Source organism: Melitaea cinxia, chromosome 13 (genome assembly GCF_905220565.1).
Source record: "Melitaea cinxia chromosome 13, ilMelCinx1.1, whole genome shotgun sequence".
NCBI lineage: Eukaryota > Metazoa > Arthropoda > Insecta > Lepidoptera > Nymphalidae > Melitaea > Melitaea cinxia.
In genome coordinates, this window is record NC_059406.1 from 922,136 (window position 1) to 1,053,567 (window position 131,432).

The 131,432-nt window shown below is 37.4% G+C and overlaps 2 protein-coding genes, 1 long non-coding RNA gene and 1 other non-coding gene across 4 annotated transcripts; all 4 read right to left on the minus strand.

Moving 5' to 3' along the window:
• Positions 1-10,611: 10,611 nt before the first annotated feature.
• On the minus strand, positions 10,612-10,693 carry Trnas-gcu. The gene has a single exon. It is a non-coding gene; the product is annotated as a tRNA-Ser (tRNA).
• A 12,259-nt stretch (positions 10,694-22,952) lies between these two features.
• Positions 22,953-23,961, minus strand: LOC123659127 (phosphate carrier protein, mitochondrial-like). The gene has a single exon (XM_045594386.1). The coding sequence runs from the start codon at positions 23,959-23,961 to the stop codon at positions 23,011-23,013; it is 951 nt and encodes a 316-aa protein (XP_045450342.1). The 3' UTR covers positions 22,953-23,010.
• A 1,001-nt stretch (positions 23,962-24,962) lies between these two features.
• Positions 24,963-78,789, minus strand: LOC123659205 (fibrillin-2-like). The gene is made up of 52 exons (XM_045594456.1): positions 78,777-78,789; positions 78,016-78,187; positions 67,426-67,508; positions 66,771-66,887; positions 66,269-66,373; positions 66,074-66,181; positions 63,271-63,449; positions 62,201-62,362; positions 61,706-61,793; positions 61,473-61,628; positions 59,742-59,937; positions 59,267-59,404; positions 58,917-59,033; positions 57,353-57,569; positions 54,795-55,005; positions 54,604-54,708; positions 54,250-54,509; positions 53,784-53,961; positions 52,964-53,071; positions 52,671-52,840; positions 52,360-52,492; positions 51,774-51,935; positions 51,227-51,555; positions 51,001-51,151; positions 50,311-50,463; positions 49,643-49,823; positions 47,255-47,447; positions 46,666-46,839; positions 45,766-45,932; positions 45,190-45,329; positions 44,957-45,073; positions 44,551-44,697; positions 44,349-44,465; positions 44,145-44,248; positions 43,025-43,277; positions 42,336-42,660; positions 40,109-40,342; positions 39,501-39,670; positions 38,881-39,082; positions 38,290-38,409; positions 37,763-37,920; positions 37,135-37,475; positions 36,650-36,869; positions 35,723-35,896; positions 35,132-35,240; positions 34,456-34,683; positions 34,056-34,342; positions 30,264-30,470; positions 28,279-28,433; positions 27,549-27,788; positions 26,813-26,903; positions 24,963-26,678 (listed from the first exon to the last, which is right to left on the minus strand). The coding sequence occupies exons 1-52, from the start codon at positions 78,787-78,789 to the stop codon at positions 26,323-26,325; spliced, it is 9,021 nt and encodes a 3,006-aa protein (XP_045450412.1). The 3' UTR covers positions 24,963-26,322.
• A 31,658-nt stretch (positions 78,790-110,447) lies between these two features.
• Positions 110,448-111,212, minus strand: LOC123659032. The gene is made up of 2 exons (XR_006743962.1): positions 111,125-111,212; positions 110,448-111,051 (listed from the first exon to the last, which is right to left on the minus strand). It is a non-coding gene; the product is annotated as an uncharacterized LOC123659032 (long non-coding RNA).
• Positions 111,213-131,432: the final 20,220 nt, after the last annotated feature.

Genomic DNA, 131,432 nt, shown 5'->3' on the forward strand with positions numbered 1-131,432 from the left:
ACCACTTGAAGGTCATGCTGTCGACGCATATTTTTCGAAAACAGGGAAAGTATTAAACGTGAGACATATTACCAGACGACAGTGTGACTTTGTTTTTCGTTAGTTTCCGTTTCGTAGATATCGATGAGCAATATTGTTATAATTATTCGGACCGATAGAATATTTTTTTCATGAATTATAATTATTGCAAAAAATATTATTTAAATTAGAGACATTTTTGAGGAAATGCTATAAAATACTTCGCTTCAACTAATGGGAACTGCGTAATAAACATGTGCACGATAAATCGTCACGAATCAGCTAAAATCAACGTTTAGATTGTAGACATTATATTTTTAAAAGACGCCGCGTTGGCGCAACGGTTACAGCCATGGATTGTACCTGTTGCGCTGGCGGTTGCGGGTTCGATCCCCGCACATGACAATCATTTGTATTGACCATACAGGTGTTTGCCGTGATCTGGGTGTTTGTGCAGTCCTTGTGGGTCTCCCCACCATGCCTCGGAGAGCACGTTAAGCCGTCGGTCCCAGTTGTTATCATGTACACCTGATAGCGATCGTTACTAAGGAATATATCCGCCAACCCGCATTGGTGCAGCGTGGTGGATTAAGCTCTGATCCTTTTCCTACACGGGGAAAGAGGCCTATGCCCAGTAGTGGGATATTACAGGCTGAAGCGTTTTTTTTTTTAAGTTTTAAATTTATTTAGAAAAAAAAACTTAGGATGATCATGGACTCTCTTTTTAGCATATCAGTCAAACATGTCGGTAATTATTGGACTGCATCAAGAAATAATTAAAACTCAAAACCTCGAGTGACTACAACAGTCTTACAGCGACATCCACTATGTACAAGTAACTGTCTATAGCGCAAATGCCAACGCTAAATAAACACGATATCACCCTTAGCGATAACAATACAATTTCACACGCGGTTAAGTTACAAAGAGCCAATTTCTTGAGTAATTTCCAAATTTCTTCTGAGACTTATCGCTGTGTGTTTTTATTCCATTACAACGTGTTCTGAATAAATCGCGTCAACATATAAGATACTTTACTTGATGTTTTCTTTAAATAAAATACTAATTATCGTAAATTCACGATTTTATATCCTCTAACTATTAATATACATAAAATTTATTGTACAAAACTGCTCTGAAATATAATAAATATTACTAGCTTCGATATGTGTATATGTGTGTTCATATTTTAAAGTTTTACTTATATAATATTGATATTTATATATTTTTCTATTTGGTCTAAAGATTGACCGGGAGAAAATTCCGCTAGTCATTACGTCCGCCTTTCTGTTCTAAATTATTTATTTTAAATTGTAAGTCAATAAAATGGTTAAAAAAACAAGTAAACAAATTTACAGGATAACCTTCGACTTCTCTTATTTTCTTTCTTATTATTTTATTTTCTTTTTATTTATTTTATATTTTTTCAGGCTTCGATGGAATAATTGTACGATATACTAATTTCGGGAGTACTGGTTAAATTAACTGTTATGCAAATAACCTCTTAAAACCGTTAACGGCTCAATATAACTGCAGTTAAAGTAATTATCAACCGGTAATAGTCGATTTATGGTGACACTACATAAAACATACTTATTTTAAGTATTCATAAATGAATTGAAGTGACCTTTACTGTCGAGCGTATCGCTCGAAAATAAAACCTTTTAAACCATTTAACCATTTTTCACTAACTTCAGAAAAAGGAGTAGGTATGCGTAACCTTAGTACCGTTTTTGCGTACATCAATATTTTTTACTGGGTGCACCGATTTTAGTGAATCTTTTTTTTAATATAAGCTGTTTGTTGTGGCCCCACTAAAATTTAATCGAGATTTGACGAGTTCTCTAATAATCACCATCACGTCACATGAGTCTTTCGTAGTCCACTACTGGACATAGGCATCCATAAGTTCACGCCAAAAATGGCGTGAACTCATGTATTTTGATCATAGTCACCACGCTGGGCAGGCGAGTTGGTGTCCGCAGGGCTGGTTTTATCGCGCCGAAGACGCGCTGCCCATCTTCGGCCTGTGTATTTCAAAGCCTGCTGGTTGGATGGTTATCCCACCATCGATCGACTTTTTAAGTTCCAAGGTAGTAGTGGAACTGTGTTATCCCTCAGTCGCCTCTTACGACACCCACGGGAAGAGAGGGAGTGGCTATATTCTTTAATGCCGTAACCACACAGCGTATGTCTAATAATATGTCTATATACTTGCGTGTGTATGTACTTGACTATTTTTTCGTCTACCTACGTTGTATTACTTGTCGATACAATTGAAGTCAGTTTTTTTTCGATAGCTAGCAAACACTATTATAAGAAAAGTGCTTAGTGCACCGGAAAACACATCGCTAGAGTCTTTAGTGTCCACTTAAATCCATTGAACAGTTATTACTAACGTAAATAATAGTAACTCAATGCTTAAATCATATTATATAGAAAAAGAAAAATAGTGCTTGCCAGCGGACCCCTTTTTATAATAGGTCCAAATAACATTCTATTTACAAACGATTAATGCCATATCTCCAAAAGACCTTACGAAAAAATGAAATGAAAAAAAGAATAAAGTGTAAAAATAAGAGTCTCTCTAAGAAATTCTGAAAAATTCTCACGTGCCGATCAAAGTTAAAAAGAAAATATTCGACGCGTGTACTTTACCCGTCTTTTCGTACACCAACTAGAAGCTAGTCAGCAAAACATGGAAAAAAGCATCCTCAACATCGAGATAAAAGACAAAATAAGACTAACTAATAACGAAACTAAACTGACTGATATTACCGAATGTATTAAGAAATTAAAATGGTCTTTTGATTGCATCGGAAGAAACAAAATTGAAAGCAGGTCGTGAGATATAACAGAGTGGTGTCCAAGACAGCTTAAAAAAAAGGGAGGCAGTAGTGTAGGTGAGAACACGATTTCAAAAGTATAGCAGGACCTGTTTGGAGACAAAAAGCACATATCCCCACACTGTGACAAGCTCTAGGGGAAGCCCATTCTAGGATGCAAGACAATCTTAACTTACCAGTATCAACGATTAACAAAACTATAAATTCTATTCGCTTAAATCGAAAAATAAAAATCAGCATATTATCAAAAATTTCGTTCTAGCGGGTACATCGTTCCATAGCTTAATTGGCTAGAGGGCCGACACGGTCAGTCGGATGTTCAAAAATGTTTAAAACTATAAAATTTGTTTGTTAAAAGTTGCTATTTTATTATTATAGAAAAATGACTTTATTTATACAAAATATTATACATATTTACAATTCACAACTTAAGAACTAAATATTTACAGATAGTTTTGGTATAAATCATGTCCGCGTGGAATTGTGCCGAGAATGCTGGCAGCATTTCCCCGTTGAATCGCTATGCCGATTCTCTGGGCAAAAAATGCACCAGCCCTCTTGTCTCCAGTGCAGGCAATAAGGCGAGGTGTTATCTCATTTAAAAAATTTTTAGCACTGCTACTCCAAGGTCCAAGTGTTTCGACTGCAAACGGCACAAAGATGTAATTTGGAATTAGTGACGAATATTTGTGCCGTTTAGTCGTTTCAGCTTTTTCCGCTGCGGCTCCCGCTTTTAAGGCTGTTTCCCTGACATGAGACGGAGCAAGTGTGTCAACGCAGGTTGCGTCCCACAAAAGCGCCCGTCCCCTTTCCCAGGGAACCAACGTCAATCCATCAGGTCTCTTGCCATCATTGCGACTAATTCCAGTTGGCTCGATAAGAGCAGGAACGTCGATGGTGGCAAGAGCTCTTTTTATGGTATCGTTTAGGGAACCGTGGCGGGAAAACCTACCTGAAGTCTTGTTACAGGAAAGGCCGTGTAGTCCGAAAGAATCTACTCTTTTCCGCACGGACATCTGTGTTCAAAGCACAGTGGAGCTCCCAACCGGAGACCGAGAGCAATTCTAAAACTTTCATTGTCTAAAATTAGTTATTATTATAGTATATTATTATTATGCAAAATAGTCAATTAACGATCTTCAAAATTTTTGATATATTAGATCAAATAAGAGTATATGTGATAAAGCCGTACAATGTGCTCAACCTCAAGTCCTCAAACGTGAAACAGTAGGCACAATTCCTTTTCATTACTCAGTTTCGTACAGTTTCACCGATTTCAGTTCATAATGAATTTATTTGAAATTAACTTCGCCGGGAAGCCGCGACAGTTAAATATTTCTCCGAGTTGAAAACGTGGTAAAATTATAAGTGGAATTTTCCTTTTTATTTTATCGAATTCATTTGAGCAGCCGTTTTTTGGCTTCACTCGGAGTTATGTTTTTGTTCCCGGCATAATATTGTTTTGATATTGGTTGTAAATTACTTGATGTGTATCTTGTTGAAATGGATCTTATCCTGAAAGTAACAGGATCAAAGTTCGCGAATTCAATCGTATGTATAGCAAGACTAGACTTGGTACTTATTTCTAAAAAAATTGTTATGTAGTATGGATGTAAAGATTAATTACACCGATACACTGTCAAATAAAGCTTTGAGTGTATTTTTTCACTTTTTTTTCAGTTCAGTACAACAAAAATCTCACGGGCATAGTAAGATATAGAAAGTCATTAATATTATGAGGCCTATTTTTCCAAAAAGTATGTTTTAAAGCGAGATTCGACTTTCATGGTTATGTACATTTCTTGTAGTAGCTGTTCATCGATGTATTTTGGTATTAGATAATTGTCAGTTCTTTCCATATATTCTAATGTAAAAACAGAAAGTACCGTTAAAATGTTATTAAAATTTAATTTAGACAGAGTTTTTCATAGTGCAAGTGGGTTGGACACGACGAATGAATTCTTTAACCGCTAGAGTACAAAAATAACATAAAATTTCTTTCTGTTAACTTGTTATAAACACGACAAAACAATTAAAACTTTACGGCTTTCGAAGTAAAAATCTAAGTTCATTACAAAAGCCTCGGAACTCATCTGAGGCATTATGATTAAATAGTTCACAAGATCCTTACACATCGAAACATCTCGGTTTATTGAAGTACTTGCTTCTTTTACTGTTCTTCGCTTCAAGACTGATATTTTTGTGTAGTCTTCTTTCTCTGCTAACCTTTATAAATTCTACTATTTTATCTTCTTGAGAGAAGTAAAAAAATTTAGTGATGTCCTGCGCAAGTTGAATTTATGTAAATAAGCTACGAAGCACTCCTACATTATATAATATCGCTTCAAGATATAAAAACATCTAGTTAGTAAATATTTTTTTCTTAAATAACTGAGGTAGGGCACAGCAGAAATTTCCTGCTCAAAATATGGAGCAGCCCGACTGGGGTAGTACCTCGACTTCACAGAAGATCACAGCTAAATAATACTGTTTTCAAACAGTATTGTGTTCCTGTTGGTGAGTAAGGTGACCAGAGCTCCTGGGGGGATTGGGGATTGGGTCGGCAACGCGCTTGCGATGCTTCTGGTGTTGCAGGTGTCTATAAGCTACGGTAATCGCTTACCACCAGGTGAGCCGTACGCTTGTTTACCGACCTGGTGACATAAAAAAGAAAAAAAAAACTATTAAAATTAGTAATTAAGTAAGTATTTAGTACTTCCAACACAGTTTCGATATGATGTGGTATATTTCAGATGATATCCTTGTATTGATAGAAATATTTATTTCTGATATGGGTATATGTCCTTGTGCGCTTCCCCGCCTTCCCCAGGAGCCGTTAACCCGTCGATCCCGATTCTTATCATAGCTGATAGTGATTTCCTCGTGGTTTTATCGTATCGTCACAATGTTCAAATCGAAAGAATATATAAAAAAAAAAAAACGTTGTTAATATTGTGTTAGTCTTTGTGTTATTCTAGATCTCAAGTTAACTATTTTACGATTTTTTTTAATCAGTCAAGTAGTTTTTGCGTGAAAGAGTAACAAACATACATACATATATCCATCCTCGCGATATTTCGCATTCATGATATCAGTAAGATAAGTCACTTTAAAGAAACATAAATTACGACGACGCGTTGGCGCAGCGGTCACAGTACTGATTTTTGCGCTGGCGGTCGCGAATTCGATCCCGCTCACGACAGATCATTGTATTGGCCATATAGATGTTTGTCGTGGTTTGTGCATGTGTATTGTGTGTGTTTCCGGACCCCCGACACGACGACGATGACGTAATTATTTATTATGGAAATTGCGATACGTATTTAAAAATGCTTTTTTTTTTATTTTTGTCAAAAATTCTATAAAACCTTTTTTTTTTATTGATCTATTAGTCTTCACGCTAAGGCAACATATATAAATGTTAATAATTGGAATCAAGTGGACGGTCTGTCTGATAATTAGTGGCTACCGTAGCTCATGAACGTATGCAACACCAAAAACATCACATGCTCGACGACAATCGATACACCCAATTCCCAGGAATTCTGGATAGCTTACTTACTACAGAAATGCCACCTTACTTGAAGGCAAAAGTATTTGGATGTGTTCTATAGTAAGACGACAAAACATCCCCAGTTAGATTGCTCTAGATTTTGAGTAAGAGTTTCTAAGCCCTATTTCAAATAGATATGGTACAATCGACAAAAAAACCGACTTCAATTACATCGACAAGTAATACAACGTAAGTAGACGAAAAACATTAACAAACGCACAAGTCACTACGGTTTTCGAAGGTTTAACTCGATTTCTCTGGGATTGCATCATCAGATCCTGGTTTCCTCATCATGGTACCACACTTAAGATATCTCCTTTCCAACAAAAAAAGAATTATCAAAATCGATTCATAAACGAAGAAGTTATCCCCGAACATACATAAAAAATGGTTAAAAATATACGTAGGTATATATATATATATACAATATACAAATGTGCCTTACTTTAAAGAACATTTGTTTCCACATCGTAATTACAGCTGATTAGTTTGCAGATAGACATGTGTACACATGTATGCTCATTACCGATTACACATTATAATCCAACTGATATAACATTAATATAGATATTAAAGGATAATATATTAATCTTGATACATTGTTATTTATTTATCGTCTTCACTAATAACATTAATTATATAAATATTAAGAGACACGGCCGCTTACACTTGGAAAAATATTTTGGCATAGTATAACATGTAAAGGGAAAAATAACAAAAATAAATAATCAATCAATAAAAATAATAATTTATATATAATAAATATTTGCGTATATACGATTATGTAACAAGGTTTTTTAGCTAATGCTTTCTTTCAAGGATTAAAATAAAAAGACTTGAATTAGCCCATTAATGAATGATAGAACGTCTTCTATAATAATAGTAGTAAAATACACATTTTGAATATCATATCAAAAATTGACCGCTCCAGCGGGGTTCGAACCCGCGTCTCCGACGTACCGTGTCGGCGCTCTAGCCAATTAAGCTATGGAACGATACACCCGCTCGAGCGAAATTTTCGATATGATACTTTTTAATTTCGGTTTAAGCGAACCGTGGCGCCGTCTATAGTGAGCTCTTTACAGAAACCCGTAACTATTCAAAGTTTCATATTACAATGAAAATCTTTGACAGGAGACGACACCGTGCTATTTTTAATATCTAAGATTTTATTTTTGTGTTACCCACATTAGGAATTCTAAACATTTTGAATATCATATCAAAAATTGACCGCTCCAGCGGGTAATACAAAAATTTAAGTTAAAATAAATAAGTTAAGATTAATAAGATAAATAGTTAAGATTTTATTTTTGTGTTACCCACATTAGGAATTCTAAACATTTTGAATATCATATCAAAAATTGACCGCTCCAGCGGGTAATACAAAAATTTAAGTTAAAATAAATAAGTTAAGATTAATAAGATAAATAGTTAAGATTTTATTTTTGTGTTACCCACATTAGGAATTCTAAACATTTTGAATATCATATCAAAAATTGACCGCTCCAGCGGGTAATACAAAAATAAAATCTTAGATATTAAAAATAGCACGGTGTCGTCTCCTGTCAAAGATTTTCATTGTAATATGAAACTTTGAATAGTTACGGGTTTCTGTAAAGAGCTCACTATAGACGGCGCCACGGTTCGCTTAAACCGAAATTAAAAAGTATCATATCGAAAATTTCGCTCGAGCGGGTGTATCGTTCCATAGCTTAATTGGCTAGAGCGCCGACACGGTACGTCGGAGACGCGGGTTCGAACCCCGCTGGAGCGGTCAATTTTTGATATGATATTCAAAATGTTTAGAATTCCTAATGTGGGTAACACAAAAATAAAATCTTAGATATTAAAATACACATTGCTTCAGCCTGTATGGCCAATACAAATGTTTGTCATGTGCAGGGATCGAACCCGCAACCGTCAGCGCAACAGGTACAATCAACAGGTAAGTATTATTTTCTTATTGCACATTTAAAAAATCATTAAAGAAAATAACAATATTCTAACTCACAAAAGTGCAAAGGTCGTATCACTAACTAGCTGTGCCCGCGACTTCGTCCGCGTGGAATTTAACAAATTAATTACTGTTCAGTTCGTAGTTATAAAAAAAAAACTAAAAAATAAAAGTAGCCTAAATTATTCCTTATTACATCAGCTCTGCCAGTGAAAGTCCCGTCAAAATCGGTCCTGCCGTTCTCGAGGTTATCCGGAACAAACAGACAGACAGACAGAGAGACAGAGAAAAATTATAAAAAATGTTATTTTGGTATATGTACCATGTTGTAAACATACATATGAATTTAGTTAAAAGCGGTTATTTTAATATTACAAACAGACACTCCAATTTTACTTATTTGTATAGATAGTGATATCTTACAGACACCCGCCAACCTGCAGCGAAGCAGCGTGGGGGATTAAGGCTGAAGTGTATATTGAAAATGTAACAATATATTTTAAAGTTATATACAATATAGAAATTCGAACAAACTACAATAATTCAAGAACATATAATTCAAAACAAATGTTTGTTGTTGTAATTCTTATGTTTCAGTTTAGCTTTAACGTTGCTCGCGTGAAGAGATTCTCAAAGAAAAATATACGAAAATAAATGTTCGTTTACAAGTCAACTGAAGTGCGTAACAAACTAAGTTGAAGTTTGAAAACAAGACAAACAACATCAAAGATCTTTCAAGTTTCTTGCATGCGTGGACGCGATGACAGAGCGTGCGAAGTTGGAGAGTTCCCGATATCATCTAAATGTGGAAATATGTTTGGATTACGTGTATCATTAAAGTACGACAAACGTTCTAAATCAAACGTTATTTTATATTTGTTTTTATTTTTCTTTCTGCACTTAAGTTTAATTTTCATACTTTCGTGTTTATGTTTTAAATAATTACTCTATTGACAGAGGTTGTCTGTAAACGCATTAAGCCTGTAACATCCCACTGCTGGGCATAGGCCTCTTTCTTCATGTAGGAGAAGGATCCGAACTTAATCCACCCCGTTGCTCCAATGCGGGCTAGCGGATAAGTTCCCTGATAACAACCGGGACCGACGGATTAACATGCTTTCCGAGGCACGGTGGAGAGACCCACAAGGACTGCACAAACACGCAGACTACGGCAAACATCTGTCTGGACAATACAAATGTTTGTCATGTGCGAGGATCGAACCCGCAACCGTCAACGCAACAGCCACAAACCAGTGCTGTGACCGTTACGCGTTTTTAATATCATCATCATCATTATCATCATTACAGCCTATACAGTCCACTGCTGGACATAGGCCTCCACAAGTTTACGCCAAAAATAACGTGAACTCATGTGTTCTGTCCATAGTCACCACGCTGGGCAGGCGGGTTGGTGACCGCAGTACTGGCTTTGTCGCATCGAAGACGCTGCTGCCCGTCTTCGGCCTGTATATTTCAAAGCCAGCAGTTTGATGGTTATCCCGCCACCGGTCGGCTTTTTAAGTTCCAAGGTGGTAGCGGTACTGTGTTATCCCTTAGTCGCCTCTTACGACACCCACGGGAAGAGAGGGGGTGGCTATATTCTTTAGTAGCCACACAGTACAGTTTTCAATATAATACCATGTAATAAATGGTACCATGTAATAAATGATACCATGTAAAAATAATGTATGTATTCTTTAAATAAATATATATTGAGAAAATTCACAGTTATAAATTACACACACGCGATAAATTATGAAGGCCATCTAACACACGTTTTTGCAATTGATATTTATAACCGACGTCCAAAAAGGAGGAGAGTCTCAATTTGATTGTTTTTTTATGTATGTTACCTCAGAACTTTTGACTGGGTGGATTGATTATGATGTGTTTTTTTAATCTAAAGGTGATGCGTGTCATGTGGTTCCATTCAAATTTTATTGAGATTTGACGACTACTTTTTGAGTTATATCTAATAATGCGTTTATTTACTTGACTATTTTTTCGCCGACTTACGTTATATTACTGATAGGTATAATTAAAATCGAATTTTTTGTCGCTTGCGGCAAACACAATTAGTATGTATGCTATTTTGGATTGACTTTTATAAAAGAAAATTTAAATAGTAATCGATATATAAAGAAAAAATATTTCGGCGAAAACTTCACTAGTTCTTCTGATGAAATTTTGAAATTAATTAGAATATTAGTCTTTAAATTCCGTAAAAATCCAAAAAACCACGACGAGGATGGGATTCGAACCCACGCGTGCAGAGCACATTGGATTAGCAGTCCAACGCCTTAACCACTCGGCCACCTCGTCACATTTATGACAACGCAATTTTATAATTGCATTCTAATATTATAATATATGCATGAACGTTTCTAAAACACTAAATTAGGTAAATTGAAATGTATGTACTCGCGTTTATTTACAAAGGAAATTGACAAATACGAACTTATGTCTGAAAGAGATCTTTACCAATAAACCAATAATTAAAATGGATATTTTAATATAATATTTACACAAATGTAATATTTTAAATAGATAATTTTCGACTCTCATTAGTGTAACAATCATTGATCAGGAATCTAGAATGCAACATAGACAGAGAAACCTAGCCCACGACTCATCTGTAGCATACACTCATTTGTCATATTGTGCTAGGATCGTCCTTTGAATTCATCTAAGTACATCTCAATACAATGATATCAGTTATTGGTTAATTTGGACGTAAACATCTTAGCCTATTATGTGCTGTAGTTGACACGTTTATAGCAAATTGTATTACAACGCCTAGAACATAATGTAGATCCAAAAAATACACTACATTTGAAAATAAATTTACTTTTTAGTGGACTATAGCATCTACTTATTGCGTCAAATAGTTCGCTTTATATCTAAGAAAATTAGGAATATGTACTTGCTGAAAATAAATAATAAAGTTGGTTAAACATCCGTACTACATTACTCTTTAACCGACTTCCAAAAAAGGAGGAGGTTCTCAATTCGACTGTATTTTTTTATGTATGTGACATCAGAACTTTTGACTGGATGGACCGATTTCGACAAAAAAAATTTTAATAGAAAGGTGTTGTGTCATTTGGTCCCATTTAAATTTATTTGAGATCTAACAACTACTTTTCGAGTTATATCTAATAATGCGTTTTTACTTGACGCTTTTTTCGTCGACCTAAGTTGTATTATACCGCATAACTTTCTACTGGATGTACCGATTTTGATGATTTTTAATTTAATCGAAAACTGATGTTTATCATGCAATCACATTTAAATTTCATTGAGATCTGATAACTACTTTTTGAGTAATCTTTGATAACGCGTATTTACTTGACAATTTTTTTCGTCGACTTCCGTTGTATTTATTACTTGTCGATGTAATTGAAGTCGGTTTTCGTTTGCGAGCAAATACAATTATTATGGGTTATTCTTGTAACTAATATGACATTGCCACGTTTTATATTGCATATTATTTATGTACTTGAGACTTTCTTTATTTGATTCCGATTCCGATTATTGAAATCGAATTGTATTTTACTTTTGGTAAGCATTTGCTAATTATTTTTAGTATTATTAGGCTTTTTCCATCTAATACATGATGATCAAAAAATTTTCGTATCCATCGAGTTCGTATCAACCACTGAACATCTGATACTTTAGAAAAAACATCCAGAAGTCAATTGCATTTCTCGGGAGAAATGCTGAGACATTTTTATCGGCCAATCCGCGTTGGAGCAGCCGGGCGGATTAAGCTCTGATCATTCTCAATAGGGCTTTGCCGAGCAGGTCAGCAGTAATGTTCCGACACTCACAGACTATTGCAATACTATAGAATTGAGTAGGCTTGTCTACAAAACTCTTAATCTAAATTTATTTCTCAATGTGTATTTTATTTCTTAATAAGCCTTAAGGTGGGTGCTTGTTTTTTGGACGATGTCTGAGCTTATTAAAAAGTTAATAGTGAGAAGGCATTATAGGCATATGCATTCTCATAATCCTACTTATTTATAGGGCGCTGCGTTGGCGCAACGGTTACAGCCATGGATTGGACCTGTTGCGCTGGTGGTTGCGGGTTCGATCCCCGCACATGACAAACATTTGTAATGGCCATATAGGTGTTTGCCGTGGTCTGGGTGTTTGTGCAGTCCTTGTGGGTCTTCCCACCGTGCCTCGGAGAGCACGTTAAGCCGTCGGTCCCGGTTGTTAGCATGTACACCTGATAGCGATCGTCACTCATAGTAGGGAATATATCCGCCAACCCGCATTGGAGCAGCGTGGTGGATTAAGCCTGATCCTTCTCCTACATGGGGAAAGAGGCCTATGCCCAGTAGTGGGATATTACAGGCTAAAGCGAAGCGATTTATAGGTTTATGAAAACGTTTAAATTAGAAAACTAATAAACAAACTTTCGACATAAGACTGCATGTAAAAATGATTTATCTTTAAGTTTCTTTTCTATATACGGATTTGAAATAATTATGTTTCTTGCTTGCATTTTGTCTCAAATATTTTACATCTTCTAAGCTCATTGTCATAGTCTCATATTTTCTTCAAATAATATAAAAATACTAGCTGACCCCGCAAAAGATGTTTTTCCATATATGCTTAACCCCCTTAATCCCCCCCCCCCCTCCTTATAACTTGTGGGTATGAAAAATAGATGTTGGCCGATTTTCAGATCTACCGAAGATATACACGAAATTTCATAAAAATCGGTCCAGCCGCATCGAAGGAGTATGTTAACTAACATTGTGACACGAGAATTTTATATATAAGATGACACGTCCGTAATAATCTACGTAAAAATAAATCACACTGAGACATCCATCCAATAATTAAATAGTAGAAGAGATTGAATTCAACTAAAAACACACACATATCTCATACAAAACACATACATATCTCATACAAAATAAAATAACTCGTATCTTCGAATTGAATTTAAAAAAACTCTTTCCCGAAACGACACTTAAACAGCACTCGTCTGGCCTAAACAAATTAAAACGAATCCTTCCTTATAGCGCATTTAGAAGACATCTTCAACAAAATGAAGCTCAAGAGATACCCAAGATTATGTTAAATGCGCGGGTTAGTGTTTGCGATCGGCCGGCCACTTATAAAACATTGCCGTCCGGTGCGACCGGCCATTTGCCGACTCCGGGCGAATCCGGTAAGTGGGGCACAATGTCCGAATAAATCCCCGCATTATTGTTATTGCTGCCCCGGATACGGAAGAGTTAATGTCCTCACTTTCTTAAGCGCTTCTGGAGGTACACGCGCTATTGGACGCTCCGCTTCGGAATTTATCTCTTTGACGTCCTTTATGGGATAATAAATATTATTGCTATTGTATATAGCTAGAAGTTATTTGTAATGTCAACTGAAGGAAATTTAACTTTATGGTTATGATGTAACTTTGATTTACGAGCCCATAACTACTTTTATTGACTTTGTTAGAAATATTTTAGATTAACTACACCTATGTCTTCAATTGAGGTGACAAAAGGTATTTTAAAGAAAAATTCTTTTATTATAGACAGTAATTGAAATTTACAAGATTTGTGGAATTTACAAGATTGTTTTTTTGATTTTGTTTAAGGATACTGATGTACATTTTTTCACTCAATCTATAAGTGCTCTAAATTTATTTCAAATTTTCAAGTTTTTGTTCAAAAGTTTGAAAGTTTTTTTATGTGTAGCTTCTAAGTATCCTGCATACTACCTGCCGGCTATTTAAATTCTATAGAAAGACTTATACATATATTGTAATCTACTTCATCACTTTGAATCCTAAAATCAACTCAGTACCGGACATGGAAACAGTGAAGGAATCAATTGCTGCTCTCTCGGATACGGTGAATACTAAATTAAACGATTTCCAGCGAGACCTAGATAAAGTTAGCTCTAACTCGCCACTAACAACAGCGTCACTGGCTGCAGAGTTTTCGTCATTCAAGTCTTTTATTTTTTCTGCCTTAAATGCACTACAACGCCAGGTTGATTTACTGGGCGGGGAGATTGACCGTCTTGAGACCAGGAGAAGGCGCAAGATGTTACTGCTGCATGGAGTACCCGAGGAAAAAAATGAAAATACCTCTGCCATAGTTACAACCCTTGCTGCGGATCACCTAAATCTCGCCAATTTTTCAAGCAGCAGTATCAAGGATTCTTACCGCCTAGGCCGCGCTTTAGATAAAAAGCCAAGACCCATAGTGGTTAAATTTACCGATACTGCTGTCCGCGATAGGGTTTGGTTCGCAAAAACGAAGCTTAAGGATACAGGATATACACAATCCGAGTTTTTAACAAGGACCCGCCATAAGGTATTTATGGAGGCGAGGCAACGTTTTGCCATTGGTAACTGCTGGACGCGCGAGGGCTGTATCCACATTGTGACGACAGATGGTGAACGTCACAGGGTGGAGACGTTGTCAGACCTTAGGGGTATTTCGGACCCAAGTACGCAGAAATCACCAACACCTAAGAAGAGTGAAGCCCCCAAACCTGTTGAACGTAAGCAACTGGCGATTTCGCGCACAAAGAGAACTGTAAAACATAAATAGTTATCTATAGTAGTTTTATTAATGTTTTTTTCTTTGTATGTGTATATGTACGTTTAGTCTTAATTTATTATATTCATTCGCTTTTATTTCATGTCTACCACTACCAGTATTTACCTTGACACACCATTTCATGATAACTTTTGTTGTTTATATTTATATTTGTTATGTAGGGTAAATTTAACTTTATAACTACTAAGAAATTATTAACTTTAAAGCCAATTAGTTTCATTGTATTTTATTTGGGATTAGCACTGATAATGTCTTAATACGTATTGACATTGACGTGACATTTCAATAGATGAGATTTTTGTTGTCAATGTTATGCGTTCGGAAATGTTATATTTAAAACAAAGCTTCGTGCAAGTGTCAAGTTCTGTATTGATGTGATTGTATTGTATTATTCCGTTTTAATTCGTGTTTTAATTAATATACCTATATGTAAATTTCTTTCTTAGTTGGATTATCTATTCTCAAAAATATTGTTAACTTAAATTTTAATATCATTATTATAATTTATTTCTAAGATTTAACTATACTCTGGTAGTGTATTTGTCTGTCACGTGTATATGGTGTTTTGCTTCTATTGTTTTTCTTTTTCTTGTTCTTCTAGTTTAATGATTTTTGTATATTCCTCTGCAGCTGGCGGGTGTATGGACGCCATTTCTTAGGGCTCATATAAATATACATATTATTGTATTATTACATAATTACATATTAATATATAATTATTTATACATTTATATTTTATAATAATTTCTATTATATTACCATTATTTTTGAGTTTATGACTAGTGACAATGACGAAACATTTCATTCTTTTTCCTCCTCTGAATTGTGCAGCGATGACCTAAGCTTCCTTAGTATTCCTTCTCTTAGCGAAACTCTTGACTTTCAATTTCTTGATGTTCCAAAAAACTTAAATATCATCCATATTAATGCACAGAGTATTCCTGCTCACTATCCTGATATGTTGTCCTCTTTCCAAAATAATAATATTCATGCGATCTTGGTAAGTGAATCTTGGCTTAAGCCCTGCTTATCATCAGTTTCCTATTCCCTCCCAGGTTACAATTTAATCCGCAACGACCGTGTTGGGCGACCTGGAGGTGGCGTTGCCATCTACCTTCGCTCTCACATCTCCTTCAAAATCGTTAGCCAATCTACTTCCCACGATGGGTATGGCCCAGATCACCTATTCTTAGAAATCCACCTGTCTAGTACAAAGCTCCTTCTGGGTGTTTATTATTGCCCACCACCCGCTGTTGACTATTTTGCGTCCCTTGAAAATCTCTTAGAAGTACTTACACCACAGTATAGTCACACGGTAGTGATGGGTGATTTTAACACCTGCCTCCTTAAGCGAGACTACAGAGCTTCACGCCTACGCTCTCTTGTAAGCTCTGTAAGCATGCACATCCTTCCCTTGAACGCCACCCACACCCTACCCACATGCTCTCCATCTCTCCTTGATTTGATATTTGTCTCCTCTCCAGACTTTGTTGTTAAGCATGGACAGTGCCCGGCCGATGCATTCTCTTACCACGATCTTATTTTCCTTTCATATAAAATCAGACCACCAAAGGCAAAGTCGAGAATTCTTCTGCAGCGCAGTTTTGTGGGTATGGAGTTGAACCGCCTACGTGAGGATGCTGCTATGATTGACTGGTCAGCGTTGTTTAGCTCTTCTGGAGTGGATGAAAAGGTTGATATCTTTAACTCCTACCTAATACGCCTATACGATGTGCATGCTCCTGTTCGACCCGTGCGTATTAGACATCTGCCTGCTCCCTGGCTTACAACGGAAATTAAGTCATTACAACTTCTAAAGAACAAAGCAAAAGTCAGATATAAGGCCGACCCGAGCCCGTCGAACAAGGAGAAGTATAGAATATCTCGGAATCGCTGCAACAAGGCATGTAGGGATGCACAACGACGCCATATCCATACTTCTGTTTTAGAGGAAGCAGACTCTGCGAAAATTTGGAAATTCCTCAAATCACTAAGAGTTGGCAAAATCAAACAAAATATAGCTTCAAACTCATTTAACCTTAACCAACTTAATAAATATTTCACATCCTCTGTCAATATAGACTCTAAGACTAAATCGAACACTCTCAATCAACTTTCTGCTATTAGGACTCCTTTGCTGTCATCATCTTTTACTTTCTCTCAATTGTCTGTATGTGATGTCAGGAAAAGCATATTAGCCGTTAATTCAGATGCCGTAGGATCTGATTCTATTAGCCGTAATATGATCATCCCTATCTTAGATTCCCTCCTGCCTGTTATAACTCATATCTTAAACGAATCCTTGTGTACCAATACCTTTCCTACCTGCTGGAAAGACGCTCAAATTATTCCTTTACCCAAGAAACTTAATTCCATGGCCTTTTCTGATCTCCGTACAATATCAATCCTTCCTTTTTTGTCCAAAGTCTTAGAGCGTCTTGTCCATCAGCAGCTTTCACTGTTCCTGAACTCAAATAATCTCCTAAATCCTTATCAGTCCGGCTTCCGTAAAGGTCATAGTACGGCTACGGCTCTGGTCAAAATCACTGATGACATTCGATTAGCTATGGACGGACAGAATCTCACGGTATTGAGCCTGCTAGACTTTAGCAATGCGTTTAATACTGTCGATTTTGATATTCTACTGGCTATCTTGTGTTGTCTTGGCATATCTCCATCGGCAATTGGCTGGTTTCATAGTTACTTGTGTGGACGGCGGCAGCGTCTGCGTGTCGAAAATTCATTTTCAGACTTGTTAAACGTAATTGCCGGCGTTCCACAAGGTGGCGTGTTGTCTCCTCTCCTTTTTTCGATCTTCATAAACTCTCTCGGTCCTCACATATCTTCTCCCTATCACCTGTATGCAGACGATCTCCAAATTTACTCTCATGCAAAATTAGTGGACTTACCGACCTCCATAATTGAGTTGAATAATGACTTGGACAAAATTCATAGTTGGAGTAAATCATACGGTCTAAACGTCAATCCTTCCAAGTGTCAAGTCATTATTATCGGTAGTTCAAAACTAGTGTCTCGAATTGACTGGTCACTTATACCACCCGTCATTTTCAATAACACCGTGATTAATTACAGCGATAAAGTAAAAAACCTCGGTATAATTTTTGACAGTCACCTCTCGTGGACACATCAACTGAGTGAGTTAAGTCGCAAATTATTTGCAGCTATCGGATCCCTCCGTCGGCTTCAATATTTTCTTCCTATACCTACCAAAATTGCGTTAGCACAGTCACTCCTACTACCAATTCTTGACTATGCTGATATTTGTTACCTAGATCTTAAAGAGGAGCAGTTAAATAAGCTTGAGCGCCTCCAGAATCTCTGCATACGGTTCATATTTGGTCTTCGCAAATATGACCATGTCTCCGATTTTCGTAATCAACTCAAGTGGCTCCCTATCCGCTTTCGCAGGAATACTCACATCCTTTCTTTACTATATTGTGTACTTTTCCATCCAGATACACCGCTTTATCTAAAAAATCGCTTTGAGTTTCTCTGTGACACTCATGAGCGTTCCCTCAGGTCATCTTCAACCTTAACACTCAAAACTCCTTCCCATACTACTTCCTTTTATTCAAACTCCTTTTCTGTTAAAGCTGTACAACTTTGGAACTCTCTTCCTCTCTCTATAAGAAAAGCTCAATCTCTTGCTTGTTTTAAAAAATATCTTAAGGCGCATTTTTTGTCACTAAATACCTCATAAATATCATTATCAGCTCCATAAATATATATATATATATATATATATATATATATATATATATATATATAATGTAGTATTTTGTTTATGTAGTATATATGTATATATTTATTCGCATATATGTATGTGTATGTATACTTTGTGTATGTGTATGTGTATATGTATATTTACCTCTGTTAATATCATACTGCTTGTTAGCATTATGCCAATTCTTTATCAACTGTTTGTACACTTTCCCTACCGCTTCTCTTTTTCTTCGCTATGTCCTATGCCCAAAGGTTGTCTGGAAGAAATCGCTCTTAGCGATAAGACCGCCTTTGTACATCTTTCTTTTCATGTATCACTTTTGTTGTAATGTTTCTTTGTGGTGTGCAATAAAGAGTATTTATTATTATTATTATTATTTTTTTAAAACATAACAAATACAAATACTATTTGTGCCCCGTGGTTTCACCCGCGAAATTTTGAGAAAAAAAGTACTAAAATATGATATAGCTTATACACCATTTTTAACTTTCTCCTATCTTCATCCCTTTATCCAGTAATCCAGTAATATATTTCTGGCTTACATTTGCTACAAGTGACTATAGATAATATAATAATTATATATTAATTTTAACTAAAAATTGATTAAATTAAATTTATCAGCAAAGTACGCTCAATTGTGGTAAGTTTTTAGTATTATTACCAACTGTTTCTCTTTTAATTATTTTATTTTTTTGAAGTGAAACTTGTTTAGGTGTTTGAGGGTAAAATTTTTACGGATGAAACGGCAACGTTTTTGTCGATGGCGCTGCAACGGAAATCTAAAAATGGACTATGGAACACAAAAATGAATTTTTCAATTCGATCCAGCAGTTCCTAAGATTAGAGCATTTAAACAAATATTTCCGCTTCACAATATAAGTGTACGCCAAGTATCATAGTCCGAGAAATTTAAGTACTTGGACAAAATTTCGTAACATTTAACTAAAGTCGTAATATTTCTAAGTCAAGCACGACCAGTATGAATTTTAAAAATCGTTGACATACTAAGTATTCCCGAGCTTGGACATGGGCATGCCACAAATAACCAATGTCAGAAATTTCCAGTCTACAACAGAACACGTCTGCAATGCTTATGTCTGAAATATCTGAGTTACGTAACACTAAATGCCGGTTTTGTAAACGCTAGTTAAAAGTATTTATAAATTATTTTTTAACTTCGATAAAACATTTTATTAAATATTATATTCGACAGCTAACCTTATAAGTGGCGCATTTATGTTTCAAAATATATTTTTTTCGTCTGGCCGTTTAAGTTGTTGCTCCTACATCATAGGGTGATAAACAAAAGAAATTGAAGTTGTGCCCTTTTAAAAACCCTAAATAATTTTAACTATTGCCGCGCTTTGGCGATTTGGAAGTTGTAGAAATAGAATAATAAACTAATTTTAAAGTTATAAAATTTTAGTAGCACGCGGTCAGAAAACGGGGTAGGTTCGGAATCAGGCGCGTTAGGCACCTGATTTTTAGCCTTTATTTCCTTAGCTGGCCCACGCCGCGACAACGTACCTTAGAAAGTAAAATGGAAGGACACTGGCCTGACTAATTCCCGGCGATGATGGTCTTCAGTTCCGTCTTCGTCCGATGACCGGCGGAGATCTCCACCGGTGTAAATGCCGGTAATCAGTCAGCCCGTTATTAATCGAGGGCAGTGACTCGATTTGTAGCAAAGTATAATTAAAGATATAAATCTAAAAATAAATCCTGGAACGAAGTAAGTTCCGAGTCAGGAAAAGAACAATTCAGAAACCAGTGTCACAATTAGCAAAATAATAAATAATTACAATTTTCTCGTTAAGTTAAGAACACCAGCAATATGTAATTATAATAGATATCATGAGAACTTACCCCAGCGGGATTTAAGCCGAGTTAGGGTCGAGGTTAGGTCTCGAGGTTCGGCGGAAACGAAGTGCAAAGAAAAAGAAGCAAAGACACGCGAGCAAGGCGCTCCTTCCCGCGCTCGGGAATATTGACAAGCAAAAGTCTATGCGTTAAGCATAGTCTGTATTTTTATAAATTATTAAGTTTAAATTTAGATATTAAATTATTTTATAATTTAAGGAGTAGACAGGGATATTAAATTTAGAATTTCTAATTACAATTAAATTGATTTTATTAAAGAAAGATCAATAATTACTAAAAACATCAGCGGCATCTATCAAGTCTGTTAGAGAAAAAACGCCGATATGAAACACAAATAGTCACGAAGTGTTGAAAAATGCCGATAGATGGCGCTACAAGTAGAAGCATGATAAAAATAAAGTGAAAAAACTTAACCTTTACTACAAGATCTTATTTATTAGAGTAACGTTCCAGCACAACGTTACACTATAATACAACCATCTGTAATATATGTTTAAAAATGTTTCTTGGTTTATTTTTAACCGACTTCCAAAAAAGGAGGAGGTTCTCAATTCGACTGTATTTTTTTTAACCGACTTCCAAAAAAGGAGGAGGTTCTCAATTCGACTGTATTTTTTTTTTTTTTTTTTTTTTTTTTTTTTTTTTTTTTTTTTTTTTTTTATGTATGTTACATCAGAACTTTTGACCGGGTTGACCGATTTCAACAAATTTTGTTTTAATCGAAAGGTGGTGTGTGCCAATTGGTCCCATTTAAATTTATTTGAGATCTAACAACTACTTTTCGAGTTATATCTAATAATGCGTTTTTACTTGACGCTTTTTTCGTCGACCTACGTTGTATTATACCGCATAACTTTCTACTGGATGTACCGATTTTGATAATTCTTTTTTTGTTGGAAAGGGGATATCCCTAGTTTGGTACCGTGATAAGGAAACCAGGATCTGATGATGGGATCTCAGAGAAATCGAGGGAAACTCTCGAAAATCCGTAATAACTTTTTACTGGGTGTACCGATTATGATGATTTTTAATTTAATCGAAAGCTGATGTTTATCATATGGTCACGTATAAATTTTATCGAGATCTGATAACTACTTTTTGAGTAATCTTTGATAACACGTAGTTGCTTGACTATTTTTTCGTCGATCTACGTTGTATTACTTGTCGATGTAATTGAAGTCGGTTTTTTTTCGTTTGCGAGCAAACACAATTATTTTTTTTTTGTTTATGTATGTTACATCAGAACTTTTGACTCGGTGGAGCGATTTCGACAAATTTTATTTTAATCGAAAGGTGGTGTGTGCCAATTGGTCCCATTTAAATTTATTTGAGATCTAACAACTAGTTTTCGAGTTATATCTAATAATGCGTTTTTACTTGACGCTTTTTTCGTCGACCTACGTTGTATTATACCGCATAACTTTCTACTGGATGTACCGATTTTGATAATTCTTTTTTTGTTGGAAAGGAGATAACCCTAGTTTGCTACCATGATAAGGAAACCAGGATCTGATGATGGGATCCTAGAGAAATCGAGGGAAACTCTTGAAAATCCACAATAACTTTTTACTAGATGTACCGATTTTGATAATTCTTTTTTTGTTGGAAAGAAAATATCCCTAGTTTAGTACTATGATAAGGAATCCAGGATCTGATGATAGGATCTCAGAGAAATCGAGCGAAACTCTCGAAAATCTGCAATAACTTTTTACTGGGTGTATCGATTTTGATAATTTTTAATTTAATCGAAAGCCGGTGTTTATAATGTGGTAACATATAAATTTTATCGAGATCTGATAACTACTTTTTGAGTAGTCTTTGATAACGCGTAGTTACTTGACTATTTTTTCGTCGATCTACGTTGTATTAGTCGTCGATGTAATTGAAGTCGGTTTTTTTTTCGTTTGCGAGCAAACACAATTATTTAATAAATAGTTTTAGCCTTCTTCAAAACACGTCATAAATGTAGCCATATATATAAATGAATGTCTGTCTGTATGTTCGTTATAGAATCGTAAGCTATGCATATGATCATGTTATGATCTTCAGTAAAGTGTTATGCATGAGCCCACAAAGGTAGAAACCTACCTTTTTGCTCGTACCAACTTAGAAGAGTTGGTACGACCAAAAAATTAAAATTGAAACAGCGAAGCAACGCGCGCAGTATAACGCGCTAGAATTTATATAATTACTTGTTTAACTAGTCTACAGACAACCAAGAGCTGATTACTTAAAATAAACACCGTTGTAGCTAAAAAATTCTTGTGAAATGACTTGATATTCAAAATTAACAACAAGGTTATATTATTAAAAAAAATAAATGAAATTTCAAGAAAGTACTAATTAAAATAACTAAAAAATTAGTACAATGTATATATTTATGAAAAAGTAAAACATTGGAGCATCAACAACACAGTATCTCATTACTTTTTTGCGGCCAATTTCTTTCTAAGAGATTCCGGCATATCAGCAGGAGGAGGTCGAGGCATTCCCGTGTACACTTTGAACGCGTCGTAGATAAACCACTGCAGGCCTGTCAGGGTGCCTATCATGATGATACGCGCCACTAGTCCGCGCCAAATGCCGAACATACCCACTTCAGAGATAATTCCGCCGATAGATGCGCTAGGATCTTTGTTTAGCTTGGAAACAATGGTATCGGAAGGATGTGAAACAATCGCACAGAGAACGCCGGCTATGTACCCAGCCGTGAACGTAACCATTAGCTGCTCAACCTTCGTGCACTGTTCTCTCGGCTTCGGCACGACATTCGCGTACAAATATTCCAAAGTTTTTTCGAAAGAGGCAAACTTCATCATCGTGTATGGAACCTGGCGTCCCCATAGAGGCGTCAATCCCTTGTAGAAAACCCCAAAGCCCTCAGTGGACATCATGTGGGGCATCGCTTCTCTCATTTTTGACGTATAACCGGGTGTTGTCTGCATCCTCACCTTTGTAGCCTCGAATGGCGCTAAGAATATATCTGCCACGAGTTCCGCGGACGCCGCTGCAGCTAGATACAAATACGTCCTGTACAGATAAGCGCTTTCTTCGTCGACCATTGTTGCGAACTTGTATTTAAAGTACTCATAGCCTGCGAATTTCGCCGCTCCCTGTAGAGTGTAGCCGATAAGGGTGGGCGCCCAGCCTTTAACTAAGTTCGCGGCGCCGCCTTCCTGCACGGAAATGGAGAAACCTCTGAATATGGACTTGTACTTGGCGGGGTCGACCTGCAGCCTGCACTTGACGAGGTCCAGCGGCGTCAGCAGCGTGTGCGTGCTGCCGCAGGCACTGGCGCCGCCCGCCGCGCACAACATGAAGAACTTGTTGCTGAACATCTCGCACGAGAAGTTCTCTTTGGGTTTCTTCGACATAGTGACTTGTGTGATATTATTGACCAACCGTAACTATATCACAGGTTTGAATCGATATCATTTATTTTTAATGTTTACGTAAAGCTTTCAATCTTAACATTTTGACGTCTTACGACAGCAGTAAAAAAGAAATCATTTTAGACATATTATTCTGAAAATAGTTCCCACTAATAAAAATTAAAATTTCAGTGCCATATGGTAAAAATATGTAAAAGAACTAATATTTTATGAAATCATATATCAAACTAGCAAACGCTTTCAAAAAATATTTTACGTACTTTGCTGTCATTAAAAGTTCGTAATGATTTAACTACGTTGTTTAGTTAGTAGTACGGACGTTTTCGCTGTCGCGGAGTGGAGTGGAGTGGGGAGAAAAGCAATAAAAAGAGGCAAGTGTTGCCATTAAAGTAGAGCGGAGCTGAGCTGGGTTGAGCGTATCATAGCTCCGTTGAACCGTAGTCCTATATCAATCAAATTCGATCTCATGGAAAGATTAGTCATGTTTTTGGTAAAGAGTCCTGCTCTTGTAGAAGATGAAAATTCGGATTCAGATTAAATAGAACAACATACCACATATCATTTGGATACAAAAGAAAACACAGATTAGAATTTGAGACATTATAAAGTTCTATTCTAAGTATTGAGAATTTTTCAATTTATTTGAAACTTCATGACGAAAAATCTCCCTCCTCTCTGCTTTGTGCAGCAACACTCCGCTTCGTGCCTTCGGCTTGTTCTCGACACCGTGCGACTCCGCTCATGAAGCGTGTTCGTATATAAATTTTCTTTGAAAGTTCGCTCAGCTCCATTACACTGTTTCCCCTGATGCGGAGTGAAGATTTCAAGCACTTTGATTGTAACTGCTCCGCGCCGCCCAGCTCTGCGTCAGTGAGAACGCACCCTAACTCCACTTCTAAATACAATTATCAATATAAAATTTACACATCATTTTAAGTTTGACTTCACAACAATAAGGAATAGGTATGCATTAAAAGATTAAAAATTTTAAAATTTGTTTATTTTTTAATTTAAAAATTTGCCACTTCGAATTAAAACCTAAGTTAAAACATTGTTATATAACGAACAATATACTTTATATTAATTATATTCATTTATATGCACATATTTACAAAATAAAACATATCTATTGCATTCTTAAAAAAAAACCTTACACAGTTATTGAAGCATACATAACAAGAGTACCGTTAAAAATTATATTTCACGAAGTCATTATTTAAAATTGAAAAAGTGTAAAATAAATAATTTCCTTAAATATTATGCTATTAAACAAAAGTTATTTCTAAACACTGGCACATAAAAATGGCGTATATTAAAAAAAATGGAAAACGATATATCGATATTGATAATAAACGAATGATTTTTACGATTGCTTTAATCAAACCGACAATACAATCGATACTGGATTATAGCGATACTATACTTAAAAAACCCTTTTTAACCCCTACAGAGGGACGCTTAGTACGGTACGGAGACCTAAACTAGATCTAGGTATTATGCATTCAATCACCTCACATAATTAATACTGCCGACGAGATCGTCTCAGACTCGAGTAATCGACGATCCTAAACCTATCGATATGCGATCATTACATTATATATTTATTATTCATCTTGGTCTATCATCATTAATGAAAACTTTGTTATAAAATCTTATTTATAAATTAAAGTTTCACTAGTCTCGTAATAGATGGCGCTGTACTATATGTAACGGTAAATTTTCAAACACTCAGATAAGTTAATATTAGTTAACGTACGTAGTGTGTCTATATAAGTGTGTAATCGCATATTCAAAAGACCTAACTAAACATTACGCGAACCTTCATTATGCAGAGACGAATATTTTTGACGAAGCAAACGAATATCAATAAAATAAACGGCAGTGATTCAGGAATTGACTCGTTTTTTAATATGGCAGTGCTTTTAAGCCCGGTTCCCATATTCGAAAATGATTCGTTCTGCTTACGAACTCTGTTCTGCTTTCGAATTTCTGTGCGAAAAAACCGTTCGACTTCGACCAGTAGGTGTGCGAAATTTTGAACAAAACGAATCGTTTTTTAATATTGGAACCGGACTGTAACTCACCTATGCTTGGTTCCTATATTTAAAATAAATATCACTCTTTTTCACGAACGAAGTATCGAACATGTCGTGTTACAAATTTCACTTTTTGTGGGTAAAACTAATTGTTTTCTAAATATAGGAGCCCAGCTTTCATATCTTATGTACAATAACTAACACTCGCACGGCAGCACATCGTCACTGGTGTGCATAAGGTTCACGAGCATTGGGAAAGCCCACCTGCCCACTATCCGCCCACGATCCACCCACGCTCCGCCCACGGTCAGCCCGAGGGCACCACACGCACGGACACATAGAGTCGCAGAGGTGCGGGCGCGTCTTCAATATGCCGTTTTCCGCGGACGGAGCCGGGCGGCGTCACAAAGCGAGCTTCTAACTCGAGCTGGCGCTCCAGGGTTTCTTTCGACTTGAGGTGTTTCCTCAACCGCAGCGCCCACGTGCCGTCCCGCTTGGACAGTACGAAGTCTCTGTCAGGGTCGCCATACGCGATGCGGTAGTGCGGGTGTCCATCCCCTGCGGCCGGCACCAGCCTCAGTAGCGGCGCTCGTCCCCATGTTTGCTTGGGGGTCGCTTTCACTACTATTAGTTCTGCTTCCGGTTCCAGGAGGGAACGACGACCTGTGATGTTACATATTATTAGTTGTCTTGTATAACTTACCGTGGCCATAGCATGTCACGATTTATTATACATCCATAATATACTCAAGTATATTTTTTGATACATTTGATCTGAAATAAAAAATGATACTCACGTCTGCTACGCCTCTTACGATGCCTGACAACGGTGGTTCCATTTGCAAATATGATACCTTCATCTGGTGCTCGACGTCTGCGTCCATTTATCTGTATTCAAAAAATATTTTACTAATAACAAACAACGAATGAAGAGTTAGTAGACGATTAAAATTACATGACTTCTTTATTTTTAATAATGTTCCAAGCTCTAAAGAGGAAACAATTTTTAAATAGCAGTATTTTACGGAAGATAAAATCGACAACAACTACTTTACATCGATATTTTGGAAGAGTACGATCGAACTTAAAGTCAAAAAGCTGATTTTGGTCTGTGATATTGTACTCGTGCTGTTTGATACTGAACTAAACTCAAACACCTATAAATGGGTGCTGGACCTATGCTATATAATATACTGAATGTCCATGCTCATGCTGTCCATGCAACCTTTACTGTTAGAGCAATGGCTTTGATATTATGTCACTACTATTAACAGCGTTAACGCCGAGTTGCACGAAAAGAAATTAAAATTTAAGTAGTGATTAAACTAATTTAATCGCAAGAATTGTATGAAATTGTTGTGATTGAATTAGTTTAATCTCTACTTAAATTTTAATTTTGTTTCGTGCAACTCGGCGTAAGTTTATTAAATCTTTAATCGTGACTTTAATTTCATTATAATCTTTTGAAAAATGGTAAGCAAAGAGTATGTCATAGGTCGAGAAAATGCAAAGCGTGAGCAGAGGAGGCGGTACCTTGCAGCTGAAGCAGCCCTCGGTGGAGATGAGGTCGCCGTGGCCGCCGACCTTGTACTGGTCGCGCACGGGGAACACGGGCGCGTCGCCGATGTCGCCGGGCGCCAGCGCGCCGTCCAGCGCCGACAGGCAGTGGCCCGCGCCCACCAGCGCGTAGCCCGCCGGGCAGCCGCACGCGAACGAGCCGCCCAGCGCCGTGCAGCCGAACAGGCAGCTGGCGCCCGCGCAGCCGCCCGCCAGCTGCGGCGAGAGTCGGGCTCAGTTCGTGGCGCCTCTTACTTCGTGTAGGGACATGGGTATATACACGTACGGCCAAAGAATCGTCTTTCGATAGTTAAGTGGTAAATAAGCGCACGGTCCATTTGATGTTAAGCATATAACATTGTCTATGGGCGCTTGCAATACTAGATGCTTTACAAGCGCGTTGTGTTATTCCGACCCTTCTCGGAAGCTGGCTACCATAATCATTAAAAGAACACAAAACTACTTGAGACCAGCGTTGTTTAGTTGTAAGTTTCCGTAAATTTAAGGTTTTTTCTCAAACGAGCTACTGCTGATATTTCTTGCCGTGTCCTACTGTATACTGTACTGTAGTACAAACAGACATACCCTCAAAAACATAACCTTCATCAAACGATCGGCTAAAAATAGTGTAAAGTGTATTTTCTAATGTGTGCAAACAATTGTAACAGATAATGTAGTATGTGACAAGAACGTAAGCGAGCTGAACCTGCAGACAGACGGCGTGCGCCGCGTCCCAGCCGTAGCCGGCGGGGCAGCCGCAGCGGTAGTCGGCGGCGAGCGGGAAGCACGGCGCGGCGCCGCACGGCGCGTCCGCGCACGCGTCCTGCGGCAGGCACGCGCCGCTCGCCGAGCGCGTCGTGCCTGCGCGACACACACATATCATCATTCATCATCATCATCATCATTTCAACCTATTGCAGTCCACTGCTGGACATCGTTCCACAAGTTCGGCCAAAAATGGCCAACGCTGGGCAGGCGGTTTGGTGACCGCAGGGCTGGCTTTGTCGCACTGAAGACACTGCTGCCCGTCTTCGACCTGTGTATTTTAAAGCCAGCACTTGGGTGGTTATCCCGCTATCGGTCGGCTTTATAAAATCCAAGTTGATAATGGAACTTTGTTAACCCTTAGTCGCCTCTTACGACACCCACGGAAAGAGAGGGTTGGCTATATTTTTTAATGCTGTAGCTACACAGCTAGCACAAATATCGAAAAACTATAAAACAAAGTTAAAAAATTATTTTTAGACCATAGAGAGAGAGAGAATGAAATGGCTACGCTTATTGTTTTTATTATAAATGTACGGGTTAACGCACATTGAACCTTGCAAACTAATAACCTCCTTAATTTAGCTTATTTCTTACAAAAATGATATTTGACTGATGCAGATTTCTAGTGAAATTGTTATTTGTTTGCTACAAATGACGTCTGTACTTCTGCCTATATATACTCAAAATAATCTTAATAAACTTAGTGTTAGATCGACATTCATTGGGTTTGGTTTCCCTCATAACCTTCCCTCTCATGTGATCTCTCACTCAACCATAGACTGTACCCATGCAATAAATATTATTCTTTTACCACTTTATGTTCATTGTTTTCCAATTATATGCACATGTATAACGAATTATTTATATAGTTTAATGGCATATTAATTTATAATGTCATTTGTACTTTAGTATTATTACTTTAGAAACACAATGCACTGGTAAACTACTAATTGTTTTTGCTGCACTGAGAGCTATGCTCTGGCAAGGTCTGGATAAACAGTCTAACTAGCGTGTGAGCACGATTTTAATTTACAATGAAAGGACCTTATATAAGATAAAACTCTATATCGGTCCAGAAACTCACAGACCACAATATGTTCAAACCGATTGAAAAAAGTTAAAAGCATTGTGTAAATACATAACGTACATAAGTCCAAGTACTTTAGTCAGTCTTTTACTGTTCAGGCTATTAAATTATGGAATAGTCTGCCCTTAGCCATAAGGGAGGCCAAATCACTGTTGACTTTTAAAAAAAACGTTAAGGATTATTATCTTAAGATGGAGACGATTTAGTGTATATATAGTGCAATTTCTTTTCTTTTTTTTTCTTCTCATTTTGTTTATAATATATGTATATTTGTATTTATATCATTTCACTTAATTGTTATCTTCAATTTACGTTCATTGCTTACATACTTTATTAATCTATAATAGAATATATATTTATATATATTATATTTTTATTCTTCTTTTTATTTATTTATGTATTTTTTATGATAGTGCTAATGATAATAATAAATTCTTTATTTTATTATAAGTATTTGAATGTAGACATTTGTATGTAAGTTTATTATACATCTACACCACCTACCCAATTTAGACAATAAGTTTCCTTTCTATGTATGGGTTGTCTGGAAGAAATGGCTAATTAGCCATAAGTCCGCCCATTGTACTTCACTGTCTGTAACTATCTTTATGCTTTGTTTGTAATGTATTCGTGGTGTACAATAAAGTATAAAATAAAAATAAATAAATATCAACGCAATATGGGAAATTGAAACTGGTAACTATTTTCTCTTGTTATCTATTTATTAGAACGTGCAAAATTTCTACAATTTGTAACTCTTGTCCTAATTCTATTTGCCCCATATTTATAATGCGTAGTCAGCGAGCGCGTCTGACTTAAAAATCGAATGAACCCACCTGGCGGGCACTGGCAGCGGTAGCCGCCGGCGTAGTTGCGGCAGGGCGCGGCGCAGCGGCCGTCCTCGCACTCGTCGCGGTCCACGCAGCGCGCGCCCTCCGCGTCCAGCCGGAAGCCGCGCGGGCACACGCAGCGGAACGAGCCCAGCAGGTTCACGCAGCGGCCCGGCGCCGGGCACAGGCCCTCCTCGCGGCACTCGTTGATATCTGCGGCAGACGTGTACCACTGACTCGGCTAGCAGACGTGCGGCGAGCGATTACCGTAGCCTATAGACGTCTGCGACACAGAACTGTTGCTGACCCCAATCTCCTCGGGAGCTCTGGTCACCTTACTCACCACAGAAATACAACACTGGTTGAGAACAGTATTATTTAGCTATGGTTTCTTTAAGATCGTGCTACTTCCCCAGTTGGGCTTCTTGGGATTTTGAGCTAGATGTTCCTGGCTGTGCACTTAGGTGACTAACAATGACGACCAAAAGATTAGTCAAAATTAGTGTGTAGTATTTTACCCAATAAACAACACAAGAATCAATCTTAACGTTGAACTAACCATAGAGCCAATGTATTATGCTTAAGTCAAGTTTAAATAAATGATCAAGTATCAGTGTAAGAAAATATTATTAAAATATACCACACTAAAATCATCGTTAAAATTGAACTTTTCAGATTATACTAAATTGCAAAACATATTTCAAATTTTTGACGGGGGGTTTTTAAGTTTTCTTAACGAAAGAAACCTTTACAATGTACAGAGAATATATGTAAAGAAAACACTACAATCATTTTATATTACGTTACTGTTTTTTCAAGTTAGAACCTTTTTGTTAATTTTATTGTCAAGACAGAATAATGGACCTTTGTCGCGATGACAGAAATATTTTTAACCGACTTCCAAAAAAGGGGAGGTTCTCAATTCGACTGTATTTTTTTTATGTATGTTACATCAGAACTTTTGACCGGATAGACCGATTTCGACAAGTTTTGTTTTAATCGAAAGGTGGTGTGTGTCAATTGGTCCCATTTAAATTTATTTGAGATCTAACAACTACTTTTCGAGTTATATCTAATAATGTGTTTTTACTTGACGCTTTTTTCGTCGACCTACGTTGTATTATACCGCATAACTTTCTACTGGATGTACCAATTTTGATAGTTCTTTTTTGTTAGAAAGGAGCTACCCCTAGTTGGTGTCATGATAAGGAAACCAGGATCTGATGATGGAATCCCAAAGAAATCGAGGGAAACTCTCGAAAATCCGCAATAACTTTTTACTGGGTGTACCGATTTTGATAATTTTTAATTTAATCGAAAGCTGATGTTTATCATGTGGTCACATATAAATTTTATCGAGACTGATAACTACTTTTTGAGTAATCTTTGATAACGCGTAGTTACTTGACAATTTTTTCGTCGTTCGAGAAAAGGCTTAAGGAGTGATGCTCAGAATAAAAATGTCGAAGTTCCGGATGTACTAGGTGACGAAAATACAGAAGAAATCAAAATTGGTAACGCTTCAGCCTGTAATATCCCACTATTGGGCATAGGCCTCTTGATCAGAGCTTAATCCACCACGCTGCTCCAATGCGGGTTGGCGGATATATTCCCTACTATGAGTAACGATCGCTATCAGGTGTACATGATAACAACCGGGACCGACGGCTTAACGTGCTCTCCGAGGCACAAAATTTGAACATCAAGTCTAGAACTGATGAAGAACTTGGTAATTTACTACCTGTCACAATATAATTTTAAAATTAAATATAATCCAGGAAAATCAAATCAAGAAGCAGATAGTTTAACCAGAAATTCATTTCTAGATTCTTATGAGAATGTTGACGACTTTTTGAAAGTAGTATATTTAATAAACCTAGAAGACATAAAACATGATCAAAAAACAAATATGCACTTACAAAATGATGAAGATTTTTTTTTTATTGGAGAATGAAATTTACTATAAAAAGAAAAAAAAGGAAAAAAATAATAATATCAGAAGAACTTAGTAAAACTCTAATTAAAGATGTCCACAATAATTACTGCCACATTAGAAGAACACAGATGATAAATAAAATAAAATCATTCTACACAGCAAAGAACATCATTAAAGATTATTGTGATGACTGTGAAATTTGTATAAAAAACAAATCAAGGAAAATCCAAAATATAGCTTATTGTTACATTTAGGTCCAGCAAGACGTCATTTGAAATTGTATCAATTGATACTATTGGAGGTTCCGGAGGAACACGGACAACCGAAAAATACCTTCATTTACTGGTTGATCATTTTACTAAATATGCCCATATTTTCACGTCCAGGTGATTTTATTAAACTCGTAAAAAGTGTGACACAAAGTTACAGTATTGATATGATAGTAACTGACCAATACCCTGGTATAAATTCAAAAGAGTTTAAGGAATTTCTGAAGAAAAATAACATAAAAATGATTTTTACTGCTGTGGATACACCATTTTCAAACGGAATTCATGAAAGGCTAAACCAAACTAACTAAAGTCAATAAAATAAGATGTAAAATAAATTTAAGTGATAAAAAAACAGCATGGACAAAAATTGCATACAAATGTGTAGAAAAATATAATGAAACGGAACATACAGTAACAAAGTTTGCTCTAAAATATCTTTTGGAAGGAGAAAATGTAAATATTCTGCCAACTGAACTGAAATCAAGATATACAAAAGATGATCTAAAGAGACATAAAAAATTAGCCTTAAAAAACACAGTTAAATCTCATAATTATAATAAGAAAATTTTCGACCTACATAGAAAAGAATGTGAAATTCTGAAGAAGATTTCCAAATCAATCTATGAAGTGAATACTGGACACAGAAAATCGGAATGAAATTTCTACCACATTACCAAACTGACTCCAGTTTTGGTTGGTAAATGAACAATTGCATGAATTACCACTTGCAATCGTTTCTTTCTGGGGGGGGGGGGGAGATGTAAAGGAAACACTACACTCATTTTATATTACGTTATTGTTTTTTCAAGTGTGAAGACAGAATAATGGACCATTGTCGTGATGACAGAAATATTTTTACATTTCATTCATTCATTGGCCTTAGGCCGTCTATTGCAGACGATTTAGACAGTGTCATACAGACACTGGGTCGTCTAGGACACTCTTCAGGAAAACGCAGAGTTGCCTAAGCTCTGCGCCACCCTCTCGACCACACTGGCTCGGCCCACAGGAACGACGAGTCGATACGTGTGGAGCCAGTTCGGCTGCAGGAGTCTTTCGCATTTTAGAGCTGTTGTCTTTCTTGTTTTAGGTAAGTGAATATTATAATTATATTGTAGTTTAAATGCTAAAAATTTTAAAAATCAGAGCATGGTTATCATTTATATATAAATTATTCAATGAGCCCAACTACCGTTGTTTATGTTCCTACCTTAACCGTGTTAAGGTAGGAAGTAGGGCATCCCGCAGTGCGTTGTATATCCTTACTTGTTAACGTTTTCCACAGTTTGCAGCATAAGTTAGAACAACACGTTGAGTAAACGAGGCTATAACAATAGTAATCTTCTAATATAAAATTCTCGTGTCGCAGTGTTTGTAGTTAAACTACTCCGAAACGGCTTGACCGATTCTCGTGAAATTTGATGTACATATTGGGTAGGTCTGAGAATCGAACAACGTCTATTTTTCATACCTCTAAGCAAAATTAAATAAGCAAAATTATTTTGAGATTTCTACTAAAAGGAACAGAAAAAGTATAATTACTATTATCTATATTTAGCTTAAGCTAAAAAAAATCACATATCGACTCACCCACACAAGCATCACCGCGTTTCTCATAACCATCTTGACAGGAACATTCAAACGATCCTTCGGTGTTGGTGCAAGTTTGCTGGCAAGTGTGCGTGCCTCGTTCGCATTCGTCTATATCTCTACAGTTAGCTCCATCCTCGTCCACTTCGTAACCATGTCGGCAAAGACATTCATAGGAACCTTCTGTGTTCTTGCACAGGTGATCGCAAGGACGCGAGAGGCACTCGTCTATGTCCGCGCAAATGTCGCCAGCCGCTTTGTAGCCACGACCGCAGACGCATCGGAAACTGTGAACAGGATACACAATACTAAATAAAATCTGACAAGTGTTGTTGCTTAACTAATTACTAAAATTATATTTAGGTCCTACATCTTCTGAAATTTTTGTAAGAGTACCAACCTGCCAATAGTGTTGACACATCGTCCCGGGGCACAGAGCCCAGGCATGGCCGCACATTCGTCAACATCGCCAAATACATCCGGTATCAAGGTGATGCCACCTACGCCCGGCAACTTCGGTATCAAGTTGATACTTGAGCATAGCTCCAATCGCTCTTGAGTTCCGTGATCTGGGCACAGCTCGCACTCTGGACCCCACGCCATGCCGAGAGTACAACAACATTGAGCTCTGAAAGATATTATTTAAAGATTTATGACTATCATGTCTTTTTACAAGTGCTTCATTATAAAAAAAAAAACATTTAAGTCTCAGAAAGATTGAAGTTCCACAAGAATAGAATTATAAATTAAATAAGATCGTTGTCACGAATTTTATTTTTAACTAGCTGTGCTCGCAACTTCAAAAGCACTGAAACAAACACTAAATTTTAAGTTAAGCTTGCCAAAATATACTAGTAAAAACCACATCTAAATCGGATAAGCCGTTTCTGAGATGAGCGTGCACAAACGCACAGACAAACAAAAATTCTGACAATCATTGTTTTGGGTGCTATTTGTGTTGATAAAGGTCCCAATAATATTTTTTTTCATATATCTTAAATGTACAGACAGCGATCCGTTACGTTTTTATTGTATGTATTGACTTTATACATAAAATAATATTTAATCACACTCACTTGGTAACTTGTGTCGGTGGTGTGGGCGTCGAGGCGACGGCGCGCGGCCAGGGCTCGGGGACGCAGCGGCCGGACACCACGGATCTGTGGCACATGCCGGTTCGACGGTCTGGAAAATAGTTAATAATTCGTGTAAGCCAATTTATAATTTAGTTTTTATAAATGCTTTCACACAAAATGTGCACGCATATCAGAAGATTTTCCAACAGGGGTGGGGGGGGGTTACGGTACATTTGTATTGGCCATACAGGTGTTTGCCATAATCTGGGTGTTTGTGCAGTTCTTGTGGGTTTCCCCACTGTGCCTCGGAGAGCACGTTAAGCCGTCGGTCCCGGTTGTTATCATGTACACCTGATAGCGATCGTTACTCATAGTAGGGAATATATCCAACCCGAATTGGAGCAGCGTGGTGGATTAAGCTCTGATCCTTCTCCTACATGAGAAAAGAGGCCTATGCCTAGTAGTGGGATATTACAGGCTGAAGCGTCAATCTCTTTTTTTAGCAGATCGAGTTTCACTCTTTTCTTGACAGGACAGTAAAGTACGGTCTAGCAGCGAGACGCGCACAGTCGGCTAGCGGGTCGGACTCACCGACGCAGGCCTGGCCGTCCTCGCTGGGCTCGTAGCCGGCGTCGCAGTCGCACGTGTAGCCGCCGTCCGTGTTGATGCACACGCCGGGCGCGCAGCGGTCCGCGAGCTCGGCGCACTCGTCCACGTCCTCGCACGCGTCCGGCGCGTCGTGCGGCGCGGACGTGCGCTTGTAGCCTGCGGGGTTGGGGATAAGCTGGTGAGTTCGTTACGAGAGCTTTACGAAAAATGTGATCAGGCGAAGCGAACGGAAGTTGAGAGGACGATACAAGTTAGTGAAGATAGGAAAAAGAGAGTTACGTTCCGTATATTTCTTAAGAGCTAAAGAAATTTTAATTCAGTCGTGTGGTTTAAAGTACACTCGTTTATTTGCGTTTCAGAATTCAATCGCTCTAGAAATTGCCCTCAATGCACTAAAAACACAATGGAAATTTACATTAAATTTGAATCTAATCAAGGTCCCGCATCAATCGTACACACGGAGGTGCCGCTAGTGGTTAGCTTTGGGGCACTTGCAGACGTAGGAGCCGAAGGGGCACGTGCAGCGGAACGAGCCCGCCGTGTCGTGGCAGTGGGTTACCTTCGGGGCACTTGCAGACGTAGGAGCCGATGACGTTCTCGCAGGCGTGCGCGCAGAGCGGCGGCAGCGCGGCGCACTCGTCCACGTCGCGGCAGTGCACGCCGTCGGGCGCCAGGCGGTAGCCGAAGGGGCACGTGCAGCGGAACGAGCCCGCCGTGTCGTGGCAGTGGGTTACCTTCGGGGCACTTGCAGACGTAGGAGCCGATGACGTTCTCGCAGGCGTGCGCGCAGAGCGGCGGCAGCGCGGCGCACTCGTCCACGTCGCGGCAGTGCACGCCGTCGGGCGCCAGGCGGTAGCCGAAGGGGCACGTGCAGCGGAACGAGCCCGCCGTGTCGTGGCAGTGGGTTACCTTCGGGGCACTTGCAGACGTAGGAGCCGATGACGTTCTCGCAGGCGTGCGCGCAGAGCGGCGGCAGCGCGGCGCACTCGTCCACGTCGCGGCAGTGCACGCCGTCGGGCGCCAGGCGGTAGCCGAAGGGGCACGTGCAGCGGAACGAGCCCGCCGTGTTGTGGCAGCGGAACGAGCACGCGGCGCGCCCCTCCGCGCACTCGTCGATGTCCACGCACGTCTGGGGGGGGCACCAGTGACGTGTTTAGAGGACGTCGCTTTGAATTCATTCTTTAACTTGGTATACTATGAGATAACATAACAACTTGGAAACGCAAAACTTCAGAGACTTGTTTGGAGGATATTCTATAGCTATGTTTCCCTGAAGAAACTGTGACTTTCACATATTCCTTAACAATAAAGGCCGATGCAACAAAAATCTTTAACTCTTAAATAACGTATTCCGAAAAACATTCTGCAAATATTAAATGTGATTTCATATTTACCTGTTCAGTACCCTGTGTGAATCCGTAATTACATCTGCATTCGTAACCTCCAGGAGTGTTCGTGCAGGTTCCGTTCCCACATATCCTAGGGTCAGTGGCGCACTCATCTGCATCCACACACACCAATCCCGTACTGTCGAGGATGTATCCTGGAGGACACTCACACCGGAAGGAGCCATCTGTGTTTATACAATGTCCTCCTTTGCAAACATCCGGACGAACTTTACACTCGTCGAGATCGTGCGTCAGATTCGGTCGACCCATTCCACCTTGACAGATGCGGAGGAATTCTGGGGAGTTTGGTATGGGACACCGTTCACAGTACCTGCCCCATGCAGCTCCTGAAAATTGATTTCGACATTTTTATTTAAACGACAAAGTCACTTTAATGTGTTAATTTCAGACACCAAATAAAAGTACTATAAGATTGCACTTAAAAAAGATATCTAGAAATATGAAATATTTACAAGATTAATGGCAAAGTTACGATTATCTCTGAGAGATCCCTTCCAATGAACTGATGGTGAGAAAGAATTACGTATACAAGAAAACGATATTCAAAGTAAATGCCTATCTTACCTGATTAACTACTAAAAAATAATATGTCAAGTGCTTAATATGGCCTTACCTTCAGAACAGCAACAGTCAGGCCTGCTCAGCTGCAGTGGGCGCGCCTTGTGGCACCGTCCGCCCTCCCACTCGTCGTAACAAAGCTCTCTGCGCTCGTCGACGCAAATCGCTGCATCCTTGTCAAAACGCCAGCCGGGGGGACAGTCGCAGCGGTAACTGACAAATTTATAGATATTGTACATTACAAGTAAAGACTAAAATTATTTTCTATCAATTTTAATGATGAAATATTAAACTTTTCATCACCAAGTGGCTTTACTTGATATTCAATATACTGTTTTTAACTGGGGTCAAAAAGGCCTCTCAAATAGACTGTATAATAAACGTATGTAATTTGGTAGCTTTTTACTGGGAGACCTAACAAGTACTTACTTGTTGATGAAAATTGAAGATAGTTCTTTTTTTGTAAATAAAAAACACAATCGAGATCATAAAAAGTAAAAATGAGCAAATGTGTGCCGATGCTGATGTTTTAACTGTGAATAAAAGAGGTGGGCTAGGATGAGCGCCGCGCTGCGGACTCACCCCCCGTTGAAGTTGTGGCAGTCGCCGCCGGCGCACACGAACTGCAGCTCCTTGCACTCGTCGCGGTCCACGCAGCGCCGCCCCGCCAGCCGCCAGCCCGCGCCGCACGAGCACTCGTAGCTGCAACACGCCTTGCGTGACGCTATCTGACTATACTTCGCTCAGAGATTGGGGAACTTTTATATTGCGTGGCAGCAAAGAAAATCTGATTACGACCTCATATATGAGAAGATAAAAGTTAAATAAAGGATTGCATTCACAAGTCATCTCACGAATTCGGAACAAGTCTACATAATCCAAATAAAGTCAATTTTTTTTCGGATAATATTTTCGTAAAATGAGACTCTTCTGGTAAGATAAAAAGTTCATAAATAAGGCTTAAGTACTCCATGACAAAAATATTCCCTCCCCGTGACCTCGTCCCTCTCACTTGAAGCCCCCTAATTCCCAACCCACATAACGTCGCATCATCCTCTTACACCCCGCCCCCCACTCCCCACTTTAAATAAGAACTTATCTGACGTTAGTATTGACACAAGAAGGCCCTATCCACAGCGCGCGAGCGGCGCCCCACCCGGAACAGCGCCTCACCCGCCGTTGGTGTTGGTGCAGGCGGGCGCGCCGTCCCGGCCGCAGGGCGCGGGCAGCTCGGAGCACTCGTCCACGTCGCGGCAGTTGCGGCCGTCGCCCGTCAGCGCGTAGCCGGGCGCGCACTCGCAGCGGAACGAGCCCGCCGTGTTGCGGCAGCGCCCGTTGCGGCACACCATGCCGCCCTCGCGGCACTCGTTGATGTCTGCGCACAGCGGCCCTTACTGCATTGCTTTGTGGTGTTCTTAAGCAGTCATCGTGAGGTGTTTGCTTACAATTGGGATATTTACAGGCTTTTGTTATACGTCTTATATATTACGAATAAAATGACATATTATTTCTTAGTCTGACTATAGTTACTTTTGTCTATATATAAGTAGCTACAGAAAATAACATCGACATTCGTCTAAAACTAATGTACCTATTCTTGGCTACTAAGTCGCTTTTTAGCTACTTATCGATCGATGACAGTCACTTTGTATAATATCTCTTTTATACTAAGAGATAGAAAGAAAACTTCAACAATGAGACCATTAGTTTGACGAGCTAGCTCGATAAAGGAATCTTTTGGCCTGTAGTATAAAAGGTGGAAGTGTGTGCGTGTGCGTGTGCGCGTGCCGTACCGATGCAGTCGTTGTTGGCGCCGGGCTTGAAGCCCTCGTCGCAGTGGCAGGTGTAGGAGCCGGGCAGGTTCTCGCACGTGCCGTTGCGGCACAGCGGCCGCGGCCGCGCGCACTCGTCCACGTCGCGGCACGCGTTCTCGCGCAGCGTGTAGCCCGGCGCGCACTCGCAGCTGCGGTACAGCGCACAAATGAGTCAACTCTCACCCAACGGTCCCCTTTAGGATTTTATCCCGTCTATAAGGTTAGGAAACACACAATACTCATGCAAGACCACGACATCGTCTAAATTCATTTCGTGTTTAACTATATCAATTTCTCTTGTTACTATGATGTGACCATCAAAATTCGGCAAAACATCAACTATTACACCTCGTACGCTAAACTGAAATTGATTTGTGCAGATATGCTATAGAAATACAAAAAGTAATGGTTAGCTTTTTCTACTTTTTTTCAAAATATATATTTCTGTTGGCTCTAGTGGCCCTTACAGCATCTCCAGGGAGACAACTGAATACCGAAACCATGGAAGCCATTTAAAAGTGTCCAACGTATGGCAAATAGTTCGTCTCCCGGCTCGGAGTACGAGCGACGAGCGCGGAACAACTCACCGGTAGGAGCCCACGGTGTTGCGGCACTCGCCGTGCTCGCACAGGCGCGCGTCGGCGCACTCGTCCACGTCGTCGCACTCGTCGAGCGCGGCGGTGAGGCGGTAGCCGGGCGGGCAGCGGCACTCGAAGGCGCCGGCCAGGTTCACGCACTGCGCCAGGCCGCGGCACGGCGCGCGCCCCGCCGCGCACTCGTCCACGTCGCGGCACAGGTGCGACGTGTTGTCGTGCTCGTAGCTGGGGGCCGAGGCACTCGCTTGAGTTTGAAGTAAAACTTCTTCACGCACGCTTGACTTGGGGATTCAGCTGGTGAATGTGTGACGAGTCTACCACCTTGGAACTTAAAAAGCCGACCGATGGCGGGACAACCATCCGACTGCTGGCTTTGAAATACACAGGCCGAAAACGGGCAGCAGCGTCTACGGTGCGACAAAGCCAGCCCTGCGGTCACCAACCCGCCTGCCCAGCGTGGTGACTATGGGCAAAACACATGAGTTCACGTTATTTTTGGCGTAAACTTGTGGAGGCCTATATCCAGCCGTGGACTGTATAGGCTGGAATGTAATGATGTGTGACGAGGGCGTTACGGAAAGTGTGATCTGCGAGGCGAACAGAGCAAGAGAGAGAGACGTGCGACGTATATGTTCTTTCTGTCTTCCTCTCATAGCCAGTTACGTCTCGTATATCTTTGACACAGTGCAGGTCGATTGTGCAGAAGTTTTACTTTAGTCGTGTGATTTAAAGAACATTGGATATTTAAATGTTGACCTTCATACTCAATGGAAACATTAGCAAAATAAAATCATTTATATTAACGATACTATTATACTTTTTCTAAATTTAATAGCATTTTTGTTTGAAAATATCTTAAAAGCCGTTTCACAATTTTACGCTCTGCAAGTTTAGGTAAATTTGGTCGCATCGCGCGAGTCGTACGAGCCGCGTGATCTTTGTGCTAGTAAGTATAGTGTGACAACCAAAAGACCATCTTGATCATTTTCTAATGTATAATAAAAATTAATAACTATGGTATAAAATGTTTTTTACATAATTACTTTGTTAAAAATTTCAAGTATGTTATATAACAATAGTCAATAAATTTAAAATAAAAATAAAAAATCAATTTTATGAAACAATTTTTTTTTTAAATTGATTTAATTTTTTCAGTTTACGAATGAATCTAATATTTACGATATGAATAAAATAGCATTTTATGACATCGACACCGACAAACATATTAATTAACAAATAACAAGACAAACAGATTGAAATGCCTATTTGTATTGATAATGTGAGAAAAGAAAATTAAATTATACATTTGTTTACAGAAATTATCATTATATTATTTTACAGTCATTTTCGTAATATGTTTATTTTATTTATATTTTATTATGAAAGTATCAAATGCGTTTTATCCGCTATAACAACAGGCGCTTGGCGCGTGTGAGCGAAAGAGACGGCTGCGCAGAATTTGGCGTGGACCTTACCTCTTAGAGCGCTAGCGCTCGACTGATTTACTGGGCTTGATGCGTGGTAATATATACTATCTTTTTATTATTTAATATAAAATGTATTAAAAATGATTACATCTTTTAATTGTTTTTTTTTTTTTGTATTCCTTAATGATGTAAGTTTACTTTGATGAAGATATTTCGTTAAAATTTCTTAGTTTTCTAAGAAAAATATCGCTTTTAAAATTATACTTATTTGGAAAATATTCGTAACTTTAATTTTTTTTAATCGATGAATAGAGATACAAATGGAATAAAAATCTGCGATAGTGCTCAACAAAATTATATTCCACATATTACGATATTTTTTAAAAATGGTTTCTACATAGAGGTTATTGAAAAGTAGGACTTCAAAGTATACATTGCGACCGTTTACCCAGGGAGGAGGCTGATGAAAAGGTTAATAATTTTATACACATAATATAAATCAAAATTCTGATCTGACTATCGACTACAACAAAGGTTGCTCTATTATATTTCAAGAATATAAATTACATTATTGCATCCAACACTGAGATTAACGACGTCAAAATATTACAATTTCGCGGATTTTTACCGATTTTTGTAAAATGGCTCTTTAACATATAAAAAAATGATCTTATGCGAAATCGTATATAGAGCTATGATGTTGATATAATTTTTGTAAAAATAGACTTTGTTTGAAAAACGATTCAAAATATAAGAAGAGACATAAAGGTCCAAATTTTTCAAATAATTACCCATGATCACAGCCGCATTGGAAGCCAGTCGGTGTATCGTGACAGGTTCCAGGTTTACAGAGTTGCGGCATGATGTCACACTCGTTGATTGGTTTCGTTTCGTTTGTCATAGGGTTGATGTACTCTCCTGGTTTTTCGCCACATAAGGCCATGTGTTCCTGGGAACCCTTGTCAGGGCACGCCTCGCAAGGTGCTCCCCAGGCTTTACCGACTGAACAACAGCAGAGGTATTTAGTTTGCGGCACTCCGACAGCAGCAGAGCAACTGCCCGTGTCGGGGTCCCAGTCCATGTAGCATTGTCGTTGACGTACATCCACACATTCCTCTGAAAATTACACAAATTGACAATTTGTATCAAATTAAAAAAGTCTTCGAAACAAATAAAAAAATATGGATAAAAATGACATCAGAAACTATAGCAGATAGTAATTCAACGTGATTTGTGCAAAGTAGCAGTATATTTTGACAAAGTAAAATTTAAAAAAAGCCTACGAGTTTTCTTTTCACATGGAATGTGATGTATAATACCTGCAGGACCCGGAGGTACTGATGCCAGTCAAGTTTAGTTAATTTTAAAATACTAACATAGTTACTAAGTTAAATAGTCAATAACAAAAATCAAACGTATGCTAGATATGAAACAAAAGGAACAGAGGCGCAGAAGGCGCAGAAGGCGGCTGGGTACTGACTGCCGCTGGGCATGGCGACGTAGCCCTCGGGGCACAGGCACACGTAGGAGCCGGGCAGGTTGCGGCACACGCCGGGCCCGCACACGTCGCGCTCGCACTCGTCCACGTCCTCGCAGCGCGCCGCCGCCAGCGCCCAGCCCGCGCCGCACGCGCACACGAACGAGCCGAACGTGTTGGTGCACGTGCCGTGCGCGCACAGCCCCGCGTGCTCCGCGCACTCGTCGATGTCGGCCAGCGTCACCACGTACGACGGCTGCGGACACTCGCTGCTATAGCACGCTCGCCTTGGGGTAGCGTCGCGGACTTGAGGGGGGTACGAGTTTTTTTTTATTTTTTTTTTATGTCACTAGGTCGGCAAACAAGCGTACGGCTCACCTGATAGTAAGCGATTACCGTAGCTTATAGACACCTGCAACACCAGAAGCATTGCAAGCGCGTTGCCGACCCAATCCCCCCAGGAGCTATGGTCACCTTGCTCACCAACAGGAACACAATACTGCTTGAAAACAGTATTATTTTGCTGTGATCTTCTGTAAGGTCGAGGTACTACCCCAGTCGGGCTGCTCCATATTTTGAGCAGGAAATTCCTGCTGTGCCCTACCTCAGTTAGTGAAGATAGAACGTTTTACACTCACACTCGTTTATTACTACTTCGCGCTACTGGGAGTACTGAGTCTAAGTAATCCCAGAGTGTTTGATAACTAAATCGAAAGAAGAGGATCGAAGAGGTTTTAGTGGATACAATTCACACAAGCCAAAACGCCTGACAGATTTGTTTTGTAAGACTGTAAGACTTTCGCATGAAAAACACAACTAGTGAAAGCCATTTTGCTAATGAAATCGACTAAAATTATGGATTTTAACACGCTTTAATCTGGAAACTATATTCAAAAAACAAATCGTTTTGCATCAAAACCGGTAATTTTTAATCACATTATCTTAATTGAATATAAGAATCGGGCTATAGTCGATAAAAGGAAGCTTAGGAAATATAACGAAATTAATTAAACAAAAAAAAATATATAGTGACATGTGTTGCATTCTTTAGTCAATTCAATTCTAATTAATATAGAATGATTTCAAAATGTTGCAAAACAAAACAAAGAAAAATCAAACGAACCGGTTCCAGCACTGGTTGGTATCCGGGTCCACCAGGACATAATTGTCTGTAAGCTTCCGATCCTGGTTCAGGACACAGGTCACAATAGTTACCCCAAGCAGCACCTGAAGCAGAATACATGGCAATTATTTTCCTTGCCAAATTTGCTTTAGAATTTTTCAAAGTAATGATCAAATAACAACTTTTTTGGCAAAAGAATCTCACCGATGGAACAGCAACACGCAGCCATGGTGCTGTCTTCAGACAACTCGTCGCTGTCACGACACTGTTCAGTGCCTGATCTTAAATCTACTTTGCTGTAACAACGGGCCTTTCTAGAATCTGCAAAAAAAAATTGAATTCATAAAACTTTACCTGACACTAATACTTCTAGTCTCTATTGTAGTTACTAAAGCTACTACAATACCGAAGCAAGCGGTTCCGTCGGAGACTAGCTCGTAGTTGGGTGGACAGCGACAGATGTAGGAGCCCTGCGTGTTGATGCAGGTGCCGTACTGACACGACTGCGGGGACTTGCACTCGTCCACATCCGTGCAATTGAAACCGGGCATTACTGGAAAAGCGAAGAAAAATATTTTGATATGTTTTTTTTTAATATACTTTGGAGCTGTGTATCCTATTAAAAAAAAATTAATAGTGATTTATGAAAAAAAATTAGGAACGATGCCATGTATACTAGTAGATAAGCGTTTATAAAAGGCTTTTTGTTATAATGACAAAACTTATTTTGGTACAGAGAACTTTAATAAGATAATAATCAGAGATTACTGATTGGAGAAATGTAACTTCAGTCAAATAATGTAAATACTTACAGTCATCGATACTGTCCGATTGGTAGCCCTTGTCACAGATACACTTGAACATACCGTACGTGTTCACACAGCGACCGAACACGCACACGTTGTCAAAGGTCGCACACTCATCCATATCTGTAAACATATTACCAAACATGTTCAGATATACATATGTCTTCAGAGTATATCTTCCAGAATATTTAGCACATTCAAAATAATACAAAAACCATTAAGAAGAGGGTTAATCTTACCAAGACAAGATTTTCCATCAGGAGCCTTGGTGAACCCGACGTCGCAGTCGCACTCGTAGCCTCCCGGGATGTTCGTGCAGTGACCGTTTTCACACAATGTTGGATCATTTGCACATTCGTCGATATCTACACAGGAGTATCTAAAATCAGAAAGTAAACAGTTGCAGCACTAGAGAAGTTACAAATTAATTGCAAGCTAATGTAAAGTAGTGGGGAGCTAAAAACATTAAAGGGTGGGTTTTGTCATCTGACTCTTCTTTTTCTTACAAAATGTCCTATGATGCACAACATTTTTAGAAGTATATCACTACGCCAATGGAGCCCTGTCATAAACGAGCTGTAATTAATAAGTTACTTTCACTAGTAGCGTGTACATTTCGTTATACGTAATTCTAAATCCATAAATGTGATACATTTATGTTTTGTGTTAGTTTTTCAAAATTGCAGAAAAAAATATTTGTGTGATTTATATTATGACAAACCACATCTCTTAAGGCTCATTAGGTATAATCAGTCGAATAAACTGAAAGCATATTGCAAGTAATGGAGCAATGAACAAGTGAGCGAGGCCCGCACCCGTCGCCCTTGTAGCCGGTGTCGCAGAGGCAGAGGAAGGAGCCGTCGGTGTTGCGGCAGGTGGCGCGCGGGTGGCAGCCGCCGTTGTTGCTGAGGCACTCGTCCACGTCCTCGCACTCGCTGCCGTCGCCGCGCCAGCCGTCGCGGCAGCGGCATTGGAACGAGCCCTGCAAGCCCCCCACATGAGTGAGGGTTTTACTACCAGGCCGCAAAAACCGTACGGTTCACCTGATGGTAGGCGAGTACCGTAGCTTTTAGACTGCCCGCAACTCAATCGCAAGCGCGTCGTCGACTCAAATCTCAATCCTCTCAAGAAGCTGTGGTCACCTTACTCTCCACAAGAATACGACTCTGCTTTGAATCAGTACTAGTACTTCAGTACTTTAGTTGTGATTTTTTAAAGAATAACTGCGGAGGTTTATTTCCGTTGTTCCCTGCAGAATCCGGAATTGGTGGAATCTTCACTTTTAACTATAATTAATTAATTAAAACGAATGTAATTTTAATTTGTGAAAAAAATGGCCATTGAAAAATGCTTTTGAAGGTTACTTGAATTAATAAATTTTTAATTGGTTTTTGATGCGCCGCCGACCAATATTCATGAATTGTCACCAGTGTGTTACATCGTTATAAAACATTTTTTTAAGAGTAAACTTCGTAACGCTTATGCCTCTCTTTACCTGGTTACTTATGGTGAGTGACACGCGAATATTAAAATTAGAAGGCGCACAGAAAATATCATAAATTTTTAAGAATGGGAAACTAGGATGAAAAATTAGTTTTTTGAGTATTTCTGAATGGGGATATCATATGATATTCGGGAAAATGGCCCTACTTCGGCTTCACGCTGTAGCCTTCCGAGCAGCACACACTAGCAACAGTAGTGCAGTAAGCACCCACCGGCAAGTTGATGCAGTCCGCGGACGGGTGGCAGTCGCAGGTGCCGAGCTCGCACTCGTCGTCGTCGGTGCAGGCGGGGCCCTGCTCCGGCTTCACGCTGTAGCCGTCCGGGCAGCGGCACACGAAGCTGCCGATGGTGTTGCGGCACTCGCCCGCGCCGCACAGCTCTGGGATCTGTTGAATATTAATTCGATTTGTGAGGTTCATTTTTGTGACTTTTAGAAGTTATGCTATTTTTATGAAAAAAGGTTAAATTATTTTTTTTATGAGGCAATAGTAAGATAGGAGAAGTGGTCTTTCCTTTCATCGATCTATCTCATTCATAAACACTAATGAAAGAATTAAAACAATATCTGAGTATCTACACTAATATTATGAAGGCAAAAGATTTGTATTTATAATTTTTGGATTGTTCGTAATGGACAAATTTATAAACAAAGGCGAGCTGATTTTCAGTTTTTTTTTTACCGGGGGAATGCCAAGTTATCAATAATTATATAGGCTATAATTTTACAGGAGAAAAAGAAACAGCCGCAATCGTGACTGGTGAGCAAGCTGCTATACGGATATACAGAGCGAGGGTGCTCACGTCGTGGCACTCGTCGATGTCGAGGCAGGTGGGCTTGGCGTCCGGCGGCGCGGGCAGCAGCCCCTCGCCGCACGTGCAGATGTAGGAGCCGGGCGTGTTGCGGCAGGCGCCGCCCCCGCACACGCGCGCGCCCCCACTGCACTCGTCGATGTCCCGACACGTACGACCATCTGCTCTCAGGTGCCAGCCGTCTCTGCGAGAATACGGTTCTTTTTTTAATTCTGTTTCAATTAATACCCTACTCTATCATATCACACCTACTATTTCGTTCAAATATTGCAACTTTAAGCTTTAAAATATTTTAATTTTTTTTAATCGTGATGAGGATGTATCTCTGTCATCATCATCATCTCCTTGCCCTTATTCCACTTACTTATTATATCACTTTTATAATTAAAATCGGCACAACATATTTTCCTCCTCCATTCCTCTCTATTATTCGTCACTTCAGTGCTTACTCCTTTCTTTCTCATATCCTCACTCACACAATCCATCCATCACTTTTTTAGCTTGCCGGTCGCTGTTCGTCCTTCGACATTTATCCCTAACATTCTTTTACCAATATAATGTTCACCCCTCCTCATTACATGCCTATACCATACTAATCTACTGCTCCACATTTTCTCCGTCACGGGTGCTACTTTCAAACTTCCCCTTATATACTCATTTCTAATCCAATCTTTCCTCGTCACTCCACGCATCCATCTCAGCGTTCTCATCTCGGCTGCGTGCACTCTTCTTTCATCCGTCACTTTCGTTGCTCCACATTCTGATCCATATATTACGACAGGTCTTATGATCGTTTTGTAAATTTTCCCTTTAAGTTTAAGGGGCATTCGTGAATCATAAGCTGTTCTAGAAACCTGGCACCATTTCACACATCCCACATTTATTCTATTTTTCACGTCACGGTCTACATTGCCGTCATTTTGGATTAATGAGTCGAGGTACCGGAAGTCGAAGTAGACTGTTAGAGATACACCATCCAAGGCACTAAGGAAAAAACTGCTGAAATCGCAAAACAAGTGCTCAGTTTCGGTTCTACGTATTTTCAAACCCGCGTTCTCCGGTTTTTCCTACCATTTTTCCAGTCTGCTCCGAAATTCAAGAGCATTATCTCCGACAAGAACAACGTTATCGACAAACAGCCAATATACAAATATATCAGTGTGCCTTCTCCTATATGTTAAAGCATCCATAACTATTAAAGGCGACCCCTGGTGCAAACCTACAGCCATATTGAACTTGCTAGTTACTCCGGCTTCGGACCGGACGTGGGTACTAGCGCTATCATACATCGCCTGAATAAGTCGTAAATACTTCTCTGTCACACCTTTCCCTTTCATAACCCACCACAAAACCTTACTACAGGGGACCTTATCGTATGCTTTTTCGAGATCTATGAACACCATATGTGAGTCTTTTTGTGTAAGTCGGTATTTTTCGCAAAGTTGGCGGAGTGTAAATATGACGTTCGCAATTCCCTGGCCCGGCATAAGCCCAAATTGATTCTACGTGACCTCACTTTCTTCTCTCATTCGTCGTGCAATAGCACTTTCTCCCATATCTTCATACTATTTTTTTATGTCACTAAGTCAGCAAACAAGCGAACGGCTTACCTGATGGTAAGCGATTACCGTAGCTTATAGACACCTAAACCACAAGAAGCATCGCAAGCGCATTGCCGACCCAATCCCCAATCCCCCCAGGAGCTCTGGTCACCTTACTCACCAACAGGAACACAATACTGCTTGAAAACAGTATTATTTTGCTGTGATCTTCTGTAAGGTCAAGGTACTACCCCAGTCAGGCTGCTCCATATTTTGAGCAGGAAATTCCTGCTGTGCCCTACCTCACTTAAAATGTGTGACATGAGCTTTATTCTCCGATAGCTGCTGCAATCCTGTATGTCACCTCTATTCTTAAAGATGGGCAATAATGAACATTTGCACTATTCCTCAGGTATAACCTCTTTTTGCAACAACTTATTGAAGAATACAGTCAGACACATCCATTCATCAGCATTCAAAAACTTCCATACTTCCGCTCGTATACCATCTGGTTTTTTATTCTTCATACTCTGTACTGCCATCTTCATTTCCTATATACTTACCTATAGTATGTATCTCTATATATAAATACGTCTTTGCTATAAATATATATTTTATTGTATCAATAACCTTTTGCTCTCAATTTTCACAACGAGACAAAACGAACAAAACAGTCAAACGTTGAAATTGAATTAATTAAATCTACTAATAGTGCTTTTTTATGTACAACTAGATCCGCAAACAAGCGTACGGCTCACCTGATGGTAAGCGATTACTGTTAATCGTCGTCGTCGTCTTAAAACTGAAGTATAATATTTATTAAGAGAATTTTGCCCACCTGCAAGTACAGTGATAAGATCCAGGGGTGTTGACACAGTCATGTTGACAACGAGTCGGATCTTCAGTGCACTCATCGATGTCTTCGCAGTGAGACTTGACAGAGGACTGAGCGTAGCCCTCGTCACAAACACACTGGTACGTTCCCATCAAGTTTTCACAAGCGCCATTACTGCAAATGCCTGAAAATGGATAAAAGTTGTATTTATTGAATAACTGTCCAGCGTGGTGACTATGGGCAAAACACATGAGTTCACGTTGTTTTTGGCGTAAACTTGTGGAGGTCTATGTCCAGCAGTGGACTGTATAGGCTGTAATGAATTGAATAACTAACTATTCTTAGAGCCAACTGCCCTTACAAGTGATCCCTGTACGTCACGACGATATGTCAAGTTTTAATGAAAAAGCAAGTTGGGGACTCATGTATCGCCGGCCCAAAAGTTTTTCCTATTTGTCACATGCACCTGCTATAAGGCTTTCATTCAATAATTCCGCTAATACGTGCCAGCAGTAGATCACGTACAGAAGGTGATGGAGCACTCGTCTTCCAAACAATTTTCCCTACTTATCCCATTGTTGTACAGTTTGGACAGTGGTAGGACTAGAAAGCCTTCGTCCTCTCTGTGAGAAGCCAATCACTCGACGAACACCCTGCCGCAGTCTACGCACCGGAGGTGATGGAGCACTCGTCCACGTCCTTGCAGGAGAGGCGGTCGGGCGCCAGCTCCATGCCGGGCGCGCACTCGCAGCGGAACGAGCCCGGCGTGTTCACGCAGCGCCCGCCGCGGCACAGCGCGCGGTTCTCCGAGCACTCGTCCACGTCTGCGCACGAAGAATAGCATGTCTACTACACCTCAAATATATAAGGTATGAGATTCATTTTGATGCGATAAATGTGAGCTCGGCTTAGATTGTAGCCTCGTTTCAATTTTAGAAAACGATTTGTTTTGCTAACGAATGGTTGCCTCTCAGATATGCCGTATTTGAATTTACCGGTTCGCAAAAAAAATAATCGTATTCTAAATAATAATAGCAAAGCATTGATCAATCACCGCTTTGGTGTAATGGTGCGTACCAAGCAGTAGTAGCCTAAAACAACGACGGTTGGCAGGTTCGATTTCCGCTCGGGATGGATATCTGTATTTGTTTAAATATTTCTTGCCGGTTTGGATGTTTCCCCATTGTGCCCCAGAGAGCACGTTAAGCCGTTGGTATTAAATATACCTGATAGCGAACGTTAAAGTAAGGAATATATCTGTCAACCCGCAGAGGAGTAGATAAGCTCTAATCCTTCTTCTACTTGGAGAAAGAGGCCTAGCAGCAGATTATAACACGCTGAACTGTGATCGTGTTACTCACCAACGCAAACCTTGGACAGTTCGTCAGTGACGTATCCCGGACGACAGTGACACGTGAAGCCCCCCTCCGTGTTGTGACACTCGCCCGCGCCGCAGACACCGTCTACTATCTCGCACTCGTTCACATCGACACACGTGTGGTTCTTTGAGTCCTAATATACAAAAAAAAATTTTCTTCAATAACTTACTTAGTGCTTTTGATATCCAGATTATTTGGTTCTACTTACTTTTTCATATCCAGGAAAGCAATCACAAGTAAAGGTTCCGAGCATGTTTCTGCACCTGCCATGTCCACACAGACCGGGAAAAGCAGCGCACTCGTTGACTTCCATCTGTCCAGGAATAACTCCCGGCCCGCCACCTGATCCCCAGCTATCAATTGACCCGTTCCCCCAACTGCCTCCATTGTCCACGCCCCAGCCATCCCCACCACCACCACCTCCCACTCCGTTACCCCATATATCAGTCTTATTAGCACCACCCGAACCAGGCCGGCCCCAGGTGGAAGGTGGGCCGACGACGTCAGAAATGCAAAGGTTGCGATAAGCGTCAGTACCTAAAATTTTTTTACAAATTATTAATTGCTAGACGGTTCAGAAATATACCAACATAAGAAATCATTGACCTAAATTTTTTTATGTTTTTTTATTTGCATTAGGCTGGTTGTGAGTTGGGGGACCACAGGCTATCATTAAGTGTTTAGCTGAGACTATTGTAGTGTGTATAATGTGTATGTGTGTGTATGAAGAAGTGCTCGGTTCAGTAAGTGGTTACCCTTCTTGGGGCACGGCTCGCAGCGCGCGTCGCCCCAGGCCTTGCCCAGCGACGAGCAGCAGCAGATGGCGCGGTGCACCGCCAGCGGCAGCGGCCCGGAGCAGCGCCCGCCCGCGTAGTCCGTGTAGCAGAGCTCGCGCCGGGTGTCCACGCAGCGGTTGCCTGCGTCACAGATGGACGGTTAGCTTGCGGATTTCACAGAAAACTTGTAATGTAAATAAGCAAGCACGTTTGGTTGTTTTAAGTCTAGGTCCTTGAGGAAGTTTGGAATAAGCGTGCCTATCTTATGGTAATATTCGAGTCTTAAGCTATTTTTTTTAATGAGTATGCTGTTGGCCCTAGCAGCCTTCACAGCGTCACCCAATTTAGGGGACTGGGTACTGAGACCCAGCCAAGAATAATCAGAAACTTTAAGAGGACTCACAAAATTGGAAGTTTCCCTAAAAATATCTTCTCGAGATATTCGTGAGATCACACCTTGATAAAGTCGGAAAGGTAAAAGCTATCGACCTACCAAATGGTTTGGTAGTTTTTCGGTAGAAGAGAGACCGACATCCATACAATATTTAGTAAGGGAAGTGTGTACCAGAAGCGTCAAGGGTGAGTCCGGGCGGGCAGTCGCAGCGGTAGGAGCCGTCCGTGTTGACGCACTCGCCGCCCACGCACAGCTCGGGGTCCAGCATGCACTCGTCCACGTCGCGACATGTCGCACCGTCCAACTGTGAAACAAAATTTTGTGTTTTAGGAGGATATTATTAAATTATATCGTATTTGTTTGTGTATTAACACACAAGATGACGAGAAAAACTTAACACATTTTCATTCAAATCTTAGTAGACGATTTTGTTCAATATGTTTTAGTTCAAGTCAGAAGCAACATCATATAATCAGACATACTTTAGCAAATCCTTTAGGACAAGGGCAGTCATCCGGCTCACAAGGCTCACAAGGAGAGCCCCAGGCAAGCCCCACACTACAGCAGCACTCCTGCCTCAGCAGTGTATTGGGAGCCGCCGCCTCGCACTGACCGTCAACCACTCGTCGCCAACATGACCCTCGGCGATTATCTGAACATATTCCAATTTGAAAATCAGTCTAAAACAGTTATTTCTGTATTACGTCTAGCACAGGAATCATTGTCAAAGATGATCGACTAAAACATGTGAATAAGTGGATCGAACATCAGTTACCGAGACAGTGTTGGGCGGTCGCGTCTAAAACAAATCCGTGTTCACACTCGCACTCGTAGCTACCGTGCGTGTTGATGCATCGTCCGTTGTCGCAGGGGTTCGATTGTTCTGCAAATCAATCATTATTGTACAAACACTCAAAAATAAGAAGTATGCAACAAAACTAATCTATTGGGGCCTACAACCCGTTACCAAAAACATACTATTATCGTTTGTTACATTTAAAAGTTCTTCTACATTTACTTCTTCATGATATTTTTCAACTTTGCAAAAAAAAACTATTTTCAATTTTATTCACTTTCTACCATTATTCTTATATACTAGATGGCAAATGTTTCGACCAATTCATTTAATGTAAACGAAATTTAGTATTTTAATGAATTTACTTAAAATTACTGTAATTTTATTACTGAAAGTATGGTATTGCTCAAGCAGTGCAATGACAACGATTTCGTGGGTTATGAGTTTTGTTACAAATTTTATTAAAATTAATTCTTCTGTACGCATATGAGCTGATTTAAGAGGACATGTAATGAACTCTCCATAAAACATAACACAGAAAATTTTAAGAGCATCTTTAAATAACAAATGTGGAGTCAGTCACTTGCTTTATCTGATTTATGAGTTTTTTTAATTCATTGAGTCGTATATTTTATTGCTTATCAAATCTCAGGAATAGTTCCACAGTTAACCAATAAAGCAAGCGAAAGTTCAAATCATCATCATCATCATCATCACCGTCGAATGGAATCACATGACACATGGCCTTATGTTAGGAAGCCAATGCGTATGATTAGGGTGATACCGTCAAAGTGGTAACCTGCGGCGACGGGGAAGGCGGGGGGGATGTCCCCGCGCTCATAGTCCGAGACGGAAAGCTCACCCTCGCACTCGTCGACGTCGCGGCAGAGCTGCGCGGCGGGCTCCAGGCGCGTGCCGGGCGCGCACACGCACGTGAAGCTGCCCGCCGTGTTGCGGCACTGGCCGCCCGCGCAGTACTGCAACGCGCACCAGACTACAGACGGCGGCTCGGGCCCCGGGGGGAGAGGGGGGTGGGCAGTGTTGGAAACTGACACATTCAGACTGCCACTGCGCTGGCAGTGAACTGTCGCATGTCAAACTGACACATTCAGACCTTTCTTGTTTACTCTTTCGTAACGTAAGAGATCAATTTGGACAAAGTGAAGATTGCTGAAGTTACTAGATTGTCTCCAGAATTGAATTTTATGACCAAGGATTTTAGTATAAATATTACAAAACAAAGCAGAAGCGTTATCGAAGCTTACCGATTGGTGCATATCGCACTCATCGATGTCCCTGCAGATACCATCAGCGTCGGGATGGTAGCCAGGGTCGCAGATACATTTGTACCCAGGCTCCAGGTTCTCGCAAGTACCATGCGGACAAATACCAGGGATCGTAGTACATTCGTTGATGTCTGCACCACCATTATCCTTACTGGCGCCCTCGGGGCAGAGAATCTCGTATTCCTTAGTGCCTTGCGCTGGACAAGCTTTACAAGATACACCCCAACCTAAATGTAATCCTGCAGAATGAGTAAAATAAAACGTAAACAAATTTTCACCATGATTACGTGATAAATTCTTAAAATAACAGTGACTTCTGTTATAAAATCGTACCTTTACTCGAACTGCAACAACATTGAGACCTGGTAACAGGTGTCGTGCCTGGTCCAGTGCAATGACCTTCTTCGAATTTTTCGTAACATAAATCTTGAACCTCATCTGCAATTTTTTTTTAAATATTTATTAAAAAACCGCAATAAGGTTAAGAATTAAAATGATCAATATTAGTTTCGTGAAGTTCTCACCAAGACAAGTCCTTCCATCATTGCTCAGAGTGAAACCTGGAAGACATTCACAGCGGAATGAGCCAGGTGTGTTGTGACATCGACCATTGCGACAAACTTTTAATTCGGAACATTCGTCGACGTCAATACATGCACTGCGATCAGGCGTAGGTCTGTAACCCGCCTCGCAAACACACTGGAAGGATCCTTCGCCGTTCACACATCGACCACCCTAAAGAAAAAATCAATTGCTTAATTTACTGTCATGTATATTTCATTTTGTCGATGCGTTGGCGCAACGGTCACAGCACTGGTTTGTGGCTATTGCGCTGGCCGTTGCGGGTTTGGTCCCCGCATATGACAAACATTTGTATTGGCCATACAGATGTTGGGCGTTTGTGCAGTCCTTGTGGGTCTCCCCACCGTGCCTCAGAAATCATGTCAAGCCGTCGGTCCCGGTTGTTATCATGTACACCTCATAGCGATCGTTCTATTATTATACGCATTGGAGTAGCGTAGTGGAATAAGCTCTGATCCTTCTCCTACATGGGGAAAGAGGCCTATGCCCAGCAGTGGGATATTACAGGGTGAAGCGATATTTTATTTTTATTAGCTTTGTTTTAATTTATGGTATTCTGACACAAGTTGTCAAAATTTACTAGAACAATATTTTTTATATTTTTATTTGAGGACGGATAGATGTTGAATGATGGACAAATAAATTGCTATTTGTCGATATCCACGCCGTAGCCGCCCGCCGTGTTGCGGTGAGGGTGTACCTGACAGAGCGAGGAGTCGGCGCACTCGTCGACGTCGACGCAGTAGCCGGCGGCGGAGCGCGCGAAGCCGGGCTCGCACGTGCACTCGTAGCCGCCCGCCGTGTTGCGGTGAGGGTGTACCTGACAGAGCGAGGAGTCGGCGCACTCGTCGACGTCGGCGCAGTAGCCGGCGGCGGAGCGCGCGAAGCCGGGCTCGCACGTGCACTCGTAGCCGCCCGCCGTGTTGCGGTGAGGGTGTACCTGACAGAGCGAGGAGTCGGCGCACTCGTCGACGTCGGCGCAGTAGCCGGCGGCGGAGCGCGCGAAGCCGGGCTCGCACGTGCACTCGTAGCCGCCCGCCGTGTTGCGGTGAGGGTGTACCTGACAGAGCGAGGAGTCGGCGCACTCGTCGACGTCGGCGCAGTAGCCGGCGGCGGAGCGCGCGAAGCCGGGCTCGCACGTGCACTCGTAGCCGCCCGCCGTGTTGCGGTGAGGGTGTACCTGACAGAGCGAGGAGTCGGCGCACTCGTCGACGTCGGCGCAGTAGCCGGCGGCGGAGCGCGCGAAGCCGGGCTCGCACGTGCACTCGTAGCCGCCCGCCGTGTTGCGGTGAGGGTGTACCTGACAGAGCGAGGAGTCGGCGCACTCGTCGACGTCGGCGCAGTAGCCGGCGGCGGAGCGCGCGAAGCCGGGCTCGCACGTGCACTCGTAGCCGCCCGCCGTGTTGCGGTGAGGGTGTACCTGACAGAGCGAGGAGTCGGCGCACTCGTCGACGTCGGCGCAGTAGCCGGCGGCGGAGCGCGCGAAGCCGGGCTCGCACGTGCACTCGTAGCCGCCCGCCGTGTTGCGGTGAGGGTGTACCTGACAGAGCGAGGAGTCGGCGCACTCGTCGACGTCGGCGCAGTAGCCGGCGGCGGAGCGCGCGAAGCCGGGCTCGCACGTGCACTCGTAGCCGCCCGCCGTGTTGCGGTGAGGGTGTACCTGACAGAGCGAGGAGTCGGCGCACTCGTCGACGTCGGCGCAGTAGCCGGCGGCGGAGCGCGCGAAGCCGGGCTCGCACGTGCACTCGTAGCCGCCCGCCGTGTTGCGGTGAGGGTGTACCTGACAGAGCGAGGAGTCGGCGCACTCGTCGACGTCGGCGCAGTAGCCGGCGGCGGAGCGCGCGAAGCCGGGCTCGCACGTGCACTCGTAGCCGCCCGCCGTGTTGCGGTGAGGGTGTACCTGACAGAGCGAGGAGTCGGCGCACTCGTCGACGTCGGCGCAGTAGCCGGCGGCGGAGCGCGCGAAGCCGGGCTCGCACGTGCACTCGTAGCCGCCCGCCGTGTTGCGGTGAGGGTGTACCTGACAGAGCGAGGAGTCGGCGCACTCGTCGACGTCGGCGCAGTAGCCGGCGGCGGAGCGCGCGAAGCCGGGCTCGCACGTGCACTCGTAGCCGCCCGCCGTGTTGCGGTGAGGGTGTACCTGACAGAGCGAGGAGTCGGCGCACTCGTCGACGTCGGCGCAGTAGCCGGCGGCGGAGCGCGCGAAGCCGGGCTCGCACGTGCACTCGTAGCCGCCCGCCGTGTTGCGGTGAGGGTGTACCTGACAGAGCGAGGAGTCGGCGCACTCGTCGACGTCGGCGCAGTAGCCGGCGGCGGAGCGCGCGAAGCCGGGCTCGCACGTGCACTCGTAGCCGCCCGCCGTGTTGCGGTGAGGGTGTACCTGACAGAGCGAGGAGTCGGCGCACTCGTCGACGTCGGCGCAGTAGCCGGCGGCGGAGCGCGCGAAGCCGGGCTCGCACGTGCACTCGTAGCCGCCCGCCGTGTTGCGGTGAGGGTGTACCTGACAGAGCGAGGAGTCGGCGCACTCGTCGACGTCGGCGCAGTAGCCGGCGGCGGAGCGCGCGAAGCCGGGCTCGCACGTGCACTCGTAGCCGCCCGCCGTGTTGCGGCAGCGGCCGCGCCGGCACACGCGCGGGTTGGCGCCGCACTCGTCCACGTCGCGGCACGCATGCCCCGACGACGACTGCTCGTAGCCCGGGTTGCACGAGCACTCCCACCTGGGTGTATGTTTGATCATTATTGTACTTTGCCATCACACTCGACTTCGAGCCTAGGTTGCACGTGCACTCCCAGCTAAGCCTGAGTTTGATTATTACTGTCCTTTGCCACTTATGCTCTCATGTGTTTTTGTGTTTTGTTATACCACGGAGGATTAGGAGTATAAAAACTAGCCTAAAACCTATTCTCATACCTCAAGCCGTGTCGGAGAAGTTCGATAATAATCATTGCAACAGGAGTTTTCTGTGTATTAGAAGATGGCAAACAAACGTTCAGCCAGCTTGATAATAAACGTTTACCCTAGCCTAAGAACGTCTGCAACACCAGAAGAATCGCAAATGCATTGCAAACCCTAACTACCCTTCCCAGGAGCTGTATCTACTTTACTCACCACAGTAACACAACACTATTTGTCAGTCAGTCAATCAGTTCAGCCTATTGCATTGAAAAATGTTTCTTGTTCGCTGTTCCTCGATATGGACAGTCATCGTCGCCGCGTCATACATACATCTCAGTACCTCAATATATCGTCAATCGATATGACCACTCTCCAGAGAATTCAGGACAGACCAGATCTCGACAGAGTCAAATGCTTTCTCGTAATCCTCAAATGCCATACACAGGGCCTGATTATACTCTTCAGTCTTTTGTATTATGCTGCTTGCAGCTTGCTCCTCATGGTTGGAATTCGTCAAGCCTTGTGGGGAGACGATTCGTAACGACCCTCGAAAACCGCTTATCGACGTAGCCCAGAAGTGAGATCGATCCGTAATTCTTCAAGAGAAACTTATCGCCTCTTTTGTAGAACAGTACTATCGTACTCCTACCTCTTCGGCATGGAACCCCGGTGGATGACTTTGAGGCTTTTAGGACAGTTCGCCTTGCGGCCTTAAGGAGCTCAGTCGTAACTCCGTCATCCCCTATGACCCTCCCGTTTTTAAACTGCTCGAATACCGCACTAATCTTGTCGACTTTGATATCCCGGATATCTTCAGGAAAATGGCGCAACAGTGGTACTAGTGGATCTTCGGTGTCCCGGATCTCAGGCTTGTGTGCACTCGACGAATACAGCCATAGAATTTCTCGACCGGTTCTGCCATCCGCAGTTGTGAACTTCGCTAGAAGACTTCTTCCCAATACTCTTTTGAAAACTTTTGACCCCCTATTTTGTTCTATAAGAGTTGTAATTTTTCTAAACACAACACTATTTGACAGCAGTAATATTTGAACAAATGATATTGAGATGCTCTCCAAGTTAGGCTGCTACAGATTTGATCAGAATACATCCTTTTGCAACACAATATAGCGTTAGGCGTAACGATAAATGTAGAAATATATCAACGTACCCTCCGTCGACATTGGTGCAGACTCCGTTGGTGCACATGCCACCGTTTGTCATCTCGCACTCGTTCTTGTCGCTGCATCGCAGACCGTTCTCAACGGGGTCGAAACCGGGCGGACACCTATACATAATATGATAGATGCATCAAGAAACATAAATATTACAGATTTGATTGGACAGCCGGGTCAAAAAAAAGTTAGACATTTATGATGAAACTATTTACGAGATACAATATCAAAGAGACAGAATGTGAGGGTAGCTTTGAGCGTGATACAGAAAGATACAAAAATGAAACTTGTATATTTATTTTAAAAAATTGGGCTTGGGGTCAAGCCCGCGACGCCGCGCCAGTACCTGCACTCGAAGCCGCCGGGCTTGTTGGCGCACACGCCGCCGCGGCAGTACTGCAGCGCGCACTCGTCGATGTCGATGCAGGTCGGGTTGCCGTCCTGCTCCGCCGCCTCCGCGCCGTCCCAGCACTGGCACTGGTAGCTGCGGGCGGGGGGAAGGGGGGATCATTTGGAGTTCACTAGCACTCTAGTGTTCACAGAATGTTTTGTAGCGTTTAGACTGCTTATGACAAATATGTTCTACTTTTAAGTCAAAGTTCATATTAAGAAAAATATAGTATAGGCTATTTAGCATATCGAAATAATGTATTTTCAGATAATTTTAACACATTATGTTCTTATTATATCTAATGGTTGCGTAACTCTTTCGTGGCACATCTCAACATTGTACAGGTAACGTATAAAGAAATGTATCAGGGTTAAATTTGGTATTTAATTCGACGGTACATGTCATGGTCACATGTCATGTCCGCTCTCACCCGATGTCCTTGTCGACGCAGTCTCCGAGCCCGCAGATGCCCACACGCAGCATGCACTCGTTGATCTTGGCAATGGGCTGCGGGCCGCCCCCGCCCCCGATGCCTCCACCCCCTGAGCCACCCCCCGCACCGCTCGAGTCGTTGCGACGCCAGTCCGGTGGGATAAGTCCGCCGCCGCAAAGGTGCGTCCACTCAACTAGGGTGGAAAAATTTATTTTATTGTAGAGGAAAGAGACGTTTGCTACATAATTTAATTTAGAAATGTACATAATAAAGTTTTTTAATACGTATTTCTTTGTTGTATTTAATGCATCCGTACAGTCAAACCTTATGCTAAGCGTTGGCTGACCGGCGTAATAAGTTTAGGCGTATAAGTTTTTTTATTTATAAAACTAGCGACCCGCCCCGGCTTCGCACGGGTGTAATGTTGATACTAAATATACTACAGAATGTCTTTATTTTTAGTCTAAAGCTAGCATATAGCATGATTATTATCATAATAACAACACATTCAAATATGCGTCGTTAGATTACGCGTTGTTACAGAATGCGTTGAAGAAATAAAGGTTCACTGCTCGTTCCCCGTAGGTAATATGTAGCCTATATGTTGACCCGCCTTCTTAATAATATTCTTGCCAAATTTGAAGTAAATCCATGCAGTACTTTTTGAGTTTAACTCGGACATACATACAGACAAACAGACAAAAATTCTAAAAACCATATTTTTGGCTTCGGTATCGATTGTAGATCACACCCCAAGTATTATGTTAAAAAAATATTTTATTACAGTTTTGACTTTCCAACCATTTCATTATATGTATAGATAATTTTATACCACTATACATTATATTCAACAACTTCGCAACAACTTCGAGAAGGAGGCCGATAGGAGGATTCGGTTGGGCTGGGCGGCGTTTGGCAGACTCCGTCGAGTCTTCACTTCGAAGATTCCGCAATGCTTGAAGACAAAAGTTTTCGAGCAATGCGTCCTGCCTGTGTTAACATACGGAGCCGAGACGTGGACACTGACCAAGGGACTGGTCCACAAGTTTAAAGTCGCTCAACGTGCAATGGAACGGGCTATGCTTGGGGTCTCTCTCAAAGACAGGATTAGAAATGAGACTATCCGCGAGAGAACGAAGGTAACCGACATAGCCCACAGAATTAGCAAGTTGAAGTGGCAGTGGGCTGGTCATCTGTGTCGCAGGACCGATGGCCGTTGGAGTAGACGGGTCCTAGAGTGGAGACCGCGTCTTGGCAAACGCAGTGTGGGACGTCCTCCGGCCCGTTGGACCGACGATCTACGTAAGATTGCCGGTGTAGGCTGGATGAGGATTGCGGAAGACCGGGATGTGTGGCGCGAACTTGGGGAGGCCTATGTCCAGCAGTGGACTGCGATAGGCTGAAGTGAGTGTGAGTGATACATTATATTAATATAAATAACCAATATAAAATTTGACTAACTATGAGATTTAAAAAAACCATATCACTAACCCAGTATTTTAGAACAATACACTCGCTACAGAATGTAAAGAATACATTATGCGGGTAGTTTGAGAAAACACATTGAGATATACAATTATCAATTTCACTAAAATTATAAGGTGTCTGGTTTTTTATTCGTCTTAAGCTCGTGGGTTGATCGTTAATGATGCAGAGTATTATATTCATAGCATTGTTGCATTGTCAGTTTGTGAATCAATTCTAAATCTTGTCTACGCCAATACTCACTAGATCCTCTCGGCGGACAAGGAGTGCACAGGTCGCCCCAGGCACGACCCATGTTGTATCCACAGCAGCAATCTCGGTTCGAAAGGGGCATTGAAAGTCGGTCGGCACATTCGCCGGTTTCTCCTAAATATGTGAAACAGCTACTAACACGACCGTCTGAAATAAAGTTAAGCACATAAGTAAATGTATTAAAATCGTTAAAATAAATTAAATGAAAGTAGAAATGCTCTTACCGATACAAAACTTTTTGTCAGGACTCGGAATGAAGTGAGGATTACAAAGGCAGTAGTAATCGCCCTCCGTATTCACGCATTTTCCGTTCTGAAAAATTATTTTTATTTTTTTTTTTTTTTTTTTTAACTCTAACTAGTAAACTTTAAGCATTTAGGCACTTTTATATAAATGAATAGTAACATTGACAATTAAATGGATACAAATTTTTTGAATACAAAGGTATGTTTTATATACTCATATTATTAAAGTTAAAATAATTTATAAATTATTAAAATATGACATTTTTACCAGAATTGGCTCTAGACTCTCGATTCAAGTTGAGAATATGAAACCCAGCATTTGATATGTCAATCATTACCTTATTACATTCCTATATCACGTCCATTTATTTCCATTCCAGTGCAAAAAAAGGCCACATTATTCTAAAGTTGGGCAGAAAGTTGGACTTCCACAAATGAAGCGATAACAAGAGTCGTCGTGTACATGGTACTGACCGGGCAGATGTCGGGGTCCTCGCACTCGTCGACGTCCTCGCAGTTGTTGGACACGCGGTGGCGGCGCTGGCCGGGCGGGCAGTCGCACGAGAACGAGCCCGGCGAGTTCACGCAGCGCCCGCCCTCGCACAGCCCCGGCACCGCCGCGCACTCGTCTATGTCCTGCGAGATGTGAGCTTTGGCTACTAGAATGGTAAGACAAGTGCGTCCGCCTGGTGGTAAGCAGATACCGTTGCCTATAAATGTCTGCAAAACCAGGAGCACTATAACCCTATAACCATATTAATGACCCCAGGCCAAAGATTCTCGAGAAAGCCTTTCTCACAACTGCGCATCAGTTGTTTGTAATGAAATATTACACGCTTTGGCGCAGTGGTCACAGCCCCGGCTGTTGCGCTAGCAGTCGCTGATTCGATCCCCGCTCACGACAGACATTTGTATTGGCCATATAGATGTTGGTAGTTGTCTGGACGTTTGTGCTTGTGTATTGTGTGTTGCTGAACCCCCGACACAGGATTAAATCCTAGTGGGGGCCGTTGAATGTGAAGCCTTAAGTTATTATTTATTATCTTTATATACATATATTTATTGTGTGCGTGTGTATGTCACTGAACTCCTCCTAGACGGCTGGACCGATTTTGATAAAAAAATTTGTGTGAGTTCAAGGGGATTCGGGGATGGTTTAGATTCACAATTTAGTCCACTGGGATATGTTTATTTAAATAATTTTTCATTATATAAGTATAAGTAGTTTTTAATTTTGGAATGTTTTACATTGGATCCGGTAGACTGCGCTACCATCGTAGCATCAAATATTAAATATTACTCTATTTTAATTTCAATTGGTCCGACAGTTGGTACTGCGATCAAATTGAGAAAAATATTTGAAATTTTGTGTTATGGCAAAACGTTTGCGGGATCAGCTAGTTATTTATACACTTATACAAAAAGTAGCAACAATAAACAGCCTTACGTACTGTGGCTTGTAGGCCTTTATATCTTTTGTCACATTATAGTCGAGTGTAAACGAGGGCGCTACGTCCCGCACGGCTCGCAGCCGCCGGCCTCACCTGGCACTCCTTGGTGGCGAGGTTGCGCAGGTGTCCGGGCGGGCAGTCCAGCTCGCCGCAGCGCTCGCAGGGGTGGCCCCAGGCCACGCCCACCGTGGCGCAGCACAGCTGCTTGGTGCACACCACGCCCTCCAGCGCACCCGTGCACAGCGCGCCGCGCGTGTCCGTGTAGCACGGCCCTGCGCGCACGGCGGTACACTCGCTAGCGTGTTATGTAACTCTGACCTTACCCTGCCTCGACACCCTCACCGCCCACATAGACCTACTGGGTACTCCCACTACTAAGACTGTATATGACAGGAATACTATAAATAAAAGCCAGTGACATCGACCCAAAATCACTATTACATTATAACAAACTGATACAAAAATAAACAGATCAGGTACGTAACTGTAACTCTAAGCAATTTTTGAAAAAAAAAAAACAAAAAAAGAACAGAATGTGGAAAGTATAACTTTAAAACAAAGGACAATAGCCACGGAAGTATGAAAATTAAACCCAGGCTGAACAGATACAGGATGTAGCTTAAAATTATGGTAATATTGGGTGATAAAAATATATGATATCATCACCATCAAATTCGGTGGCTAAATGTGTGATATTGCTATTTTTATTTCATCGGGGATGTTTTTTTTTTTCTTTAAGATATTTTCAATTTGGGTATCTCTGATGATGTAAATACGTTATTCAATCGTTTTATTACACTCCCATCGACACTAGAGTTTAAAAACACTGAGAACAGAGTAGAGTTTAACAACACTGAGAAGTTTAACAACACAGTTTAATAACAATGCAGACTATGTGGAGGTAAATAATTTAAATAGGCAAAGAGCAGTGTTCTTGCGAATGGAAGGTGACAACCCAAACTTGGTGGACTTCCCACGTCTAACTCTAGAAGATTTGATATTGTTTGGTATTGGAACTTACCATGTGAAAATCGCTCGCTCCTATTGCAGCGAGCACATTAAAAGAACCGGAGAATATGAAATCGAAGTTTATAGAGAGTCAGAATAGGTCGCACTCGAAGGTTACGAAGAGAACAATATTTTAATAAGATGCAGGATTCAGTCCAGGCACGTAAGAAGAAAAACCTATTACACTTATGTGTTTTATAAAAGACGAGGAGATGGGAGACATTCCATTTTGGAATACTATTGTAGTTGTATCCATGGTAAAAGAACCCTGGGAAGCTGCGCCCATGTAATGAGCGTATTATATTATCTGGGGTGGGCAAGGCACGAAGACAACTTCCAACATCCCGCTCTGAGCCTAGAGTATGTCACGTTAGATATAGAACCATAAAAATAAAGATATTTCTGTACTAACATTTTTTTTTATAACCACTAGACCACAGAGGCTGTATGTCTCTATACTGAACTCAACGCAAATAATCAATAAAATGGTTTCAAAAACAAAGTAGTTATTCCCAAACATATATAAAAATAAAAGTCGAATTAGGAACCACTTTCCTTCTTTTAGTCTATTAAAAGTGATAATTATAGTATTACAATATCGTCCGTTCCGTCGTTTATAACGTCCAGTACGCCTATACCAAACAGATGCCTTGCATGAAACAATATTAAAATGATTGAATAATGTATTTACATCATCAGAGATACCCAAATTGAAAATATCTTAAAGATAAAAAAATCGGTAAAGCTTTAGATTAGGTAAAACCGAATTTCGGGACCGTGGGGGGATGGGGGGGAGAGGGTGGGGAACGCTACCCCTGGTACCACTGTCACACCTCGGAACCCCATGGTTATGGAGATATCCATGGTTAAAGTTTTGAGGTTAGAAGAAGAATTTCGAAAGTTAGAGGAACGCTTGGCTCCGGCGCTACGGGAAGTGCAGCCCTTCCGCCCTTGCGTGCGAAAGCACGGCGGGCGAGGGCTGCCCTCCCTTCGCGCCTCCGCGGCACAAAAAAAACACTCTAGGGGTAGGACAGACCAAGACCACGTGGACAGTGGGGTGCTCCGATTCGGTTTTGGGTATTTTTCGAATTTCTAAACCTATATTCTAGCACGCAATGTTACTAATTTTATTAGAATATTATGTCTGACGCGTTATTTTGTTTAAAAGTGTCGATTTGTCACACAATGCAAACAGTACGAGCTCAAAGGTATTATAATAGCTTTAAATTCTTCTTCTAACCTCAAAACTTTAACCATGGATATCTCCATAACCATGGGGTTTTGAGGTATGACAGTGTTACCTTGTATAGATTCCCCTACACCCTCCACCCTCCACACCCAAAACCCCATAATTCGGTTTTTTTTTGTACGGAGCATGAGTGAGCGTGCTTTCGCACGCAAGGGCGGAAGGGCTGCACTTCCCGTAGCGCCGGAGCCAAGCGTTCCTCTAACTTTCGAAATTCTTCTTCTAACCTCAAAACTTTAACCATGGATATCTCCATAACCATGGGGTTCCGAGGTGTGACAGTGGTACCAGAGGTAGCGTTTCCCACCCTCTCCCCCCCCCAGCCCCCCACGGTCCCGAAATTCGGTTTTACCTAATCTAGATCTTAGCCAAAAAATCATCCCTGATATAATAAAAATAGCAATATCACACATTTAGCCACCGAATTTGATGGTGATGATATCATATATTTTCATCACCCAATATTACCCTTATTTTAAGCTACATCTTGTATCTGTTCAGCCTGGGTTTTTTTTTTGGCCATTGTCCTTTCAGTAAGTTTCAACGTAAATGTATGACAGAAAATATGATAGGATTAAATGAGAGACCCAATTCACGAAACAACGACAAATGGTAATTTATCGTTGATTTTGAAAAGCTTACCTGTTCTTCGATCAATCTCGCAGCGCGTACCGGACAGTCCGTGGAAACAGACACACCTATCTGGCGCTATACACCTCCCTCCATGTAGACAGGGTTCTCGGCAGATCGCTAAAACATAACACCTTTATCAATATAATCCTCTCCTTATGAACATTAAACAAATAAGCTTGGAATAAATAGACTTGGAGATCTTACGTTCAGTACAAAACTCTCCGCTCCAGCCGGGTGCGCATGCGCAGGTGCCATTTGTGCAAGTACCGCCGTTCATGCAGATTCGTCTACATCCTCCACGAGTACGTGCTGTATAAAGTTCAAAATAAATCATAAAATCCAATAGAATAGCTTAAAATTTAAAAACGAATAGCATTTATTTTCACTCTGCTGTAAATTAACTGCTGGGCGAAGATCTCTTTTTCTAGAATGAGTAAAATTGTAGCTTAAATCAAAATTATTCTCCACTAAGGCTTTACGGATGTACTGATTTCGATGCATCTTCTAAACCAGCACGTCTGTTTAACTCATTATGTTCTTTATCACCAAGCAATAGATGACTTGAGCCAAACCAAATGTAGCATTTCATTCAGCAATGTATCTTCTGTATCCAATTCGGAGTCGGTACCATCCCTAGAGAAGCATGTTAGCTCATTACAGCAGAATGATACAACAGGTGTGTGTGTGTATGTAGCGGGGCTGGTACCGGGGTAGGGGTAGTAGGCGCCCCCGCCGCACGTGGGCGCCTCCACGCCGCCGGCGCAGCGGCACATGTTGGGCGCCACGCACGAGCCCGGCCCGCCGCAGTCCGGCCGGCAGATCGCTGCAACACACCTCCCATATACCTCCGCGCTCTATCTACTACGGTACACCTACCTATATACCTATATTATATAATATATACCTTATCTTCACAAACTTGAACTAACTGTTACCCTTGATTTCATACGCAAGAAAAATTTGATACTATTCTTTAAGAATTAGTAATTTTAGAGTGAATAATATAACTTAAGTAATGACGAGCTTGTACTTCAATAGTAAATTTTTACAACAATAAAGGTGAAAATTAAAAAAATTCTAACTTCTAGTAATATTTTTTTAGGTTGGCGTTGATTCAATTTGGATTTTTACGAGAATTTTTTTGTGTATGTTGATTTTGATCTGCCGTAGATAGGGGTATTCCCCCAATCGGGTTAGGTTAGTTTAAGATAACATTAGCAAAATGTTTTCTACCTCATAAAACTACTATATCTACTTATAATGACTATTCACTAGTGCTTATAATTTTATTGATGTTTTCAAATGAATAATATATTTGGATATGTTTTTATCAGAAACTATATATTTTGAAAGGGACTTACGAACAACACAAAGCAAAGAGTTAGGTCTGGACGTCCATCCGGGACAGCAATGCGTGCTGTTACGACTCCGGCACACGTGGGGGCTGGAAGAGAAATTAAATGTCACTAAAGTTTTAAACACAATATAAATTTCTTAATGATACACAATAGACAAATAGTTTTACGCTTAAATACATACTTTTTAACCAACTTCAAATAGGAGGAGGTTTTCAATTCGACTGAATTTGTTTGTATGTGTTACCACATAGCTTTCAACTGGATGTACCGATTTTGATTGTTCGTTTGTTAATCGAAAGCAGATGCTTGTCGTTTAGTCCGTCGTTTAAATCTGACAATTACTTTCTGAGTGCTGTGTGGCTACGGCACTAAAGAATTTAGCCACACCCTCTCTTCTCGTGGGTGTCGTAAGAGGCGACTAAGGGATAACAAGGTTCCACAACCACCTTGGAACTTAAGAAGCCGACCGATGGCGGGATAACCATCCAACTGCTGGCTTTGAAATACTCAGGCTGAAGACGGGCAGCAGCGTCTTCGGTGCGACAAAGCCAGTACTGCGGTCACCAACCCGCCTGCCCAGCGTGGTGACTATGGGCAAAACACATGAGTTCACGTTATTTTTGGCGTAAACTTGTGGAGGCCTATGTCCAGCAGTGGACTGTATAGGCTGTAATGACTGAATTTCTGAGTTATCTCTATGCGTGATTTTAAATAATTAAGTAATTTATTAGATTATTGTTTCGATTACCTATGTTGTGTTACTTGTAGATGTCATTGAAGTCGGTTTTCTCTTTCGTTAGTGATCAAGCACAAAAATTTATTCTTTCATTTATACAATTGAAAATTTGTTTTCATTTCTTTCTTTCCGCAATTAGAAAGTTTCAATTTTGAATTACAATAAACCATCACATATAACATAACATTGTCAAAGGTCTTCGAATCTTCAAAAAGAAGTTTCAAAACCTTCATATGGAGATATTTAAATTATAATTACAAAATAATAAAATACAACGTGTGACAATTCAGCGATATGTTTATATAACCTTGTGTTAATATCAGCTGTCCAAATTGAAGCATCGCGATCAATTCGTTGCGGTTTTTACAGCAATTTTGGTGTATGTAGGTCAGACGAGACGCGCTAGGAAGTGAACGCATACTGAAGGATACTACGTTTTGGCACTCAACTTACCACCTCTTTAACCGATGTCCAAAAACGGAGGAGGTTTTCAATTTGACTGTATTTTTTTATGTATGTAACTTCAGAACTTTTGACTGGGTGGACCGACTTCGATGAATTTCTTGTAATTGAGATACCAAGTACTTTTCGAATTATATTTAAAAATGCGTATTTACTTGACTATTTTCTTCGTTTACTTACGTTATACGTATTATATATTACGTATTATACCGCATAACTTTTCACTAGATAAACCAATTTTGATGATTCTTATTTTATTCGAAAGAAAATAAGAATGATGAATGAAAGGATGGACCATCCAGCCAGTTAAACCGACGCCTAAAAGAGGGTAGCTGGTAGAGACTGGATGGCAAAGGCGGGAGATCGTAGCTTGTGGCCAATCCTGGCGGAGGTTTACGGCTAGTCTTATGCTCAATAGACATCATTAATAACGACTTTCTGAATAATAAGTAAAACAAGCGCCCTACATGGCATGTCTTTGATGAACATTTCATGTATGTTGTTAGGGGTTTACCGCTTGTAGTAGATACGAGATACGATGATGTAATATAAAATAGTAACTAAATCTTTAGTTGGCCTACATTATCAATAATTTACGTCATTTGAATTATAGGTATGAGAAGTACCCAGAATATGATAAATGATAGTATACAGCCATACTTCATAGACGGTCACGCCGACAAACTTAATTATGATAAGGTATAAATCTAATTAAATTTCGACCATTCATAGCTAAAATGTAATAAAATATATCAGATCCAAGAATAGAATAAAGCGAGCCTTTGAACCGTATAACGTAATAGTGACTCCCATATCAAAGGTTACAGCCGAATGTAAAATTGTAAACGATGAAGTAGCGGGTAAGATAACACCGCGTATGACAGTGGGTGGTCACGCTTTGTTAATTTTCACGCTCAGAAATTTCGGGAGCGAAGCGAAAGAGCGGAACAGCCAAGGTTCACTGGGACAGGTTATTTAGCCAAGGTCGTGTTACGAATCCTCGGGGAGATAATTGTGGGAACTTTTGTCATCCTGTTACGCTTATGTGTTTTAGTTGACTAAATTTTGGGTCTATTATAAGGCGAAGCTTCTTAAGAGCTATGCGCTTGGGATTCGGTTAAGAGGATTTTTCGAATAAGCAGAAGAACAATGGAAGGTTGAATTGACTATTTTATGCGTAAAACAATATTAACACGCTTTACAGCCATTTTGTAAACTCAATTTTCGTTATGTTGCGTTTACTTTAGACAATACAAGTTATTATTATGACTTTATTGTAATGTATTATTGTATAAATGTTAAAAGTAAAGTATGATTAACAAAAGTAAAAGTATAATGTATAATTAACGTACAATAAAGTATAAACATAAAAAGTTTTCCAGACGCAATGACCCAAAGAAGGACGGAAAGATTTTGTCGTATCAGAAGTCCGGCAAACACAAAACGCAAACATAAACCCCTAGACTACAGCGTTCATCTCAATTGTTTATAGAAACATTTGTAATAGGCAGAGATCGAACCCGTCACGGAGAATACTACAACTTAACCTTAATTTGAAAAGCAAATTAAACTTAATTTGATTTAATTCTAATGAACGATTTCAGGATCAAGAGCTGTAGTGCTATTCTGTAAGAACACTTTCGTGTCTCGACAGCGGAATCCGCGGTGAGATATCAAATTCGTATTCATTAAAACTCGACAGTCCCGTAGCGCCACACTTGTGAGTGCGGCGACGAGTCGAACCCTGTTGCGTGAGAACGTTGACATTTAATAGTATGAATTCGGTATTCTGTAAGGCGATTTACCGCTTCACACATCACAATTCGAGACTTGATTCGACACTTGACTTCATGCACATATTCTAAAATACAGTCATAAGAAAAGAATATCGATAAAATAAACACAGCTCTAAATTGCCGATCTTCGATTCGACACTCACTTCACATCGCTTGTGCGTACGGAATGTTTACAGAATTCCAAACCAAGGTGAAGTGGGTTCGCTTTCGAAGTGAGCGCTGTCACTCAGGTGAAGCTCGATATCGAAATTGTTATTTACAGAATAGCCCTGCAGGTAGGAGTTAACTAACTACTTTAATTTGCCTGTTTTAATAGGTTTTAAAACTAAAGCCGAGTTGCACGAAACAAAATTAAAATTTAAGTAGTGATTAAACTAATTTAATCACAAGAATTTCATACAATTCTTGCGATTAAATTAGTTTAATCACTACTTAAATTTTAATTTCTTTTCGTGCAACTCGGCGTAAAAGTGGCAAATTGTATTATTGTCAAAATTATTTATTATAACCTCTCGGTGCTAAATGCGTAGTGCATTGGATTACGACGCCGCAGTCTTGGGTTCGATTCCCGGGTCGGATAAAAAGTGATATAAGGGTTTTTCTGTCGAGAAATGCTCAGTATCTATTATTCCGAAGTCTGGATTTGTGCCTGGTTGCGGCAATAGGCTCGCCCCCTATTACGTGGAACCTAACATATAAGACAAAACATGGTTTACTTATATCTACAAAATAACTGAAGGTGAAGGACAGCGGCCAGTTTGTCTCGAATTTCTAGCAGCTACTTTGGATGTTGGTCGTAAATTTATTCAATACACCATACAACATTCTGCACTTGGACTAGCTAAAGAAGATAATCGTGGTAGGTGTGATCCGCATAACAAAACTAAAGATTCGACAATTGTGTCTGTAATGAACTTCATTAAAGGTTTACCAGCTGTGCCTTCTCATTATTGTCGTAAGGATACTAGCCGTGTTTATCTTCCAAGTAAAATAAAAAACTTAGCCAATCTATACAAAATTTACAAGAACATTTATACAGAGAAAGGAATTGATCTTGTAAGCGAAAGAGTGTTTCGGTCTATATTCAACGAAAAATTTAATATTGGTTTCCATATCCCCAAAAAAGATAAGTGTTTGAAATGCCTAAAATTTGAACGAAATATAGATAACCCTGAAATAGAAGAAGAAAAGAAGCAATATGACTTAGAAAAAACAGAAAGTTATAATAGATTTAAAGCTCATCAAAACATACAAAAAAGTGATCCTAGTACTTCATGTGCTAGTTTCGATTTACAAAAAGTATTAAATACATCATACGGAGATAGTATGCTGATATTTTACTCCCGTAAATTAGCTGTATACAATTTTTGCGCGTATGAAAATGGTACCCGTAAAGTATATTGTTACTATTGGGATGAATGTAACGGAAGAAGAAAAAAAGCTAATGAAATCGCAACAATACTCAATAAATATATTCACACTGTTGATGAACATGGCACAGTTAAAAATTTGTTGCTGTATGCTGATTGCTGCCCGGGTCAAAATAGAAATAAAATAATCATGGCAACGTTACACACAACTTTGCAAACGTGCATTAATGTTCAAACTATACAGCTAAACTTCTTGCTAACCGGCCATACGTACATGCCTGTTGATTCTGTGTGCTGTCATAAAAAAAACTTAAAAAAATAGCATTATTTATGCACCTTCACAATGGTATACAATATTTACAACAGCAAGACAAGATCCAGAACCATACAATGTCGAGCTTTTGCAGTTTAAAGACTTTAATAAATGGGATTCAATTAGCGACAAATACTTCAAGAGAAATTTAATAGGAAAAATAAGTAAGATGCGTATTGTCACATTCCGAAAGAAGAAGGATGATTTGATTTTTGTAAAAAACTCAATGAATGATGATGATGAATCTTACAGTATCGAAGTACAACGAAAAACCAAAATGACTCCACCAGCATGTTATAAATCTTTAATTCCTTTGTCTAAGGACAAACACGATGATTTACTTAAACTGTGTCAAGATAAGGTGATTCCCCATTTTTTTTCACAGTGAATAAAACAGTCTGATTAGTTCCAATAATGTTAAGGATACACTACTCCCTGAATCAGATATCGAAGATGTTGATGTAGAATAATAATATATTATACATCAACACCTTCGCTATCTGATTATTATTAATTATTAAGTAAATTAAAGACTGATTATTATTTTTATGTAAATTAAAGACTGATTATTATTTTTATGTAAATTAAAGACTGATTATTATTTTTAAGCAAATTACAGACTGATTATAATTTTTAAGTAAATTAAAGACTGATTAATCAAATAATATTTTTTTATTTTTTAAACCTCTCGAGTGAACCTGAAATGTTTCTGCTCCGAATATAATTTTAAAAGAGTATTACATCGAAATGGATAATAGAGTCTAATAACCATAATTAATATTTCCTTAAAAAATTAACTTGATCCAATTTTCTATTCAGTCAATTTTCATTAGATAGCTGGTTATACAATATTTTAACATTTTTATTTAAAAAAAAACACACTTGTGCTATTTTTCTTTACTTTAATGAAAAATGAGGTGAAGTTACATAATTTTTGCTGGACGCGAATAATTTGTGTATTTCATTTTACGACATTTTTGCTGTTTGTAAAATGAAGATCATTTGGGGATAACCGACAGCAACTAGTAGGCTTAATTAAATAAAAATAACAACTTCATTTAATAGATAGCGTGCTAAATGCTGCAAAAATACATTCTCAGCCTTTCGGGAGATGTACTTAAATTTTTATGATTTTTTTTTTTGTTTATTTTTAACTTTAAATCACTCTCCTGTAAAGTTTGAAAAGTGGCGGTTATCCTTTTTTGGCTGTTAGGTATCGATATGTTTAAGGAATTTAGCTTATATTTCTTCAACGGACTCAATATATATATTTTAACGCTGACTGTTCTCGCGCTGAAGCACAAAAGAACATTGCTTACCTGGCCTGGGTCAGCGCTCGTAACCACAAGGCAACAGACGTGGGTCAGAGAAAGAAAGCCTATAACAGAGCCACCAAGTCCTGCAAGAAAGCACTACGGAAGGCTCGGTTGACCCACATAGGCAGGATTGGGACTAGACTTGCATCACACCCACCTGGCAGTAAAGCCTTTTGATCCCTAGCTAAGTCGGTCAAATCGAACTTCTGTCACTCCTCACTACCTCCACTGCTACGAATCGATGGTTCACTAGTCCACGCCGCTGAGGAGAAGGCAAACCTGTTTGAAAGTCTCTTTGCAGAATCCTCACGTTTAGATTCAGGCAGCGCCACACCTCCGACCTCTTCGATTAGATGCGAGACGTCTACGTCTGAAATCCGAATTCGACAAAAAGAGGTCCTTAAAACCTTGCACAATCTAGACGTGAATAAAGCTAGTGACCCTGACGGAATACCAGCCATAGTACTCAAAACTTGTGCATCTGAGTTGTCTCCAATCCTGACACGTCTGTTTCATCTTTCTCTGATGACAGCACATGTGCCGAAAGCATAGAAGCAAGCTAACGAGCTGCTTGTGCCCAAAAAGGGCAGTCGAGCTGACCCTGTCAATTATAGACCCATTTCCGTAACGTCCATACACATGGAGAGCAGAGCATGGAACGTATACTGAATAACCGGCTCCTGATACCTTGAGGAGAACGACCTTCTCAGCGACCGACAATACGGTTTTTGCCGCAATTCACGGTCCACGGGTGACCTTCTAGCGTATGCCACTCAAATATGGAGTGAGGCTATCGAGAGACACGATGAAGCCATTGCGGTCTCACTCGATATCTCGAAGGCATTTGACAGGGTTACGTATACAGGTACAGGACAGGGTAGGCATGACGGCATTATTAGCAAGCTTTCCTCATACGGTTTACCCACTTCGCTTTGTGTCTGGATATCTGACTTCCTGAGGGTTCGGTCGATCCGCGTGGTTATAGACGGCTGCGAGTACGATCGTTTGGCCATTAATGCCGGGGTCCCTCAGAGTTCTGTGCTCTCGGCAACGCTATTCTTGCTGCACATGAACGACCTGCTAAAACCCGGAACCTTTGGGTATGCAGATGACAGCACTGTTGTCGAAGGTTACGAGTCCGACGCGCGAGCGAGTGGGTCGGAGGTCCAGTCGCTGAGGGCAGCCATGATTCAGTGTCTGAACTTGTCCGTTAAAACTGTCTCTGATTGGGGTGACGCAAACCTGGTCAAGTTCAACGCCTCTAAGACCCAGGCGTGTCTCTTTTCGGCAAAGCGGAGTCTTTTCAACCTGACTCCCTCTTTCCGAGATGTGCCCGTGCCCATAGCTGACCACCTGGAGCTTCTTGGCGTTACTGTATCATCCACCCTCAATTTTGGCTCATACATAGAAGCAAAGGCTCGAACAGCTACAAAAAAAACTGGGCGTCCTTTCGAAGGTGACGGTACTTCACTCCGCAACAGCTCTTAAATTTATACTAAGCTCAAGTTCGCTCGTGCATGGAGTACTGCTATCATCTTTTGGATGATTCTGCCAAGTACCAGCGGGAGCTTCTCGAGTCAATCGAGAGACGAGCCAAGAGGATCATTGGTGATGATACTCTGGTCGCTGGAAAGCTTGGATCATCGGCGTAGGGTGGTCGCCCTGTCGGTTTTTTATCGGGTACACTTCAGTATGCGCAGGAACTCCACGACCTGATTCCTTCCTGCCCCTTCCACCTTCGAACAACCAGACGCACAGCGTTACGCCACCCTTATATGGTTGACATACCCACTATACCTACGCACTAAGCGATTCGCTAGTGCCTTCTTGATGCGTATGGCTAAAGAATGGAACTCTCTACCAGCATCTGTTTCCGGATAGCTTTAAGTCGCGAGTGAATAGGCTACTTCTAGGTAAGCGTGCTTCATCCTAGACCACATTCTCAGTTAACATCAGGTGAAATAGTGGTCAAACGCAAACCTAATTATAAAAAAAAATTTGGACTAGAATATAAATATTTTTATTTTAAACAGAATATACTAATAGCAAGAACTGACAAAATTAATATGCCAACAGGTCGGTCAAGTGTTAGGGCAATACTGAAGCTGAACTATGTTCTTTGGTTACATATGAAGCAACTTTAAAAAGTTTGTGTACGCCGAAAAATACTACGTAGACATCAGTTTAAAAATGGAGCATTATATATAACTGACAGCGATCGTTACTCATAGTGGGGAACATATCCGCCAAACCGAAGTGAAGCAGCGTGGTGGATTCAGCTTACTGAATCGTACCATATCGTGTACTTCTCGCATGGCAAATAAACGGACGGTACACATTATGGTAAACGGTTACCGTAGCCTATGATCGCCTACAAGACCAAGAGCGTCGCAAGCGCGTTTCTGACCCTACGCGTGTCGTTCCCAGGAGCCCCTGGCTACGTTTATTCGCTAAAGATAAGCAATAGTACTTGAGAGTACTATTATTTAGCTGTGAACTTCTGTACGTTCAGGTGCTCCCTTAGTCGAGCTGCTCCAGATCTTGAGCAAACTATTTTTTGCGTAACTCAAAATATACTTGCATATTATTAATTACTTTTAATGGTACAATGAATATAACAAAACATTAATATTCAAAAATGTATTGTGTAATATTTACATATAATTTTTCTATGAAAAAAATACATTTGCATAAAATTTACATATTTTTTGCTCAATAATGTGACCAGTGTTCTGAACACGTGAATCGCTACGTGATAATTCAGTTCGAAACCAGAATGGCAGTACTGACATTCGAAGTATTAGCTGCTTATAAATTTATTTCAAGTCAGTTAGGGAAAATATTGTAGAACATTTGCATTTTTTGGAAGAAATTGATTCATGTGTAGTCGTGGTGAATGTAGGAATTGGGTGGTAAAAAGGTCAAAGATCAAGCTTAAGGATTAGGATTTAAGTCTTTAGTATTTACCCTTTAACGCGACCTTTACAGACGCTCAGTACAATTTCTATTAAAAAAAAGGAGTTGTAAAACCAGTTCCAAAACTACGCACCACACAAGTTTTTGATAAAAATAACATAACATTTCACAAAACGCAGGAACGGCAGACCTTTTTTGTTTGTTTTATTAATCTTAGCCTATATTACTTTGGTTAACAAAAGTACATAATTTGTAACGGCAAGAATGATATTAAAATTAGTTACTACTTTGAAACATATTACAATAATTGTGTTTGCAGGCAAACGAAAAAAAAACCGACTTCAATTATATCGACAAATAATACAACGTAGGTAGACGAAAAAATAGTAAAGTAAATACGCATTATTAAAGATAAGTTGTAATCAGTAGTGCTATTCTGTAAGAACATTTTCGTGTCTCGACAGCGGAATCCGCGGTGAGATATCAAATTCGTATTCATTAAAACTCGACAGTCCCGTAGCGCCACACATGTGAGTGCGGCGACGAGTCGAACCCTGTTGCGTGAGAACGTTGACATTTAATAGTATGAATTCGGTATTCTGTAAGGGGATTTACCGCTTCACCACATCACAATTCGAGACTTGATTCGACACTTGACTTCATGCAATTATTCTAAAATAAAGTCATAAGAAAAGAATATTGATAAAATAAACACAGCTCTAAATTGCCGCTCTTCGATTCGACACTCACTTCACATCGCTTGTGCGTACGGAATGTTTACAGAATTTCAAACCAAGGTGAAGTGGGTTCGCTTTCGAAGTGAGCGCTGTCACTCAGGTGAAGCTCGATATCGAAATTGTTATTTACAGAATAGCCCTGCTGGCAACAATAGACACGCCTCCTCTAACATTCCCAGTACGTCCACGTGCTGGCGCAAGATCGATGCTCCCGCGATTAGCAGCGCCTGCGACCGCACTGCATTCTCTCACTCATTGAGCGTGACTCACGTTTCTCGGAATCAAGTGATCCCATTCGTAGATATTTGCGACGATTTCCATAAATGCGAGCCCGATTTGATTTATACCTAAACTATTATGTAGTAGACGAAATAATTCCGTCTTTCGCTGACACTGGTAACCAAGTTCTTATTAATTTCGATATCAAACGACTAGGAGTTTCTTTGTACATAATTCGCTTTCGGAGAAAAATAAATGAGTTCCTTCAAATAAATTGAGTTGTAGTTTACTGTGCTTTTTTCGTAATAAATTCTAAAAGTAATTTTTTTTTTTTCAAAAGTTGACAATCAAGAGTATCTTTAAGGGCGTTACTATAAGATGTCGTACCATGCATAATTGACGGTAGTAGTAAAAATCAAATATCTAATTTTGTATTTAGAATAGCTTCTTAATAAAAAGAGAAGAAGAAAGAAAACAATGATATAATAGCTTAGAAGCTTAACATTAGTAACATAGCCAAGTAGACAAACCAGAACAAACACAAAAGTAACGTAGTTTAGCCGACAATTTAAGACTAAGTGGTAAGTTACAAATAGCCAAAGATATTATCCAGATATAACAGTGACCAAGTCAGTGACTTGGGCGGTTCCAAATCATAGTGGAATTACTTTAATTCCGCAATAATTTTAAAATTCGAGGATATTAGCGTTGTAGGTAGTGTGCCTTACCCGACGAACTGTGTGGGCGCGCGGTCGGAGAGCGTCCTGGCGCCGCGCGACCAGTGGCGCGGGCGCGGCGTGCTCTGCGGCAGGCGCGGGTCGGCCGCGGCGCCGAGGAGCAGCGCCAGCGTCACTAGCAGCAGCCTCATCACGCCACCATCACCCTGGAACAGCACCCTTCCTTGTCATCACAGAAACTTAACGGAAATCTAACTATATTAATTGAAGTAAAACTTCTTTATGCAAGCTTGACTTGGGAAGTAAGCTGGTGAATGCGTGACGAGAGCGTTACGAAAAGTGTGATCGGGCGAGGCGAACGGAAAGCAGACTCGTTTTTATCTATGTTTTGATGTACAGCGTGTTGTGTGGCTACGGCACTAAAGAATTTAGCCACCCCCTCTCTTCCCGTGGGTGTCGTAAGAGGCGACTAAGGAATAACAGAGTTTCCCTAATACCTTGGAACTTAAAAAGCCGACCGATGGCGGGATAACCATCCAACTGCTGGCTTTGAAATACACAGGCCGAAGACGGGCAGCAGCGTCTTCGATGCGACAAAGCCAGTACTGCGGTCACCAACCCGCCTGCCCAGCGTGGTGACTATGGGCAAAACACATGAGTTCACGTTATTTTTGGCGTAAACTTGTGGAGGCCTATGTCCAGCAGTGGACTGTATAGGCTGTAATGATGATGTAATGATTGATGTACAGCTGTGCTAAAGAAAAGTTTTCTTGTCGGCTTCGAGACGCGATTACTCGTAGAATTTACATTACTCTCAAGAGACATTGCGTACTAAAACGTAACTCTCAGGACTGATCGCGGGCTAAGCGTCATACACTTTTCAAAATTTCGACCCCCAATCTTTCTTCCATACCACAAAACATATTTCGTTTCAAGGAATAAACTCCAAAAGCAGTATTATTCTTTAACACTGAATTTTCTAAAGACGTCATCTGATATTACTGATTTTTCGTTTCAAATAAAATAATTGTGTTTGCTCGCAAACGAAAAAAAAACCGACTTCAATTACATCGAAGAGTAATACAACGTAGATCGACGAAAAAATAGTAATACTTTGTTCGTATTCCATATAACGCGACATTATAAAATTGTAGAATTATATAATGTTCTACTGTTATTTCTAACATTTTGTTAGCGATTGTAGGCAGAAATTTCATAAAAGGCCCGTCGTCGATTCGCGCGAAGCGCTGACATCGCTTATTACGGCGGGTTTTTTAGTTGAAGCGGATTTATATTGAATTACGGTTTATGTCTTTTTTATTAAAAATATGTAATGTTCATGTTTTCACACAGCTCCGATGCACGACTGGAGTTTACCCCTTCAGATCAACTGTCTAAATAGGCACAAAAAGGCTTACTAGTCTAAGAAATATATTATTACTATATCAAATTGTAAATAAATGAATGCAATAACGCCACCTATCAGAACCTAATTGCGTTATTAGAAAACGTCTGAACGCCATCTCTAACAAGGTCATTCGTTCAGTATATTTTACTGTTCAATTTTTTCATTCCGGGGCCTTAAATGAAAATCGATTCTTAAGGAGAAAACTCCAAAAACAGTCAAGTAAATACGCCATATCAGATATAGCTCAAAAAGTTCGAGTCAAATCTCAATTATATTTAAATGGAACCACATGACAAGCACCACCTATCGATTAAAAAAAGAATCATCGATATTGGTCCACCCAGTAAAATAGTAATGAGGTTAATATAACGTTGGTCGACGTAAAATAGCCAAGTAAATACCCAGTATTAGCGATAACTCAAAAATTAAAAGCTCAAATATATTTATAACGAATAAACTGCTACTCTCTACTCTAGTGGAATATTGTAATTTGATCGATAGTGAACGAAGTAATTTCATTACATTTTGATAGATGGCGTTGTGGCAAAGTATTGAACATGACCACAGTCGTCTTAACATCGTCATGTAAATACGTGTCATCAAAGATTACTCAAAAATTGCTCATTATATCTCAATCATATTTAAAACGGACGACATGACAAGTATTAGCTTTTGATTTATACAAAAAAGATTAAAATCAGTGCACCCAGTAAAAAGATATAACGTATAATACAACGTAGGGTGACGAAAAAACCGTCAAGTAAATACGCAATATTAGATATAACTCACAAATTACGAATCAAATCTCAATTAAATTTGAATAGGACCACGTGACGAATAGTAGCTTTTAATTTATATAAGAAACGTCAAAATCGGTGCACCCAGTAAAAAGTTATGAGGTATAATACAACGTAAGGTGACGAAAATAATGTCAAGTAAATACGCGTTATCAAAGATTAATCAAAAAGTAGTTATCAGATCTCGATAAAATTTATATGTGACCACATGATAAACATCAGCTTTCGATTAAAGTAAAAATTATCAAAATCGATACACCCAGTAAAAAGTTATTGCGGATTTTCAAGAGTTTCTCTCGATTTCACTGGGATCCCATCATCAGATCCTGGTTTCCTTATCATGGTACCAAACTAGGGATATCCCCTTTCCAACAAAAAAAGAATTATCAAAATCGGTACACCCAGTAGAAAGTTATGTGGTATAACACAACGTAGGTCGACGAAAAAAGCGTCAAGTAAAAACGCATTATTAGATATAATTCGAAAAGTAGTTGTTAGATCTCAAATAAATTTAAATGGGACCAATCGGCACACACCACCTTTCGATTAAAACAAAATTTGTCGAAATCGGTCTACCTGGTCAAAAGTTCTGATGTAACATACATAAAAAAAAAAAAAAATAATTGTGTTTGCTCGCAAACGAAAAAAAAACCGACTTCAATTACATCGAAGAGTAATACAACGTAGATCGACGAAAAAATAGTAATACTTTGTTCGTATTCCATATAACGCGACATTATAAAATTGTAGAATTATATAATGTTCTACTGTTATTTCTAACATTTTGTTAGCGATTGTAGGCAGAAATTTCATAAAAGGCCCGTCGTCGATTCGCGCGAAGCGCTGACATCGCTTATTACGGCGGGTTTTTTAGTTGAAGCGGATTTATATTGAATTACGGTTTATGTCTTTTTTATTAAAAATATGTAATGTTCATGTTTTCACACAGCTCCGATGCACGACTGGACTTTACCCCTTCAGATCAACTGTCTAAATAGGCACAAAAAGGCTTACTAGTCTAAGAAATATATTATTACTATATCAAATTGTAAATAAATGAATGCAATAACGCCATCTATCGGAACCTAATTGCGTTATTAGAAAACGTCTGAACGCCATCTCTAACAAGGTCATTCGTTCAGTAGATTTTACTGTTCAATTTTTTCATTCCGGGGCCTTAAATGAAAATCGATTCTTAAGGAGAAAACTCCAAAAACAGTCAAGTAAATACGCCATATCAGATATAGCTCAAAAAGTTCGAGTCAAATCTCAATTATATTTAAATGGAACCACATGACAAGCACCACCTATCGATTAAAAAAAGAATCATCGATATTGGTCCACCCAGTAAAATAGTAATGAGGTTAATATAACGTTGGTCGACGTAAAATAGCCAAGTAAATACCCAGTATTAGCGATAACTCAAAAATTAAAAGCTCAAATATATTTATAACGAATAAACTGCTACTCTCTACTCTAGTGGAATATTGTAATTTGATCGATAGTGAACGAAGTAATTTCATTACATTTTGATAGATGGCGTTGTGGCAAAGTATTGAACATGACCACAGTCGTCTTAACATCGTCATGTAAATACGTGTCATCAAAGATTACTCAAAAATTGCTCATTATATCTCAATCATATTTAAAACGGACGACATGACAAGTATTAGCTTTTGATTTATACAAAAAAGATTAAAATCAGTGCACCCAGTAAAAAGATATAACGTATAATACAACGTAGGGTGACGAAAAAACCGTCAAGTAAATACGCAATATTAGATATAACTCACAAATTACGAATCAAATCTCAATTAAATTTGAATAGGACCACGTGACGAATAGTAGCTTTTAATTTATATAAGAAACGTCAAAATCGGTGCACCCAGTAAAAAGTTATGAGGTATAATACAACGTAAGGTGACGAAAATAATGTCAAGTAAATACGCGTTATCAAAGATTAATCAAAAAGTAGTTATCAGATCTCAATAAAATTTATATGTGACCACATGATAAACATCAGCTTTCGATTAAAGTAAAAATTATCAAAATCGATACACCCAGTAAAAAGTTATTGCGGATTTTCAAGAGTTTCTCTCGATTTCTGTGGGATCCCATCATCAGATCCTGGTTTCCTTATCATGGTACTAAACTAGGGATATCCCCTTTCCAACAAAAAAAGAATTATCAAAATCGGTACACCCAGTAGAAAGTTATGTGGTATAATACAACGTAGGTCGACGAAAAAAGCGTCAAGTAAAAACGCATTATTAGATATAATTCGAAAAGTAGTTGTTAGATCTCAAATAAATTTAAATGGGACCAATCGGCACACACCACCTTTCGATTAAAACAAAATTTGTCGAAATCGGTCTACCTGGTCAAAAGTTCTGATGTAACATACATAAAAAAAAAAAAAAAAAAAAAAAAAAAAAAAAAAAAAACAGTCGAATTGAGAACCTCCTCCTTTTTTGGAAGTCGGTTAAAAAAAAAAAAAAAAAAAAATACAGTCGAATTGAGAACCTCCTCCTTTTTTGGAAGTCGGTTAAAAAGTTACATAATTATAGAATTTTCTTATTATTTTTTTTTTGTGACTTTTTGTACAACATACTAATGCGTTTATTATCAATTGTAATTACCTCCCCGTACATTGCCCAAAATCAATCACAATTACTCCATTGTGAAAGAATAACAAATATGTAGAAAATTTTATTTAAAGTTAATTTTCAATATTTTTCAGATTATTTACAACTATAAATAATATATAAACAGGTTATTAATACACAAGTTTTAGTCTTTCTAGTGTTTTATTGTATATTACTTATACTCTAAACTACTTTTAATATTTAAAACTTTAAAAAAGTTAAGACAGTTAGTCAAAATTTTTGCTTCTGGCTCAGTTCAGTGGCAAAAACAACGAAAATTGCTCTTTATTACTAACCGGAGTTATTTATTTAAACAATTCTCTGCTAAATAGCGATAAGTGATAGCAAAATTTCGGTAGGCCTATTATTAATGATAACGACTGGAATCACTACAGCATCGCTCATAGTACAGCGGCGGGGCGGGGCTGCGGTGCGGGGATCCGTGCCGAAATGATAACGCGGGCCGACGACCCGCGGCACAGCATCACTATTTGTAATTGTTTTAAGCACTGATTTTTTAATTATTAATTAATTTGTTTTAGTATCATGATTGATGCTAATAAGCTTATAGGTTTAATATGGAAATAAGTTTGTTTTTTTTTCTTTTTTTTTCACCGTGTTTAATGGTTTTGTGTTTCCCTTTTATTTATTTATATTTTTTTTTTGTTTTTCACATTTGTTAATTTAAATTTTAAACGGATGGATGGTCGTAATTGGCCTTTTTGAATTATATTTAATTCTTGTTTGTTTTATAATTTTTTCTGTGCTGTGTACCATCCCTTATGAATAAATAAATAAATAAATAAATAAATAAAATGATGATTACTCTTTTTAACCGACTTCAAAAAGGAGGTTACTCAATTCGACCGTACATATATATATTTATTTATGTATGTTCGGGGATGACTTCGTCGTTTATAAACCGATTTTTATAATTATAATTTTATTGGAAAGGATCGAGATATCCCAAGTATGGTACCATGATAAGGAAACCAGGATCTGATGATGGGATTCCAGAAAAAAGGAAAATCCTCAAAAATCGTAGTGACGACTAGTGAGTTTGTTAATTTTTTTCGTCGTTACTTAGGTACTTACGTTGTATCACTTGTCGATGTAATTGAAGTCGGTTTTTTTTTACTTATTCACAATGACCATAGATATTATCATATAATTGCATATCTTATAGAATTTTTTTTTTTATTTTATGTTTATTATTGGATATAAAATAATTTGATGATTATTTAAGCTGTAACAGTTGAATTATAATTTTCTGATTACAACTAAGACGGAATGCAAGCAAACAACGCGTTACGACAACTTCGTACCATAAGAAGTATTAGTAATTATTTCATATTATAAATGTGTCATTACATCAATAGAAAAGTTATTTATAACATCGTTCTGCTAGAACTAAATCGACCAGCGACATAGATAAATACGAAGTAGGTATGAACGAGTGTCGCTCGAGTCTTGCGCATCTGACTCATCGCCACCCACAGCCTCTCCTCCTCACTAGCTAGTACTGGAACCAGATATATACTGTGACCTTGGCCCTCTGAATTTCGTATATAGGTTAAAAGATTCCAATTACTCTTGTGATTTATATAAATACATTTAATAATTGTTTGTAAGTTTAAATCCATACTACTATTATAAATTTGAAGGAATTGTTTAAGCGCGCTAATCTCAGAAATTACTGATTAATTATAATTGAAAAAATAGTTTTGGTACTGTACAGTCCCTTTACCGAGAAAGGCTATATAGTATAGTTAGTGTCTATATAAAATAGGCGGACCATTTAACAAAAATGACCCCCCCTCCGTTATAACTTAGCTGTATGAAAAATAGATGTTGGCCGATTCTCAGACCTACCCGATATGCACACAGAATTTAATAAAAATCAGTTCAACCGTTTCCGAGGCGTATTGAGACTAACATTGTGACACGAGAATTTTATATATATAATTTTTCAATGAATTTTTTGTTCAATCACAATAAAATATAGCCTATATCACTCCTGAATAGTGTAGCTTTCTGTTACTGAGAGAATTTTCGTGATCGGATCAGTATTTGCGGAGATTACCCCTACAAACAAACAAAGTTAGCAACTTTACCTCTTTATAATATTAGTATAGATAATTAATATAATACGTTAGTATGCAAAAATTATTGATAATTAAGAGTTATATACATATATTATTATTGGAATAAACCGTCTTTATTAAAATCGTAGAACTGTTTTTATATATTTTATTATATATTAACAAAAATAATTTCGATAGCTTATCTTATGTTTTGTAATTCTTTTAACAATAGAATTTCTTATTTGAGAATGTGTTGAACTTATAAAATATACATATTTGTTAAACATATTTTCATACTGAATATTAATATCCATATAAACAATATTTATATAAAGTTAAATAGTGATGAATTGCTTACAATCACTAGTAAATCCTCGCTTTAAGTATATAGAAAGACTTCGTTGAGATATGAATTTAACTTAGATAACAAATATCCTTTAAATAAATAAATAAAACGCCTCAATAAAAATGAATGGAATTAAACGAACTCTCCCTAAACACTTGAATATTTCGACGTTGTATAAACACTTAGTTTAACCTCAATAAAACATTTATGCTATTGTGGTCTATATATAAAGGTGTTATAGAGAATGTTTTCCAATGTTTCAATTTATATATATCAGGGCAGTCTTGTAGGCGTTGCTGGCTGATTTAGAAGAATTCTTAACACATGAAACAAGTTGCATTATGTAAGACGATTTAACATTCATCACATTTTTGGCCTATTTCACTGATTATTTTTTTTAAAAAGCCAATCAAGTGAAAATAACTCGCGTACAAATGATACAATGTTTTTAAATAAAATTCTTCGTGAAATTTAAGTAACTTTTAATGATCTGAACTGAATTGAATAGGTCTGTAAATGTTCCCAAAAAACAAATAGAGAGACCTCTTCTATATAGGATTGGAGCTTAATTTATAACGTTGATCAGTGAAGCAATGGCCAGATGGCGGACAGTTAACCTAGCCTGAGTAATATTAAATATTTTCAGTTACATAATCGAAATCGGTTACATCTCTAGGAATGAAAACTCGATGGAGAGACTAGTGGTGCAGGACTAGGTGGAAGGCAAGAGAGCACGCGGTCGAACGCCAACCCGCTGGATAGACGTCATCACAAGGGCTACTGAGTCCACCATGATCCGGTGTACTCGCGACGCTTCCAACAGAGGGAAATGGAAGCACATCGCCGGGAGGGCTACCCTCGGAAATATTATCGACCCACCAAACACCCCACTATGTACCTCGTCAGCGCAGCTACGACCACTCTGACAAGAGTGTGCGACTAAGAAGAAGAAGAAGAATCAAAATTAATGTAAAACTACCGCCGATCTAGAATATAGATTCTACTTAATAGCAACGAAAAGAAATTCAACATCTACTATAAATTTATTCACAAATTTAGATATAAAAATTATCCTATGAAAAAAAATAATTGTGTGGTTTTATGAACCCGCGATGCAAGTGAAACTTTAGTGAATAAAATATTTACAATAATATACAGATCAAAACACTAAAATACAACGGAACACTTGCGACATGCGACATGCAATTGAGCAACGAAAAATTTTGGAGCGGTAAAATAAAAGTTTCACTTTAAAATCTAATAAATCTCATAGAAACATGGACATATGCAGACTAAATGATCGTACCAACTTATGAGAATGTATGAGACTTTATGATTCTTATAAAATATTTCCATAGAGTGAAGATATCGCATACATATATGTATGTTAGGAAACTTACTTCAACGTTATGAGATGATTATTTTTTTTCACTCGCAGTTATCAAAGCGGTCACATAATGAATAATAATAAAGTGCATCATCTTATCGCGTGTGCAAAACACTGCTATCACAGATTCATTCACAATAAACATATTAAAATATACATTTTCCTTACTATTGGTTAATGTATATTTTTAACTCTATACGCTTTCATTTTAAGTTTATCATGCCTTTCAATTGAAATGAAAAAACTCAAAATATCTGCTAAGATTTTATATAAGTAACTTTTGTGCTAGCGATCTGAAATTCAATTCGCGATCAAAAATTGCTTTATTACTATCCATAGGGATGTTTAAGTTTATCTAGGCATTAGTGATATTTGCATATCCGGAGCTCAAACACTGGATTTTACTGGAGACTTCGAGGAGCAGTTGAATGTAGGACTTTTATTTATTTATAATTTAAAGTAATTGCATTAGAGGTTCTGCAATCATATCTAATGCGGTGAACGCTAAGATCAAATTGCTGTGACCACCATACAGACACATATATACAAGTTCACAACAACACGGTCGTACCTAAGTATAGATATTACACACAACAAAATCTCAGCTAAATCTAATATAGGGATATAATATAATTACTATATTTACGTAATAATTATATGTATTAATGTATAATAAATCTCATAATCGGTGTCCTATATACCGGGTTCAACGAAAACATCACACAAACGATAAGTGCATTATTTATTATCTCGGGGGTCAGTGTTACGGGTGTTCTTACTCAAGCGCATGACATTTCTTTTCTTGTATTTTAGAGTTCCGTAGGCAGTATTATAATATTATAAATACTACACAGTATTAGTACAGTTTGTGCGATAGATTAGAGTCGAGAATAGTATAGAGATAATGTAGAGATCAATTTGTTATTTTAATAATTTTTAACTTTCACACTCAACGGACCTCGCAATTTGCTCCTGTGTTGGTGGTCCGGAAACACACATAACACACAAGTGCAAACCGCCTAGAACGGCAAACACATGTATAGCCAATACTAATGTGACATGCGGATCTCACCCGCGACTGGCCGTCAAAATTGTGACGTGTATTGTATGTGTAAAAGACAAGCAACTCAGCAAGAAAGACCATGCGCTTACAACGGAAGGCAAGTAATATCGTATGCGTAGACTGGAAAATTACGAAGATTGGTAACTAGCAGAAAAGAATAATTCAATGTCTTGATATTGTAAAAGTATTCTATATATTAAGATATGCTCAACTACACGAAATAAAATAATATCGTATCGATGATTTGTTACGGAACCAAACAAGTCAAAGGCCAACACTAAGAAGAACTTCGAAGAGTATCATATTATTTTATTTTACCGTGATAATTGATAAAGAAGTCTCAATTCCAACTTTATAACTAAAAATATACATTGATGTTAACATTGCAGTTTCGCTTTAGTCAGCCAAGTTCAATGGCCGAAAATACACAATTTGAAAGATTTCATTTCACAGAACTTTCAGAAGTGATTTAAATTACAAAATTTATTCGTAAAATATTTATGATAAAATATTTATTTCTTAAGGATTTAAGTTACGTAAATAATAGCGATTTTTTTTTACCACTACTCTTAATTTTTGAAGTAAAACTTCTTTACGTACGCTTGACTTGGGGAATAAGCTGGTGAATACGTGACGAGAGCGTTACGAAAAGTCTGATCGGGCGAGACGAACGGAGCAAGAGAGGTGCGAGCACAATTTTTAAGTAATCGCGAACGAAATTACAGGTAATACAAATAACATCTTCATCTAAACTTATAGTAGATCTTAGTGGATCGAGTTGAACCAACAACTCAATAGCACTAGGAATGTAAAGCAGCGTTAACAATATAAATACCGCGTGTGATCGCATTAGAATTCCTGTCCTGAATTTCCTGAGTGTCGCATACCCGATCATCGATGTGCGTGGACGTGTGTGCGCCGCGCGCTGTTATTACTCGATGTGACTGCAGGATGCGTCGGCGCCTTAGATCAATTTCCAGATATGAGCTCACGGTGCTGCGGCTAGCGACACATTTAAACGCGCTTAACTCTCCTTACTCGTCTTTGTTTGCGTGGAACTTTTGAATAAGGCAGCGAAGAAGTAGAATGGGATATTTTCTATGTTATCGTTAATATTTTAGAGTTTGAGATGAGATGATTATTTTTAACCCTAAGATCACTGGACACAAGGATGTAATGATGTTAATGACAAAAGTTTTAGAAATTATACTTCATCTAGATTGGAAAAATAACTGTTTTCTGTATTAAAATGTTTATATCTGTGTGAAATACGATTCTGGTTTTATTTGCAATTGATTATTCAATGTATAAGACTATAATATGAAGCATTATTATTATAAATCATTTCCGTTTATATCATTTGACGCATCAGAAATGCCACACCACATCAGAAGATTTGTAAAGGTCATTAAAAATATTTATCAGTGAAAATTTAGTGACAATATATTAAGCGATTGAATCACAAATTAATAAATTTGATATGTGACATAAATCCCGCTAATCGCTCCGCTTTCCAATGAAACGGGACGCTTAAAATCGATCGTCCCCAATTGGCCGGTTATTAACGCATGCTGCGCCCGCGCATCAGTTATACACACAAACAAACAAAACCATCCATCGGCGTTCATTATCCTATCTGTTCCCTACAACTGGATTCCGATCCTATTTTTTTTATCATACCTATAAAGTTGTACTAGTTTAAGGGGAAGTCTCAGAAAAGTGCTTAAAGATTTATTTAAGCATTTAATTTTTCAAACTCTAGGTTTTTTTACGTTTGCTTCAATGAAGTTCGTTAATACTGAAAGAGACACTAATAGAATATTGCTTTGACGTTTATTAATGATGAATAGAATCCTTCTCCTACACGGAAAAAAGGCCTATGCCCAGCAATGGGTTGTAACAGGCTGAATCATGATCAATTATAAATATTAATTAATTATTACTTAAATGTTTAACATAATATTAAAACATATCGTATGGTAATGTTTGCATTAATTCTATAGATTTATAAGTAGTGGAAACAATTTTCTCTTTTTAAAACAAAACATGGTATTGAACATACATAAAGACAAAAAAAAAATTCAATTGTCTCAATATAAATTTAAAATGTTTATTACAAATAAATTAATAGATAAAGCGTGTTACGAATATCTCACAAATTACACATTTTGTGTGCGTACTTTATAATTACAAAGTTACTATGTAACTTTACAAAATTTATTTTTTCGAAGATAATTTTTTTTTAATTTCACGCGGATGTAGTCGCGGGCACAACTAGTGTTAACATAAAATAGAAGTTTAACGTTTGTATGGTAACGTAACCCCTTAATAAGTAGCAACAAATTTCTGTAACGCATTAATTACGTTAGCTGCACGTATAATTAATAAAATTCTTTTGTAAGCCGGTATAACATTTATGTTAATACGTTAGATTAATTGCCGTTTAGGATTTATTGTGTACGGCTTTAGAGATGTACTAATGGAATGAGATATGTCGTAAATTATATATAGACTTGTAACTAACTAGTGGCGTAGCGGTCTTAAATTTGTAACTTATTATAAATATTCGAATACATATATTATTTTATGGATGTGATAATGTCTTATAATTTTTTTTATAACTTATTTTAATAATTATCGTATTTTTTAATTATTTCTAAGGGCGTACCGTGTATTCGTAAAGATAATTTAACGGATTACCGCACATTCAGCAATGTAATTGTCTTTGCGATGTAATAACTCTATAATTTAGGTTTAGATTGGCGCAACTGTCACAGCACTGGTTTGTGGCTATTGCACTGGCGGTTGTGGGTTCAATCCCCGCACATTACAACCATTCGTATTGGCCAAACAGATGTTTGCCATGGTCAGGGTGTTTGTGCAGTCCTTATGGGTCTCCCCATCGTGCCTCGGAGAGCACGTTACGCCGTCGGTCCCGGTTGTTATCATGTACACCTAATAGCAATCGTTACTCATAGTAAGTATTACCACGTATTGGAAAAGCGTGGTGGATTAAGCTGTGATACTTCTCCTACATGTGGAAATTGCCCAGCAGTGGGATATTACAGGCTGATGCTAGCGAATTTAGGTTATTTCTTACGAAATTGCTGTTTTGCATATACCTAAGATTTCCGTACTGCATATATGACTTCTGTCCTTCTACCTATATAGGTATACGTACAATCTATACATTTAATAAAATGGTAGGAAAGACAAAACTGTACATTGAATATTTTTTTAAAGAATACTTGGAGTGTGATCTACAATCGATACCAAAGCCAAAAATATAGTTTTTAGAATTTTTGTCTGTTTGTCTGTTTGTCTGTATGTATGTCCGGGATAAACTCGAAAAGTACTGCATGGATTTACTTCAAATTTGGCACGAATATTACTACATATTATCACGCTATCACCTACGGGGAACGAGCAGTGAACCTTTATTTCTTCAACGCATTCTGTAACAACGCGTAATCTAACGACGCATATTTGAATGTTTTTGTTATTATGTTAATAACCATGTTATAAACTAGCTTCACACTATAAATAAAGACGCTGATATAGATACGGAACGCTGTAGTATATTATTTATAGTATATATATTTGTAGTATAGTATCAGCCGTGCGAAGCCTGGGCGGGTCGCTAGTTATCTAAATAAACTCAGTGTTCGATCGACTTTTATTGGGTTTGGTTTACCTCATGACGTTCCCTCACGTGTCATCTCTCACTAAAATATAGACTGTACACATTATTATAATAATGTTAGAAATCTTCGTTATACATAATACTGTTAAACCTGTTATTCCAGGCATTCATCATTTCTGCGACTCGATCATATAATTATTATTGTCACTATTACGAGACTCCGATGAGATTTTCCAGCAAGATTATAAGATTATTATTTGTACGAAGAAATCAAAATATCGAGTCCTAGAAACAAAGACTAATAATTGCATAAAATTAATTTGATTTTTAATTATCGATATTATTAGGTTAGACTTGTAGAATAAACTAATTTTTGGAATGAAGTTCCTTATGTAGCGTTGCGGAGGAGTACCCTAGGCGGCAAAAAACGCCCGTAAGGTAAAAAAAGCTCAAGATTTTTATTTATAGTCTATGTATGATGGCTATACAGTGTCTAATGTATTACGTCTACGTGATGACTGTTATTATTATTGCAGTTTGCTATTATTATTAGATCGTTCGATAATAATTATTTATTTTTATAAATAATTTTGTAAAGTCGTTTTTTTATGCAATAACAAAAGTTTTAATCAATATTTTATAATAAGGAACTTCTTTTCTATCTGGTGTCCCACGACACCACACGGCGTTTTTTACATTTTTTTTTTATGTCACTATTTTTTTTATACAACTAGGTCAGCAAACAAGCGTACGGCTCACCTGATGGTAAGCGATTACCATAGCTTATAGACGCCTGCAAGACCAGAAGCATCGCAAGCGCGTTGCCGACCCAATCCCCAATCCCCCCAGGAGCTCTGGTCACCTTACTCACCAACAGGAACACAATACTGCTTGAAAACAATATTATTTAGCTGTGGTCTTCTGTAAGGTCGAGGTACTACCCCAGTCGGGCTGCTCCATATTTTGAGCAGGAAATTCCTGCTGTGCCCTACCTCAGTTGACAATATTTATTACAGTGTAACTGGAAAATAATGCAATCCATATTAAGTCCGCCTTTGTTTCAACTTTTTATTTAATTCTTTATTGGTCAATAAAGTTTTTAAATAAATTAATTATATTAATATTGACACAGTAGAATACAAAGGTATACTAGACGCGTAGCCAAATCGCAATGAAAACCGACAAGTGCGATTTCGTCTGTGATCGAATTTGGAATCCGTTCTATTGAGCAATACTTATTAAATACTACACACACAAACACGCACATTTCTTGTATGGAATAGTATTACATGATCTTATACAATAGCAGAGTAATGGCGTCGAGTTAGCATCCCTTAGTTATAAATTCCTATAAACGAACTCATCAAAACATGAAAAAAAAACTTAGAAGTCATCGAACTCTGACACAGACGGCGAGGCGCCGACAGCGACGTTAAATGATTGATGAATAGTTATCCAATGATTATAAAAATACCCAGGTACGAGCATTGTGTGGGTAACTGTACAAAACTTAATAAGCTTATCTCTTCATCGACAGACTTGTCGACGTTACAACACTATTTTCAATTACGACCAATTATATTTTTTGTGATGTTTGATGATTGTGTAATCAAAATGGAAGTATAATTACTAATGGTTTAAATTAAGATGTTACATTATATAAAGCTACGATTTAACACATTACCTATCCTACCATATTTCCGCCAACCCGCAGAGGAGCAGATGAATTAAGCTAGAATCCTTCTACATGTGGAAAGAGGTCTATCCCCAGTATATTACAGGCAGAATTGTATATCATATAGGCGGAATATTATCTTATTTAAGCCGTTTTATCAAAAGCCAGGACACCAAATAACTTAATAATATCCAATATTGTTTCTCTACCATACTCTATACATTTGTTTCGTCTGAATGTTGTGTAGTGTGTACATTATTCGTACTCTCCTAAACAAAATCTATAAGGTCCGCTGAAAAGAGTCGGAGAGAAACTTAACATTTACTTTTCCGCCCGTCAATACTATTAAATTATAGTTCGGTATGGACAATTCTCTTAATAGTTTTACGTATGAAAGTGCACGTGCTGTAATTATATAATGAGCATAATCATTAATTTAGTTTCGCGATAGATTTTTTTAGTTAATGTTCGAAATTTAAAAATTGAATAACATTTTTACTACTGTGAAACGCAATTTACGTGGTATAACACCAAACATTAATCCGTAAGAAGGCATGGAGTTATATTAATTTACTTAATAGGTGATTAATATGAACATGCCATGTTAAATAAGTATCCATGTGTAAGCCAAGATATTTTTCATGACTTTTTCTAGTAAAGGTCTGTTTTTTATTGTGAGAGGTGTGTAATTTGGTATCAGTTTAGCTTTGAATATTTGGTAGCGAGAGGAACATGGTGTCGAGTTCCTCGTCGCCAGTGAAAAGGGAGGATCCTCCGGCCAGACGGATGTTGTATCTGGCGGGCTACTGCCCCAACGGTTGTTGTCGGGATCTTGTATATATAACTCTGATAGCGCGATGTAGCATACGTTAGTTTTCTCTAATTACGTAGTTTATAGTCGTTCGTATTTCGGGCGATAGATGTCGCCACAAATAGTATATAGCTTGTTTTAGAAATGTTAATACTCAATAGATTGTACTGAAGCCACTCATGAAAGACATCGAGATCGTATTGGGCCTGAGCTATTAGATCCTGAATTGACGAACCAAATTAAAAAAGACATTTGTTTGGCACAACCTTACCTTATGTAAATAGGTATCATTTTACTAAACATATCATAAATTTCTCGAAACATACATAGTCTAAAGCTAATAATTATATTGACACAACCCCGACCTAATAAAGTAAAAAAACAAATGTATCAAAACCATCAATCAACATGATAGATCATCTCAGCGTAAAGAATGTAAACAAACGCACGTACGACGACCCCGTTACTTGTATTATTAGATTTTTAAACACTGCACTAATTTAAAGTGGAGCGCGGGGTTAATTACGTAAGTATACCATTTGGGTAAGTTCTTGATAGAACTTAATCTATGTGTGGTATCAATTCTTTACCATTTCTTTACAAATTTTGAGGAAATTTAGAATTAAATACTGTTTTGTTTTCTAATGCTTACGCAAATTTCACTCGTTATAATTAAACAAAATTGTCGGATTTTATCAGGATTTATTAGGTTTTGCCCTCCCGTGACCATGGTTACTGTAAAGTATCTGAAACCTCGATAAAATCCGAAAAAGTTGTTTAATTATACTACTGTTTTGACTACAACTTATGAGTTTTGGATACCGTGTTAAAACGTCACCTTATCATAGAAGTGACGCGTGCATACATCTATGTACGGATAATAAATAAGTAATTACCCTAGCAATATTTTTAAAAGTATGACGTATTTTAAAAAGCTACCTCAGCTCAGAAAAAGTTAATATTTCATTTGAAATATACGAAGCTCTTAACAAAAGATTAACAAATAGCTCTTTTTTTTTTTTTTTTTATTCTTTATTTATAAAGCCATACACCTATATAAGGTTAAGTCGGCTTTTAACAAATAGCTCTTGATAGGACTAAACTAAACAGATTCACCTGCTTAACTAAAATTAAAAATCTAGAACATTTTATTTTTAGCAATCGATATACATATCATCGCAATTAATAAAAGAGTTTTGCGTTGAGTTGTTGAAAGACTTATAAACATTTATTTTCACTCCCATCCATTAAAAAATAACGTATAATATCTGTTCAGGCTGTATATAAAAATTTATACAAATGTTATTACGGAATGTATCTTTTACTATTAAACGAGCAATTCTTGTATATACATATAATATGAATATCGAAAACAGCTCCAACGATTTTCACGATATTCAGTATATAGGAGGTTTCGGGGGTAATAAATTTATCTAACTAGGATTCATTTTTAGAAAATGTCCTTTTATCCCTGTTTTTAGGCAATGAAAAAATGGCAACAATATCGTTAGAATACGGTGGTAAATTTCGCAATTGTCAATAAAGTAATAATAGTTCAGGTGGGAAATCGGCCGTTCGGAAACGACTGAGAAGACCACGGTTCAAATTCTCACGTCTCCAGGTCGATTACTTTTTTTTTCTAATTGCACGTGATTTTTTATTTAAATAACCAGTTCATATTTTTTATTATTATGTCGGTAAAATCGAAAAATATTATTGATATTTTATAAATATGTAATTCGTATTTAAATAAGATTTCCAAAAAACACGATTTACTAAAAATACCGAACTAAGCTCGGTCACCCAGGTGCTATGTCTTATCTGTCGTATAAATCGTATACATAAATCGCAAGAACGAATACTAGAAATTGTAAAGTACAGGAATTCTTAATTTATTCTGAACGTTGCTAGTTATGCAGCATAATTACATTATAAGATAATTTTGATGTAAACTCTTTAACTTTATTAAACAGATGTCGATACATCTATTAATTATAAAATGTCAACAAAAGTAGGTTATCTGTGTAACCCTAAAGTTGACTAAATTTGGTCTAGATGCCTTATCTAGAAGTAGGCAATCTATTGTCTAATTATGCCATGGTCACTACGAAAATATTGTATATGATTATTTAGTAAATGCAAACAAATAATTTTGTTTTAATTTAAAATTATATAGCTTTTATTATATGATAAAAAATAATTTATATATTCAGATAAAAGCTCGTTAATAATAAAACTAAAACTTGAAAGAATTGTCGACGTGTGATTGGTATTTGTACAACCTTAATATCTTACGTAAATTATTGACAACTTAACTAATATGATAAGAAAAGTCAAAACTTATATGTGATAATAAGTTATATAGGTGTACATTTCTTTACAAACAATCAATTAATAAAAAGATATAACCTTATCAGAAAAATACCTTATACCTTACAACTAAAATACCTTATACCTTATCAGAAAAATAATGTTAGTTATAATGAGACTTGACTTAACTTATTCTTTAAAACTACGAGAATTACTATTTATTGTAAAATTTAATGCATAAAATTAAAACAAATATAAATAATAACAATGTAAACTTTTATGAAATACGTACTTACGTGGCAGTCACGTAAATAATATACCTCCGAAACACAACACAGGAGGCGGACGGTGTTCAACGTGCTTCACATTCGGGGCATGAAACAACTTAGAGGACCGTGCTCCGATTCTAGTTGTAAGGTTTCGGCTGCGATGCCGAAAGAGTGGCATTCCGCCTCTCGTCCAACACAAGTCGTACGATATATCGAAAGCGTAAAAAAACTTTATAAAAAGTATTAATTGTTAGAAGTAACGTGATGTTTAAATTTTTGATTTTTCTATGATCAATACGATTACATAAGACATTAAACCAAATATTATTTAAATTTTAGGGTATCTAGTTTAGTTGTAGCTAATAAAGTTAATAAATGCAAGTATAAAATACTCGTTTATAATAATAAACTAAATATATTGCAAAAATTTTGGAGTTAACTCCTTAAGAATTGATTTTCATATAAGGCCACCGGTATGAAAAAAATATGAGGAGTAAATTTTACTAAACCTATGACCTCGTTACGTTTTTAATTGTTGGTGGCGTTATTTTGTTCGTTTATTTACGATTTGATATGGTATTAATCTTTTTCTTGGACTAGTCAGCCTTTTTTCTACATATTTAGACAGTCGATCTGAAGGAGTAAACTCCAGTCGTGCGTCGGAGCTAACACAAACTCTTGATTCCAATGATCGAAGTAAGTTTTCTTGTCATAATATAAACGTCACGACACATCGTGTCGTACTGAGTGCTCGGTGTGCTTTAAGCCTAAGCAAGTATTGTCCAAAATTAAAATTATCGATTGTAATTGTATGGATTGTGGTGCCCTGTTAATTGATGACTTGTTGTAATGTAGATTACATGCTGTTTTATTTCTTGTAATATGCGTTTCCATGTCAATGATACACCATTGAAAGGAGAGCTTCGAAGTTTGATCACGGTTATTATAATTATTTCTGAACTAGCTGCCCAGACAAACTTCGTTCTGTCAAAAGTTAATAGTAATTTTTTTTAAGTATTAAAACGTCTGCCTTAAGGAACAAACAAAAAAATAAATTAGCCAATTTGGACGAGCCATTCTCGGGTGCGCTTAGCAACATTCATTTTTATTTACATACATAAATAAATATTAATAGTTAAAGGTGTTACTGAGAACAAAACTAAAGAACTACTGAACCAATTAGGCTATTTTTATTCTGTAATATTTTCTAGAAGGCTCGGTAGAAATAATGTAATAATAGAGCATACAATATTAAACTTTACGCGTTTAATAATTCGGAAGACAGTATGTCTGTCGGTTCAGCTAGTTTGTGATAATTATTAATTTTTAATGTAAAAATTAAAGTTACATAATCGTATGTAAATGTAATCGTAATTTGTAAAGTTATATGATTTAAAAATACTCTATAAATATTTTTTATTCATACCAGCAATAAAAAGTTCGTTAGAAACAAGTTTTAATCGATTCCATGTGCCTAGTTTTTAATTAATAAAAGAAAAAAACTTCAATTTATAATAAAAACAACAAGTATTACTTGAAATTCTAGTTCAATTATCGTTTAAGTGTAAAATCAAATCGAATGCGGCTACCAGTATCGTGTATCACGGCGCGGCGCACAGAGCGCTGTTCATAGTCGAAGAAAGGGCACGCGGAAGCCGACTATCAGATGAAAGATACGTTATGGAACACATCTCGGGATATTATTATCTTAACTAATGTATAAACATTCATACAATTTCCTTGATCTCGGTGAACAAGGAACATTGTGACTGGTAATCTTTGCCTTTAGATGCAGATTCAATGTATTTAAGGCTAGATTCCCATAGTAGAAGGAAATTCAATTAACAACAGACAGAAACAACTAGAACCTTTTTCATATCAAGATCTCCAAGTATTACGGATCATATTACATCATCTTGCTATACGATTACGATTCACCCTGTACTACCCCACTGCTGGGCATAGGATCTTTCTCCATGTAGGTGAAGGATTGGAGCTAAACTCTCCACGCTGCTCCACTGCAGGTTGGCGGTTATCATCATCTTATTCAACTGTAGAATAATTGATATTTCAAAAACTAATGAATGCAGGTTTTGACCATGTTATCGTGCGGTGAATACCGGGCTTGGGATGAATTTTAAATAAAATATTGCATGAAAAATTCAGTAATGTTTACCGGATTGACCTTCCGGTTAAGATTTACATATTTCGTTCGCTAGACTGTTACGGCACAAGAAAAGAATTTACGCCTCCGTCATATTGTACATTGAAGATTTAATTAAACTTATATACGCATGTATATGTATATACATAGATAAATGTATGCTTTTTATGTACAACTAGGTCGGTAAACAAGCGTACGGCTCACCTGATGGTAAGCGATTATCGTAGCTCATAAACTCCTGTAACACCAGAAGTATCGCAAGCGCTTTGCCGACTCCACCCTTAATCCCTTCCATGGGCTCTGGTCACTTTACTCACCACAGAACAGATTGGACCTAAGTAATGCTTGAAAGCAGTAGCAGTTTAGGTGCGATCTTCTGTAAAATCGAGGTACTTGCCCAGTCGGGCTGCTCTAGATTTTAGTGGAATATTTCCTACTCTGCCCTTCCTCAGTTGAATGTTTATATGAAAAGGCCAAAGAATAGATTATATGGAATCATTTAAAATAATTATGTATATTATTATATATAATTATCACTTCAAAACAGTTAATATTGATAAATAACGCATATGTAATGATGTCATAAATCAAATCGTTATAAACACTGAATCAATTTATCGTAACATCAATGAGATAAAATGAAAGATAAAATTAAAAACTGCGTCGCTAATGCTTCCCCTAAGAGACCTAAATAGACAAATAATGACGAAGTAGCCTTGGTTCCATCTCATTGAGCGATTACCGGGAAACCGAGCCCGATCCAGATTAGCGATTAATGTCTAGAATAATCCATGATTTTATAACGACGGTCATAAATACTTAACGATTTATATAATTGATGAGATGACGCCAGTTTTAATCGTCATAGTTGTTTAAAAATAAGGTTTTATTTTAGACCTATTCGGTTAAAAACCTTTGTTCTGAATTTTGGGACCATGCACGAACAACACTCTTTGACTATGATCCAGTAATAACTGTATGTACACACTATATTAGTCATGAGTAGGTGTCGAACTTGGGATTGTTAACGCAAAACGCCATCGTTAATTACTACCGAAACATTTGAAGACACAACTGTAATTACAATCTAAACAGAAATATTTAAAGTTATTAAAAGAATAATGTTATAAACATCAAGAATGCTTCCCAAAGAAATAACGCTTGAAGAACATTTGCATACTTCAAGAGCTTATAAGTTCCTCAATGATGCAAATATAAAACGGTAGGTAAAGTACGTAAATTACGTGACATTCGCAATTAAATTTTCAACATTAGCATCGAATATTCGAACCCTATCTCTCGAGCTCGATTAAAATGTAAATATAATTAAAATAGCAGAGATTCCGAGCAGATTGTAAATGCAAATACTGATAGTGTTATTATTTCGCGACACACATACAACCGGCTCAACTCGTCATAAAATAAGAAGAACACAAATCACGTGTGTATAATATATGTTTAAATAGAGGCTTTGCCCAGCCGTGGTATGGTTATGAGGCATTAAACAAAAAGATTAAAAACGATTGGACTCTTTGTAACTATTTTAATTAATAAGCAAAAAAATGTTAAACAGAACTCTGAATAGTTAATAATTTTTGAGCCTGTAGTAATTTTAGTGTTTTGGAATGTTATTAAGCTAGCAGTTATATTCTAGCTTTGTCGAACTTCCTCTTCATCATAAGTTTTAACAAATTAATCGTTACAGAAGGGAACACTTTTAACTGGTTTTAATTATTATAAAACTTTTATTATTCAATAATCTTTATTTGAAAGTGCAAACTTGATTAATATGTTACAAATATTAATTTGATCATTTAAATTTACATAATTTGTAACAAATATCTTACATAACCAACAAAAGCGAAGCAACTTTTTGACATAAATTAACTTTGCACAAAGTAGGCAGTTATTTAAGTTATTTAGAAGTACATAAAACACTTCGACAATACATTTTATTACAATATAAACAAATGACTGCGTTAACGACCGACAATTATTCACAATTCATCCAGAGAATCCGTTTCTTACGAGACGTCAGAAGAAAATAAACTTTGTAGTGAAGTAATAAACGTCAGTTTCGTCAACGTCAGTTATATTTACGATATTATCCTTTTGTATGTAAGTCTGAGCCAGTAAAACCGCGAATACAATGACAAATTAACCCATACAGGCCAATGACAACTGTAGTATTAATCTTGGTCCTAGACGTAGGGTTGTCGAGAAGTCATTTATAGTTGTAAACAAATAAACATTGTCTATTCTTCGAATGTGTATAAGGATTACTGCTGATAATAAAACATAGAGATCGTGGATCTTACCCACTTTAGAATAGGATACACTTGAGGTTTCTAGTCTGTCTTTTTTTTTCAATTATTGCTAACAAAAATCTATGTTATGTATGTGCGCGGCTGATTTTGGAAATAACCCACCAATAAGCATGGATGTCGCATGATGTAAAGACATTAGCGCCGTGAGGTAGTGGCCCTGATTTCTATCCAAGGGTTCCAGATCTTGTTCACGCCGCGAGTTTGAGTATGTATAACGTATATTAGTTGACTGCTACCGATAACAAAGACATTAAGTAGCCTAACATAGAACCAGATGGCAATATAATTAGCAGATAATGTAGCTGATCCTTTTTAACAGTTTATTATTGGGAAAAACAAAATGGATTTTGTTTACGTAAGAATAGGGGTGAGGGGTTTAAAAAATCTAACGTAACTTTACATGGGGGTAGGAGGGTCAACATTTATTATATAGCCTTTTTTTTACGTGGGGAAAATCCTTCATGGATACCCTCCAGCGCGGGGGCGCCGGGAGGGTTATGTCAGACTCCTACTGACTAAAAAAACCACCACGTGTCAGCATTCGTCCGCCTAGGTAGGGCGAGAGAGGGTCGCGCTAGCATTCGCCACCTAGCCCCGGCGATAGGCCTGGACAGAGCTTCCGGGCCCCGGCACAATGGTGGGATGGCCTCGTTCAAAACAAGGCCACCCCTAACATTTATTATATAGCCTACCTTAAGCCATTATGTTATGAGTTATAGTCGTATAAAGTTGTATCATTTCTATCACAATAAAAAATCATAATCATATCGTACCCTGTAGAAATTACTCAACAGAATAACTATATCATCACTTCATCATCATCACTTCAGCCTATCGCAGTCTACTGCTGGACATAGGCTACACGCACAAGTTCACGCCAAAAACAGTGTGAACTCATGTGTGTTGCCCATAGTCACCACGCTGGGCAGGCGAGTTGGTGACCGCAGCGCTGGCTTTGTCGCACCGAAGACGCTACTGCCCTTCAGCCTGTGTATTTCAAAGCCAGCAGATGGATGGTTATCCCGCTATCGGTCTGCTTATTAAATTCCAAGGTGAAAGTGGAACTGAGACGACGGAAAGAGGTGAGACGGAGAGACGGGTGGCTATTATTTACTGCCGTAACCACACAGCAGGAGAATAACTATATACTATTACTATATCACTATAGACTTCATAATTATGTCATCTCTATGATAATATATAGAATTTATATCATGCGATATTTTTCAATAGATTTCAATTGCAAATAAATATGATGTGTCTAACTTTTTTAAGTCTACTTCCTTAGTGTTTCTTAATTAAAAACGTAACGTAAATTACATTGAATATATTCCTTTTTTATCCAGAAAACAAGTTTTTTATTTAATTTTTTTGCATTATTTATTAAATTAATATAAATGGTTTCGAATTTTCAGTTTCGTACTTAAGGCGGTGAAAGAGTTAAACATGTGAAATTTATTTAAACTGTACACTTGAAACCTACACACTACAAATACTAAATAATATATATACTTCAAATATTTGTGAACGTATATACAAACAAAAACACTTGTTTTATTACATTTAAACAATACATTTTGGGCCAAGTTAGACTGCCTTGACATCAACGAAGTAATATTAAAGCTTAAGCTTTATAAAGTTTTTAAACTGATTTTATTATTGTTAATACTGCAGATACACATGCTGTGATTCATCCGGATAATGATTTGTATATAATACCGGAAATAGATATTAAAATAACATATTAATATAAATTTCTATTTAGATAATGTGGGAGCAATGATTACAGAGTGATAATATCTGTGAATGAAAAAAAAAATTGCTCCCGAAGAAATTACGTAACTATTATTTGAGAAGTCTACAAATTGACAAGATTTTGATAATTCTTTTTTTGTTGGAAAGAAGATATCCCTAGTTTGGTACCATGAAACTCCGTATATTTTTTTACTGGGTGAACCGATTTTAATGATTTTTAATTTAATTAAAAGCCGATATTTATCATGTGGTCACATTTAAATTTTATCGAGATCTGATTACAACTTTTGGAGTAATCTTTGATAATGCGTATTTACTTGACTATTTTTTCATCTAGCTACGTTGTATTACTTACTACTTGTCGATATGATTGAAGTCGGTTTTACTTCGTTTGCCTGCAAACACAATTATTCATATTTAAACAAGTGGTCTAAGGCCGGCCGTGGTATCCGGCATAAGAAATATATACCCTCGTGTGTTTAATGATACATACCAATACATATCTGGTAGGTCGCCGAATGAAATCGCGCCTAAATAACCTTAAATAATAAAATGATAATTGAAATATTTTGAGTCTACCTCCGACGACCGACCATTTGCGGGTTCGAATCCCGCATGGGATGGGATTTGTATTTGTACAAATAATAATTTCCATTTTGGATGTCTGTCCTTGTAGGTCATGCCACCGTGCCTCGGAGAGCACGTTAAGCCGTTGGTCCCGGTTGTTATTATAAATAACTGATTAAACGTTAATCATAGCAGGGAACATATCCGCCAACCCATAGTGGAGCAGCGTGATAGATTAAGCTCCAATCCTTCTCCTACGTGGAGAAAGAGGGCTTTACCCAGCAGTGCGATGATACAGACTGAGTGAACGAATGAACAAACTTAACTGAGAATAGTAACCAAGAAAATTAAATAATAAATTCATGGGTTCAGAATGCTTTATCTTCAATTTTAATCGTTTTTCATATCTGTTTGTGTCTATCAAATTCTTTAAGCTGTTAATGGGTTTAAATTGGTACAGTAAATTATTACACCAGTCCCATTCAGCTTAATACAGAGATGACACGATTATTATTGTGCAACTATTATAGCGATTGCATACTTCTAGAGTTTACATATAAGCACCTGTGTATTACTTCCAATTTTTTTTAATTACATACAATACGTAAAAATAAAACTCCGAAAAGCAAATTAATATTAAACGTGTGTGTGTTATGTAGAACATCCACCAACCCGCATTGGAGCAGCGTGGTGGATTAAGCTCTGATCCTTCTCCTACATGGGGAAAGAGGCCTATGCCCAGTAGTGGGGCTGAAGCGTTATGTAGAACATTTTCTATATTTATTGGAAATTACAAAGTTGCAGTTAAAAATTGAACATTTATCTTTAAAACTTTCATCTAACGATACGGGGTGGCTTTATTTAAAATTTAATAATTTATTGACCGTAAATTATTTGTGATGTTTGTGTAAACTACACCTAACAGCAACCAGCCTAACTTAACACATTTACAATTTATTTTATTGAAGACACCGTGACGACACAGACACAAATAACATGAAACAAAAAGTTAGTAGTTTGTATTAATTAAAGAGTATTTCAACTACAATTCATACTGTAAGATAATATACTTTAGTTAGTTAGTTAGTTAATATAGTTTAGTTATACTCCAGGACAATTAAGCTCTAACCCATGGACGAGCATCCATCTACGGAAATGAGGCTTTTCCCCAGCCGTGGAATGTTTGCAGACCGATTCATTCAGTCATTCAGTGTATGATTTTAAGCTACCAGAGTGTAGGGAAAAATTGAACTGACTAAAGACATATTTTCCTAATATTACCATGAAATACATTTTTCAGTATGACATTTTATATATTTAAAAGATAATTATTACCATCAATATGTTATAAATCATAGTTCCCACAATTAACTTTGTGACTGTTAACGGACGTTACAGAGATTGCGCAAATCAGCCTTCTGCTGTTCCTATAGTGATAACAGCAGCATAACCCTGGCCCTATTTACTGAGGATGTACGCATACGCCAATTGTTGGATGATAGCGAATTTTAATTGGTACTAACGAATCTCTCATAATTGATTTTATTTATAATATTCATAAATTAGCGCATAGCGAACAAGTTGATCAAATGATTAATCGAAAAATAATCTAAATCGATGTCACCTATTTCTATTGTAGCTTTAGAATTCCTACTTTTTTATTATAACGTATTGCAATGGTTTTATTAAAAAGAGTGTTTATTGAGTTTCGCATTTAAAGATTGTCGACAAAAAGCTCCGGATAAAGAAAGGAGCGAGAATTCGAATTATTCTCGTAAATGAAATTTATTTCGCCGCCACCGCGTTCCCGTATTTTGTTACGAATTGTGGGGGGGCAGGACTCGCGGGAAGGAACATAATGCGGAGAGCACCTGCCCTTTCATTATCACCTACATTTACGAGACTGTGGTTTTTTTATTACTTTTAAAAACAATTCACATCATTATAAAATTCTTGAACTTTAATAATACATAATGATTTAACGCTGTTATGCTTTTACTGTAGGTACTTTATAACCACTAATCTTTTACTTCTGGTAAAGATTTCTTTTCCTCTCGGGAAGAAGAATTACAGGCGACGACAGTAAACTAGGGCGAGAGCTCTAAATATTTCTTTGTTCTAAAATTTTACCCGCATTCATTTTCTTTGGAGTTTAATTTTCACACCGAACTGATGAAACAATATTGTTTTAAAAAATATTTTTTTTAGTTTCAAACAATACAAGATACAAAATTTATAGTAATAGAAAAGCTTATCAGTAAGGACAGGGCTTACATTTCGGATATTTGTAAAACATAAATCCGTTGAACTTTAGTAATAATGTTTCAAGTTACTGATTACGGAAATTCAAAGAATAAACTACTGAAGAATTTTTTTTTCGTAATCGAGTAAAAATGTTAGCATTTCACTCTTACCGATTTATTTACTTTTATAAAATATTACGCGATCATTACTATCAACACGATCCAAAGTTGTATCATTATAAAACTTTACGATGCAAAGCAGAACCGCCTGTCAGAGTAACGCTAACAAAAACATCCCTAATTGCGACCTATAATGATAGATGCATTGGATAAATTAACTTTAGTTTAGAACATTTATATATCATATATACTATATTATTTAATTAAAATGTTTTTAAACATTACGTAATACAATACCTATTCGTAGCTAAGCAATGGGCGGTCGAGCGGCCGGGGTCCGCTTATTTATTATCCTTTTATTATTTTATCACAATTACCATGCCACTGGTCTCTGATAGGACACGCGACGGCTACAGACTGTATAAGGCGAGATACGTGCGTCCCCGACGGCGGTGCACTGCCAACTGACTGAAATCGCGAGCTTTATCAATGGGCGCATGTTATGCGCACGCGCACGTATGCTCTACCACTTAGATCTATGCTTCCGTTACGTTATTAGTGCTCTTTACCTAATGTTTGTTTATTGCCTCGATCAAGTGGGTGCCTGTGTTTCTATCAATATCTGGTTTAAGATGGGTATTAAATATTTGTTTTGAAACTTTTGTGTTAATTGAAGTAACACTTCCTTATGTACACTTGAGTTGGGGAGTAAACTGGTGAATGCGTGAAAAGAGCGTTACAAAAAGTGTGATTGGGCGAGGCGAACGGAATTAGAGAGGAAGATAAAAGTTAGTAAAGATAGAAAGAGAGAGAACTACGTTTCGCAAGTTTTACTTCAGTAGTGTGGTTTAAAGCACCCTCGTTTTTTTATCTGAACAGATAACTTCTTTCAGTGACTAATTAAATTGTCCTCTCGTGCATTCTTTTATCTCAGATGGGACTATTAGTTTTGAAAAATATAAAAGATAGAGTATTATGAGTAGTACATTAAATGTTAGAGCGTTTGTATAACTAGAACTACTACAAGAAAACATTAATAAAAATTAAGTAAAAAAAAGTGTAATATGCTTTGTGGTTATGCCATCAAAGATTATAGCCACCCCCTCTCTTCCCGTGGGTGTCGTAAGAGGCGACTAAGGAATAACTCCACTAATACCTTGGAACTTAAAAAGCCGACCGATGGCTGGATAACCATCCAACTGCTGGAAATACACAGGCCGGAGACAGGCAGCAGCGTCTTCGGTGTGACAAAGCCAGTACTGCGGTCACCAACCCGCTTGCCCAGCGTGGTGACTATGGGCAAAACACATGAGTTCACGCCATCTTTGGCGTGAACTTGTGCAGGCCTATGTCCAGTACTGGACTGCAAAAGACTGCTGTGATGAAGTAAAAAAAAATATTTAACCCATTTTATGAAATACATGTAACGTCTACATACACACTATACCTGTGTTGCGTTGAATTTCAAAGAAATAATTAAACCTATTTTTTTGCTCACGTATTCAGTTATTTTAGGTTAGGGATATTATCATCAAGTGTAAGAAGCCGATAAATAATTCTACAAAAATTGAAACTAACATAAGCTGCTAAGACTGTAGCATGATACCTCAATTCATTACTACATAGTAAAGGAAATATAAAATAATGCCTGGTTTTTAGATACCCTGTAGTGGTAAATGCAACGTTCTATTCCGGTTCTTGTACCACTATACAATATAATATCCCGGCACCATCGTGTGGTCAATAAAAACGACGGCTCTACGATGTGAACTCATTACGAGTAATAAGTTTATTTTTTATTTCTTTACGCAATCTCACATCGTTCCGAGTTCTTTTAACAAGCTAAGTGTAAAAAGTGTAATCCTTTATAATCTTGGGATTCTCAGGGATTTGCGTGTTTTTGTTGTTAATTTCATACTCTCAAAATAATCATTTAAGATTTAATATAAGTACTAGGAATATCCCTACTAATATTATAAATTTGAATATAAATTTGTTTGTTACGCTTTCACGCGACAACTACGTAACCGATCATCATGAAACTTTACACATATTCTTGTTTGATTAGAAATAGCATAGGATACTTTTTATTGAAAAAAACAATACGAACGAAGCCGCGGGTAAAAGTTAGTAATAAATAAAACGGGAATTTAGAAATATTTTCTCTCGTTCAGTTCTTAGGCGAAAGATAAATAACAATTAAAATACTTTTTTTGTTTTGATGTGTCATTATACATAACTTAATGGCATCGTAACTCCAAAACAATTATACTGAATTTGTTGTTACTATTTTCAAACGCCTAAGATGACAAACAAGTTTACGTTCCGGCTTATGGTAAGTGGATACTGTAAGCTTTGAACGTCTGCAACAGCTGAAGCATTTCAAGCGCTTTGCCGACTCTACGTCGGGTCTGCATCACATCCCAAGCTCTCTACAGCTAACCTCTGGGTACTTTACTTACGACAGGAACATGATACTATACGATAGCATTATTTTCTGTAAAGTTAAGGTACTAACCTAGTCGAGCTGCTCCAGATTTTGTGTAAATTAGTACTTATGTTGATCAGGGTGTATCGCATTAATAATATGACTTAGAATATATCTTAGGTATATTTATCTGTCCATGGATTATATTCCTAAACATATTTTACCCTCGACGAGCCCCAGAAAAATTAAATCGGTATGTCGGATAAAAATAATAAATAAATAAATAAATATCTTATAACACACACACACACACACGGTCGTCTGTTCCTATGGTAAGCAACTTAATGCTTGTGTTACAGGTAACAGACGACTGTTATAACTATTTTTTTTTGATAAATATACATAGAAATAACACATATATAAATACAGATATTACACCCAGATTCAGGCGGTAATCGAACCCGCAACCCGCGGCACAGAAAGCAGGGACACTAAAAACTGCGCCAACGGGCTAGTCGAAAGAAATAATCGCTACCATCTGGTAAGCCGTACGCTTGTTTGCCGACTTAGGTGTACATAAAAAAACCATGAAAGAATAGTTTTCCTAACAATAACATTCTTACTTACACAATAAATAAATAAATACACAACGCTCCGCCACTCCGCTCTGGTGTAATGGTGCGTGTGCCGTGTCTTGATTTTTGATTTCCCAAAACCTACATGTCATTAAAACTTTTACACCAAAACAGTCATAATAAATATTATTTTATAAAAAAATAACAAATACTAGGCAATACTCGAATGTATGACAAAATTAATAACATCGCGTGTTTTATTAACCGACTTCCAAAAAAGGAGGAGGTTCTCAATTCGACTGTATTTTTTTTTTTTTTTTTTAATGTATGTTACATCAGAATTTTTGACTGGGTGGAGCGATTTCAACAAATTTTCTTTTAATCGAAAGGTAGTGTGTGCCAATTGGTCCCATTTAAATTTATTTGAGATCTAACAACTACTTTTCGAGCTATATCTAATAATGCGTTTTTACTTGACGCTTTTTTCGTCGACCTGCGTTGTATTATACCGCATAACTTTCTACTGGATATACGGATTTTGATAATTCTTTTTTTTTGGAAAGGAGATATCCTAAGTTTAGTACCATGATAAGAAAACCAGGATCTGATGATGGGATCCCAGAGAAATTGATGGAAATTCTTGAAAATCCGCAATAACTTTTTACTGGGTGTACCGATTTTGATAATTTTTTTTTTTTTTTGTTGGAAAGAAGATATCCTTAGTTTAGTACCATGATAAGGAAACCAGGATCTGATGATGGGATCCCAGAGAAATCGAGGGAACTTCTTGAAAATCCGCAATAACTTTTTACTGGGTGTACCGATTTTAATAATTTTTAATTTAATCGAAAGCTGATGTTTGTCATGTGGTCACATATAAATTTTATTGAGATCTGATAACTACTTTTTGAGTAATCTCTGATAACGCGTCGTTACTTGACTATTTTTTCGTCGATCTACGTTGTATTACTCGTCAATGTAATTGAAGTCGGTTTTTTTTTCGTTTGCGAGCAAACAATTATACGATCACGATATGTGGAATTTGTCTTCATAGAAAAACCGCAAGAGTTAAGTACGGCTTTTGTAACGGGAATAATATTTTTTTTTTTAATTATTTTCATATAAAAATAACAACCTATTGTAATAAGTTTTTAAAGTCGCGCGACCACTATCAAGGGTTTTATAAATGTGTTGTTACCATTTTGAAACTCTCGATACATCGGCGACGCGCGACGTTGCAAACGCCATGGTAACGGGTAGTTGAGCAATTCTCAAAATAATGCTGAAAAATTTTTATTTTGACTTTTAAAAAAAAATGACAGTATCCTACTTATTAATGTTTCCAATTAATAAAGACATATTCAAATTTTATTATTTTTTATAAAACTACCTTATTTATTTAATATTTTTTGGAAAAAAATATAAGTTTTTAAGACGATGGTCTAAAAATGTTCTTATTACGTTACCGAATAAAATTCGTTAAAAATGAAAACACGTAAAAGATTGCAAACCTTTTTAATACATTTTAAATATTTTAAATGAAAACACAGACAGATAACAAAAAACTTTAATTATAAGATCAATACTTTAGAAGAAATAGACAACATTTTGTCCATTTCGTTACCTTTGGAACACCTGCTTGGAAAACATTTTAAATTATTAAGTTCACAGGCAGAATCTCAGTCATTTTTTAATTAAAATTACAAAATAAATCAACAATCTATGCTCTAAAATTCTTAATTATTATAAAAAATTGTTAAATTTTAAATAATAATAGAAAAATCAGTCATCTCTATCAGGACAATAACAAAGTAGGAACTTTGGTAACACAACAAGAACTTATAAGGCTGAGTATATACAATACACTTCAAAACAATGTTTTTATTTAACATAATTCGAACTTAAGATTGAGAATGATGTTAATTAGCTATCTTAGAAATCACAAATTTTGTCCGAGCCTAGTATTTTAAAAGAACTGTCGTTGAATATTGTACTATCAATCACATTTTACGTGAAAATTAATTATACTTATTCTAAAGTAAATCAATCAAAAATCGTTATAGGTAAGTATGTCTAAATCACAAATGGGATATCAAATAAACTTAAGTATTATTTACTTATGCTATTATATTAGCTATGAAATTATTATAAAAATTACGCATTGCAAATCTCACACTCGTCTGGAGTGTAATGATCATATAAGAAAAAATCACAATTAGGGCACCAAACATATATATCATCCAATAAACTCTTTATGGCTTCAGTATTCATTGATGATACAAAGTGAATTTGCATGATGATAAATGGTTTTGTCTGCCAATTACAATTAACACATCTTGGTGATTTTATATAGTGTGTTTCGCTCCAAGGCCAAGGCAGCTTGTTTCTTAGAAGAAAGCGGAAGTCAGACTTAGACAAAAACTTGTCAATGTTTATTAATACTCCCATTTCTAAAAACGGGGGACTGTACCTGAAACCAATAAATATGTTTAATATATCTGTTTCTTTATAAAATCTATCTGTATTTTATTTATAATACCTACCCACTAAAAGCTGTTCAAAATGAATTAAAACATGAGGCACAAATTATGAAGTCCGTATCTGTCTCTCCACCAATGCAACGCCGACAATAATATCTGTTACACGTCATACATCTTACTAGTTCATACATGCTCATACCCATCTTGCATCGTGTACAAGGAACTCGACGTCTTACTACGGTTCGTAAAGATTTTGTTTGCGAAAATATTGATTTGTCAGTTATTTGTAAAATTGAAGGATTTGGCCCTCCTAAATTATGCTGCACATTATGTAATTGTTTTTTGTCATTGTGTGTAATGTCTGATATATCTACAATATTTGTAATGAAATGTTGTTCAGTGTCTTGTTTTATACCTAAAACTTGACTGTTAATATTTTCCTTAATCGATTCAATATCTTCATTACAAACAGTTATTTCTGTGGTTGCATTAGGTTCGGCATTATACTCTATGTCTAAAACTTGACTGTTAATATTTTCGTTAGTAAGTACGCTGTCAATCTCTTCATTAACAACAGTTATTTTTGTGGCTAAATTATCTTCAATGTGTTGTTCCATATCTATAACTTGAGATACGCACTCAATTTCTTCATTTAAAGCTACATTTTCATCTAATAATAAATCCGTAACAGAAAACAAGTCATCGCAACATGAAATATCGGTGTTAGCAGGCGTTGAAGGATCCGTTGGCTTCTCAGTAAAAACTGTTTCGAATTGGTGCATTTTCATATCAAAACAATTGCAGATAAAACCATTACAAAAACAAGTTAATGGACGATGATAAATTAATTTATCATTACTTTTCATGGCTATAACCTCATGGATACTCATAGTACCTGGAACAGCTTTCAGAGAAGTTGGTATTAATTTGCGAACTTCATCAATTTCAGTTTCACTGATGTAAATACATTTTATTGAAGGTACAGTCTGTTCTAAAGACGAGTAGACGTCGGAGGCATTTTGAATATCTTTACCGTAGGATACTTCACGGTCTAAGGCTCTTTTGACAACACCGCCTATGGCATCAGCCACGCCTTTTCCGTGACCGCTTTCAAAAAACGACCATGATATATCAATATTGTATAAAACGGCAAAATGTTTGATTAGGTAAAAGTTCTTTTTTTGCTTATATTGAGAACTTGGTCCATCAGAGAAAATATATAATTTTTTAAGGTTAGGTATCAGTGTTTTGGTTACTTCGAGTATTGGTATTAAATGAGCCCATATAGCTTCTGGTTGATGAACATTGCTTGGTGAAATTGTACAAAATGATTGCTTTGTCTCTTTGCAATATATGACACCCGTATGCAATATTACTTGTATTTTGGAGGCGCCAAAATGCATTGATTGTACTTCAGTACCCATCTTGCACACGTAGTTTTCCGAAAAGTCGCAATGTATGGCAGCTTCATTTTCATCTAAATGTTCTTTGCAATTTTTATATTCATCATTTTGATGCAAAAAATTAAAAACATGTGTTTTAAATTTAGGAATATCTGCTTCCAAAGCGTCAACTAAAAGTTGAACAGTTCCAGTTTTATTCGTTTTAGTAGTTTTTTTCGTTAACATAGATATATTTTTGTCTTTAGCTGTCTTCTTTTTGTAAGTATGCTGAACTGTCTCCCACATTTTCCATTCTATTGTCATCTCTGGATCTTCTATATTATAATTAATTTTTTTACATTTGCACTGTAAACATTTGCCAAACATGCAGTTATAATTTTTTATGTTGCATACATTGTCCTTTATCAGTTCGTAGGAATTGGGATATAAAATGATGTTGCGCCGTCTGAGTGCTACACATTTGAAATCAAAATTGCTGTGTGATATACACAAACACGTTTCTCTTTTCTTTATTGATGGAGAAAGTATATAAAAAGGTTTAAATCTACAGAAAGTAGCAAAAGAAACGGATCCACCTTCCTTTTTAAAAATCTCATATATATTTTTTAAAGTATTATTTAGATATCTAATTTGTTTTTTGCATTTATTTTTGGTTACGCATTCTCTTTTCCCTGCTGTAGCTCTTGTAATATCATCTCTCAAAAAAAACTTCTCGACTTCTCTTTTTATTTTCACTATCTTCTTCTCCTTTTCTTTCTTCTTTTTGATACCTCCCTTAACGCCTAACATATTCAGCATATAAGTCTTTGCCTTTATTTGAGTCGTAGATTTCTGCACAGCAATCCTTTTAAGTACATTCCTTTCGTTGTTATGCTTACAGCTTTTATACGTATCTTTTAAAGCTTTTTCTAGAAATTCATTCCTAGCCCGTAGTTTTAGTATATCTAAAATTTGTAGTGTGTCTATTGTTTCCCTTTGTTTCTTCTGGATGCGATACAGTTTTTTTCTCAAAGCTTCATTTTGGCGAAGTAAAGTAATAATGCGATTTTGAGATGCATTATATTTCTTTCGGTACATATTTCTAGATCTTTGAATACTTTTGACATTTGACATTGCAGTGATGTCGCTAGCAGTACTTGTTATTTCAGAACTGGTAGGTGTAACTGTTTCTATAGTGCTGTTCTCTTTTTTCTTCTGTCGCTTTTGTTCCCGCCATTTTCTTCTCACCTCCGATTTTTCTCTATCATTTAATTCACTAACTTTTTTATATTTATATTTAGATTTAATTCTCTCTAAATTTTTTTTTCTGTAGTTTTCAAATTTTTCTGGATCTTGTTTAAGGCGCTCTCTATAGCGTCTCTGCTTTTCTGCATTTGTTAATGGCATTCTTGAATTTACTGCAAATAATTATTTTTACATTTAAAGCTAGCTAATAACGATGGTTTTTAGTAATTACCTAACTTAATTAATTAGTAGGTAGTTTAAGTCGAAAAAATAGAGAAACAAAATCTCATCCTAAACGCATATACCTGCTTCATTCCGCCATGTGTAAAAACAGATTAATTAACAACATTAGTAAAATAATTTGCATATTTATTGAAAGGAACTACTGATTTATATATGAATAGACAGCTATATCTTGACAGACGTTGTCTTGTCCACCCTATTGGAAGCGCCTGGTACAATCTCAACCATTATAATTCAAACTTTCTTTAATATCATGAAGATTCCTAGGCAATCAGGTCAACTTAAAACTAAAATCTGTTGTGACCTCAAAAACACAGCTCAGCTGAGAAGGAACTAAGCGAGGGTTTTTTATCAGGGGAATTCAGGAAACCACACTCAAAACCACAACAAAAAATCGTAAAATAGACTGTAACCCTAGAACCCGATTGAAGTGCCAAACCTACTTACTGGGTCTAATTGTTGATCTAAGCCACCTACAAACCACTTAAACACAAAAAAAAATCATTGGAAATCGGACAAAAGCTTATACTTTGAATAAATGTGCTACCCAATGGTGAAAACCCCATCCAAATAGCATCAGTAGTTTTTAAGAAAATCGCGGACAAGCATATATACGTACATACATACAGGTCAAACTGAGAACCTCGAACTCGAGAAAAGAACTAAATAGTTATAGACATAAAGGCAAAAATAACCCTCCCTTATATTGTGCTATAGTTGGGTAAAAATGCAATGTAGACTCTGCCTTACGTTTTCCTATTTTGTTACTTCATATTCTTCTTATACATAACCAAACAAAAGTAACCAAAGAGGAAGTAACGAACACAGACCATAACTTTTATTTCATCTATTTCTACAATAAAATCTGATAAAATCGACTGTTTGTGATAAGATATCAAAAATGTATTAAACAATTATCAATTCTTAACACTATAAACATTAAAAATTATAAACTTACCCTTGTTAATACAGTTACAAAACAAGAAGAAAATTTTGAATCCGGCGAGGACCACACAATGAAACGATATTTTCAAATGAATCCGCCTAGTGAAGGCAATGCTAATTTTAGGTTTTCGTTCTTCTTAAATGTTGCCATTTCACAGAAAACCATAATCTACTAACTTGTTTTTATATATTTTCCATAAACCACGTAACAAAATAAGAAAACGCAAAAGGAACTTTTTAAAGACATGTTATAAAATATATTTATTTTTAAAATATGCAATGTTTTTCGCAAAATTGTATATTCGAGTGATAAATTGATAGTAACAGCGTAAAATAGCATCATAAAATTAAATGCCAGCCTATAATATTAAAAAAAAAAACTTATAGAAAGTCATACACTGCTAAATGGGACACATCACTCTCCATACATTTGCACACTCAATAGTTTATCTTTTTTTGTTTTTTTTCATAAATTATCAATTTGTCATAAGAATGAAAGCAGGAATGTAAACAGTAATTCAGTGATTTTATTTATTTAATTATTATCTTGAACATAATATTTTTCTACCATTTAAAAAAATTAAGTCAATTTATGGGACAGCAATACAATAATCATTCAGCATTATTTTGAGAATTGCTCAGTTACCGCTTTACCTTGCCTATAAGTAAAAGAGGAAACAACTATTTATTGTAAACTGTTCATAATGTGTTGTAAATTAGCAAGTATACATATGTTATAAAGATCATATATCTAAATTTATTAACGCACAATCCTATCCCAAAACAAAATTGATATCACAAATACACTTAAATAATTATTACTGTAATATAATCATGCCTTAAAAATATTAAATAAAGACTGAAACTAACCTCAGTACAGCTTATTTATAAGGTACACTTAATTTACAAACACATTTAAAAAAAAAATTTTTAGCGTGTTGTAATATTTTCGACTGTCAAGTTTTTGGCGCCAACAGACGACGGGAGCTAAACACAAAAAGCAAAGGAAGTAATCCTTACAGCCAAGAAATATTTTGTTTTTTTGTTTAAATTATTATTTATTGTTTTTTAAAAGACTATGGGAGTAAGACTATATCCAAATAATACGTTGATATCAAAAGATTATGAGGACATATGAATAGACCGTTAAAACTGAAAGTATAGATATTTTTTATTAAGTTAATAACTGAAAACTCGTTAAACAGACACTGTTTTTGAATTTTTTCTATTAATGTATTACTTGTTTTTTAAATACCAAGAACCAAGATTAACAGATGGACATAATTGCTAGCAAATAGCTTTTATGTTGGAACAGTTCGTACATCATACTCATTATCCTTAGTCGTGGAAGTTAGTGCTATTTTCTTAAGAGGATATAATTTTTTATTACATAATTTTAATTGACAATTATTTTGTAAGCACAGTTATATTGAATACGAATTTTTTATTAAAAATTTTGCATCTGTATGTATAATTTATTTTTCAATAACGATCTTAATAATTCAATCATACATTAATAATAACAATGCTGTGCAATAAATAATAATGCAATAATAATTGTGTGTGTGTGTGTGAGTGTGTGTGTGTGTTTCTTTTTTGATTCGATAATAACCCTGATACGACCTTCAATAAATTCTTCAGCCGTGTGTAATCGATACACTTGCCTCACAAAAGATCACTGTTTTGTTTATAAAATGTGTTTTTGGCGACCTTAGTCAAAGAACAGAAGGTGATGTGCAGATAGACTATTAGACATTTATCCACTGTCATTGCTTTTTGTCTGTCATTCTATTTCTGTCATTATACCTATTTCTTGAATGTTGTAATAGATGTCTTATATTTTTAAAGTTATTTGCATTTGTAGCTTAGGTTTCCTATAAATGTTCTGCTTTAAAACCCAGCTAAAGATAATGATCAAAATGTTGAGACTAATTTAGTTCAAACAAGAATTATGATATTAGTAATTGATTCAGCCTATAAAGGTCCCATTGCATGGCAAAGGCTTATTATCCTTGTAGGAGAAAGTTGTCCTGGTAACGCAACGCAAAACATCCTTGCTCCAAACTTGACTGTTGATTTGCGTGGAATTCACAGGAAAGGCATGAGTGCACTTGGAAAAGCAGAACTGAAGCGACCGCGACAGCCTTCATGACATATTATGTCCAATACTGTGGAAAGATGAACTAATGTTTTTTCGTCTCTAAATAAAAAGGTACAAATGGGTAAATAATGTCTGCTGAAAATGAGACAATTTTGAAGGAATTTAGCCCTTGCAATCTGATTCAAACACGCCGCCGTACGTCTCAAACAACACATTTCTATCCTGAACCACGTCAGAGCTGAACTAGTAACATTGATTAAATTACGGCTTGTTTTAAATTATGATCATTTGAAGGATTTTTACGACATTTATTTCAATTTAAAGACACGCTTCACTTCTTAATAGCTGAATTTACAAGCGGCCTAAACGTGCAGATGTTTGCTAATGAAAAACGCATTCTGTAGGTCATATAACAATCAGACTGGTCTAGTATCTTATAAATAATGATAGTGGATGTTATTTTATTGGTGCCTACAATACCGCTAATTATTTTGTGCTTATACATTGTAGTCATATTACCGATGGAAATGAAAAAACAATTATTTACAGAGTTTTTATTGAAATCAAAAAAGTATTTATTTATTTATTTTAATCACTTCAATCTCTATACACTTCAGCACGCTATATCAGCATGTACATATGTATTAGTCAGCACAATTATAATCGAGAGATAAAATAAAGCCACGATTTCAAGTAAAATTTCAACTTTGTTGTAAATAATACCTACGGTATGTATAAGAGGTGTACGTGTTTTTAAACTACAAAATTTTACATATGAAATTAACGTACATATTATATTAAATTATAGATGTAATATCATTTGGCACTATCGAAAGCCATTAACCTAAAGAAGAATTAGATGTAATATCTATTTATATGTACATTTATTTAATCTATGTACGCAAACTGTACGTTGTTCCACTGCCTTATTGTTGATCATTTGTCTCACGGACGCGGTGCAGCTGTTGTTCTTACGTTTTCACCTACATTTGTAGTATACATATAATTAAATTGTAGCGAGGCCAATTCTTTTATATGTATATCTTACAAAAAAAATATCGATAAAAATAATATATAAGATAAAAATAAATAAATAAACGCTCCACAGAAACAAAAAGAAATAATATTTAATATTTTGCTCACTAAACTTTTAATAACACAGTTCCGCTACCACCTTGGAACTTAAAAAGCCGACCGGTGGCGGGATAACCATCCAACTGCTGGCTTTGAAATACACAGGCCGAAGACGGGCAGCAGCGTCTTCGGTGCGACAAAGCCAGTACTGCGGTCACCAACCCGCCTGCCCAGCGTGGTGACTATGGCCAAAACACATGAGTTCACGTTATTTTTGGCGTTAACTTGTGGAGGCCTATGTCCAGTAGTGTGTAGGCTGTAATGATTACTAAACTTTTAAAGTATATCAGGAAAGTAAGAGAATCCAAAATTAACACCCGCGGGACATTTATTCGTAATATAGATTCAGAAATTTCTGTCGAATCGAAGATTTTTACATGTTTGTCCCGCAACCCTGTTGTTTCAATAAACTATACCTATCAATATAAAACTTGTCATTGTTTTGACAGTTGAACTGAACTGGAATATATGAAAGTCGATTTGAGAGATACAAACGATAAATCTATTCAGATTGTCTACACATTCAAGTTACTGATTTCTAGAAAAATAATGTGATACTATTTTGTTCTAAGAATTTTCCTTTTCTGTCATGCGATCATGTTAGCTTTATTTTTTACCAATATAATTTAGGTAAACTTTAATAAATTTTGTTCTCTATCTAAACTGTTATTGTCGTTTTTTTGATATATAACAAGGTAGGGAAACAAGCGCACGGCTCACCTGATGGTAAGCGATTACCGTAGCTTATAGACGTCTGCAACACCAGAAACATCGCAAGCGCGTTGTGGACCCCATCCCCAATTCCCCCAAGGAGCTCTGGTCACCTTACTCACCAACAGGAACACAATACTGCTTGAAAACAGTATTATTTAGCTGTGATCTGTAAGGTCGAGGTACTATCCCATTCGAGCTGCTCCATATTTTGAGCAGGAAATTTACTGCAGTACCCTACCTCAGATATCGTTATTGTATTCCAAAATATTGTTATAAATCTCTGTAACTTAGCAAATATTCAATCATAATAATATGATAGATACTAACTTATGTAAAAACGAACTCTTCAAAAATCAATCAAGAATGTTTTTAACCTAGTTAAGGATGAGCAATTTCTAAATATTTTTCCTCAAGGAATTTTTTTAACAGAGCAATCATCCATTATTAGTAACTTTCACGAAATCAAGTGTCTAGTAAAAATGAGTATTTCTTTCCATGCTTATTTACAGTTACTTAAATGTATAGAAACAGACAGTTTACTTGCATTTTTAGTTTATAAATGTAAAATGACTTAAGTCAAAATCATATTGACGACGCAATTGGTCGCTTTGTGGCGAGGGCAGCGGAGATGACGGACAAGAAAATCCTTGAGCATAGTCTCAAGATGGCCATTCACCATAGAGATGCTGCCGTCATTGAGAATGTGCTCAAAATGTTGAAAAATGTAGAGGTGTGAAGACATTATTGTATTGTAAGTATAAATTATGCGTAGATAAAAGTGTAAAGTAAGTAATATAAATAATAAAATTGAATGTAATAGTATAGGAATAGGATAATGTAATTGTAATGATAAGGCTTTATATATTTACTTAATAAGATAGGATTAGTCATATAAAATATATTAATAAAAAAAAAATTAAAAAAAAAAAAATTAAATTTAAATGGACAAAACGATTCCTAACCACAAAAAAAAAAGTACCTAACTACTAACAATAACATAGGTTAAGTGTACATTGTAAGTAGCAAATAAGTGTACATATATTGTAGTTAGAAAATAAGTGTACATATATTTTAGTTAGCAAATAAGTGTAAATATAATAAAAATAATTAGTATATAAGAATATAAAATAAGCAATATGTAGAATAGTCTTGGTCAGTGGACTCGCGTCGACTTTTAGAAATTTGAAATTTTAAGACTAGTTATTAAGGCTTCTAGATTCTAAGTTGCGGTGAAGTACCGATGCATGTTAAAAAAAAAAAATAATAATAACAATATATGGAATAACAAAAGCACGGGCATAATAAGCCTGTGGATATATCACATAACTAAAAAAAAAAAGAAAAAAAAAAAAAAAAAAAAAAAAAAAATTATATTGACTTAATATCGAAATCTAAATATTTGAGAGGTCGGTATAAAGTGTTTTGCATTATACAGCAAATAGTGCCGAGATTTGACACGAGTAACATAATATAAATCAAACATTACTCAAATAGGCTTTTGACTTGTCATTTAATAATAATAGTGTTTGCAGGCAAACGAAGAAAAACCGACTTCAATTATATCGACAAGTAATACAACGTAGGTAGACGAAAAAAATAATCAAGTAAATACGCATTATTAAAGATTACTCCAAAATTTGTAATCAAATCTCGATGAAATTTAAATGAGGCCACATAATAAACATCGGCTTTCGATTAAATTAAAAATCATTAAAATCGGTTCACCCAGTAAAAAGTTATGCGGATTTTCAAGAGTTTCTTTCGATTTCTCTGGGATCCCATCATCAGATCCTGGTTTCCTTATCATGGTACCAAACTAGGGACATCTCCTTTCTAACAAAAAAAGAATATACAAATAATAAAATACGGTAAAAAATACGGTCGAATTAAGTAAGTCCTCCTTTTTTGAAGTCGGTTAAACAAATCAAAATTAAATATAGTTAAAGTAATGAAATGAAATCGTCACTGAACCGAACGTCAAAATATTATCTCTATCTATTATTATTATATCTGTTGTATATTATCTATCTTAACGTTAGGTACATTACAAACTAGGTAATATGTACTTAGTGTTGTCAGCAACCCTAACTTAGTCACAATATTTAAGCTATCAAAATCATAATGTTTCGGTAGACATTAGCTGCCTATTTTAAATATATATTATATGACTATATAATAGTGTACATAGATAAAAAGTGAAGGTACTACCGATTCGGAATGTACGTATAGATTCTGCAGAGAATAATCGACAAGAAATTCCTAAGTGACTTTTTAAAACAACTTACTTCATTATAAAATTAGTCAAATCTTAGTAAGAGCAAAGTTATATAAAGATCGCGTCAAACTGTTATAATTATAATGATAAATTTATACATAGGATGATATTATGTATATTCATACAACAATAAAAACTTCAAGGAACAAGGTAATAAATCATAAACAATCATTTGTGTGTGTCCATCTATGTGTTTCTTTAATTTAATACATCTCTTGTTTTGGTTAAAATTTAACTTTAACTTATTGCTACTAGTAAATATAAGTGAAGTAAGTATTATTTAGGGGTTTATAAATAAAATACAATCGCAAATAAGGTAGAGGCAAGATACGACAAATGGATGTTTTTTTTTATACATCTTAAAAAATTAAATTATAAATCTGAATGCTAATTTTAATCAGGAAATCGTGTATCGGGAAGATGGTCTAACTTTTGTAACACAATATTAGTTAAGGAGTCACTGCAAGTGTGACTAAATGTGACAATGGGTGGAGTGGTCAAAAACAGGATAATTCCACGTATTATCATTTCTAATTTTTGTTTACTACAAACAGACATTGTGTCTCAAAACAGTCAAATGTAATGTATGTATGTAAGCAACATTATAATGTAGACAAAGAAATACTGTTTAGAATCTCAAATTACGTCGAATAAGAAAAATTCGTTCCTAAACAGATTAATGTACACAGGAATGTTGATAAGATCGACTTGCTAAGAGGCCTCGCGTTATATACTAAGTAAACGATTGTCGTACATATTGTATGTTACGAACATATAATGGACTATCTCATACACATTTCGTTAAAGATATATATGTATGAATGTAGAGCATTAAACTGAAGCCGTGTCGGAATAAACTCAGGAGGAAAACTCTTTGATTACATCATTTTTTCATCTGACGATAACGACATTGGTAGTTCTCGGATTTATCGGAGTAATATTAAATTCAAAAGTGTTTATTGAAAAGAAATTTATAGATAAATCGTATTATTCGGTACAGGATTACACAAATGATTAAGGACTTAGTGACGCTGTATTTCATGCAAAATATTACTAACTTTGTGCTAAAACACGGTTTATATATTATTTTCAAAAGAGTAACTGCGGAGTTTCTTGCCGATTCTTCTCTGCAGCATAAATAATCACAAGCAATAATCACTTTAAAATTTTAATTTGTATAATAACGATTCGAAAGTGCTTTTTAAGCCTATTTGAATAAAGTTATTTTAGATTTTGATTTTAAATTGATTATGAAAGATTTTTATAACAAAATATTACTACTTACCACTTCCGGAAAAGAATAATAGTGAACTCAAATATAATTTAATCATGAAATGTATATGTAAGTAAAGTCTGAAGTTATGGATTTTCTATACACATGTTTATCTTTAAAATGTTTATTCTGAACTGAAATGAATGCAATAATCGTTCAATTAATATTTTATTTTAGGCATAGGTACTTACATAAAAACATCTATATAAAAAAATCTTTTTCTTTGAATGTGCATAAGGTTTTTCTTTTTATTCATGAGAACGAAAGTAAGTAACATATCCTATAGAATCAGAAAGTTGAAACGGCTGTGGGCTGGTCACGTATGTCGTAGGACCGACTGCCGCTGAAGCTGTTAGGCGTCTTCCGGCCCGCTGCATGGACCGACGATCTACGTAAGATTGCCGTTAGAGGTTGGTAGAGGATGCTTGACAAGAGCTTAGGGAGACGGCTTGAAAAACGATTCTTTTTAAATAAAATGTAAATAATCATATTCCGTAGATAGAAAATAAAAACTCAGTTTTCTGGAATATTTTTTTAACCTACGTTACAACTAGGTAATTTATAGATGCGTACTTCATTTTATTCATATAAATTACTTTATAAAATAGTTTTTGGTCTATAATTATATGAACAACACCTATTTTTCTTCTATTAAATTTGATGGTAAAATATAAATTAAAATTAATAACAACCGAAAAATAACACATTCCAAAATTTCTTTTATAATAAAACACCTAATTTATTTAATTTGAGACACAAAACATTCACAAAAGTTTAATTACGAAATGGTGTAATTATTTTCAGTTATCGCTGGCTGTGCCAACATTATCGTGGAGATGTTTGCGAGCGATATCTAATCTCTGTTTGCAGCCTCCTTAGCTGCAACGTGACCCACTTGTTGGCTATAATTAATTGTAAGGCACATCGAAAGTTTATAAAACGCTACATATCACACTTACCAACTATTAACCAAACACACATATTTTTGACTGACTGGCGAAGTGCCTTAACCTTTCATAAGATCGGAGTTAAATTAAAAAGTTAAAAGTAAAGTTAAACACTGTTGATGGAGCTCCTTGATCGTATCTGGGATAGCGTCGACAACGCGCTTGTGATGTACCTAATATTGCTGGTATCTATTGGGTACGGTAACCGCTTACTTTAAGCCATACCGTATACTAGTTTTCCACCCTACACACACACACACACACAACACACAACACACACACACACACACACACACACACATCAGCCTATCGCAGTCCACAGCTGGAAATAGGTCTCCACAAATTCGCGCCAATAATGCCATGAACTCATGTGTTTTGCCCAAAGTCACCACTCTGGGCAGACGGGTCGGTGACCGCAGGGCTGGTTTTGTCGCACCAAAGACGCTGCTTGGATGATTATCCCGCCATCGGTAGGCTTTATAAGTTCCAAGGTGGTAGTGGAACTTTATTATACCTTAGTCGCCTCTTACGACACCCACGGGAAGAGAGGGGGTGGCTATATTCTTTACTGCCGTAACCACACAGTGGTATATAAAAAAAAAAAGAGAGTCTAAACATGACTTTAGCTGGTCACTGTTGAGATTTTAGTACAAAATGAGTAATATCTTGCATGAAATACACCGTCACTACATTCCAGTTTCCTCATTAATTGAATTTTTATTATATTTTCTTGTTATTTTTCAATAGGTATTTTTACTCCCACACGAATTTATTTATAACTAGCAATCCGCCCCGGCTTCGCACGAGTATTTAACAAAAGTTTCAAAAAAAATTCTAATTAATTTTGAAAATATAATGTAACCCAGGGGGGATAGCTTCCCAAAAGTGAAAGAGTTTTTCTAATCAAATTCGTATAGATAATATTTTCATTGATGTTTCTTTTTTTAACCGACTTCAAAAAAGGAGGATTCGACTCGACTCGACTCAATTCGACCTATATATATATTAATGTATGTTCGGGGATAACTTCGTCGTTTATGAACCGTTTTTAATTTATTTTTTTTTTGTTGGAAAGGAGATATCCCAGGGGTGGTACCATGATAAGGAAACCAGAATCTGATGATGGAATCCTAGAGAAATCGAGGGGAACCCTAGAAAATCGTAGTGACTACTAGTGGGTTTGTTAATTTTTTCGTCGACTTACGTCGTATTACTTGTCTATGTAATTGAAGTTGTTTTTTCGTTTGCAAGCAAACACAATTATTTACTTTACTAAGCACATATAAACTAATACAATTTATATATTTTTAAACAGTGCTCCGAATATTGTAAGTATCACAGCATAATCACTGGGTACAGCATTGTCGCTGGGTACAGCTTCATGCTCCTTCTGCTAACTATAATCTTTAGCACAGGGGTCCCATAGGAAGAAATTATTATATTACATTTATAAGTGTTACTAACTTCGTTGTAAGTTTAGTTCTAAGTTTTGTGTACTTACCTAATACGTAGATTATTATTAAAATGTATTTAGTTTATACTTTGTAATTGCACTAACACTAGATTATAAGAAAAATTATTACTAACACTATATGGACTAGTCCCGAAATAAATATATTATTATTATTATTATAATTAAATCTATACATATATACAAATAAATAAAATTGGGGTGTCTGTTGGTAATATTAACTAACCATTTTTTACTAAATTCATATGTATATAAGTATACACGGTACATATACCAAAATAACATTTTTTATAATTTTTGTCTGTCTGCCTGTTTGTCCCGGCTTATCTCTGAAACGGTTTGACCGATTTTTCGGGACTTTCACTGGCAGTTAGCTGATCTAATAAGGAGCAACTTAGACTACTTTTATTTTAGTTTTTTTTTTATAACTGCGAACTGAACAATAACTACCTATTTTGTTTAATTTCACGTGGACGAAGTCGCGGGCACAGCTAGTTATTAATAAATCTAATCTTTAGTAGCCCGTAATATATGAACAACCATTTTCAAAGCAGTAGTTAACTAAGCTCGAATACAGTACTCATCTTGTTTGTATAGAATTCCATCATCCTGATTGCGTAATTCATAGATTATCCCGTTAATTGATTAAAGTAATTGCCTTTATCTCAGCTATCCCATTGTTCGACGCCGCAATGTTTACTTTATAGGAGTATCAATCACTCGAGATCCTCTTTTAACTATCAATTGCAAATAAAATATATTAGGAGTTATTGTTGTGATGATTTGGTATATAAAATTAAAGTGTTTTAATCGTAGAATATCTTCAAATATTAACTGCCTTTGCTGGTTCTGTTTAGTAAGAATATATGGGAGTACCTAATTTTACCCTAACGTTTTTATACAACTGGGTCTGCAAACTAGCGTACGGCTCACCTGTAGCCTATAGGACGCATGAAACAGCAGAAGCAACGCAAGTGCCGACCTTACTCACCACAGAAACACAGCACTACTTTTTCAAGCAGTATTATTTAGCTCAAATGAGATCTTCTGTACGATGGATGCCCTAACTCAGTTAAATATGATACTTTTCAAGTTACAGAATCACTATTTGATGTTAGGTTTGTCATTCCTATTTACCTTTACGATTAAATTTTCCTTAACCTTTATATTAGATTAAAATAAAGTTAAAAAGATATTGATTTTATTATTCTATTAAATTATGAAGACAATAAATTGTGTTTCGCGCTCTTGTTTTACCGACCCTAAAAATAAAAATGCTCTAGGCGATCTCATAATTTGCACTATAAATAGGCACCGCCTATGATCGTAGCTTATATGGCCTATGTGCTGTCTTGTTTCGTATGATACATACGTTATAATTACAATTATGCAGCCATTAAACCTAAACATAGAGACATAAATTACTATTATTGTTTAATTGACAATCTTGCTATTATCATCAATGATATTGCTCATAATAAATAGGCATATTAATCCTTGAACTGTTGCATTGATTCATAGCTAATATGGCTTGCGTTTTTACAACTCATATTTTGTCCATACACTGTCTAATTTATTTAGTGATGTATTAAAAAAAAACAATTGATAATCACATATCGTACAGAAACTTAAAAGTCTCATAACTTATAATTTATAGAATTTATTTTTAAAATTTTACAAAATATAAACGAAATTCCATTCGTAACTAATTTATTTCAAAACGCATATTCCATTTTGCTTTTTGCAGTGAATTAAAACTAAATTACCGAACTAAAACAATTACCTACTTAGTCATCATCATTAGTATCGTTCCATAGCTTAATTGGCTAGAGCGCCGACACGGTACGTCGGAGACGCGGGTTCGAACCCCGCTGGAGCGGTCAATTTTTGATATGATATTCAAAAAATGTTTAGAATTCCTAATGTGGGTAACACAAAAATAAAATCTTAGATACTTAGTCATACTGAAAAGTAGATCAAGCAACGCGTCAAATAAATTTTATCGAGATGTTCTAATTTATAACATCATACACAACGCTTGTTTGCTTATTTGTTCCGGTTTAGTTTACAAATAACCTGAATCTAGCCTCCTTTTTTATTTTCTTCTTAAGAAATTGTTTAACAAACCAGTTGAAGTAAGTCGGTTGTCATCACACTTTAAAATTATTATTATTTTCCAAACAGCAAATCTAAATGCCGCTAATTTTATTCAGTGTTTGATTTTAAACTGAACGTATTAAAAGCTCAAAAACATTGGCGTGTTCAATAAATACACACAGTTCAGTTAAAATTTGATTGTAAACTCCTTCTACCATGATATATAACCGGAGGTTGATGAATGTAGACGTGCAGAATATCTTCCGACGGAGCAGATGTCATCACGCTGTTTTCGTTTACAGACGATCACCAGATGGATTATTACAGCACCTGGAAACTGCCATGCTAGCTCAATTAGCACATGCGTCGATCCAGTCTAGACCCAAAGCCTTAATATAAAATCTAACAATGTGTTTCCATGCGGAATACTAAGATACTTTTTTTTTCAATCAGTATCTAGACCTCATGTTTATTATTTTCATGACGATTGTATAATTTTTTGTAAGTTTAAAAACTATTAACGACTCAGAAGGCGGGGGCTGTTCGTTCAAATAACAGGCGATGAGGTAATATTGATAATAATCGCAGAACATGTGTACGCTCGGTGATATCATACTTTAGTTATACGTTATTTACTTTAACATAATGTTTATGTTTAATATTTATAGGATTTTTGTTTTATTACTTTACTGAACTGACGTGCATGAACTAGCAAACATATTAGTTGATATTAAATGTGTTAATATTAGGAGTAGAATAGTAATATGTTTGTTGGTTTGGAAGCTAATTTCAAAACCAATAAATGCGATTTTAAAAATTATTTTTGTGCAATGGTTAGAGACTCAAAAACACTCGGACTCATAGGAAAGCACAGACTTCAATGATCGTCAATCGTAAACAAATACATGCGTTTGAAACCACGTGGAATATCTAAGGTCATGTAACCAAAATTTAAAAACCTAAAACTTGTGTAAAGTAACTTAATTCTTCAAATCAGCTATGGCTATCTCTTTGTTAGCTTTATTTAGTGACAATATGGTTACTTGGCGCCCTGAACATTTAGCCTTCTTGTTTGTCGGGAATAAGCCACTGTTCAAAAAAACGTCTAGAATAAGTCTTACGTTTGTTTATGACAAAATAAACACAAAAACCTTCTTAAATACTTTAAAGCAGATAATACTAAAATCAGTTTTAGTCACAAGCCATAATACTAAGCTTAGGTCGTATAGACGTCTGAAATTCCTAGCTTTATCAGTGCAGGCTCTGTCAGAATACCTGAGAGATAAAATTTAATAGTAAAGATTCATACCATCGGTATCTGACCCAAATATATCGTCCTCGTGAAATTTTTTGGACAAATATTTTTTTATATTCTGTCACTAAGATATATGTAACGCCATATAATATCGCTGTACTAAGTAACCGCAACTGTAACACATTACATAAGCGTTTTATTTTTAAAATAATTAAAAGCAGGCAGCTGTTACTTTTACACAGCAATTTTTTGATAAATTTAAAGTTTCATTAAAACATTGTCGGAAAATCTTTAAAAATCGTGACGGTTAAAGACAGGAAAAAAAAGTATAGTCACGTTAAGAAAATTGTAACTCATCACTGTCATTTCGCTTTGCTTCACTTTTAACGATGATTTTCAAACCTACCTGAATAAAGTTATTTTTGATTTTGATTTTGCCTCGCGCCTAAATCAACCAAACCTTAATAGGCCCTTCAGATGCAAACAAATTTTAGTAGAGCTATACTGTCAAACCATTATGAAGTCATTGATCATCCACTGATATAGCACAGTGGCACAACTTTTATGGCAGAATGTTGGCCCAGTCCCCATAATCCATTTTTGCACTCGTATGACAAAAGCGGATAGTAAATTTCATATTGGTTGCCATTAACATACATCTACATACCTAGTATTCTCAACAAATTTACTCGTCAATCAAGGCATTCTTTTTCATAATAAAATAATTCAGACCAAGAGATCTCTTAAAACTTATATAAGTCCAAACATATTAAGCGATTCCACAACTGCTGAATCTCTAAAAGATTTGAAAACTCATAAAACAAGTTTACATACGCTCGATTCAGATTTTTGGCATAATGATGATTCAGCCTGGAACATCCCACTGCTGGGCATAGGCCTATTTCTCCATGTAGGAGAAGGGTTTATTGTTTTGGTAAGTGATGGCGTAGCTAATATATTAAATATATCTTTCTTAATAAGCATGTTATGTAAAACAAAAACATTATTTTGTTAAGTATGCATCTTAAATATTTATTAACCTAAATTTATTTTAGTTTAACTATTGATGCTTGCAGTGTCTCTCGAAGATAGGATTAGAAATAAGACTTCCCGCGAGAAAAAAAAACTAACCGACATAGCCCACAGAATTAACAAAGTTGACGTGGCAGTGGGCTGGTCACTTCTGTCGCAGAACCGATGACCGCTGGAGCAACCGTGTCCTCGAGTTTAGACTGCGTGTTGGGAAACGCAGTGTGAGACGCCCTCTGGTCCGCTAGAACGACAATGTAAGTAATTTTGCCGGTGGTGGCTGAATGAGAATTATGGAAAATCACGGGATATTTGACGTAAACTTGGGAAGGCCTATGTCCAGCAGTGGACTGCGATAGGATGAAGTGATAATGATGATGATTGAATCTCAGTTTAAGTTTAGCTGGTACCGTTGAGAACTTTGAACTGATTGTAACTCCTTCATACAGTCTAAATTGGTAATTAATATTAGTTAAATTTTTACTATCATTCCTTTACCTCCATTACCAGACCGTTAAAAATATAGGTAATGTGTGGAACTGGTCAAAACTCACTGCCCACTGACTTCATAATTAGGCTCACTAATTGTGCAGCTTAAGGTTCTATATATTATGTTAAAATTATGTTGACATGATATATACCCATGCTGAAACACACCTTTCTAGTATTACGAGTCTGTGAGTGTGAGTGAGTGAGAGCCCAGACAGGAAGCACCTTGTCTTGTACAAAATACCCTTATAATTATATAACCCTAAATAAATTATTTTTATACACGAAAGGCAGAATCTTTGTGAACCTTTGTGTTGATGACAATACATAATTGTACTTCTTTTTAATAAAATTATCAATAACTAGTACCGCCTCTCGATTTTCCCCGCGTGTATATCTCTACTCTACATACTAAGTTTTATTGCAATCCGAACAGCAGTTCTTGAGTAAACGACTATCAACCAATCAAACACCCATCCACATAAACTTTTGCATTTATAATCTTAATTATAAATAATAAAATCTTATATTTAACACAATTAAATTCAAATGAACAAATAATAAGGGGCTCGCAGCGTTCATGTTTTCACGTCGGAGAGTTTTGAAATTAACTATTAAGTTATTGTTCTATCTTAACCCGGTTACCTGATGTTTATAGGTCTCCGTTGATTTCTAAGATGGTGTAACATAAGATAACGCGATGTACATAAATAATTATATAGCAGCAGTGCAGCGTTGTTCAGGAAAATTAACAAAATATTATATATTTGTAACTTAAGCCCTAACAGTAAGTGTTAGTCTTTACTTTTATTTTATTTAACCGTAAACTTAATTATAAAGAAAATTAATAACAAGTGAACTTTTTTAAAGTGCAAATTATATTTGTATCTGTAAGTTCTTATTTCGCATAAAAAATTACACGCCATTGTAACAGGGTAACAGCATGTACCTATTTATGTATGTTGAATACAGATAGACGCATATTCGAGATAATCATATATATTAATACGCTAAGGTTATGATGTTTGTCTCCCTTTTTGGAGAAAACCTCACAATTACTCCACATAAATTATACCTTTTTCATTTTATAGATGATTGCTTGCTCTACTGGCATCAACAATTAAAAAACTTAAACTATTTAAAAACGAAGGTTTGGTATGCCTTAAGAAGAAGGAAGGCTGTTTTTTTTTCCTCAATTCAACGCGGGTGAAAGTTCGGGGCCCAGCTAGTATAGGTAATTATAATCACTACATAGTATAAAACAAAGTCGCTTTCTCTGTCCCTATGTGTGCTTAAATCTTTAAAACTACGCAACGGATTTTGATGCGCTTTTTTTAATAGATAGAGTGATTGAAGGGGAAGGTTTATATGTATAATAAATGCATAATATAGTAGAGGAATACTGGTAGTTTTTGCAACCGTGCGAAGCCGAGGCGGGTCGCTAGTAATGTAATGTGTTAAAAACAGTGAAACTATTATTTTAAACAACATGTATTGTAACTTTAGAACGTTATCGCTAATTTTTATACCCGTTAAAAAAACCGAATGTGCTTTAGACCACACGACAGAAGTAAAACTTCTTTAGAAATAGTCCTGCACTGTGTCTTAGATATACGAAACGTAACTGGCTATAAGAGAAAGAGAGAAAGAAAATGGTTGTTCGCATTTCTCTCTCTCTCTCTCCGTTCGCCTCGCCCGATCACATTTTTCGTAGCGCTCTCGTCACACAGTCACCAGCTTACTCCTCCAATTCAAGCGTGCGTAAAGAAGT

What these genes read in the sequence shown, in the direction of transcription:
- LOC123659127 (XM_045594386.1), bottom strand. Translation starts at nt 23,961, where the DNA reads ATGTCGAAGAAACCCAAAGAGAACTTCTCGTGCGAGATGTTCAGCAAC.
- LOC123659205 (XM_045594456.1), bottom strand. An exon ending in CGCCTACTACCCCTACCCCG is followed by an intron (nt 66,374 to 66,770) that starts GTACCAGCCCCG and finishes AACTTTATACAG; the next exon opens with CACGTACTCGTGGAGGATGT. An exon ending in TCACACAGGGTACTGAACAG is followed by an intron (nt 36,870 to 37,134) that starts GTAAATATGAAA and finishes TGCCCCCCCCAG; the next exon opens with ACGTGCGTGGACATCGACGA.